This window comes from Acomys minous, assembly GCF_964271855.1.
Source record: "Acomys minous genome assembly, chromosome: 18".
NCBI lineage: Eukaryota > Metazoa > Chordata > Mammalia > Rodentia > Muridae > Acomys > Acomys minous.
In genome coordinates, this window is record NC_140501.1 from 41851178 (window position 1) to 41981578 (window position 130401).

The following is a 130401-nucleotide window of genomic DNA, read 5'->3' on the forward strand; positions in this document are numbered from 1 at the left end:
TGTGATCCGGTTTCCTACAGGATCTGGAGCGCCTCATTTTCTGGCTAGGCTGGCTGGCCAGCAAGGACCAGTGATACTCTCATTTTTGTCCTCCATAGCTCTGGGAGTACAGACTCACTTGGCCACACCCAGTTTTTTCGTGGATGCTGTGAGCTGAGCTTAGGCTTTTTTATGCCTGCACAGTAGGTGCTCTTACCCAGACTGCCATCTCCCATGCTCCCCTGCTCCGCTTTCACATCATTGGCAATCTCTCTCCATGTTTTGGCACAGGGAGTCTCTTGGTGGGGTGTGCAGGACCCTGGCTCTAAACACTGTCTTCTCTTGTCTTCCCAGCATGTGGACGGCAAAGGCAGAATTATAACCTCAAAGAAAAATGTGGTATATAAATATAATAGAGTTTTTGTCAGCCTTAAAGAAAAACAAAATTATGTCATAGAAATAAAGTAGATAGAACTGGAGTACACTATATAAATGAATTAGCCTAACCTCAGAGAGATAAAGATCACATGCATTTCCTCATTTTATTCAGACACTTTTTAAAAAAGTGTGTGTGTGCATGCGCGTATGTGGTGAAATTTTAAAAAACAACAAAACCCTGTGAGGAAGAGGAGAGGATGAGGGTATGAGAGAGGATGTGTCCAGCATACAGTACATGTACCAAAGCTTCAAAAAGATAAAACATAACCCGAAAAGGGATGACAGCTCCCAACGCTCACCAATTCACCTGGGTCCCTTCTTTAGACACAGCATTGTCTCGATCCTTTCTTGAGTTCTTTAAGATCTATGCTCTTCAAGTGTTAATACCCCTCTCAGCAGCCCCTAGCTAGCACAAATCTCACAGCAATTACTCCCCCAACCCAATCCCAACCGTTCCTGTTACAGCACACAAGCAGGGTGCCAGAGAAAACCCCAGATAATCCTTTCTGACAATGCTGGAGGGCTGTGAACTTGAGGGGGGGGGCAGGGAAGCGAGTGGGGGATGGGGGATTTCGGAAGCAGAATTCCCAGAGACAGAGTACAGAGGGCTGGGCAGGTGGTCTCTAACAGTGTGAGAGGCACAAAGGGGAGTGAGCACTTTGAGTAAGGACTGGACCTTTCCAATGAGCGCTCCTTCCTTCCTTACCATTCTTCTCCCTCGCCTTCACCCTTACCTGAGAGCATTTGCCTCACCCACTCATGGGAAAGCTGCCCTGTGCAGTAGATGAGGAAGACCTCTATCCAAGAACTCAACACTAGTGACCAACAGGGCGGGACCTCTTGATCTCCCAGAAGCACACGTGGCTCTTTTCCTCTTGCAAAGGGTTAGGGCTTACCATCCGTAGCAATGAAAGGACAGGCCTTGCCAGCATCCTTTACACACACCAGTGTGCAAAGCCAGCTCTTCGACTTACGTCAGTGGTTGCCCATAGCAGGGCCTGAGGTTATGGCAGTGATCCAATGGAGTGTGATATTTTTAGACCCTCCAGCCTTGACTGTCACATATGGAGCTGGCAAACCACCTGTGAGAAACTCCAAGAGCATGAAAGCGCTTCTTCTCCAGGGTGTTTCTCCATTCCATTTTAGACTCAGCCACAGCCACATTGGCCCTATGGCTAGTTAGCTCGCGCTGTCTCAGTGCGTCTGTCTGTCTGTCTGTCTGTCTGTCTGTCTCTCTCTCTCTCTCTCTCTCTCTCTCTCTCTCTCTCTCTCTCTCTCTCTCCCTTCCTCCAACACACTTCTGCACCCACATCTGTACACTGTGCTTTCCTCCAGTTCCTTTTATCATGCCCCTAACCAGCCAACACCACACTTACTTCTTTCCAATAACAGCCAGTTTTATCCTGCAGCCAACACATTCATTCAGCAATCGCTCCCTGCATGGCTAGTATGAGCTACCTGTGCACCATACAGAAGCCAGGGAGGAACCATTGAACAAGGCGAAGTAGTTTTGTTTTTCTGTTTTTGTTTTTGTTTTTGTTTTTCCCCCCCCATCTTTGAAGTTCTTCTTGACTACACCCCCTTCTCCCTTGAAGTGCCTTAGACTTTCACTTCATGGTCATGTCACCATCGATGTATTCACATATACAATGTACCTCGGACTTGCTGCTGTCTCTCCATACCTAGCTATTCACAGTGCCTGCGCTTTTCCCATTACAACGCCCACATGGGCATTCCCTTCTCCCTAACTATCGTCCCTGTTCTGGACCAGGGCTTCCATCTCTGCTCACCGGGGCTGATGTAGTCCCGTCCGGCTTCCTATCTGCATATTCTGCCTCTGGCCTTGACTTGCACAGATCGATTTCCATGAATTAATCACTCATGATGGATTTAAACAAATAAGTAGTTTGATTTATCCCCTTTGTTTAGCCGTTGAATAGCGTAAACCTTGAGATGCATACACATTTTAGGTTCCATCTGTGCCTTGCATCTCTTCTTCATCCTTATGTGTAGCTCTTATCTCATATTTACCTAGGTTATCTGTATGTGTTCTCCTAACTCAAATGAGAGACTTTTGTCCTTTGGCTTTATATGGCTCTGGGGTTTGAACCCAGGGCCTTCCACATACCAGACAGGTGTTCTGCCACTGAGCCATATTCCTAGCTGAGCTCCTTATGGATGATCTGTCCATCGCAGCACTCTGTGCCTAGCAATGTACCTGGCCTACATTAACCTCTTAACAGATTTTGGCTGAGATAGGTATCTGGTGTTACCTTACATGTATGTGCATCCTTAATTAGAAATTTCCATGGCTGAGTCCTATTGGGGTAAGTATTCATCCTATTTACAAATGTTCTTAATTTCTTCTGAGAACATTGTAGAATTCTCTTTCCAACTGTCTTTAAAGTAAATGGGGGCATGGGGACAAGAAAGTTTAACTGGGGTAAATGATCATGTACACAATGAAATGCATTATTGTCTATAAATAATCCACGATAATAGTAAAAACAATATAGAGCAGGCTGCTTACTTTGTTCTGACCAATGTAATGTAAAGAACAAGGATTCTCCTGTGTGTGGCTCAGTAGGTAAAAGTACTAGCTGGGTAAGCCCAGGCACCCGAGTGCAACCCCTGAATACACATGAACAAACCCTATGTGGTGGCACAGAGCAGTTTTATTAGCACTACTCCTACAGGGAGATGGGAGGCAGGAGGATTTCCAAGACTTGCAGGGTAGCTATCCTGGAGTATTTAGCACAACAGCAGAGCAAGAGAGCCCACTCTCACCCCCCACGCTCCCATGCACCTCAGCAAGGTGAAAGACAAGAATAGATCCCCAAAAGTCGTTTCCCTCCCCCAACACACTGTGGCATGTGCCCACTTTCATCCATCCATACACTTACAAAAACATGTTAACAGAAATTGCATGTGTTAGCTGAATATCACACACACACACACACACACACACACACACACACACACACACACACACACACAAACACAATCTCCAGCTACCCTAGGCTGAGGTAGGTGCAATCTGTGGAGCTCCTGAACTGGGAACTGGAGTGAATAATAAATAAGACACCTTCTCAGCAACAACGAAGCACATTGTTTCCTGAAGAAACTGCTACTGTGTTGTTCTGCTGTAGGGCAAGGCCAGGGAAGAGAAGGAGCCTTCCCCAGGCCAGGTCCCCAAGAGTCTGGGTGAACAGAGCTCTGCTCCTGTGTGCTTGGAGTGTCACATGGGTAAGAAACAAAGAATTAAGACTCCAGGGAGCTACGGGACTGCTCACTGTGGCCACATATGGGTGTCTTTCCCCAGCTGCTCCTTATCCTAAAGAGGACCCAGACCACTTCCTTTTATGTCTTCTTTCATATTTAAAACAAACCAGAATGTAAATATTTTAATGTTGATTTCTGAGTACTTACTTTTAAATCAAAGTGTTCAATGTCAAATATTTCTTTCCGTTTCTTTCTCTTGGTACTGAGCTACATTTCACTCTAGCATAAACTCCCATTTCTAAAACACAAGCATTAGCAAATTTCTAACCAGTATATCCTCTTGCTTAGCATTTTGTAGGGAACAAAAGTTCACTTCCTCAACAGCTCTGCTGCAGCCTATAACCTTCGGGACTGACAGAAAAGCTACTCTAGCACTAGGCCAGCAGCTGAGCAGCCAGCAATGCCAAGGCCCTGTGACAAATTAGCTGACTGGTGGCTGTGTGTGCTGCAGTGCGGGTCAGCCTGCATCTTTTGTCCCAGCAGATGGCACAATATCATGACAATGAATGTAATGAGAGTGTCTCTCCATTTGTCCTTTAAAAAAAAAAAAAGCCTACTTCTGAGCCTGTAAGTCTGTAAACAAAAACTTCTCTCTCTGTTTTTTTTTTTTAATTTTAATTTAAAAAACTTTTTATTTTATGTGCATTGGTGTTTTGCCTGCCTATAGATGAGGGTATGGTATCAGATCTTGAAGTTACTGACAGTTATGAGCTGCGATGTGGGTGGTGAAATTGAACCTGGGTCCTCTAGAAGAGCAAGAAGTGCTCTTAACCCCTGGGCCATTTCCCGAGCTCCCAAGCCCCACTATAGAGCAACAATATATTTAGAAGGGCTTCTTACACAGAGCTCACCTCTTAAAAATAAGATGGCCAGAAGTACATTCAGTCTCTTCAGTCCTTACAGTTAGTTGAAAGGTGTGGGATTTTTGTTTGTTTGTTTCTTTTGTTTTGTTTTGTTTTGTTGCCTCATGTAAATGTACTACACAGTGCCCAAGATTATTTTATGTCCATCAGGACAAAGCTGCTTCCTGCACGCTTAGTTTCAGTTAGAGACACAGAGCCTGCAGCCTTCTTGCTATTGTCTTCCATCTACTAACTGTTCTATCACAATGCTTATTTTCCCTTCTGGCAGCCAGGCTTCCACAGGCTCTTTTTTTTTTAGGAATAAATAGGTATCTGTAATCATGACCCATCTGCTTAATGCCTGCAATTTACACTCAAGCATGTAGACATTGTTCTTGTGGCTATACGCTTTCTGAAGTCAATTGTCTATTTTAGCATGGATTATCATATAATTTTGATTTTCAACCTGAATTTTTCATATTTATAAGTGTTGAGTGTTTTATTGGGGGAGACTATATCTACACTTACTATAATGACAACATAATTTCCCACAGATACTTTTTGAAAGACAACCAACTTGTAGGCTTCACATAATGTTTTGTAAAACAAAAATCAACCCAAAGAAAAACATTCTACATTAGCTTGGAGTGGTGGTGTGTTCCTGTCATCCCAGTATTCGGGGAGAAGCCTCCACAGGATCATGGGCTCCGGGCCAACCTAGACTACACAACAAGGCCAGCCTTAGCTACACAGTACAGCCATGCCTCAAGAAACCAAGGATGGGCCTGTAACAGAGTGGTAGAGCACTTGCCAAGAATGACATGCAGCTTTTTCCTTCTACCTAAGCTGAGTATGTAGAGACCATAAGGAATATGTCTCTATCATAAAAATACAAAAATAAATAAGCACAGAATTCTCTGTCACATCAGGAATGAGATGATCTCTCATACTGCGTCACTCAAAACTAAATCTACAAGGAAAGTGGCCTCTTCTGTTTTGTTTGGATAGCCACTGGGCCAAGTGTTGACTTGTACATATTCAAAACTGATCAAATGGAATAAATAAAAGAAAAATATTAGTAAATTGAAAGACACAGATATCTCAAACTTCAATAAAAAAGAAATAAAATCCCCATTAAAATTAGAAGAATATTTGTGAAATCATACATCACCACAAAAGGTCTTTTGCAAATTAAGTATGTATACAGACACCTAAATTCTCCTCTCTGCAAAGCTGAGGTTACAGAGCAGAAAGCACATGGGAAGAAAAGGTCAACTTCTCTATTGATATTTTTAACTTGTTTTATAGGCAAAGATTTAAAAGTCACTAATTGTACTAGAGAATATGTATGCCAGGGAGCAGCTGTACACTTCTGGTGCTGATAAATACTGGCAGTGCCTCTTGAGAAGAAGGTTTTATCACATACGTCAAGACTTCTATGCTATAGTCTTAACGTTTACATCGTGCCCCCCACCCCCATCCCATGATGGCTAATCTTAACTGTCAGTGTGACAGGATTTAGAATCACCTTGGAGACAAAACTGTGTGTCTGTGTCCGTGATGGTGTTTCCAGAGAGGCTTAACTGACAGGAAGGCCTGCACTAAACACTAACTGTGGATGGCACCACTTCCTGGACTGCAGTCCCAGACTGAGTCTAAGGACAGATACATGAGCACAGCAATAGAATCCATCTCCATCTGCTTCCTGACTTTAGATACAACATGGCCAGCTGCCTCAAACCTCTGCCACCATGTCCTCCTCACTATATGGAATGCATCCTCCAGCCAAGGGCCAAAATAAGTCCTTCCTTCCATCCTCCCTTCATTAACTGCCTTTGCCAGGCATTTACCAAAACAATGAGATAAGGAACTAACACACTGTCCCACCAAAGTCATATGTTCAAATCCCTATCCCCACAGTAATAAGTATCAATAAATGGAGGCTCTAGGAAGCTAGCAGGTTACAGGGACAGACTGCATATGAATGGGACCAGTGTCCTTTAGCAGAGCCTCATGATAGACCCCTTGCCTCTTCTATTACATGAAAGCGTGAGTGCTGTCTCCCCAGATGCCAAGTCTATGAGGGGCATGGCCTTTGTCATCTAGCCTTCATTACTGTAAGGAATAAATATGCTGTTCACAAGCTATCCAGGCTAAGGAAGCTCATTAAGGCAGCTTGAATGGTTTAAGATGCCTCACCAACCTGCATCCTTTAAGCCTCCAGTTCAGACTCCAGGTGCTCACTCTCTGCCAGCTGTCTAAACAGCATCGTTTGATCCAGAAAGGATCCAGAAGGTTATAATAAAGTTTAATTATGACTGTCTAGGAATAAAACCTGAAGTAGTATCCATTTGTTAATTGATCACCTATACTAATCAATATTTATTGCTATAACACATGAATTATCTTACAATAATTTGCTTCTCTCCCAGAAAAAAAAAGTGCCTTTGAAGCATAGAAATATAGACAGGACTTGAGGATTTTCTATGCAGAGTTACCTAGAAGTCAACATTTATTCCAATTGGTTCAACAAGGCTGGTTAAATATATGAGGCATAAGAGTGGGCTCCCTTGGGCAGTGGTTCATGCTTTTTCTTAGTAACTCCATCTGTATACTTCCAGAAATTCTTTAAGAAAGATGCTTACAACTCATACATATTCATGATTTCAGCCATGGGGTTGTGATTTTCCATACCTGCTCTTAAAAAAAAAAAGTGGAACCAGGCACAAGTGCAAAATCTGTTGAGGAGTATAGAAAATGTCATATCATAAGAAGGGGGTTCATGCCAACCTCTCTAAGAGGCTTAGAAGAAGAAAGCATCCTTTCCTTACCCCTGGGTCCACAGTGACAACCACCACAGTGGGAAATACTATTCCTGAACACACACACCAAAACAAGGAGCCAGGCTGGCAGGTATAGGGCTCAAGTGGCCGCTTGCCGCAGCAGTAAACTGTCTGCTACCACAGCACATTTACAATTAGCTTGGCAGTATTTCCCACACAGGCTGTGGGATTCAGATTTCTTCATATAAGGCAACAACAAGGGTTTCAAAAGGACCAAATATTTCGTATTAGTGTCAGCAGTGCTCACAGAGCTTCTGCTGGTAGAGATCAGGAAAACAAACAAAAATATCTGCATTTTTTTTTAATTCTAGAGAAACTGTCAGAACACCATCTGTTCTTAATCACCTCCATCCCACCCAATACGGAGCTTTCTGCATGGCTCTGTTGTCCTAGTCAACAAGACTTCAAATCCCAATGTTTCCTGAATATAGAGATTTGGAAAATTAATCTTAATAGACCATTTGGTAAAACAAATGATCTCTTGATGCTGCAAAGTATTTATTGGTTGCCCAGCTACCTAGAAACTCTATAATCTGTCTGTCTGTCTGTCTGTCTGTCTCTCTCATCTATCTATCTATATCAACTATCGGCTGTGTATCATCTATCCGCCTATCAATGTTTTGTCTATCATCTATCTGTTCTATCACTCATCTATTCCTTCTATCACCTGTCTATCATCTACTTGTCTGAATATCTTTATCATCTATATCTATGGATAAATAGAAGATAGATAGACAGACAGACAGACATTACTCCTTCTACCACAGAGGATGGAAAGGTAGCTGTGGAACTGAACTACATAGTATATCCTTTTACTCTAGGGAGAATGAACTTGTTCAAGGTCATAGAGATGAAACAGGAAAGCCTATTAAATTAGCTTTCGAAAAACACAGAAAAGATGTTTCCTTCATACCTACAAGTAAAACAGGGAGGCTATAGTAGTGTCTGGTTAATTTTTATAAAGGCATTGGCTTTCCGATAAACAAGTCCTTCTACTTTGAAGAGCAGGGTAACAATATTAATAAATGTATAAAAGCCAAAGGAAGATCCAATAGTGACTGTTCATCCTGCCTGGAAGAGCCCATGGTGTGGGGTGGCCTGACCAACTCATCTGCCATCCAGGCCCAGACCCAACATTTCCAGTTGGTCATTCTCCAACACCTACCCCATCTATAAGTTTCTGGACCACAAGGAGGAGCTGGTGCTGCAGAACCAGATCTGGAAACATGTCATTGCCATTGAAGATAAAAGCCTGAAACATGCCTGTGATCAGAAGTCTCAGCAATAGGTCCACCTGCGGCACAGCCAGCAGAGGTGACCTGCTCACAGTTTCTAATACCACTGAGATGAATAAATTTGTGACTGATGGGTAGGAAGGATTGAGGAATGAAGATGTGCTTATGTGTGGAGAGGCTGGTCTATGGTGATGTCTGAAGCCTGAACTGCCACTGGAGGCCATGTCAATGCTGCCTGAGGCCTGCTAGGTCCATGGTCCTGCTGCAGTCAGGGCTGTGGATATGGCCTATACTGATGCCTATAGCCATCTGGGTCCCTAGTCCTGCTGCAGCCAGGGCTGTGGAGGGTGTTGATTTCTGTGGCCTGCATTACTACTGAAGGCTATGTGGCTATGTGAGGGATGTGATGCCGCCAGAGACCATGCAGGTGTGAGTAACCTGTGCTGCCATCTGAGACCATGTTGCTGTCTGTGATCTGTGCTGCCAACAAAAGCCATGTTGGGGTCTGTGGTCTTATTGCAGCTAGGAGCCAAATCTGTGCCTCTGCTACCATCAAAAGCCATGTTGATGTCTGTGAGCTGGGCTGCCACTGGAGACCATGCTGATGTCCCTGGCATGTGCTGATGCTGGGAGCCAGGTGGATGTCCGTGGTCTGTACTGTCACTAGATACCATAGAGAAGCCCATAAACTGCACTCCTGCTGACTGGAATGGGCAAAGAAGATTCTTCTGCAATGGGATGGGTGACTGTAGACTCACAGTTGAGGAAAAAAAGACATAGAAGGCTTCTATGACAACCTCCTCCCCCAGAAAAGTAGCAACCTAGACAGGAAACCATGAAAAAGAACTCTTAGGAATTGTGATAAGAATGCTAAAGTGTAGCTCTTCATGATAGAGGGCTACTTGTGGTAATGGGGGTAAGGAAGGACTCACTTTTCTTTAAGGGACTGGCTACTGGGAGTTTGACCATGCTCCAGTGACTACATAGACAACATAAATTATACATTTAAAATATTTTTTTGGTGGAAGGGGAGGCCACAAGGGTAGGCGCTGGACCTGGGAAGACTGGGAAGTAAGGGTAATTGGTCATAATGTGAAATTCCCAATTAACCAATAAAAGTATTCTGTTAAAAAAAAAAATGACCCATTTAGATTCCAAGATGGCAGCGAGCGGTGTGGACCTTGTTTAGAAGCACCAGTTATTGAGTCAGGGAACTGAACTGATTTCTTAATCAGGAACACCAAGCTCCCCACACCACTATAGCGGGAGAACTCCACAGCTGAAAAGGAATAAACTACAGAAAACCTGGGCACCCCTGAACACAGGAAGAGCATGGACCCCCTGGAGAGCAGACCAGCATGGCAGCGGCAGTGACTGCTGCAGCCACAGAGGCAGTGGCTGCTGAGGTAGGCATCTGGAAACGGCCGGCAAGGAACTGCAGGCAGAGGTCATTGGCATGGTGTCCAGTAAGAATTGCTACAGGAAGTGGCAATTGACAGGGACTGCGAGCTGTTGTGGGTGACAGAGAGTGGAAACCAACACCCTGCCTCAGTGGTAGGCTGTAAACAACAGGGAGAAATGGAAGGATAGACTGCTCGACAGCTCAGAGCACAAAAACAGTGCCTGCAGGAAGGTGGAGAGGAAGTGACCAGAGCCTGCTGTGTGCCAGAGAGCAGCTCCACAGAACAGAGCCTTCCACCCACCCGTGCCGGGCTCCCAGTGTTGCCTCAGACACCAAGACTCACCCCTCTGACAAGGATTGGGGATTCAAAGATGGTGGCAATGAGGTCACACAGTGCCTGATCTGCAGAGAAGAGACTGCAGAAACTACCAGGAGCCAAGGACCAGTGTGGGAGCTGGAAATCACCGGGTGAGAGAGATCTGCACAGTGTGGACATTGTGACCACAGGTGGGCCTGACCTCCTGCCATCCAGAGGCACACAGAAGTGGGCAGACTATTTACTACAGCCTGGACCAGAGCCTGCCTGAGAGCTGGGAGCTGTGGCCTTGCTTAGCAATGCAAATTTGGTAAATGGGACTGAAATCATCCTGGTAGTAAAGCATTAGAGCTCCTGGCCTAGGGAAATATTGGGAAATGGGTGGATCTCCCCTCAGACACCCTCCACCTGTCCCATGTCAGTCCATAGAAAGCCTAGGTGCCACACGGGGGCACAGAAGGCTGTGGTGGCTGTAACTAGACTCAGAGTGTAGTTTGAGACCCAAGACACTACTGGGAGCCACAGACCATGGGAGTGGGGGATCACTGTCTGTGAGAGACCCTCACAAGTGGGTGTGACCTCTTGCAAGTCAGAGGCATACGGAGGAAGGCAGACCAGTCCCCAGAGCCCACTCCAGAGCCTGCCTGTGATCTGGGAGCTGTGACATTGCTCAGCAGTGTGAACTTGGTTAATGGGTCTGAAATCATCCTAGCAGTGAAGCATCAGAATGCCTGGCCTAGGGAAATCTTGGGGAAATGGGTGGATCTCTCCTCAGACTCCCCCCACCCAACACCAGAAATGACTAAATGACTAAAGGCCAGCGTAAAAACATAAATAACCAAAGCCGAAACAATATGGCATCTTCCAGCCAAACAGGTGGAAGACATAAAAGAGGCCTATAGAGAGGCATTGGAAAAAATTCAGGAAAATACAAACAACCAGATGAAGGAAATCAATAAAACAATTCGAGATCTAAAGGCCTATAAAGGGGCAATGGAAGAATCTTAGATATACACAAACAATCAGATAAAAGAAATCAATAAAACAGTTCAAGATCTGAAGATGAAAATGGATACAATGATAAAGACACAGACAGAAGAAACAAGAATGAGAGAGCCTAGAGAGGAAGGCAAGCAACACAGAGGTGACCTTCTCTAAATCCAAGAAATGGAGGAACGAATCTCAGGACTGGAAGATACAATTTTAGAACACAAAGCAAGCATCAAAGAAAATGCTAAATCTGAAAATTCCTGACACAAGATATCCAAGAAATCAAGAACACCATGAAAAAAATTAAACCTGAGAATAATAGGTATCGAGGAAAGAAGGGAGACCCTACTCCAAGGCCCAGAAAATATCTTCAACACAGTCATAGAAAAAAATTTCCCCAATTTAAAAAAGGAGATGTATACAAACATACAAGAGGTCTACAGAACACCAAATAGAATAGACCAGAAAAGAAAATCTTCCCACCACATGATAATAAAAACACAAAATATACAGAACAAAGAAAAAATATTAAAAGTAGCAAGAGAAAAAGGCCAAGTAACATACAATGGCAAACCTATCATAATTACACCCAACTTCTCAGCAGAGACCATAAAAGCCAGAAGGGCCTGGACAGAGTTCCTGCAAACCCTAAGAGACCACAGATGCCAGACCAGACTACTATATCCAGCAAAACTATCAATAACCATTGACAGAGAAGACAAAATATTCCATGACAAAAACAAATTCAAACAGTATCTATACACAAATCCAGCTGTACAAAAGTTACTAGGAGGAAAACTCCACCCCAAAGGGACAAGTTACAACCAAAACTACATAGGAAATAGATAACTACACCATCACAAAAACACAACCACGCAAACTCTCTACTGTAAGCAACATGAAAAATTAAGGGACTTAACAGTCACTGATCGTTAATACCTCTCAACATCAATGGTCTCAATTTTCCAATAAAAAAAGACACAGACTAACTGAGTGGATGCATAAACATGACCCAACATTCTTCTGCATCCAAGAAACACATCTCACCCATAAGGACAGACATTACCACAAGGTAAAAGGCTGGGAAAAAATATTTCAAGCTAATGGTCACAAGAAGCAAGCTGGTGTAGCCAGGGATGAGGAAGGACACTTCATACTCATCAAGGGTAAAATCAACCAAGATGATATCACAATTCTGAACATCTATGCTCCAATATAAGGGCACCCACATTTGTAAACGAACTATTAACAAAGCTTAAACCACTCATCGATCCCCAGACAAAAATAGTGGGAGACTTCACCACCCCATTTTCACTGAAGGATAGGTCACTGAAACAGAAACTAAGCCGAGAAATAACATCACTAACCAACATCATGAATCAAATGGATCTAACAGATGTTTACAGAACTTTCCACTCAAACACAAACGACTATACTTTCTTCTCAGCACCCCATGGAACCTTCTCCAAAATTGATCACATAGTAGACCATAAAACAAGCCTCAACAGATATAAAAAGATTGAAATAATACCTTGTATCTTATCAGATCACCATGCCCTAAGGCTGGACTTCAACAACAACAGAAACAATAAAAAGCCTACTCACATGTGGAAACTAAACAACTTTCTACTTAATGACACCTGAGTCAGGAATGAAATAAAGAAGGAAATTCCTGAAATTCAATGAAAATGAAGGAACAACCTAATCAAATTTGTGGGACACATTGAAAGCGGTGCTAAGAGGAAAATTCATAGCACTAAGTGCTTTTATAAAGAAACTGGAAACTCCCACACAAGCAACTTAATGACACATCTGGAATCCCTAGGGGAAAAAAGAATCAGAAACACCCAAGAGGAATAGACGTCTGAAAATAATCAAACTCGGGGCTGAAATCAATAAATTAGAAACAAACAAACAAAAAAAAAAAAAAACAATTCAAAGAATCAACAAAACCAGAAGCTGGTTCTTTGAGAAAATCAATAAGATAGAGAAACTGTTAGACCAGGGGGTTCTGCTCAAACTATTGCACTAACCAAGGACAATACAAGTAGTAAACATCGAACTCTTACTCTGACTAGCCAATGGACAGGACATTTTTCACAGTTATGTGGAGAGCAGGGACTGACTCTGACATGAACTCTGGTGCCCCATATTTGATGACCCCCCCCTTGGTGGGAAGACCTGGTGGCACTCAAAGAAAGAATAAGCAGGCTACCAAGATGAAATTTGATAGCCTATGACCATATAGTGGGGGAGGAGGTCCCCCTCAGTCATAGGTCTAGGGGAGGGGAATAGGGTGACAGTGGGAGGGAGGGAGGAACAGGAAGATACAAGTGATGGGATAACAATTGAGTTGTAGTCTGAATAAACTAATTAAATAAAAATTTAAAATAGAAAGTATAATAAAAATGACCCATTTATACAGAAGTAGTTCAAATTTTATTTATAAATTTGTCTATTAAAGTACAAGAGATCTCATTTTGGTCACATTTGTAGCCTAGGTTAAGAAAGTAGGAATTGAAAAAGACCCCAAAGCATCCCCAAACCTGATGTAAGCATTAGTAAAGAAAAAAAAGTCTGTTAGAAAGACACAAGCCTACAGCATCCAAGCTATTACTGCCCTGAATGTCTCGCGATTTCCTTTCAGTATTTTACTAACATTGTTCTAATTATCCTTCTAATAAGAGGCAGGACTAATTAGGAAAAATAAGGTAACATTATGCTGGTGGTAGAGGTTATAAACACAAGTCAGAAATTAGTCTCTGAGTCCATGCATAACTCAGTGCAGAGAGAAACTGGCTGCCCACAACTGCTCGGTTGAGTGGGTGGGCAGTTGAAGTTGAGGAATTAAGACTGAAGCCAAACAAAGTCGCATTAAGGAAATGTATCTCACGAGGGATTCCAAGGTCAGCTGATGAAGGCCAGATGTAAGTGACTCTTTCTCATATAGCCTGAAATAAAACAAAAACATAAATGAACACAAACAGCAATACAAAACCCAGAGCTGGCATAATCCAAAATGAAGTTCCCGAAGGCTGTCATAGTGAGAGACACTAAAGTAACGTTTTGTTTTGTTTTGTTTTGTTTTGTTTTTAATGACTGAAGTCCCAGTAAAATGAGTTTAATTTTTAAGTTGTGGTGCATGGTCTTTGGTGAGACTATGATGTTTTATCCAGTGAAATCTTAGTGATTGTGCCAACATGGGTCACAAATATTAGGGTTCATGACTGTTGACACCTCCCCCAGCAAGGACAGAATCTGAGAAAAAGAACTGGAATGGAAATGTGTTAAGGGGAGTCACACTGGATTATTCACCATGAAGGTGACTACTAAGGGGATCTTGAGGTTGACAGATGGACTAAGGAGTCCCCACCTCTCCCACGTTCAAAGCATCAGCCTTGTATAATATTGGGCCACAGTATGCTTGGGATCTAGATGATTGTTGGTTTGTTAGCCCTCTAGGAAACTCAGAGGCCATGTCAAGGTCTTAACTGCCCTGTAAGATAATGCATTTAGAGATATGTCAGTGTCCCGTAAAGTCTTGCCTAGTATTGTAACTTAAAATATAATTTACAGTGACTTTCCATATATTCAACATTAATTAGATGCCTCATGAAAACTTATTTGAAATTTTACTAAATAAAAATGAATTTAAAAAAATATATAGGTAACTTAAAATTGTTGAAAAATAACTATAAACATGGATCAATTTCAAACTATGATGAAATAAAAGTTTAAGAAAAAAAAATCAATCCAGCCTGTCATTCCAACATACACTTAGCAGGAGCCTCCTGCCCAAGAATCTACATGACATTTCAAGGAACTACCCTTTTTGTGGATTGTACCATATTTCCTTGTTTTCAGACTTCTTCCTTTTTTTCTCTGCCACTGGCTTCCTACTGGCTCCTGTGTTTCCTCCCAGCCCCATCCATCATTAGGGGTACAGCTCTTCTCTCACATTCCTTAGGGAGGCCCAATTGCCATCCATTCACTTTTAACTAAATGCCCCATTTGTAATATACCATATATATTAACTTTAGTCTGTTTGGTATTCACAAAATACATCCAGAATAAAGGTCCAGTTTCTGGTATTCTCTTCTGGCTTTGAGTTGGGATCCTTCAAGGAATAGATGTTTTAAATTTTAATGCAGCTCTAGCTACTTTTTCTTTTTTGGTTTATATTTTGGGTCATGTAAAATCCTTTCCAAGCTCAATTTTATTAATAATGTCTTGAATTTTCTTCTAAAACTTAAAAAGGTTTTTTTTTTCTCTCTCTCTTTAAGCTTGGATTCTCCTGGAGGTGATTTCCATGCATGGTGTCAAGAAGGAATCTAGTTTAGCTAGGTAGTCAATGGTCCCCAAAGCATCTGCTACAGCATCCATTTTCCCCCCAGGGATGTGTTCTCCATGACTTCATCATACTTCAAAACTGCACATACATGCTTGGCCTGGCCATACCAACTGTGAGCCATCCTACATAAAGTTCTCCTGTGTATGTGTCCTTCTCTTCAACTCTTCATGACTCTTTGCTTTGGACACATAGATAACCCATAGACTGGGAACTCATTCTTCTCCATGAAGAAGGTATAACTTACCAGTTATTTATTCCATTTCCCTGGAGCCTCTTTCTGTACTGTTTTGTTGTTTGCTCCAAACGTATAGAAATGAATATAGGCTTTATATACTGATTCTATATAAGTCAATGTTGGTGAGCCCTTACTTGTCCTGATATAAATACAAATTATTTGGGATTTCTGTGTAGATGATTGCATCGTATGTGATGTAATTTCATATATTGGCTTTTCTTTTCAATACTTATATATAATTTAATGAAAGGTTTTCATTAAATTTTTATTATAGAGTTCTGACATTATTAAACAAGGAAACCTCCCCTACATTCCTCCTTTAATAAAAGTTTTGACTACAAATGGACACTTGAGTTCATCAAACACTTTCTCTGTATCTATATAAATGATGATACAGAATTTATGAGATATATTATTTTAGTAGAATTTTTTTCTTATGGTTTGTTTTATGATATACCAGGTGTCATATTTAGAGTCAGTTGTGAACTTGACATACTTAGGGAAAGCGAACCTCAGCTGAGGAATTGACTCTGTCAATGGGCAAATCTGTGGGACATTTTCTTAATTGCTAATTGGTGTCTGAGAGCTCAGTCCACTGTGGGTAGGACCATCCCTAGGAGGTGGGTCTGGACTCTCTAAGGAAAGAAGCATTCCTTTTTTGGGGGGGTGTCGGTTTTTTGGTTAAGACATGGTTACTCTGTGTAGCCTTGGCTGTCCTATACTCACTTTGTAGACCAGGCTGGCCTTGAACTCACAGTGATCTGCCTGCCTCTGCCTCCCGAGTGCTGGGATTAAAGGAGTGCACCTTCACGCCCAGTCTGCAGCAAGCACTCTTAACTGAGCTATTTCTCTATTTCTCCAGCTCCTTGGCTCTCTTTAATTGTGTTTGGATTTGTTCATTATTCCAAGTCTCATTCTTATTTTAGCAAATGCTTCCTACACAGCTATTTTAAATTCAATACCTATTCATTTTGCTATATCAAAGTGTTTGCCTAAATCTTTTGTTGTGCTCATAATGTAAAATCTTGACGACTTGTTCTCAAGTGTTTGCAGTAGGTTCTAGTCATGGTTTCTTGTTTGGGAGTACATCAGTGAACAAAACAACCCAAGAGACCCATCCTGTGTTCAGAGAGGTTAAAAACAATCATCCAAATGTATAAATAGATGTGTTAGGAAAGTATGGTAGAAAAGGACGAATGTTATGGGAAAATAAAGTGGGATGTGGGGAGGGTACTGAAAGTCTTACAGGAGAACAGCCAAGGTAATCCTATTATGATGATGGAATTCAAGAAAGCTCTTGAAGGAAAACGAATGACACAAATACTTTGAAGAAATATGTAAAGGCAGAAGATGTATAAAGGCCCTTAGCTGAGGTAGTCAGTGTCACAACATTTTTAAATACCCACAAGGATGCTAATACAGGCAGAGAGATCCATGACAGAAAAGAGCCAGAAGGTGCAAGAGCGTCCACCTCAGGCAGCATGCCGTGAGGCCATGTATAGGATCCCAGCTCTTGCTCCAAGTGACAAAGGAATTCTATGAGCCCCTGGAGGGTTCTTAAAGAGAAAACTGACAAGGTATGACCTCTGCTGTTCTCCTACTGAGAACAGATTCCGTATATGTAACTGTGAATGTAAGAAAGCAATGTAGGGAGTGACTGTCAGGAGTTAGAACTGCACTGGGAGAGGCGAGGCAGAGGACGACTTCAGTAAAGCTGTTGGGAATTACTGGACTGAAAATATTTAAAATTAAGTTTTAGACATATGGAGGTTGAAATGCCCATTTATACCCTGGGAGACCCAAATGTATGTGCAAGTCTAGAGGAAAAGGATGAGGTTGAGAGTAGAAATATAGGAGTAGAAGGCACATAGAAGGTAGTTAGTTTCTTCAAGCAGAACAAGGCCCCTCGGGTATTGATGTGGCTTCCCTGTGGTACAGGAGATTTGGGAAAGGAGAAGGGAAAGAAATAGACATTGAGCTATGTGGGATCTCGGGATAGTAGAGTATCCTAGAAGCCATGCAAATACATAATTTTGAAGGGGGAAAAGATTTACTTTGTCAAGTTTTGAGAGGCCAGAGATAGAAATAGAAACTGAAGAGTAGCCATGGATTTCCTCACTGCAAACATGATCAGTGGCCATGAAAAGATCATACAAGACAAACAAACAAACAACAACTATAACAACAACAACATCCACTGGTAGAGGGCACTTAACATAAAAAATAGAGGCAGACAAAGATGGTGGACACCCGTAACCCGAAGCACTGAGAAAAGGCAGGATGATGGAGAGCCTCCACACCAGCCTGAGCTACAGAGGAGGTAGCCTTTCAGAAAGTAAGAAATTAGGTCAGAGGCAGCAAATTACCTACACTGGTGGGCTTCTCTCCATTGATGGAATGTTTGGTAATCCAGGAGAGAAGTGTAGCAATGAGAAGTAGAACACAGTGTCCCATCAGGTAAGAGAGAGACTGGTCCTTAATTGAGCAGGGTAGATGATGTTGTGTGAGTAGACATTGAGGAGGGGAGTCTACAGTCATCCTCACCTTTCTGTCATTGGTTCTTTCAAATAAGAGAAGAGTCAATAACCACCTTGGATTTGGATGTGTCTGTCCTATTAAAAAATTTTGACCCAATCATTGCCACCATTATGTCATTAGAATATGGTGGTCTTCTCTTTGACCTTTTGAGTCTAAACAACAATTTTATAAACCATTCTCTAAGCAACTCCCCAATAGTCACTGGGGAGCCCTTGGCTGAATCCCACTTGCTATGCACTCACGTGTGCCCCTGTCTGCCCCTGGATCCTGGATGCTTTCTCTAGATGTTAGAAGTTGTTAAGTGGTGGTGAAATGAAAAGTCAATAGTGAAATTTCAAGTCCTGAACAAATTTGATTCCCCAGTATATGTTTTCTTATGACTCCTACTCACATATTCCCATGGATGAGTCAGCACTGTGTGTATTCCATCACACAACACAGACACCGAGTTGCTAATGTGTTCACTCTTTTTCACATTGTCCAGATTCTGAATGCCACAGCAGAGCAGATTAAATTACACTGTGGATAGAATAGACTCATCCAAGGTACAGTCTTTACAAGTTGCTTATGGTCAATTATCTTTAATATGTATATATTAATAATAGCTATCAAATTTAACTTCTAGCTGCCTTCTGAGGAGCCACGCATAGAAGATTTCTAATACATTGATTCATCCGCAATGAACGTTTGTTCTTCAATTATTTATTAATTTATTTGTTTTCCAGTTTCCAGATTTAAAAGCACTTGATTTGTGTCTTTTTTTAAAAAATCATATTTATTTATTTGGAGGTAGGGCATGCCGCGGCATGTTTGTGGAGGTCAGCTGACAGGTTGTGGTAGCACACTCTTTCTTTCTCCATGTGGATCCCAGGGAGCAAGTTTGATGACAAATACCTTTATCCTCTGGGCTACCTCACCAGCCCTGCACTCAATTATTTTGTTGGTTTTTGATGATTTAGAAATATCTATTTGATTTCCTTACTCCAAATATATATGCATATGTGTATATGAACACGTACATAATATGCACATACACACAAATACGTTTAAGTCCTCATCCACTTGAGATTTAATTAAACTACAAAACACATTGTGATTCTGCACACACTGTAGTCATACACACTTTGAAGTTTTGTTGTTGGTTCAAGAATATATTGTACACAAAAACACATTAAACACATAGAGTTGCAGGGTTTTTTTTTTCCCCACAGAAATACGTAAAGACCTTTCATCTTCCAAAAGTACCTTTGGCTATAGGGTTTTGGTGTTTTTTTTTTTTAATCATATTGTAGTGAAAAGCTAAATCCTAGCTTCTTTGGTGTGCTGGTTTCACAGGGAGGACCCATTACTAGAGAAGAATGCTGACTGTTTTCATAACCACATTTCACTTCAGATTTCCTTGGGGGGAAATGCTCATTTGTTTTGTTGTGGGTCTGGGCAAAAGGTGATAAAAAGCCTTCCAGGCCTCACGTGCTAAAACTGAAATCCTTCTCTTTCTCTCCTCTACTCTCTGCTCCTCCCCTCCTCCTGAGCTCCCCTTTCCTCCAATCTCTCTTCCCCTAAATTAACTACCTTGACTACCCATCACAGAACACATTGATGATGACGATGGTGGTGGTGGAAATTCAACATATTTTTTTAAATGCTCACTTATTGTTATTCTTGGACTTGGAAAAGTAATTTTTTTAAGAGAAAAGAAAAAACTCACCCAGCTGTTGGCACTATTCATAGTCCAATGGCCTCCAGACTGCTCGAGGCCACCTGGTTGACTTTTCCCTTGGAGTCGGTCCAGAAAAGCATTATTTACCCTTTAAAACAAACAAAAAAATGTGCATGAGTAGCAAGCCCGCTGCAGGGCTGGCAGGTTTTTGAGAACCGAATGTACTGTACAAACTGGTGTGGGGATTGCTTCTTCCCTGCAGCTTAGAGAAGATCTATAGAAATCTGTCGAGCGACATATGCAGTCTGGTAACAGTCCTTTACTGAGGCTGGTACAGGCGTGCCTCAAGCCAAAAGGGCATCAATTCTCAACATGAGAGTTCCACTACGTCTCCGTCATCTTAGCAAGTGCTCTGGTCACCCAAGTAAGCCAAGGAATGAAGCAGAAAGAACTAAATGGATGGGGTAGGGGGGCAGAAAGCTCTATGGCTGCACTGCTGCAAGACAGAAGGCTGCCTGCTAAAGCACTACTGCGCTGTCAGTCATCCGGGAGACAATCACACGAGACAAAGGCAGAAAGAAAATGAGCAGGCTGTGAGGAGAAGGAAGAAGTTCAGGTTTCAAAAGGCAGAATAAGCACACCTTACTCTGCTATTCTGTCATGCTTGAAGTCACCAAATTCTAAATTAAATCTGAATTAATAAGACAATTATTTTCACAGAGATTGGGATAAGGGCTGCAAGTATAGTGATGCTCTAACAAGTTGTCCTTCAGTATCCAAGAAGGGATGGCTCTAGGGATGCCTGTGGGTACCAATGAACACTGATGCTCATGTCTCTTCTGTAAAATGACATCACACTACTACCCTTGACTTATCTTCCTATAGCTTTAAATGGTCTGTGGATGACTTATAGTATTTAATATAGTATTGGTGCTGGGTATAAAGTTTAAGACTTAATATACTGTATTCTTTAAAGAATGGTACAGGAAAATGGCTGCAATGCATTAGCTATAGACACAGTATTTTTTTTCTGAGTATTTCCTACTCAGTGTGTTAAGGCCATAAATAGACTCACAGATACAATGGGGTGACTGTTTCTACAGATAACTACCTGGAGGTTCACTTGATAATTGATCATTATACTAAACAGTTGTCTTATGGGCATTTCAATGCCATCGTCTAAGTCACCTGTGCATAGCTGAGTAGAGCTGGGCACTCAGAAGGGCGGACAAATAGCAGTGAGTGACTTAGCAACTTAAAAGGTAAGACTAGAAGGGCAACAATTCTCTTGGGGGCAGAATCAACACCTAGCCTAAGCAGCTATTTAGCACAAATTTGTGGAAGGAAGGGAAAGGTGAGAACTGAACACATTCGCCTCCTTCTCAGCCGTGGAAAGCAGGGTTAGGTCCTGGGGGATGGCCACACGTCACAACTCTCTGAGACAATCAGGAAACAATGGGTGGGTGGGTGGGTGGCCCAGTCATGAAGGTTGTCTGTGTGCACTCAGTGCTAGCCAAGATGTCAACTGTGTTTGGGATCATTTTGATCTCTGAGTATAGACAAGTCAGTTCTCCACCCCCCCCCCCCCCCCCGCCCCAGGTGGTGGCGACACCTCAGCTTTCTGTTTTCACCCTAGAAACCTATGCAAATGCCACAGCCTGGCTCGCTGCAGGATTCCGTGTCTGAGTCACTACTCAGAATCTCTCAGCCTGCCTGCTGAGAAGACTCTTACTAAATTACTGAATGCTAATGAGAAGAAACCGCCCTGACTGTCCTGTGAGCAACACAACCAAGGGCATTCTGGACTGTGGACACACTGGTGTTTTTATCACATGTGTGTATGTGTGTGTGTGTGTGTGTGTGTGTGTGTGTGTGTGTGTATGTGCACATATATGTGGAGGCCAGAGGCCAACGCTAGGTGCTAGCCTCAATTTCTCTCTCTCTCTCTCTTTCTGTCTCTCTCTCTGATTCTCTCTGTCTCTGTCTCTGTCTCTCTGTCTCTGTCTCTGTCTCTCTGTCTCTGTCTCTCTGTCTCTCTCTCTGTCTCTCTCTGTCTCTCTCTCTCTCTCTCTCTCTCTCTCTCTATATATATATATATATATATATATATATATAAAAGACAATGTCTCTTCTGGAACTTTGGGCTACTCAATTTGACTAGACTGGCTGGCCAACATGCCCCAGTGATCCATGTTTCTGTCCCCATCACACAAAGTCACTGGGACCATAGATGGGTCTAGCATTTTACATGGGTACTGAGGATCCAAACTCGGATTTTTGTGATTGCACAGAAAGCACTTTATGGCTGAACCATCTCTCCAACCGCTTTATCTAGGCTTTTGGTCAGTCATAAAGAAAAAAAAGAGCTTTCTCTCAGTTTCCCCAATGTCCTCCCACCACTTGCAGGCCCCTAGATAACTGTCTTCCTGATCTCACTCATGCCATTGGCTAACATTCCAGCTCCCATCAGTGTCACTCCCAGTTTACTGTCTCTGCCCCGCCTGTCATTCATTCTTAATGTAACAACCCAGGGCTTGTCCATTACAAAATGGCCCAGCCACAGACCAAGGCAGTGCACAGCTCGCTTCTCTCCATCTCCAACAGGAATTCAAATAGGGAGGAAAGGTTCCTGTTTGCTCGCCCTCCCTCTCTCTCTCCCTCCCTCCCTCCCTCCCTCCCTCCCTCTTTGTCTCTGTCTCTGTCTCTGTCTCTCTCTCTCATTGTTTAAGACTGTTTACATTTTATTTCTAAACTTGTGCTCTGGGTTTTTTTTTCCCTGAGGATTAATTTGGATTAAGAACTATTACTCAGAGATGGTTTGAGTTCTCATAAATCCATGAAGTTCATCGTACCATTCACCTCACAGTCCAGATTCATCAAGCCTTTGAACCGGTGCTCTGCCAGCTTTCTGTGGGGGTCTTAGGTGCTGTTCTTGCTGAAATGGTTGCACAGGCTCAGGTTCAGGGGCAGGTGCAGGTGCAGGTATATGCTCATTGCAGGACTCACTGAAAAGCTTACATAAAATCCCACAAGTTTTCTATCATAAATTCAGGGTTGAGTACTGTTCTATGTCAGCTTCTAAAAAGGAGAAAGCCTTTTGAACTCTAATGAACTCATGCACCCAGCCTACACCTAACTTATGCACCCTATGCACTGTGCACATGAACTCATGCACCTGGCAAACACACCTAATGTATGCGCCCTATGCGCTGTGCACATGAACTCATGCACCTGGTGTACACACCTAATGTATGTGCCCTATGCACTGTGCATATAGTACAGAGTTTGTGCTGTTTCCTGCAGAAGAGACACCATTACTTTTGTTCATTAAGAGGTTACTGGATGCCTATCTCATGAAGCCATGGGAATGAATGCACTCTATAAACTTTAAAGGCAACACACATGCAAGCTCTTTTCAAAAATTGATCAGGGACATAAACTATGTGTCCAAAGGCTCGGTTAGTTGTTTCAGACTTGATTACTGGGTTTATTATCCAGAGAGATTTCCTGGTGGGCTTAATTTGGATCTATGTGTCACCAGAATCAATAAGCGAGAAAATAGGTATAGAAAGCAAACCATCCCACCAATATTTATGTATTTTGCAGTATAAACTATAAATTTAAGGAATGATAACCAAGATTCCTGTAACAAAAAAAGCAACCTTTTCCACCTCTAATCAAATAGCATGTACTTTTATTTGGCACCCATCAAAGATTAATTTATTAGCAATGGGGACTATTAATGTGATACACTGCTATCTTTAAGATGCTTAAGGCTTTTTAATCTAATTAATATAGAGAAATAATTGGCTACTGATAACAACCACTGTATATATAAAAACAATATCAGTACTTTTCTAAGCAAAAGACTTTGAAAGAGAAAATGAACAAAACCAGTAAAAATAACTAGATAATTTACAGCCTGCTTTATAAGTAGGCAGTGAGGGTCCCTTCTACCCCTCAGCTTACCTAGCAAAACTACCTAGTCAACGCCATGAGCTTTTGATGTTTTCCTTACCAGATTAAGACATATAAACTCACATTTGCTGTTTTAATAGAACTTTGTAAGACCCATAGAAGCAGCATAGGGTACTGAAATGACATCAGCACCTGCCAGCAGATAGCAGAGCCCTCAGAACTGGGCATCCACTGGACATCTTCCAGAGTCTCTCATTTACAAAGTGAAACCATTACATGTCAAAAATATCCTTCGGTGGGACTGGAGAGGTGGCGAAGCTGTCGCGAGCCCTGGCTGTGCTTCCAGAGGACCCAGGTTCGAGCTCCAGCACCCATATGGTGGCTCATAACAATCTGTAACTCTAGTCCCAGGGGACTCGGTGCCCCACCTCCGGCCTCTACAGGTACAAAGCATGTACATGATGCACAGGCATACTTGCAGGAAAAGTATCCTTAAGCATAAAAATAAGCAAATAAAATAATATAAAGACCGCACTTCAGTGATGGGAGAAGTTAAGTATATAAGAAAGCTATCCACTTGCAAATAGAATATGCTTCCTTAAATCACAAACGCCCTTACATCTGTATCTTAGATGATACTTCACCCAGGAGCATCCCAGGAAGAACCTATCAGAGCAGAGATAGTCAGTATGGTGCTATTAGCAATGTTCCAACAGTTACGTCATGTCGAGTCTCGCCAAGTATTCTCAAAGCACTTAAGCCTGATATCAGGATGTTTGCTGTGAAATTGTGTAGGCTACTGATGTCAGAAGATACACCCGTAAAGTCTCACCAACATGCCTGTCCAAACATGAGCTGACTAAGGATGATAGCAATAGGCATGTCAAAATGCATGGGGGAAAAGTCCAAGAGACCTCAACCCTACACAAAGAATTACAAACAACTAAGGGATGCTGAGTGTGGGAGAAATAGTCAGCCTGGAGAGGAGCATGCTGAATGGTTATTTAATATCCAACGGTCAGCTCTAAAAACGTACATACAAGGGCTGGAGAGATGGTTCAGTGGTTAAGAGCACTGACTGCTCTTTCAACGGTCCTGAGTTCAATTCCCAGCAACCACATGGTGACTCACAACCATCTATAATGTGATCTGATGCCCTATTCTGGCCTGCAGGGGTACAAGCAGGCAAAGCACTGTATACATAATAAATAAATAAATAAATAAATACACCTTACATACAAGTAACACTATACAGACTGAACAGGTTATATTTAGGAATATATATATCTATCTATATAATATGTATATATATATATATAATATGTATGTATATATGTGTATTGATACATATATTATATATTACAAAATATATGTTATGAAAATTCAACTTGGGTCCTCTCTAAAAGCAAAAAGTTCTCTTAACCACTAATATATCTCTTCAAACCCATGATTCAGTCCTCTCAAATGAATTTGAATGTCCTTAATCTAAGAAGTGTGGATAAATAGAATATAATACATGGTATATAGTATGTATTATGTCATATACATGTATTCATGACATATACACATATGTATATATGTGTAATATCAGTTAAAAAAGAAAACATGAATTTGAGAGAGAACAAGGCATATATGGGAGAGTTTGAAGGGAGGAAAGGAAAGGGAGAACTATTGTAATTATGTATAATCTAGAAAACAAAGTGTTCTCAAACTGTTAAAAATTACTTGTTGCTTCTACTAGAGTTCTCCCCCCCCCCCCCCCCGTTCTAATGTGTTAGTCAACATAAAATATCTTTAATGAGCTTCTCCCCAAGTGTTTGTGCCCAAGCCCTGGGGTCCAACCATCTATATCAATCCACTAACTCCAAAGTCATTTACAAAGAGTGTCATGTAGTCTCAGGGGGATGCTATGCTCTGTTGCACGGAAGGGGACAAACAGGAGGTGTGGTCCAGCCTTCTTCATTTAATCCAGTGCATGCATGCTCACATGAGTACAGGTGCCCACAGAAGCCAGTGGGGGTTCAGATTCCCTGGAATAGGGGCTATAGGAAAGTGTGGATTGCCGATGTGGACACTGAGAATTCAACTCGCGTGTTCAGTAAGAGCAAGAAGTTCTCTTAGCCACTAAGCTCTCTCTCCAACCCCATGATTTGCTCTTCTCATATGAGTTTGAACATCCTTAATCCAATAAGAGTGGCTGTTCTCTGTGCGTGCACATCTATATATATACAAGTGAATATATGCATAGATATGTAGCAGTTGGCATATCAGACACACACACGTGACACATTAACAATGATTTAGAGGTGATATGGATTCCAGAACATTATTCAATGCTGCTCTAATGTTTTCCCCAAATGCAACAAAACTTTATAAGTAATTGATTTTACCAAGGATGTTCGTTTTATTGGCCAGTTATACCTCCAGTGCTCAGCTTGATGGATTTGGGCTCTTTCTTCCTCTTGGTGCTGTCCTTTAGTTTCCAGTAATTTATTCTAGGAACAATAAAAGTTTTAAGATATGGTTTTCAATTAACACGGTTGTACCGAAGGCACCCAAATCAATTACACATTTAACCTTAGCTGGTGTATATTTCACTTCTGAAACTCCTACTTAAATCTATTTAGACATGAAATTATTTTCCTTGTATAAGTAGGTAGCAAAAATAATTGCAGCTTAGTCTAATAGAATAGCCCCGTGAGTGTAAAATTGTCAGATTAAAAAGCCAATGTGCATGGTCAAGAAATTAGACCAAGATGTACAACATACGAAGAAGAAAATACATTGTGACTCAAACTCATCTGTGTCTTACAAAGAAGAACAAATCAAATTAGTTCCTTTAAGCACATCACGCAATACCATTTCTGAGCATTTCTGTAACATTTCTTTCCTAGTAAAAATCCATTGCAACTTAAAAGTAAATATTGGACCCAGTTTCTGCAGTGTAATTCTGTTGGCAAAGCGTTCTCAGCCTTGGAGAATAAGTTCTCCCCTAACGTTGAACAGTTACAGCTATTTTTTAATAGTTATTTCTCCTGATACCAGAACTTTAGGCTCCAGGGGTTAAGGTGTGGGGGTGTGGGGGTGTGAGGATGTGGGGGCTGGGGGCTGGGGGGCATCTTGGCTTCAACTGCATCACATGACTGTGAGTCTCTAGTTTCAACTATTCTGAATGTCTTCTTGGAAGTAGTTACTTTTTGCAGACACAGATGCTCCGTTTATAGTGTCATACCACAGGACGGAAGCCAAGATTTCCTGAATACCCATCATCTACCTTCAGGCAGACCAAATTTTAATCCTATTTCAAAGATAAACAAAAGAGAAAGAAAAAGAAAGAAAGAAAGACAGAAAGAAAGAAAAGAAAAAGTACTAGGCTCAAGTCATAAGCCAGTCCTTGAGCTAGAGAGATGCTCTGGTAGAGACTATGTTGTCATGTCCTGACAAATGTGTACCAACGAACAGCTGTGGCCATGGCTGGTGTTTTAGAACCATCACATTTCTAGGTGAAAAGTCTCACATAAACTAAAAATTCATACTGACATTTTCTTTTAAACTTCATTCAAAGCTCTTCTCCTCTCTAAAGAAAATAACACTCCTTTCTTACACATTATGGTTAAATTTGTCACCTCCCAGTTCCTACTGCACATTAGTTCATCCTCATTCCCAGTTAATAAGAGAAAATGGAGATTTTTTAAAAAATAATGTGTAATATTCACCATTCAATGCTTCCCAAGATCCAGATGCCAAGCTTAATGCTGGAGTTCTCAATTTTCCACAATGACATAAGCTCTTCTATTTCTTTTAATCTGTTAATTACATAATTCCCCCTTGGGGACCAAACTCGGGGTCATGGATATGCTATGTGGGTGCTCTACCCCTGAACATGTCCTGTCCCTTCTTCTTTATTAACACCGATATGTATACACAGTTTTAACACTCTGTCAAATAGTGAGGCATAGCGGCACAGGTCGGTGATCTTAGCCCTTGGAAGGCTGGGGCCTAAAGACTAAGTCTGAGGCTAGCCTAGGCTACCCATTAAGACCCTGTTTTCAAAAAATAAATCCAGGTATGAGAAGCACATACTAGCTCTTTCCAGGCTAATACTGATGCCACACCAGCTGTTGCCCCCTCCTTTGTCTCCATCTTCTCTCAATTCCTCTTGAGTCCACACTTATCTGTTTAAATTATCTCTGCAATAAACATTTATATCCCACTTATTAATTTTGGTTATAATAATTTTATTTCCTATCATGGAATGAGATTGATGTCTGTATTACTATGTTCACAGGAATCTCAATCCCCTCCCCTCCACCACACCCCCCTCCACCACACCCCCCTCCACCACACCCCCTCCACCACACCCCCCTCCACCACACCCCCCTCCACCACACCCCCTCCACCACACCCCCTCCACCACACCCCCCCACCACACCCCCTCCACCACATCCCCCTCCACCACACCCCCTCCACCACACCCCCCTCCACCACACCCCCCTCCACCACACCCCCTCCACCACACCCCCCTCCACCACACCCCCCTCCACCACACCCCCCCACCACACCCCCCTCCACCACACCCCCCTCCACCACACCCCCCCACCACACCCCCCTCCACCACACCCCCCTCCACCACACCCCCCTCCACCACACCCCCCCCACCACACCCCCCTCCACCACACCCCCCCACCACACCCCCCCACCACACCCCCCTCCACCACACCCCCCTCCACCACACCCCCCTCCACCACACCCCCCTCCCCCTGGTCACATAGCCCATTCTCATTTCTAGACACTTCTCTCACATTCCATGTGGTGGCGGAGAGGGCCTCAGGCTCTCATAGCTATCCTCTTGTTTTTTTGTTGTTTTGTTGTGTTTCTTACATTTTTAAAAAATTTTAATTAAAATCTAACTACATCACTTCCCCCTTCCTGTTCTTCACTCCAACTCCACGTCCTTTCCCTCTTCCACCCTCCATGCCTCCCTCCTCACAGTCCTTGATTACCATTGCTACATACATATCCATAAATACATAAATACAACCTGCTGAGTCTGCCTGGTGTCGCTGTGTATGTGATCTTTGCATTGCATAACTAATTAGTTGTCTTTTAACGCCAACCTTTGGAGGTGCCACATGCCTCTGCATCCTGCACTTCAATCGGTTTGTGTCTTCCTGCTTCTTGCATGTGAGTTCTGCCTTCTTCTGCCTTGCCCAGTCCTTTATCACCTGCCAGCTACTCTCCAGCTACATCTTTGCTAAGGATCTAGAAGTGTGACTCTGTGTAGAACACTGGCCAGTCATGTCTGAGGTTCTGGGTTGAATCTCACCCTCCAAAAAGAAATTAAATAAGAATTCTTTTTCTTTTAGCTGTAGTCCCCTGATCTCCTTATCTATTCTTTTGTTCTTGGAAACATTTATATATACTATATATATAGTATATAATACACACACACACACACACACACACACACACATATATATGATCATGTATTGCCCATTTCCGTGGAAAATGAGAAGAAAGAGACTAGATATGAACAAAATTGTTGTGGAATTTATTAGGAAATAAACTCAAGAATGTAATCATAGCCACAAAAAAATAATGTGAAAAGAAAACAAGTGAGAAAGAAATAGATCTGTCAAGAGCCCCGATGCATGTGGAAATGTGGTCATGCAGACTTGCGCTGCACCTGTCCAGGGGGCAGTTCAGGGAAGGGTAACAGGCTGAGCAACTACTAAGAAAAATCAAAATTAGATCCTTCATCGAATAAACACAAATAAATTTTATAGCAGTCTAAGCTGTGGACCTAAAAGATGAAATCATAAACATCTTCAAAAGAAATACAGGTAAATTTTTAAAATTAGTGAAGAAAGTTACAGAAGGAAACAAGCCGATAAACTCAGCTGAATAGAAATCCGTAGCTTCCACTTTGATAAAATATCATAAGTCAGATTTAAAGTAGGTAAAATGGGAACAAATAAATATTTGTGACATGTATGAGCTAATTTGATGTGTTCCATTTTTTCATTGAACACAATATCTGAGTGCCTTGAACTGAGCCGGGCTCAGATAGATGTGACAGCTCTATGGCGGCACACAAGACAGATGAGCTCCTTGCTCTACTGCAGATCCTATTTTAGGGGAAGGATATTTGTGACTAAGTGAGAAGAAAACACAGACCCAGTCATACACAGCGGATATTAAAGTTGATGTGAGACTCGGTGGCTTGATAGCTGTTTTAGGTTGGGGCCTGAAAAGGCAACTGAAGACCTGAACCAACCAGCAAGGAGAAGAAAACAACCACGCAGAGGAGGCGGAAGGCTAAGAATAGGCAGTGCACAGGAAAACTAGAGATTATCTGTCAGGTCAATGCTATTCTCATCTTCACCCAGAGATACAGGAATCAAAAACAAGACAAAAATATTTCAACCATATTGACAAAACCCAGAAAAAAACCTGATGGAGAATTGGGGACATTCGTCTTAGTGGACCAAATTTTAGTTTTTAGAACACAACATAGAAAAAAATCACCAAGAGAAATGAAATGTTAGTATCCTCTGTAGATGCAGTTGAGGATGAGTAGGATGTGGATGCAGATGTTTCCAGCTGTGTCCAAAACTGTGGATGTCAAGTTGGGGGAAATCTTAATGGCTGTCAACAATAAGGAAATGGGTTGTCCACATAATAGAATTCCATGAAACAGCTACAGAGAATAAAGCATGGCTTGAGGGAAGGGCTGTGGTGGACATAGTGGCCCACCTGTAATCCCAGCATCAAAAGGTCCAGGGTGGTGGTGGCTCCTGAGTTCAGTGAGCGACCCTACCTCAAGCAATTAAAGTAGAAAGTGATCAAGGAAGACGCTCACCATCAACCTCTGGCCTCCACACGAACACACATACATAGACACATACATGTGTGTCTATATACATGGAAACATATATACACATAGGCACACATGCTACACATTCATTCGCGCGCACACACACACACACATATATATACATATATATTATACACATATACAAAACACAAAAAATAAAAATAAAAACCTAGAGTGGTTTTCTTAGTATCCTTGCATATAAATAGAAACTATATACAAATAACCACTTCAACTTTTTTTAAAAATTTTATTGGCAAGAGCATTTTGCATGCACATATGTATATGTACCATGTGTGTGGCTGGTTCCTGTGGTGGTCAGAAAAATGTGTTGGAGTCTCTGGAACTGGGGTTACAAACAGCTGTGAGTTGCCACTATGTGGGTGGTGGGAATCGAACCCACATCCTCTGAAAGAGCAACAAGTATTCTATAAACGACTGAGCCATCTCTCTGTCGCCCCCTTTTCCACTTTTGTATGTTCGCATATATCGTATTTAAAATACTTTGTGGAAAAATGCAAGAATATGTTCACCTCCATTGAGAGAGGACTGGGACAGCAGCTAGATAGAGCTTTAACATGATACACTTCGGGTTTTATGATCTTTCTGTGTACTTATTACTTCATTATTCCACCCTGGGGATTTATACTTCATGTAAGAGGACACTGTTGCCTTCTTAATTTTTTTCTTCATTTAATGATATAATTCTACTCTAATTAAAATGTATTAAAATAGGCAAATCGGTAAAAAAAGATTCTAATAGGTACAGTTTTTAACATTTAGAGGTAACAAAACGGGAAGTTGTGTATTAGGAAGCTCAGAACTGCAAAGGGGGGACGGGAGAGGTGGGGAAGAGGGTGACATGTGCTGTATCCTCTTGCAAAGGTAAAGACGGGGAGAGGCGAGGAAGACCTGGTGGGTAGCAGGACCCGGAGCTGATGAGGCACATCCATTGTTCCAGATGGCAGAAGGGGAGGGGCTGGCACCGCTGCTCTCGGGCTTGTTTTCCATCATCAGCACAGTGAATTCCAAAGAGAGGCTGATTTTTCTTTGGTACCAAGAAAGTTAATTTCAACTAATTAATTTGTTCTGCTGAACTGACAGCCGCCGAGGATGTGTCTGCATGCCTAATAAGCACATTTGTGGCTCATTTACTTGAGTTCTCACATGGAAGGGCAGTGTCAAGTTGAGAAAGTACAAAGTAAGTTGCTGTGGTTCCCGGGACTGAGACAGTAACATGAAGAAAATCAAAATGCTGTCTATGATGCACAGTACACCAGACATTTGACCCTTGTCTCACTCGGGGTGTGTGTGTGTGTGTGTGTGTGTGTGTGTGTGTGTGTGTATGTGTGTGTGTGTGTGTATGTGTGTGTGTGTGTGTGTGTGTGTGTATGTGTGTGTGTGTGTGTGTGTATGTGTGTGTGTGTGCGTGTGTGTGTGTGTGTGTGAGATATATATATTTATATTTACCAGCCACTCCCCCAGACACCTGAATTTGTGCAAATGCAAATTCAGTACAGCTCTTCCCAGAGGGAAACCACTCTAAAAGGAAGTTGACCCAGAAAGAAACATAAAAGGAAGCAAAAAGAAATGTAGTGTTAAACCTAAGTCCCAACAATAACACAGAAATACAGAGCAAGAAAGACAAACAAGAGAAATGAATATGCAATGGCTTTAAGTATATCCGTAGACGCTCTCCGAGGAGGGGGGAGTGGGCCTTCTCTAGGCATGGAGAGTTCCAGATGATGAAGAGGGCGCTTCTGGGAAATGGGAAAACACCATCTTGAGATCTCAAGAACGGACCATGTAATCACAGGTCTGGTGGCCCGATACCTGTGAGGAGTCTGCTGCAACAGGCGGGGGTGGGGTGGGGTGGGTGTCTATCTGGGTATGTCAGGAGGTTCCCAGCACGGTGTGCTTGGAAAGCTGCTGCACAGCTCCAAGCATCAGTACCAGTACCGGGAGCCCAGTCTGACAGAGAGGAGCACAGCAGTGGGCCGTTCCTGCTAGAGGTAAAATTAACTCTGGGTTTCTATTTACTCCCAGTGTCCTAAACTATCAGAAGAGCCCTGGTGTGTGCAAAGGCTGGAAGCGCTGAGTAAGGGTGAGGCTAGGACAAAAGACAGGCCCCAAAGCAACTCCTGAGTGCGCTGATTGAAAACGAAGACAGGGCGGTTTTGAAATCATGTCCGATTCCGACTGTGGCGTGTACGGACATGGTTCAGCCTGAGTGCTTCGTGTAAACATCAGAGTGCCGCCGTCGCCAGCGGGGATGAATCTCTCCCAGGAGAGAATGTTCTCTCAGTTCAACTGGAGGCAAAGCGCAGTGGAAGCAGGAGGCCCGAGGCCTGGATAGTTAGATGCTTGCCATCGAATGTTTGTTATAAAAGACTTTCAGAGGGGCTGGGGATTTAGCTCAGTGGTAGAGCACTTGCCTAGCAAGCGCAAGGCCCTGGGTTCGGACCTCAGCTCTAGAAAAAAAAAAAAAAGACTTTGAGGGAATAGGAGAATCTAAAGAGAGCCTGGTTCTCAGACTCCCTTTCAGAAAGGGTACCTTAGCTGAAGGACGGCCATGACTTTGACCAGCAAGAATGAAGCAAAAAGATACAAAGGATCCTGGAAAAGTAAGAGGCACCCAAGCAAACAGAAGGAGATAAGCACTGGTGGGCAGAGTGGGATAGTCAAGAAAATTATACGGTAGAACACTTAAGGAAAAAGATTAGAGTATGACTGAGATTTCCCCCTTGACTAGAGCCTGTGAGCGCTGTCACTCAGTGTAAATATTAACAAATGGAGTCCTGCTCCGTGATCTTTCACCTAGAAACATTTCACATCAACTCTCTTTCTTAAAAAAAAAAAAAAAAAAAAGGTTTTTCTTCTGCTGAAGATTTGACTTACTGCAAAAAATGTAGAAACCACAGAAACCATAAAAGAAAACAAATAATAGAACTCCCCCTGGAGATAAGTCCCTTAACAAGCCCCTGGGGTCACATTATCAGGCTTAGCATGTGCCAGGCATTAGGATCAACTCTTGACGCGCTTCCTCTCTTTTGATCCCAACAAAATGTCACAAGGCAAATAACAGCGCCATCACACAACAACAGGCAAGGCTGGGTCGAGAGGAAGCAATCCACACAAGGCGCAGTGACAGGAGGTAGGGTTGAAAATCTGCCTGCTCTCTATTTTTAACCTGTTTTCGTTTTCACAAATGCGAACATATTCCTGTCGTTAAAATATGCTGGTAACTGCCATATGGCCTTGCAGAACCTTCCAGTCTTCTACCGGTGAGCAGATCGTTTCAAGTTTTCGTTAATCATTAGGAAAACAAATGTGTACATACTTCCGGTGGGCATCTCTGAGTATTTTCTCAGAACAAATGCATATCTTTCCCAGGCACGGTGGTGTTACAGACTTATCATCCAATGCTCAGTGGGCTAGCCTGGGCTATTACATAATATGACACTCTGTCAAAAAATAAGCTAATACCATTTACAATCATTGCTTTTTAAAATTTGATAGTGCCCAGGAGGCTTTTAGCTTCTCCTGTCACCAGTAAGAGCATGGAGTTTGCCTCCACTATATTACACCCACTTCTGTAATCTCTTGCCCCAGCAAATGCATAAATCAGTAGTAATTTTTTTCCAAATGTTTTCACTTCATTTTTGCATTACTCTCAGAGTTCAGTTTCAGAGATTCTTTTTTCAGAGTATTTTAAATTTCATTGGAATTAAACTCACAAATTTGAATACCACTGTAATTACTGCAATGTTGAGTTTTTCCACTCAGGGATACTACCATCTCTGTTTATTCAAATGGACTTTTATGGATAAAGAAAAGTTATGCTTTGGTTTTGCTTGTTTGTTTTAAGCTACTTAATGATTTTTTTTTAACACAGTTTACTTCACTATATTTTCTAATCAATTTTCGCTGGCATTTGAGAGCGTTCCCTTGTGATAAATCTCTTGTAACCAGCTCTCATACGGACTTCAATCTGGCTAATCACGCTTCAACAATCCCTCTTGGGTTGTGTAGGCGAATTGTTCTCATCCATAAATATCAGCTTATCTCCAATAATTAGAAAAGTTCCTTTCAAGTTTTCATTTCCTGCCTTATCAAGTTGGCTAAAATAATTCCCAAAGCTTGTTCCATGCAATATTAACAGCTTTCCCTCAAATAGCTTTGAGACACAATGTGTCAGAGTTTCCATAATGGACTTGGTCTATATGGGAGAGCTTATAAGTGATCTTATATTGCTCATTTCTGGTATTTTGGCATCAGTGGTGTGTATATGTATGTATGTATATATACATACAATATATATTTATATATATACATATATACATATATATATTATATATACATATATACAATATATATATTTTTTATATATTGGGGTTTTGTTTGGAAAGTTATATGTATGTGAAGAATATCTTTTTATTATAGTTTACTTAAATTTTGTTTAACTGATAGAATTAAAAATTCCATCATTTCTTCAATGTAACATTTTTCCTGGTAGTTTTTCCTATTCTAAATATAAAAATATAAAAAAAATGTAATAGCCAGCTATCTTTGAATTTTTAGAATAAACTCTATTTTGTCTTGGTAAATTATTATTTAGAAGAAAAACTCTACTTCAGTTTTCTTTTCAACATTAAATTTTTTATCTTTTGAAACTTTTATATTTAAAATATCTATGCCTTTCTTTTTCTCTTTGTGTGTGCAAGAGAATGTGTGTGTGAATCTACACACACTTACATGCATGTGTTCTTAAACAATAGGTAAAAGAAAATCTAAAATGTTTAATTCTTTTCCTTGATCTGGAATAGTTTCTAAGTACAAGGAAAAAAAAGAACTTTCCTGAAAAACTTCTGAGGACCTCACTTCTAACATTAAGCTTAGTCTGTTGGGGTAAGGAACTCCCAGGAAACTTTCTAAACCAAGGCATTTTCATTTGTCTTTGTGAGTTTTAAACTATTTGTCATTTTATGTTTTCCCAGAGAGTCTTTCACTTCCTGTAGATTTTCAGTTTCTTAGCAGACCCTTACCTGCAGCAACTCCAGCTTGGTCCTCCCGCAGCTCCATCTCTGGCCTCGCAGGTCTAACGGTGCATGTTTATGCTCGTGCATTTAATCTCTCCCGGATCGTGCTTGCTGCACACTCCCTCATCCCTTGACTTTATCACAGAATATGCGGCCGGAGTTTCAAAACAGCTGCCTCGTAAAGTTTCTACTTATTAACTTATTAATTTGTTCTTATCTTAATTACTTCCTTTAGTTTCACTTATTGTTTCTGCTGTAAATTCCTTGGTACATAATTCATGTCTTTTTTTTTAAGCATTAAACAGATTTAAAAGTTAAAGTTTCCTTTCTGTGTGCACAGCTCTGCATGCATTTCCCACATGAGTCTCGCAGTCCTACTTTTTATGGCCTCCATAACAATTTTGTCTCATTATTTAAGTGTTTTTCTGGTTTCCCTTGTTGTCTTTTCACTTTCTAAATTAAAACCAAAAACCATACAAAACTCAGGAAGCACAGTCAAGCCATAAGGGGCTATAAGCAGCGATAAGGTAATGAGGACAGAGTAAGTTACATGGAAAACTACGTGAGCAGAATACACTGGGGCTGAGTTAGCTGTGCCTCCAAAGGAGCATCCTAAGGTAATCCTCAAGTAACCCTCAAGCTGTGGCCACCAGCTGGAGGGCAGCACTTAGGGCATTTGGGGTCTTTCCTGAAGCAGTAGCACAGGACAAAGGAAGAGAGGATGAACTCCAAGAAACAGCACCGCATGCCAGGTGCTTGTGACCACGGAACATGACACCACACAGAAAGGCAGTGGCTGCTCATCTTGGGTGTATATCCAAGCATTTTCAAGCAAGCGTAAGCAAGAACTACAAAATATTAAGAAACAAATGCACCCAAGATAAAATAGGGGAAATGAAGCCGGTAGTTTAAGTAGAGAACTTTAATATCTGTACAGTTACCATCAGTGGAGGGATGAGGATATTAGACTCATAAAGCAAAACCGTGCTATGCTAAAGCAGATAGGTAGGTGGCTTTAGTTAGCAAATGAATTCAATATATGTGTCAAATAAGCACAGTGGAGAGCTCTGAGAGAACATAAGCAGGGAGGTGATCCAGTGACCTCTTCAGAGTGAGATGCAGAGGGAGAAAGCAAGAGGAACAATGAAGATGTATGGAGAAGGGCTCCCGCAGGTCTGGCATCTGTCTCATAGATGTCCCGGGGATGGTGATGGGGGATGGTGAGGGGGGATGGTGAGCGGGATGGTGACAGGGGATGGTGAGGGGGGATGGTGAGGGGGGATGGTGACAGGGGATGGTGAGCAGGGATAATGAGCGGGGATGGTGAGGGGGGATGGTGAGCGGGGATGGTGAGCGGGGATGGTGAGGGGGGATGGTGAGCGGGGATAATGAGCAGGGATGGTGAGCGGGGATGGTGAGCGGGGATGGTGAGGGGGGATGGTGAGCGGGGATAATGAGCAGGGATGGTGAGCGGGGATGGTGAGCGGGGATGGTGAGGGGGGATGGTGAGGGGGGATGGTGACAGGGGATGGTGAGCGGGGATGGTGAGGGGGGATGGTGAGCGGGGATGGTGAGGGGGGATGGTGAGGGGGGATGGTGACAGGGGATGGTGAGGGGGGATGGTGAGCGGGGATGGTGAGCGGGGATGGTGATGGGGGATGGTGAGGGGGGATGGTGACTGGGGATGGTGAGGGGGGATGGTGAGCGGGGATGGTGAGGGGGGATGGTGAGCGGGGATGGTGGGGGGGGATGGTGAGGGGGGATGGTGAGGGGGGATGGTGAGGGGGGATGGTGAGGGGGGATGGTGACTGGGGATGGTGAGGGGGGATGGTGAGCGGGGATGGTGAGGGGGGATGGTGAGCGGGGATGGTGGGGGGGGGGATGGTGAGGGGGGATGGTGAGCGGGGATGGTGAGGGGGGATGGTGAGGGGGGATGGTGAGGGGGGATGGTGAGGGGGGATGGTGACTGGGGATGGTGAGGGGGGATGGTGAGGGGGGATGGTGAGCGGGGATGGTGAGGGGGGATGGTGACTGGGGATGGTGAGGGGGGATGGTGAGGGGGGATGGTGAGGGGGGATGGTGAGCGGGGATGGTGAGGGGGGATGGTGACTGGGGATGGTGAGGGGGGAAGGTGAGGGGGGATGGTGACTGGGGATGGTGAGCGGGGATGGTGAGGGGGGATGGTGATGGGGGATGGTGAGGGGGGATGGTGAGGGGGGATGGTGAGGGGGGATGGTGAGGGGGGATGGTGAGGGGGGATGGTGAGGGGGGATGGTGAGTGGGGATGGTGGGGGGGGATGGTGAGGGGGGATGGTGAGTGGGGATGGTGAGGGGGGATGGTGGGGGGGGATGGTGAGGGGGGATGGTGAGCGGGGATGGTGAGGGGGGATGGTGGGGGGGGATGGTGAGGGGGGATGGTGAGGGGGGATGGTGAGGGGGGATGGTGACGGGGGATGGTGAGGGGGGATGGTGAGGGGGGATGGTGAGGGGGGATGGTGAGGGGGGATGGTGACGGGGGATGGTGAGGGGGGATGGTGAGGGGGGATGGTGAGTGGGGATGGTGAGGGGGGATGGTGAGGGGGGATGGTGAGGGGGGATGGTGAGGGGGGATGGTGAGGGGGGATGGTGAGCGGGGATGGTGGGGGGGGATGGTGAGGGGGGATGGTGAGGGGGGATGGTGAGGGGGGATGGTGACGGGGGATGGTGAGGGGGGATGGTGAGGGGGGATGGTGACGGGGGATGGTGAGGGGGGATGGTGACGGGGGATGGTGAGGGGGGATGGTGAGGGGGGATGGTGAGGGGGGATGGTGAGCGGGGATGGTGAGGGGGGATGGTGACGGGGGATGGTGAGGGGGGATGGTGAGGGGGGATGGTGAGGGGGGATGGTGAGGGGGGATGGTGAGGGGGGATGGTGAGCGGGTATGGTGAGGGGGGATGGTGAGGGGGGATGGTGGAGGGACAGTGAGTGGGGACGGTCAGCGGGGATGGTGAGTAGAGGTGGGAGAGGGGACTAAGCACAGACACAAAGCCAGAGAGATGCACACATTTTCAGATCTGAAGAGACAAGCAAAGGCAGCACGGCAAGATTGAAAACAGAAATAGAAGCACTGTAAATCTTCTCATAATATTGGGAGGGGTGGGGGAGAGAAATGCTTAATAAGCACAATGGAGAAAATGCAAGCAGAGATCATAACAATAAAGAAAAGACTGTGAATGAAATGTCAGTTACGTGGCGAGAGTACAAATATGTGCAAATGAATGACCAAGCACAGGAAATGAGAACGTATCAAGCCACAAATGAAAAGGGACTATGAAACTGGATGAAAAGGAAAGCCAGCCACTCCTATCACTAGAACTGTATTTTCAAGCAGTGGCACAGAGGGGTAAAAGCTAAGTAAGAGAAAGAGACAGGGCCACATAAACACTAAGAACAACGAGGTACAGGAAACACTAGATAAAGTGCAGAAACCCACAAAGGAAATTTACCTGAAAGATAATTAGCAAGAAGATCAGACTGTTTCAGATCAATAACAGTCTACACTGAAAGGCCGACTCTGCTACAGCCTCACCAACCAACTCTACAGCCTGTGCCCATGGTGAAAACCAACCACAGTCAAGGAGCGTTGGAAATCCCCTGGGCATGAGATGAGTTGGGATTGAATCGTTGGTCTGGCACAGTCTCTTCCTTTTCTACCACACAGGCCATGTAAGATACAGGCAAATCCTGGAGACAAGCCAAGGGTGTAGAAGACAAACAGGCAGCTAGCGCAGTGATGGACCACACTGCCCTTCTCACAGCTTTCACGTCTGTGTCTTTAATAGCCCTTGTTACTACATGTTCCTGAATGCCTCTACAGCTGAAAGTCCAATGCCTTATTTCTCTGTCTGCTTTTCATCACATACGCTCTCCACTCTCTGAGCCCGCTTATCCACAGCAGGTTGGACCATCATGTCACAACCCTGAATAGTTGTAGTTACCAGACCAGAAACTTCACATTGTGAAAGTCAGCCATTTAAAACGTTAGGAGGTTCTGCATTCATCCGGCTGATGTCTACTGCTCCGAGTGTGTAGAATGCCTCGCATTTGTATACACGTGTATAGAGACATTTAAACCGGTTTCATAAAGTCTGCTTCGTTCAAAGCATTGGAATCTGTCATGGACGTCACTTGTAACTTCATAAAGCCCTGGCTACTGCGTGGGGTTGGTTGTGCTTTGTTGTTCTTATGTGTGCTGTCCTCTTCTTTGTGAACTGCCAGCCACCGAATGTGGCCAACACAGAACAAACTACTGTAGGGCTATGTATTTAAAAGTTTTAGCTGGAAGGAGCCACCTCCATAGGACAAACCTGGAATGTATCTTATGTTGGTAATGTGCTGTGAATGTTTCCAATTTTTTTTTTAAACAATCTCAACATTTCTGTTCACCAAGCCTTCGAAAGCACGTGGTACTCGAAGCAATCTGCAATAACAAGGAAGGCCTTGTAAATTACCTTCCGGTGTTGTTCATCCCTCAGTTTTTGGTTGTCTTCCCTCCATGGAGAATTCTTGTGTGCTTGGCTGCTGGCCTGTAAAGGTACAAGTGGAGAAGCGTCACCTCAGTGTATTAATCTTGCTACCAAGGGACTGCTGTTAATAACTCTGCCTCTACTTGGTGTGTACACTAAGCGTTCCATACACATTTGCTTACTGAGTGATTTATGCATACATTTGAAGACACCCCCTGGGATGTATAAAAAGAAGGCTAGTGTAAGCACAGTCATCCAGCACATTTTAAAGGATGATTTAAATGTTTGTTTAATTAAGCTGTAAAAAAATTCTCCTTGGAGATACCCAACATAATTCATCCCTTCTGGTGGAAAGCTGGAGATGTTTCCAAGATTACTCTGACTGACTGGTTGGTCTCTCTCACAGACAAGTGGCAACGGCGCTGGCTTTAGAAGCACTGTTGCTGCCATGGCTCACTAATGGTACCCTACTAAGCTCTGCCAACTAGTGATAAATACCATGTAATTCCAAAGAAGTATTTCTTTCTAAGCCTTTATATGCAACCCCAAACACAGTTCTATGCCTGAGGAGGGGAGATGGAAAGCTTTTTCGGAAGCCACAGGAGCCTTGGGAGAGCCAGTGCCTTCAAGAAAACGCCCTGTAGTCTTTCTGATTCGCCATCATAGCCACACCCTGGCCTACTGACAGACTTATATAAAATGTACGAGATTTCAAGCATTAAAGGTCTGTGACTTACGATGGTTCACTTGTGGGTCCCCTCCCCTGCAACTTTATGGTTGCACGAAACTGATGTGCATGCAGCAGAATTGAGTTCCGGTCTCCTCTCCAGGCTAGCGATACACAGTAAGGCATTACCTCTGGATGTTTGGCAGTGGGAGCAAGCCATCGATCCCGTCAGCCACACCATTGGGAGGAGAAATGACTGATACTCCACAGCCTGTGATGTCGCTATGCTAGGGTGATTACTGGGTTACATACACTGAATACATCCCACCTTGCAATATTTTCCAGTTACGATGGGTTTATCCGGCTGTAAGCCCCATCATGAGCACAGACTATCTGTCTTTTGTTCGTGCGCCACACACTTTTCCTACTTCACAGTGACTATGAAGCCCCAGCCTCCTAAAGGCAAGAGGCACAACCTGATGACCTAACACCCCAGGAATCTCATAAAACTCCCAGCAGCAGCATGTGAGAAAGCCATATAGTTCAGGCCTCATGCTCTGGACTAATACACCAGACAGCCCATGTAGGCTGATCCCCCGCCCCACTCCCTTGCTATCGTTTTTCTCCAGTACTTCCTAGTATAGTCCCCAAATCTTATAACTATAAAGATCCGTCTACCACCTAGCAGTAAGAGCCACCCCTCAGGGACGGGGAGAAGCTTTCAGAATCACATCACGCAGCAGTGTCAGTGAGACTAGTGGAGCTCTGTGTGCTCTGAAATCCCTCATCTATCCAAAGCCTGTTTCATCACACAGGCAACCTAGATTCCATGGTTTTCCCTTATCTATAGCCCCAAACTACGGGGTCATGATGAACCACAGCAGGTGGGCAGTGGCTCTCTCATGCCCATTCCACTTATATTAGAGAAAGCCAATCTCAGTCATAAATAGTCTATATCAGATCCAGGGAGCAATGAAGAATGTAGGTGAATATTATGGTTTGAACAAGGAACATGAGTTTTACTTGAGTATTTTCTTGATAAATGCATCACACTGCTCTGTATCAGGATATGAGTGCTATTTTTCAGTAGGAACATAAGATGCTTATTATACATAGGAGGGGCCATATAAAAGGCTACAAGAACAGGGGAGTCATGTGGTGCCTTAGCTATGGAGTGCTCAAAATCCCCTGTAACCCTAAGTCATGCTTACCCAGCTGGGATCTCTAGGCAGGCCTGGTAGTTTCTGTTTAAAAAAAAATCAGGATAAAGTACATTTTATTTTCTACTTTTTCTTAGTTCTTAATACTAGCCAAGTGTAAATCACTGTATTCACAGAATTCGTGTAGTATTAAATATTCACTTGATATACTAATGGATTCTAAGTTTCTTCATTAAACCAATGCATACTTATCCATTGTAGGCTATACTTAAAATGCATTCAACAATACCTAAGCCTCCTATGTGCAAGTATTGTGTCAAAACAAGATCGCAGCCTCGAAAAGCCTCACATGGAAGTCAGAGAGACAATGATCACAGTGCCGATGCATGACAACTGTCATGACAGATGAAGCTAACAAGGATGACACATAACCAAACAGGGTCAAAGACACCTTCTCCAAGTGGGTGATGTTAAGCTGTATTTCAAGGAGTGAATAAGAAACAGGCTAAAGGGAAGAGAATCACACCATATGAGCAAATGACAAATCACATTGTTTTAGCTAGGATACAGTTCTAAATGGGATGTTTTCTTCAAAGCCCCACTCTTCAAGGCTCAGGGATCTGGGCGGGAAAGGAGACGGAAAGTCATTAAGAGTCAGAGGTGGTAGATGACTCCAAGGAAACAGTGTCTGCCCGACAGAACAGGGCTGATGCACATACAAACTCACAGAGACTGTGGCTGCACAAGAAAGTATGAACAGATTCAAACCAGACAAAAATTCCAGCACAGAGGAGGAGAAATGGACACTGGGTCCCACAACTACCCAAAAAGCAATTTGTAATGGACACCTGCTGGGAAAGAAAAAAGTCCATTTTCTCCAACCCAGTGTCTCTTCAGCACAGGCCTCGTGCCCAGGAGTAGTTGGCCAACACAAATGAACTCCAAGTCTTGTGACAAACTTATTCTTAGAAAGTGATACAAGAAAAGAATGAACCAGAACATGGGCTGTCAAGAGACAGAGGATGGTGCAGAGTAGATGGCTTTTCTCTTTGCTGTGACAAAATAGGCAGTTTAAAGAGGGGAGGGCTTCTTCTGGCTCACAGTTCAAGGAGACTCATTCAAGAAGAGCAAAATGGCCCGAGTAGGAACGCAGCTGTCACACTGCATCCACAGTCTGGAAGAAGAGAGTGACCAGAGGGTGGGACCAAGCGATAAAACCTCAAGCTGCCCCAACCGCAGCTATCCACTTTCTTCAGCGAAGCTTTACCTTCCGACTCAGTGTTTCTCAACCTTCCTAATGCTGCGACCCTCTAACACAGTTTTTCATGTTGTGGTGACCCCAACCACAGAATTACTTTCTTTCTACTGCATAACTCTATCTAATGTACAGGATAGCTGATCCATGACTCCTGTGAAAGTGTCGGTTGACCCCTTGGAGGGGTCATGACCCACAGGTTGAAAAACGCCATCAGTAGCTGGGGATCATTTGTTCAAATACTGAGCCTGTGGGAGTCACTTGACCTTCAAAACACACAAAAGATGAGCCTCCTCTTCATCATCATCATCATTATCCTCCTTCTCCTCCTCTTCCTCCTCCTTCAGAGTTGCCTAAAGGCATAAGAAATGGATGGACCAGCTATTTGGGAAGCCAGATTGGTCAGAAGAAGATGAAAAATTATTTTAAAAGTCCACATATGCTGTTTATCTTATATGCCTGTTCTGGCCCTGAAGATTCAAGTGCTAATTCTGTCGATCCTACGGGGAAATCCAAAATGTATTCTGGGGCAGGGAAATGAAAGAAGATGCACCAAGTACAGCAGGCAGCAGTGGTGAACGGCCTGACCGAAAGGCTGTGTAAAATCCTGCATCCCGATGCCTTCGGTGGCGTATCCACTTGTCTCCTGCACTGCTGTCATCCAAATGAGAAAGATAGTTTGTTCTTTCAAAAGTATCAAAGACAGATTCCTTCTCCAAGGAAAATGAGCAAACCAGTAAAATATTTAGAGTATAGAGTCAAAAAATGTGTCAGCAGGCAGGAGTTAAAAGTATCAAATAATAAATTTGAGGAGGAAAAAGATGTTTAAAAGAAAAAGTTAGAAAATAAATCCAGGTGGCCTGGGATTAGAGGAATAAGAATTCTATAAGGACGAACTGAAGGGAAATGAATAACAATAATATAAAAAAGATAACACTAGAAAGTCATCTAGAACTAGAAATGAGTTTCCAAATTGAAAATGAATAATAAAAACCCTCATAGTCAGAGCCATACCATTAGGGAATATCAGGAGAACAAGAGAGAATGTTAAATTAATCTCAGGGGAAGCAGGTTTAAAAGCTCCTATAAGAACTGAAATCCAGATGCCCTTGGATTCCTTGGGAGCCAATACTGAAAAGGAGTAAACTTCCTTCCAGTTTGGAACAGCTACCAGTCAATCTGCAAGCAAAGCAGGAAGAACGAATAAAAACAGCTTCAGACACAGGAGAGCCCCAACACATTTGCCTTCCGTGCGTCTTCTCCGGGAAAACTACTAGACAAGATGTTACATTAAAACAAAGAAACAAACCATGAAATCAAAGCACGGAGATCCAGAGATCAGAGGACAAAAAAAAGCAATAAAGTCAAGTCCCAAGGCATCCTCTGAGCATCTGCCTCCACCTTGGCTGTGTTCCACAGCTACCTTGGGTGCTTTAAAAAGTAAGGATCTCAGGTCCAGGTAGCTGTAGCTGGATCTCTGGGGGTGTGGCCTGGGCATGAAGATGTTTTAAAGCTCCCCAGATCCATTCACTGGGCAGAGGAGGCTCTGACCCATTGTACTAAAGGAAAGTTCTAGAAGAACTTCTGGGCTGTGGACAGGAAGAACAGGCTGCATTCAGAGCAGGAGTGAGGTGATATCTGGACAGGGAAGATAGAACCGACAAGCCAGCCAACTGTCACAAAACGGAAAATGTGTAGAAACTTTAATCAAGAAGCACTGGGTGGAACAGCTGGAAAGGCGAAGGAAACGAATGAAGAAAATGCAAAAATAAAACAGACTCTTCTCAAATGTTTACAAGTTTCAAGAGACAGAAAATATAACCAGAATATACTAATTAAGTAGATGGGCAAGGAAAAAGTACTCAGATCCTGAAAATACTAAACATGAAACACTGGTGGCGTTGAGAGAATGACAAGAAGAAATGAGTTAGCAAGGTTTGAAGGTCATGGAGAGGGCTGGAGATATGGCTCAGAGGTTAAGAGAACTGACTGCTCTTCCAGAGGTCCTGAGTTCAATTCCCAGCAACCACATGGTAGCTCACAACCATCTATAATGAGATCTGGTGCCTCTTTTGGCCTGCAGGGGCACATGCAGGCAGAACATTGTATGTATAATAAAAATAAAAAAAATAAAAAATAAAATAAAAAAAAAGAAAGGAAGGAAGGAAGTCATAAAGAGATTGCAATATTTACATGTTAATGGATATTGCTGAGGGGTACAAAAATGGCCACCCAGAGATAGTTTCACCCTCAATTTCTATATTATGTTATTATCACAACATATTACAAAAAGTATAGCAAAAGGTAAGGGCCTTGAGATGGGAGACTGTTTTATATTAACTAGGTAGACTCAATGTAATTCCAAGGGTCTGCATAACAAAGAGGCAAGGTCAGAGCAGGGAAAAGGTAGAATAAGAGACCTGGGCAATACACGCACAGCCAGTCAATGAACGCTTAGAGTCTCAAGAGGCTACAAAAAGTAAGGCGCCGATGACCATAGTCTCTACAAAATGAACCAGTCCTGTAGATTTTTAGCACCTTCAGACTCCTTTTGGATCTCTGGCCCCCAGAAATGTAAAACAATAATTGAATTTGCTTGCATCAGTACACCCTCAGTGCAGTCCTTCTCAGTCTTGGCTGCACTTCATAGTTACCTACTGTTGATATGCAGTGGTTTGTTATAGCAATAACAGGAAATGCAAGGACTTTGTGGTATTTGGATGCAAACAGGACAAAACAGAGTGGAGGGGGTGCTGACATATGAGCATCGTGTGACATTTTAAAGGAAAGAACATGTGACCTGTGGATTTAGAAAAAAAATTCCATGGGGCGTGAGGAACAGAGGGAACAGAGAACCAAGGGGCAGCTTCTCTCCAACATCACCATGCCCGTGAATCACGCATGGCCAGAAGGCCTGGGGTGGGGCTTGAGCTGCATCAGCATCTCTGTACATTCCCAGATGGCCAACGCTGTGGGTCCAAGGATCACACTTGGAGAAGCAAAAATCTAGACTAGTCCAGTAGACCTTAGGGGCTGATGAGGGGGCATCTAAGGAGAGAGAAGCGATGGGCAGGGGTGTGGTAGGGAGAGAGGTAGGCAGAGGTGTGGAGAGCAGGAAGAGTATTTGCACCTAAGCTATGGCATTTTGACTTAATCATTGAAGCTACTGGGAGCCGCTAAAAGAGTCTGAGGAACAAAAGACAGGGCTGCAACTTTAGTGGCACAGACATCATAGGAAGTAAGCAACTACTTTTTAAAAAATTGGATTTCGACCCCTCTCTATAAGATGAAAACCACACTAGGCGCCATTATTGGACTAAAAGCCTATGGCTAACCAGTGCGTGGGCCTAGAGGAGGAACTACTGCTCTCAAGCTGCTAAACTGACGTGGTAATAAACTGATTCCTACATAATGTACTAAAACCATAGATTAACGCACCTCTCAAAACCCACCAGAGAAGCTTCTGTCTGCCACAGTGATGAACACTGAGACCCACAACTGGCCAAGGCGCAGAGAACGAGAGACAGTGGAATGCACAGGCCTACGTGAAGCATCTATAACACACCGAGGCTCGGGGACCATCGTGGACGAGCGGGCGGAAAAAGTGTGAGAGTCAGAGCGGAAGGTGACTACAGTGAAGCAGTGTCTTCTGCATCAGGTAGGGAAACTGCACATGTGAACTCACGGAACCCACGCCAGCTCAATCCAGGCACATCCCTGCATGGAGAGGGGAGCTGGCGTGACGTCCTGCCCACAGCTGAGGAGCTATTGGCAATCAGTAGCTGCTGGGAGACAGAGAGATGGTTTTCTCTAGTGAGAGAGTAGCCCCTAGTAAGTTGGCCATGCTCTAATAGGAGGCCACACAGCCAAGAATAATTGGGCTGTACAAATAGGCCTTAATAGTTAAAAAACAAAAAAACAAAACAAGACACAATGTTGGGTGGGTAGGAAAGGATAGGGATGGAAAAGCTGGGTAGTAAATATGACCAAAATGCATTGTATGGAAATGGAATTCTCAATGAATATATATGATATATCCTCTCTCTCTCTCTCTCTCTCTCTCTCTCTCTCTCTCTCTCTCACACACACACACACACACACACACACACAGACACACACACACACACACACACCACACACACAAGCTTATTTTTTTATATTTTGCAGAAGAGGGGGAAACAAGCCAGGGACTAGAAACTGTTTAAAATGTAGCTAGGACTGTCCATTGCTAATAGCTCAGAAAGGAAGGATTTTGCCCCCACCTTAACCCCAACTGTAGTTACTAGAGAGAGTGATACCATCTATATGCAAGTGAGCTCTGTAAATGTCTTTTTGTCTGGAGTGCTAAAGCTCAAAGAGCTTCATTCTGGCACACGAAGAAATTTTCTTGCAGGCTTTTTCATCCATATAATTACATCATATTTATAAAAATCCCTCTCTTCCAATGGAGGATATATGTTCATATTAGAGCAGTGTCTAAGAGCTCATGGGAAGATAACTCATGCCTGGTACTGAGAATTTCCTTTATTCACCCAGGTATTTGGTGGGCAAATGCAGGATACCTCTGCTCAAACTCCCTATGTGTGTGTGTTATATACATATGTGTGTGTGTTATACATATATGTGTATGTTATACATATATGTGTGTGTATGCTTATACATATGCTTACAGAGGATTATGAGACAACATCTTTAGCTGAGGAACTATTGGCAGTTGATGCCTGGTTGGGAAGAGCGAGTCGTGTTTCCTGTGGCGCCAGTGGGATCTCTGGTAGGTGGCCTGTGCCCAAATCGGTGAGCAGCACTTATTAAATTCAACTGGGCAATGTGCAGAGTGAGAGGCACTGGGGTACTCAGTCCTAAATGGGATGTCTTTGTCAAAGTCCTGCCTCTGTGTGGATCTATGTGGAAGAGGAGATGGGAGATTTTAAGAACTAGAGGTGGTAGATGATTCCCAAAAAACCAGTGCCAAACAGATACACACATTAACTCACAGAGACTGTGACAAGAATGCACAAGACCTGCCAATAGTTCTCCCAACACAGAGAAGGTGAAATAGACACCAAGTCCCAGACCTAACCAGGAAGTTATTGGCAACTAATATTGTCTCAGAAAGGAGTATCATGCTCCAGATTCATTCCTAGAAGTAGTTGGTCAATGCAAAAATGATTCCATGGCCTTTTGTTTGCTTTTTGTCTAGATTAGTTTTACGGTATTTTTGCTTATGTCTTACTGGTTTTTCCTTTTTTTTTTTTTTTTTTTTTTTTTTTTTTTTGGAGAGAGAGAAAGAGAAAGTACATGAAATTGGGTGGAGAGGTAGGTGAAGAGAATGTAGAAGGAGTCGAGGGAGGAGAAAACTATCAAAAGAATATCAAAACAGATTCTATGAAATTTTTAGTTTAAAATTAAGTTTAAAAAAAGAAAAAGAGGAAATGAACTTGGGAAAACGATGTGCTGGTAGAGCTAGGGCAAGCTAAAGAGGGGAGAGTGAGGTAGATATGATCAGAATACGCTGAACATATGGATAAAACATTAGCCGGGAGAACATTTTTAGAAAAGTTGCTTTGAAGAGTATACTAAAATTAGGAAACAGAAAAAAACAATAATTTAAGTCCTCACAGCTCCTCGTTTGCACGCAGATGGAAGGGCACATGGCTGACACTCAGGACACTGACTAGGTACCCTCTAACAGGGAAGACGTGTTTTTCACTGAAGTGCAGTGTATATATTTGACTGTCCTAAAGCATTAGGAATGGCTTCACGAAGCTTTCTCAGAGTTCTATGCATATGGATTAGACAGAGGGAGATGAGTACACTGCGGGTTAAAACTCAGTTAAGTATATCGAACGCTGACAACGTATTAATAGTTTGGTGTCAGAATAGAGTGTTCTCTTGCATGCGGCTCCTGGGGAGCCATCCTGAGGCCGATCTTGCTCCATATTTCCTATTGATAGCTTGAGGATGGCGCGATGGATGCATGCACTAATCAATGCACAGAATACGCAGCTCTGGGAGAAGTGGCTGATGCGTTATAGATGACGATATTAAAAATTCAGGATGGTCTCGTGAAATCAAATAAACGAGCGGAAATCAGTAGAGCAAGCAGACACAGTCCTGCTGGGTGTTTCAAATCACAGGATTCAAAAGCGGCCAACTAGAAAGCAAGACATGCTGGCAAGCGAAGGCCTCGGTGCTGCTATTCCTATCTGCCCTCCCTGTCCCCTCACAGCCACAAAGCTATCCAGACCTTCTGAGGACTTGCCCTGCACATGTAAGTTGAGGCTGTGACCTGCAGTTTCTCAATTCTCCCTCCTATCAGTGAGGGGAGTGAGATGAAGGATTTGGGGTGACACGAATTATAGACCTCACACTGACAAGTTTAGAGAATGCAAGACTACATCAGAAATGGAAAAAGGAAAACAGAAGATATACAGGAGGGGAAGCAAGAGTAATCTTTTTTTCTAAGAGTGGCATCATTCCAAATCTGCCCCTCCCCCCCCCTTTTTTTTTTTACCTTCTAAACAGTTTTCAAATCCCCACCATCACATCTAGTCTCTCTTAAAGAGTCTTCCCTCTCCATTCTTTTGGATTGATCCTTCATACCACTGTCTGCGGGGTCCCAGGAAAGTACAAGAGATCTCAAATCCTCCTTGTTCACAGCATTTTAGCCCCATTGGCCCCCATAGTTCGCCAACTTGACACACAAATGTCCTTAGTGGCTCTTGTACCAGAAGTACCACCAGCTTCCTGTTGGGGCCATTTCTAGGTGTCCCATTGTCTAGGTCAGCAATTCTGAACCTATAAGTTTTGACTTTTTTTGGGGGGGGTTGAATGACCCTCTCACAAGGTGACCTGAGACCATTAGAAAACATAGACTTTTACCTGATGATTCATAATAGTAGCAAGATTACAGTTATGAAGCACCAACAAAAATAATTTTATAGTTGGGTGTCAACATAACATGAGAAACTGTATTAAAGGGTCTCAGGCATTAGGTTGAGGACCAGCAACCCAGGCGATGTTACTAGAATCTGGAGAACAAAGATGCTACACAAACTGGACAGTAATCTGCCCTACCCGGTTTACCATTGATGCCCTAGTTAAGGAAATGTCCTCATGGCTCCTGCTTACTTCCTGAGCTTTCTGGTTTATTTCTCCCTTGTATCTATGGAAGCCATCTTCCCCTAGACCAGCCATAGTTTTTCCTTACTTTAAACCTCGTGTCATTGAATCCTGATACGTGGAATGACTCTCTTCATCTTACTAACTCATTTTGTTAGCTTCAGCTCAAATGTCCTCTACCAGGGAAAGGCTGCACACAGTCTTAAAAAAAAAAAAAAAAAAAAAAAAGCAACAGAGCTTTCTAATAGTGCTAAGCTCTATACTCAGCACCCAGATTTCTGAGTATTGATTTATCTCTTTACCAGGGTCATTCAGGGTAGAAAGTGAACTAGACCTCATGTGGAAATAAGAAGTTTGGTGAGGCGAAGGAATTAATGTCAGAATAACAATATATCGACAATATATCGGACCATTGTCAAGCCATGGAATCAACCTGAGCACCTGGGGGGGTGGATGGAGGATAAAGAAAACATGGTAGAAATACTACAGTAGAGCATCTTTCACGATAGAGAACAAAGTTGTGTTGTTTTCAGGACAATGAATTAAATGGAAAATTACAATGTTAAGTGAAATAAGCTAGACTCAGTTAAACAAATATCAAATGTTTCTTCTCACACAAAGAATCAAGAATAAAAAACAAAAGCATGAAAACGGAAGGACTCTTTGGGAGAAAAGGACCAGGAAGCCTAGACAGAGGGGGTGTGGGGCTCATGGTGGAGGGGGCTGATACGATAAAAGTATATTATATCCACACATAAAAATATTAGGAAACTCATTCTGTGCAAGGTAAGAGATTTAGGGGAAGTATAGGTGGCTGGCTGGGTAAGGTAAAGAACTTTTCAGACACCCATGTTGTGGTAACAAGCACACACATCATTTTACACCTCAAGGAGCAGCAGTTGGTGGGGGTGGGTCAGAGTTCCAGATCCTTCTGTGCTGCACCTGTCGCCTTGTGCCCTTAGTCTTCAGGCTGTAAGCATCTCTTCCAAAGGTGCCAGACAGAACCGCGCATGAGTCTCCACTCACCCATGTGCAGGACTGGGTAGCACGAGCAACAACTTCACAGTCCTTTCTGCTCCTCACGTCTGTGTCCAGTCTGCTCAGGAACTCAGCAGTTTTGCTACCAGGAAAACAAATGGGTGTTAGTGCTCAAAAATAAAGCATTAAAAAACTAGAAACAGCACTGTTTATTGTAGCTTTGAGTGCCAGCCTGGACTTTCATAGGGGATGATGACTAAACATATCCTAGGGAGAACCAAAGGGTAAAAGATCAAGGTTCAGCAGAGAGTCAAAACTAAGTGGTTTTGCACGGCTGTGCCCTGAAGGACACATGTTTTGAAAATATAAAATTAGGCTCGTGAAATGTGAACCTCTTAGTTCATATTTCGCACTTTGTCTTATCGGCAGAGATAAACCCTCCCTGCTACTCCACAGGATAGTGTTTAATTTCCTCTGTGTGTATCTCAAGTTTGACATCAGGCCTCAGTATAGACCTGAGGAACACTAATCCCTGACAACATCTCACTTCACTTCAGTTTCAGTTAAGCCCTTAGCCCTCCAGGAGGCTTTCTGTAGTTATCACATCTCCCACATAGCTCTGACTCCTCACAGGACACATGGAGCCCATAGGCCGGCTGCTGTTTCCCATCTATGAACTGCGAACCCTTTTTGACTCTAAGACAGAAACAGACCCTTTATCCAGACACAGAAAGACATGCCACAACACACACACACACACACACACCTTTGCATTTGATTCAAGGGAAGAGATAAACTTCCTTTCTCAAAGGTTAAAAAGTGCTTTTTAGCCTGAGGAAATGGCTCAGTCCACAAAGTACCTGCTATACACAAGCCTGAGGACTTGAGGTCAGAACACCAGGGCCCACTTAAAAAGCTGGGCATGGCAATACACACACCTGCAGTCTCAGCGCTAACAAGACAAAAACAGGAGACTCCCTGAGCCTTCCTGACCAGCCAGTCCAGAAAATCAATGAGTTCCAGATTCAATGAGATTCTAGCTCAAAATATATGATGGCAGCTCGGCATGATGGCCACGCCTTTAATCTCAGCACTATGGAGGCAAGGTCAGGAAGATCTCTGTGATTTGGAGGGCATCTTGGTCTACATAGCAAGTTCCAGGCCAGTTAGGGCTACATAGTGAGATCCTGTATCATTAACTTAATTAGTTGATTAATTAAGGTAAAGAAGCAATAGACTAAAACACTCACAGGTGCATGTGCACACACATCTACGTACACACCATACATAAGTACACACATACAAGTGTGTACAGCACATACCCAGCTATACCCAGTGCTGCCGACTCAGGCACACATTTCTGGCATTTCCCTTTAGCTTTGAAAAAGTCGGCCTTGCCGTGTACACGACAGCTGATAGGGCCTTCGTTTTTTTCCCTAATCCAAATCATCACCACTCAGTTTCTTTTGTCACCTATGTCATGCACCGAGGACTCGAGCTACTTCCTAGGCTTTCTTTCAAGTTCTTCTTCAATCCGCCAACATTGATTAGCACTGTTTTTCCTAAGTAACCTCTAGAATTTTTACTTTTTTCTCCTCGTTTATTACCCAACACCTCACAGATTTCTATTGCTCCAGTCTCCTGTGGCCTGTTCCCACCTTCCTTCTTCTTTCTGCTCTTCTACTGCCTACAGTTTTATGCCTAATGCTAAGATTCGTATCATCCAGGACTTAGGACATGGGTAACAGGGGAAATATAAGGGTCTTGTAGGAACCAGTGTCATCCAGTTGTGGAGTGGAGTCAGGGGACACAATTCAATGAATTAGAAATTAAACAAAGATGCCAACACCATAGTGAACAATTTCTTGGGTAGAACAAGGCATTTAAGCAAAGTTAGAGGTGCAAGCAAGAAAGGAAGTGCTAAGAGTGAAATACACAACCCTGAGAAGCAGGAGACGCCAGCAATCACACAACCTGCCCACTCGTCCAGGATTACTTCCCTTGCCATAGAATAGACAGAGACCGATGATGTCACACAGTCAGACATTTTGAAATCAATAATGTAAACTAGGAGAGAGTCCTAGAGCATAGATATAATGCCCTTCCTGGTGGGTATTTATGTTGCGCTAGTGAACATCAGAGCATACAACATGCAAATGCTAAACTACCAGGGTGTTTTGTTTTTTGTTTTTTTAATATTAGAATTTTTTTTCCTAAATAGCCATCATCAGGAAGTCACCTTCACTGAAAACTGCAAAAAACTATGAATGATGAATATCCCTCCCAGGGGTTTGTGTGCTATTGGGAAGGGGAAGGTTGGCCTTATCTTACCTTCTGTTAGCTAACACACAGACTCAATTAGCTGCAGGGCCCAGACAGATAACGTACATAAGTAAAGAAAACAAGAGATTAGACTTAGCAATAAGTGATGCCTGCTAGTCAGGCCAAAGACAAGGAGAACACTGACCGTGTTGGAGCTTTTGACAAACTAGAAAATTATTTCCCATTCAACGGGGTCAGCTGCTTACTTAGCCACAGCCCAGCATTGCCAATAGATAATAAGCCAGCGATGCCGTATGGCCCAAGTTTTACTGTTGTAACCAAAGTGCTAAATTTTGTAATATGAAATAACTTGGCACTTAATTTAAAAACTTTTAAAACTTTTCAGGCTTACACTGCTGGTCCCAAGCAAACTATGAAATAAGCAAAACAAAACACAGCTCTCTATGGGCCAGATGTGGTCCCAAGGGCTGTTCACCATGACTAAGTCATTGTTTCTGCCTGATCATGTTTGTGCTATTGATAACACATTTATTTTTATAACTATAGGTTCTCTTTTTTCTTTAGGTTTAAAACATGCAAGAACAGCCAAGAAATGGCTGCTATACAGCTTTATATCTGCCAGCTAAGAGACATCACACCATATTTCATATTTATGCCAAATTCTAAGACGTTTCGTTTTTATTTACACTTACAGCTCTGTGTATTTGTGTTAATACATGAAAAGCAAACACTACATATAAAATGAAAAGGAAAACCACAGAAAATATTTATAACCAAAGAAGCATAATAAAAGGGTTATTGTGAAAAATGCATGAAGAACACCGGTAAATCAAATTTCAAAAGACAAAGAGGCCAACCTACAAGTGGGCAGGGGATAGAAATACACACTTCACTGAAGAAGAATCACAATTAACAACACAAATGGCAACAATGGCTTAGGGTTTATTGTAGCTGGACTTGTGGCTACTTTATTGTGTTTTTTTTCCTACTTCTCTACACTGTCCCTGTCTCTTCCAAGCCCCCAACACTAGGTAGGAGAGAAAGAAGGTTAGAGGGGAGAGGGGGCAACAATATTGCTGGACTAGTTCCTGCTGGTTGGGGGTGTTGAGTTCTTTGGGTGAGTTTGATCTTCATGGTTAGGATATCTCCAACCAGAAACCAGCAGCCCAGAAAACAGCAACAACAGCAACAGCAGCAGCAGCTGCCGCCAAAGGCAAGAGCCACTGCTTTTTATATACCATCTCCAGAGTTCCAGTTCATAAGCTATCTGCAGCTGGAAAAAAACACACCCCTGCTAGGGCATGAGGCAAATCACAGTCAGCTGCTGTGGACAATCTGAAGCAGGCCCATATCCCACACCTGGGATTAAAACAAAAACATATTCGCACAACAATTCTGTGTTTTTGAAGAATCCAAAAATTCTCACTATGGTTTATATAGTATCACATGTGTCGAGCCCTGCTGGCAGATTCTTACACCTATACACTTCATGACCACCTTGCAAAGACTTCAACACCTTCAATTCACAGAAGCAATTAGCTCAAGGCCGTACAGTTAGCAAACATCAACCAGAACCAGGCCTCGGGTCCAGATCTCCCAGATATGCGGAGGCCATACTCTCAGGGAGGGCACTGCACTGTCCCTAAGGAGGAACATCCATGTGCAGAGATGCTCCACCTCAGTGACAACTGAGAATAGGAAAAGTAAAACAAGACACCACTACACACGAGCCAAAAATACTTCTTAAGTATCAAAAATTGCCCCAGGCTAAGGAGAACATCTGGTAGAACTTCTCTTATGAATTGCAGAAGGGAAAGAAAATTGCTTGTCCGGAAGAAAGAAATTTGACAACACGTGGTAGAGTTGAATACATGTACACTGTCTAGATGTTTATAATGAAGGGACCCTTGACACCTAAGGAGAACTGAGAGAGGATACAAATCCAGGACCATTTGCAAGTGTCCCAGACAAGGAAGGAAGAAAAAAGAAAGGAGAAAACCAGAAGGGAAAGGAAGGAATGGGAGGGGAAAAATGAATTAATTTATATCGTGAATCCGTATGAGTAGGTCTCCTGTGTGAGATCTGATGTGACGTCCTCATCTAGAGCGAACGGTTCCTGTGGAATGATCCAGTCCTACAAAGACTTGCTCTACTGTCCAACGGCTGCATTGTGCAACCCAAGTTACCCACGTCTACCTTGTAACTCAGTAAACGACTCCTACTCATTTGCCAGTTGCAGCTTCTTCCTCCCATTGGTATGTCACTCCTACACTGACAATTTATCAAGATACTCGGTTATAAAATGCCACCTTATGCCACCTTCTGTCATTTAGATTCTTCCCCAAATTACCTACCCAAAGTTCAAATCCCACACACTAGCCTCTGCCAAGTGGTTCCCGGCCCCGTACGCCAGTATTCTCGACAGTACTGGTTTTGCCTTGCCTTAACAATAAATGCAATTTTTAACCTACAGGTGTGTCTCTCATGGTCAGAGGGGAACACTATTAATAAATGTGACACACCAGGACAGGATTGCTACGGAGAAGGAATAGAGAAGGATGGCATTGTAGCAGTCTCTGTAATATTTTTTTCTTTTAAAATCAACACAACGTAAGTACTTTTATCAAACAGAGAAAAGGCACAAGCACCTTGGTTGCGTTGGGCAGGGAAAACTCCACTCAGGCTCACTGTAGATGCCTCGGACCATAGCTTTCCAAAAGCCCATAGGAAGGCCTACCTATGCAGGACTATAAAGCTGAGACTCACCAATGGAGTGTCTTAAAAATCGCTACGCTCGGGCCTTCCACTTTCCACCCTGTCTAGAGTGAAATCTGGAAGTCTGTGTCTTAAAAGCACCCACGGTGATCTTAAGAGCTACCACAGCACTACAGATGGATATCTAATATGCATAATTATCTTAGATCCATATGACTCTGACTTATGAATAATTCATGTTACAGAACACATTTGGAAATAAAGCTTCAGTGTATGTCAGAAACTGCCCGTGTTAGTGCTAACAGACCATCCTACCTCTACATTCCAATAGCTTCACACACCTAACTTTGAGACCATGAAGTTTAGATGAGTGAGTAATCACTTTACCATTCATACATTTATTCACAGGGCAATGTGTATGCCATGAGTCTCTGATACGGACTTTGGAAGCATTATTCTACAGGATCCAGTTTCCTATAATTGTGTGTGAACAAAAGACAGTCAACCATCTACTGGCACTAACAGAGCCTATGTAAAAAGAATCCAGGAGAAACTTGATGATACTAGATATGTAAGTCCCATTTGTAAGTACACAAGGAAAGAATCTAGTAATGTTAGGAGAGATGGATTTTGTTTAATTAATCGTGTATTTTAAATAATGATTTAGCCTTATTTAACAACCTTTAGTTTTTCATCATAAAAGGGATACACAAATATACCATGAGTTAATAAAAAAAAAAAGGAATAGAAAACAGAAATAAAAAAGTTTAAGGAATAAAATAATGCTGTCCTATAATACTCCTCTCAATATGAATCGTTTCATATGTATCTTTCTGGACAATTTCCTATTGGTTGGTAAACATTTGTTTAGGAAGATACTCAAGTGAGGAGTGGTTTTCTTCAGGAGATGGGAATTAGGAGGAAGCAGAAAGGCCAGCTCTTCTACAGTGAGCTTCTCAGCACCTTGGAATCGAGGAGATGACATCCCCTTGCTCCTATTCAACTGGATGCAGCTGTGTCTGAGCTCTGGGCTGAGAGATGAAAGCAGATGGATGGGCCGGGCCTGGAATGGGACGTTTATAGCTACTAACATGATTCTGGGAACACTCTCCTCTTGTTTGGTGCTGACACTCAAAGTAGGCTTGGAAGATGCTTGGCAAGCAAGGTAGAGGATTCATTTGTCTGAGTTTCTTACTGCCACAGGGCAAAAGTTAATTTTTAGAGTCACATACCAGCCTTTGTCACTCTACCTGGAAGACATACTCTTCTTGATTATTCATTTGAGTTTCTTTTTCATCGTAGCTTTTTTTCTCCCAAAACAGAGATATTTTCCCCTACGTAGAATACTGTGCTGTTCTGTTGTATTCTTTTTCTCAATTAATGTAGTCCTTTGGATTCCACACATATTAAGTCTTACATATCTAACTTAATTCTTTATCAGTCAAATACAGTCTTACCACATTCTTACTGATGAATATTTACATTATTCTAGTGAGCATCAGAGCATATGTATCCATGTATATATGATACTGTGCTAAGATATGTAACTAGAAATAATTTTTCAGTATGTGTCCATATAGATATGCAGATATGCATATTTAAGCCATGCTAAATGGTGTCAAGATGCTGTGTACAAATAAATATCACCCTAAAACCATGTGTGTTGAAACTAGCACTTTGGAACCCCATTGAGTAGCAAGCCTACTCTCTTGTATAATCTACTTACCTCAGGCACCTTCAAATAACCTAGATCCACTGATAAAGTTGAGATTACAAACTTAGCCTAAAGGCCCACATGTTAGAACTTTGGTTCCCAGGGTGATATTTGACAGGTAGTATAACCTTTTGGAGGATGTATATAAACAGAGGTCTTTAGGTCTTTGATGTGTCCTTGAAGGGGATTGTGGGACCACAGTCCCTTCTTCTCCCTTCTTTTGCTTGTTTTGCTCCACCATGTACTTTGATCAGGATGCGGCACATTGCCACAGGCGCAAAGCAGCAAAGCCAAATGATTATGGATTATACCCTCCAACATTGCGAGCCAAAAGAATTGTTTCATATTTTTAATTTTATTATCTCAATTATTTTATTATGGCAATAGAAAAATAACACACCCATTCCCCATTACCACTCCATTTTTCAACCTTATAATGCTCTGGATATCTGCTTCTCTTCCACTCAGCCTTCTAGAACTTTCTGCCATGAAAACTAAGATCTTCAACTAAAACCCAACAACTTTATAGCTGTAACCTTGTATCAGAAGATCTCTCTCAGGCCTCTACACATACACCACAACCTACTATATATATAATTTTCCCTCAAATATAAAATCATTACTTGGTAAATATCTAAGTAAAAAATAAAGTTTTCCTTACATGTTTCACATGTGGATATAAATGAATTCAGTAAACAAAAGTTGGTGATTAAGAGACCCTTTATATAATCTTACAGTATCACAATGAAGACACATAACAGTTACAAAAGAAAACAGCACCTTCACAGTGCAGACTACCTTAACTAAGCAGCTGAAGTAATTTCCCAAGTGAAAAGAATGGAAGTGCCATGCCCCTTCTGAGAGGATGTACCAAGAGCATGTGCCATTGTTTCTATAAACCGCTTATTAAAAAAATATATATATATATATTCAGTCTAATAGTGAGAAATGTCAGACAGATCCAAATGGAAGGCCGTTCAAACGATGCAACATCATGGATAAGAGAAAATAAGGAGTAAGATAACTAGATATTTTATATCTACTTTAAATCAGATACTGAAATAGGAAAAAGACTTGGGGGGAGATGGCAAATTTTTAATAACTTGTTTTTACATATATAGTACTATACCCATGCTAATTGCAGGATATTGATAATTATACTACAGTTACATAAGCTATTAAATTCTCTTAGATAAAAGTGCTAATGGCAGTTACACTATTTTGATATCTTGGTGAAAATAATTTCAAAATAAAAAGGGAGAAAGGTCTTCTTTTAATGCATTACTTGAAATCTAACTTTATTTGAAAAAGTGATTCCGCTGTCTTCTGAATTACTGTCTTAGTCACTGTTCCAGCTGTGAAGAGACACCATGACCAAGACAACTCTTACATAAGAAAGCATTTAGTTGGGGGCTTGCTTACAGTTTCAGAGGTTTAGTCCATTATCACTATGACAAAATACCCAGCAAAAGCAACTGAAGCAAGGAATGGTCTATTTTGGCTCACAGTTTGAAGGTATTTCCATCATGGCTGGAAAGTCATGGTGACAGGTCCTTGACACAGCTGCTGGTAGATAAAACTGCATCCATGTTCAGTTAGCAGAGAGTGAGGGGTGATGTTTTTCCCTCTGTATGAAGCAGTCAGGAGTCCTGGCCCACGCAGTGGTGCTGCCTGTGTAACTAACCTAAACTAAATGACCCCCTCCCCACATGCCAAGAGGCTTCTCGTTACTGAGTCTAGGTCATATCAAGTTGACAATGTTAGCCATTGTACCTCCTAAGTGAAGCTATTTTGTTTCTTACATGCATGTCCCTCAGTGCCTGAAAGTGAGCAGGCATCCTCTTTGCTCCCTGTACTGCTGGTGGTAGACCATTGCTTCTGCCTATTTATTAAAAAAAAAAAACCTGTGCATTTCTCTAATACTTGTAAGCAATTAGAATAGAGCATCCTCTTCGCTAGTCAGCTTTCCTGTCCACATTTTCTCATTTGTGGGAGAATTCATCCTTCCTCCCTGCGATGGCTAATCTCAATAGTCAATGAGATCTAGAATCACCTGGCAGACAGGCCAATGGGTTGCCTGTGAAAACACTGTCTGGGTTGGGTTCACTGAGGGGGGAAGACCTACCCACTGAAGATGGTACCACTCCCTGGGCTGGGACAGTAGACTGTATAAAGAGGAGAAGATGAGTTAAGCATAAGCATTTGTTCTCTTCTGTTCCTTGAGTGTAGAGGTAATGTGATCAACTGCCTTAAGCTCCTGGTGCAGTGACTCATCCACCATGGCAGACAATGACATTAACTTTTAGCCAAAATAGGCCCTTTCACCCTTAAGTTCCTTTCATCAGACTACTTTACCACAGCAACAGAAAAAGCAGCCAAGACACTCCTATGCCAACTGCTGCCATCAACGCAGATATCCTACTTTTCCTCTAGAATGGCATTTATCTTTCTTTTTCTTTCTTTCCTTCCACTACACTTACCAGAACAAATTTCAGGCCCAGACGAAGTCAAACCCACCTTCTGCAACACCCACCTCTGTTCCTCAGCTTTCTCATCTCTAATAGCTTTTCTTTGCTCTATGTAAACCACACACTCCTATAATATGCTGGTCAGCTTTCTGTTGCTGTGACAAAATGCCTGAGAAAATCGATGCTAACCATTGGTTACCCCACCTTGATCTTATAGTGTCATTAACCTATCCTTTCTCCCTTAAGAACTTTTCATTTCCTTTCTGTTCTCTCTCTCTGTGTCTCCGTTTCTCTGTCTCTGTCTCTTTCTCTCTGTCTCTCTCTCTGTCTCTTTCTCTCTGTCTCTCTCCCTGTCTCTCTGTGTCTCTGTCTCTCTCTCTCTCTCTCTGTCTGTCTCTCCCTCTCTCACCCTCCCTCCCTCCCCTAGTGAACTTTGTTGCATCTTTACACAGACAATTTAAGAACTCTCCCTTGATCCCACAAGCTCCTCTTCCTCCTCCTCCTGTTACTGCACTTCTTTTCTCTCTTTCTCAAATTACTCAAGAGTCTGGCATCCCTGTCTCCATCTCTCTTTAGTCTTGCATCTACTCCAGTCCACTCCTACTCTCACCCAAATCTTTCACTCCTATCACAAGTCCTTTCCTCACAGTGGTAGACAACTCCCTCTTCTCATTCGGCATTTCAGCAGCGATGGAGGATAGATGAATCCTCCCTCTCGGAACCCTCTCCCTCCTAATTCGCATGACCCCATACTGCACACTCTGCCTCTCACATGTCCCTCTGCATCCACCTAAACCAGAGATGAGTTTAGCTAATGTAGAGTTGGCCCTGAACCTCTTCTCAAATCCAGTTTCTCATAAGTGATTTTATGAATTTCATGGCTTAGATTTACATTACATGCTAGTAATGTTTAGACTTATACATCCCACATATGTACTCCCAAATTTATATGTGCAACTGCTCATTTCATACCTCCTAGGCATATCAAGCCTACACATTTAAAATTTAAACTTTGATATCGTTGTCTGAAACTTTGATCCATTCCTAATCCTCCCGATCTCAGCATATGACACCACAATGCATCTAAATAAAGCATGTCTTTGATTTTTTTCTTCTCTCTGTTCCTGTATACCAGCACATCCCATTGATGTTCCATGCAGACTTTCCATACAATAGGTGTTCATATTATTCTTTGCCTAGAAACCACCCGAAATGAAGCCACGATACGTTCCCATCTAGACCACTGCATGATGTCATTAATAGTTTCTCAGTTTTACTCTTATCTCTTCAGATATATTCTCAATACAACAACCTGAGTAGTTATTTCTTTAAAATGAAAAAGAGAGGGACAGAGAGAGGTGAAGAGAAGAGGACGGTGATGATGAGACAGTGGTGAAGGTGGTGGTGGTGGTGGTGGTGGTGGAGGTGATTCTGGTGGTTTTCCTGTGAATTAGAATAAAATATGGTTTCTTTATGGCCCACTGGACCTGTCTAGCTACTGTCTAGCTCATCACATTTACAACCTCTTCTGCAGTTTTCACTTTGACTCTAATATACAACTTCCTTTTGGTTGATTGGATCACTGTGTGATGATCCCTAAGCTGAGAACTTTCCTCCTTGGTTGCTGCATGACCAGACCTGACTTCTCTTCTCAGCAGCATGAGGAGCTGACAGTCCCCTCCTTTTGGAAATGTGTCTTTCTTGATTTCCATGACCCTACTGCTCTTCTTCACAGATATTCTTCTACATCAATTGAAACTCTAAATAGTAGAGCTCTTCTTCCCTGGTCCTGGATCTTCCCTCAAATCTATAGTCTTTCTAAGTGAGATTTATCCATTTCCATAAATTTACATGTCCTACACATTTGCTCAAAATGTACATGCGCCCTCAGTTCAAATGCCATCTTCTCAGTGAGTCAGACCTTCCCTATTATACTAAGGAAATTTAACTCTCTGGGTCCCATTCCTCTTGGTCACTGTGCATCTCTCCAGCCCGGTGCTCCTTTAAGGGATGAGCACCACCTGTGTGTGTCTTTGGCAGCTTCTCCATCATCTGAACTTCCACAGTTCATCATGCAATCACATTCACTGGTTCACAGAACACACCCAGAACCTAGCACAGTACTGGACACATACTCAGTACTCCTTGTCAAGCAACGGAAGCATGTTTCCCAATGCTTCTATCAATACATTTCAGCTGCAGTTTTCCCTGCAATCATAAAATCCACAATTATGTTCCTCTAAATATTTCCCTCTTAATTGCTTACTCAGGTACTTTTTCAAATTTTCTAGAGTGGACCTTTTCATATTAAGGAAGAATTCCTTGTGGATTAGGGCTTTATCTCATTGTATCCTAGGCAACATTTTCTCCTAGACCACCACTCACATGGAGTTTCGCTTGCTACGCCTTCTGTTATAAAGTTAAAAGTGTTATATTCTTAAATCTTTTTTCCTGTTGCTTCTGGGATTTGTATAATGCTTAGAAAGTAATAAACTCTAAAAGTATAAAATATCATTACATTCTGCCTGTGTTGGTTCAATACGATTTGTCAAATTACCCATCTGTTTGATCCTGATTTTAAGAACATTGCTCCCATAGATGATAGCGGAAGTCTTAAACACTGAATTCACACATGACTGTGGGTCTCCCTGTGGATTTTCTGTAGCATCTCATGGATCTATTTATCTGTTGATTACACCTCTACTAACATTTGGCTATACCTATCAGAGTTTTAGAAATTCTTATTCTTTTATCACAAACTAATTCCAGTTTTGACTTCTGGTTTTCCACATTAGTCATTTAAAAGGATATTTTAGCCTTCATAGTGGCTCATACCCATAATCCCAACACTCAAGAGCCTAAAGCAGAAGGATTGTGAGTTCTAGGCCAGCCTATGCTACAGAGCAAGACTTTGTCTCCAAACTAGGATAAAAGGTACAGGGGTATTTAAACTTTCATGACTGTAAAATGTCTTTCTGTACAATTTCTAGTTTTACTGCATTTTTTAAGAGTTGAGGTGGTGCATTTACACTGTGGAATAGTACTCAGCTATAAAAAAAAAAAAAAGGAAATCTTGAAATTTGCAGGCAAATGGATGAAACTAGAAATGATCATCCCGAGTGAGGTAACCCAGACCCACAAAGATGCACATGGTATATACTCACTTATACACTAGCCCACCAGGGATGCCCCCTGAGAGTCTTCACTCAGCAAGGGATTGAGACAGATGCTGGGACTTGCTACTAGGACTCCAAGTGAGAAAGGTATGGGAGAATGGGGAGATAAAAGGACCAGGAGGGCCCAGGAACCCTATAGGAAGACCATCAAGGCTGGCAGATCTGGATTCAGGGGGCCTGCCCAAACTGCTGTACCAACCAAGGACAATGCATGCAGTAAACCTAGATGCCCTCCCCCCATTCAGATCCAACCACAGGACAGCATATTCTCCACAGGTGTGTGGAGAGTGGGGACTGACTCTGACATGAACTCTGGTGTCCCCTATTTGACCACTTACCACTGGTGGCACTCAAGAGAAAGGGGAAGCAGGCTATCTAGGTGAGACCTGATAGGCTGTGATCATATGGTGGGGGAGGTGGTCACCTTCTGTCACAATTCTAGGGGAGGTAGGCAGGGATAAAGAGTGAGGGAGGGGGGATGGGAAGATACAAGTGAGGGGATAACAATCGGGATGTAATCTTAATTTTAAAAAAAGAAAGAAATGTAGAGTTTAATTGTGTTGGTATTTTGATGGGGAATTGCATTGAATCTGTAGATTGCTTTTGGTAAGATGGCCATTTTTACTATATTAATCCTATTGATTCATTTTGTGGCATCTTCTTCACTATATTTCTTCAAAGACATAAAGTTCTTGTCACACAGGGCTTTCACTTACTTGGTTAGAGTTACATCAAGATACTTCATATTATCTGTGGCTATTGTGAGGGGTGTTGTTTCCCTAATTTCTCTTTTAACCTGTTTGTCATTTGTATAAACAAGGGCTATTGATTTCCATATTTATAACCTTGCATTATAAATGTCAAAGAATTTACCACAAAATATCAACTATATAATAAGAAACCTGTAGATAACTACCTATTAATTTTTGTGAGGTTTTATAATACAAATGAAAAATGTCAACATCGCATGTTTTGCTTTACAACTATGAATTTATTAATTTGTGGTACTGAAGATCAAACTCATAGACTATATATGCCTATATATAACTTATATACTAGTATAGTATAGTACAGTGTGTTATAATTAAAAATAACTATATACTAGTAATATATATTTTTATATATTATATGACATATAACATTTTTATGTTCTTTCAAAGACTATAGTCAAATTTAGTGTGATTTTTTAAATACTTTCATAACACACTCACCTGTCCTTGAAGTTTCCTTTTTTGGAAAGATATTAGTTCCAGACATATTTCTTTACTGGATATGACACTATTAAACTTTTATAATATTTTGTGCATGTTTTAGTAAATCTCTATTAACATGACCTGACCATTTCATTAGGTTTAATAATCTAATAAAAATCATTTAAATGTAAAAAAAAAAAAGAGTTGAGGTTTTCTAGGATTTGGAGAGATGTTCGGAATGTACCAACCATCTCTGAGGTTTCGGCCATGGTCAGTGCTACCGATGCTAATAACTGTTCACAAGTAACGTATTTTCACATGCTCGCTACAGTGCTTCATCACCATGCCTGCAAAACCATACAGAGCCATTGCTATTCAATTCCTTTATTCCTTCTGTCCCTTTTTTGACTCATTTGATTGATTCATTTCTATGGAGAATTAGCTAAATAAAAGACAAATTCAGCAAAGCCATACTCAATTTTAGAGAATATAATAGTGTTTTGTCTAATTTTTTTGGTCCTACATACATTTCAAATCTGTAACTAAAGATTCATGTTTCATTTTCTTTGGGATTATGTATTTTATCTTCATAAAGTATTGAATGCTTTTCACCTAGAATTCAATTTGCCTCATATTAATATTGTTACATCTGCCGTCTTCTGCTGGCATTTGTGGATATATTTTCCATGCTTTTGATTTTTAACTCTTTTACAGATGTCCCTCATAATACCACAGAGTTGGATATTTATTTTTATGCTACCTAAGAGGATTTTAAAAAATAAATAAGCGTGATTTATGTACCTTCTGCAAGCATTAGCCTGTTAGAGTTAATGGTTTACTTTCTTATGTTTTATTACTAAAAACTTGACATTTTCTGCTTTCTGTTGTAATGATCAAACTGTCATTTGTCACATTTTCTTGTGCTTTTATATATCCTGTTTGCACAGAGGATGACTGTGCATAACTCAACACAGGCATATCAGTTTTTTTCTGTCAGAATCTGGCGCTCACAAGCCTTTGCGCATGCACCAAAGGGGGCCGCGCTTAGCGCAGTCCATACCGTTCTCTCGAGCTTGTGTCTCTGCTAGGGCAGGAATGGTCCATGCTCTGACCTTTATCTCGTTCTTGCTTAGGGAAGGACATGCGGGAGGGAAGGGGAGAGGAGGAGGAAATGGTGAAAAGAAGATGCCATCTGCATAGGTCTTCTCATTCTCTTTGACATTTCCCTGTCGTTCAGTCTTCCTCCTTCTTTGTTTAGTCATTTGTCTATAGAGTTCCTTTTCTGGTGTGTTCTGTTTTCTTCTTCTTCTTCTTCTTCTTCTTCTTCTTCTTCTTCTTCTTCCTCCTCCTCCTCCTCCTCCTCCTCCTCCTCCTCCTCCTCTTCCTCCTCTTCTTCTAGGCTTTAGAAGTGGTAAAAGCTGGCTGTGCAGGAGAACTTGTCTCCAAGATGGACATATCTTCTTGTAGGTGTGGTGTGTTCACTGGGGGGGGCCACTTTTGGGGTTCAGGGCTGCCTTTGCAACTCTCGTGGATTTAAAAGGTAGCTCCCAGGTTCCTCCTTGCTGTGTTCGGTGGGTTTCAGACAGTTGAGCGCATCGCCCCGAGCACTATGTTGGTTTCTTCTGCGGACAGTAGCCATCAATCTTCCTGTGAGTGGCAGCTATCAGCGCTCATTCTGTTGTACTTGGGGAAATGGAAACAGAGACCCAAAGAGGTTCAAAAAGACTCTCCAGCTAGAGGGAAGAGGCTGATGCTTGAACTAAGGAAGTCCAGGCCCAGACGCCCCTCCCTCCTGGGAGGAAGACACATTAATCGTCCACCGATTATACACAGAAAAGTTAAAATGAACCCAGTATTACTGTCTAGGCTTTGGTGTTCTCCTATTGAAAGCAAGCAGTTCCGTGTACTAATAACACCGGAAGAGGTGGCCATGTGAGTGAGGCAATCATATAACAACCCCTGATTCCTGATAACATAGAACTCAGGGCAAAGCCCTGCTTCATCAAACCTTTCACCTAACATAAGCCTAAAGCTTGTAAGGTCCTTCTGATAGCTCACTAAAGTACCCCCTGGTATCATCCAAATTCAATGACGAAGACTCAACTCCATTTTAAAGGCAATAGGAATACGAGACAATCAAATGTTTTGGAATAGGACATGACATGGCCCGAGCTGTGTTTTAGAAAACTAAATTAGGGGACTGTAAGACTCCACCTGAATGTAATACCTGGGACGCAAATGGTGAAGTGAACCCACGCTCTCTGACTTCCACACGTGCATGCGCCTATACGATACACATAAACAAAATAATAAGTAAGTATAACTCACAAATTAAAAAAAAAAACAAATGTGATAGAATTTGAGATGTTGCAGAAGTCTCTAGGGTTGCCAGGGAACACAAAAGGAACAGGCATGTAGTAAGTGTCAAGATGAGAGCAGTGTTCCTGGGAACCAAAAGAGGGTGACAGGGGTGACATATGGTAGGCTAGCTCCAGCGTAGAAGTCAGATGTACCCCCACCAAGGCCATGGTTAAACACTCATCAGCAAGAAGTGCCCTCATTCAGGATCTGTCATAGGCTGTTGACTTTCCCTCTGAACAAAATAGACGCGGGGATTTCATACCTCTGAGTTCACTTCATTAGCACAAGCTCAGAAGTTATGAATAGGATGACTTTCCAGTCACCTTACCTAAATTATAAAACCCAGGGTTGGATTGAAAACCTGCCACATGGACACGGGAGCGCTCGAGCCCTTAAGTGTCTTTCAGATGTTCCCGTAAAGGGCATTAGAAGTTTTGTGAGCAGATTAGGAGGCAAACTTGGGGCCGAAGTGTGCATATTCAGCAGACCTGTCTGGATTCTCAGCTCTAGGAAACTAAAATAGATGCAGATGTGCCTCCGAGGAACTTGGCGCACACATAACCATTCGAGTGGAAGTAAAAGAGATACATGGCTCAGATGGTGGAAACAGGGAGGTGTCCTAATATTACAGAGCTGGGGCAGAGCTGGGGGAGGGGCATGGCGGTTCAGGAGTAAGGCCCTTCTTGGGGATTGGCTTGGTTCCAGAAGGTTTTCCAACCAAAGTTTTAAGAAGTGAGATCCTTCAGCTAGCAAGACGGCTCAGTGGTTAAAGGTGCTTTGCCTTACAAACTTAAACAACCCGAGCTGGATTCCAGGGTCCCAGGGTAGAAAAAAGCTGATGTCTGAAAGTTTTTCTCTGACCCCCCTCATGTACACTGTACATGCATGTGCACACACACACACATACACACATACACACATCACATCACATACACACATCACATCACATGCACACATCACATCACATACACTGGTAAATTAGTAAATCTTAAATAGTTGAACCTCTTGTTCCTGTAAAGCCGTTCTGGAAATTGTTACGTGAGAGAAGAGCACACCTCAGATAGATCACAAATGCTTCTTTTCTCTACTCTGAGACCTACTACAGGATTAACTAGGGCTGGGCCTGGGGGGGGGGCAGAGGAAGAGGGGATGTTAGTCATATTTGATGACTAAAGAAACACTAGAATTATTTTTTCCATATTTCTTTTGTCTACTCCAGACCAAACTTAGAACTTAGTAGAAAGAACCAGCAGTCAATTTAATCAAGAGGGCTGCCCTGCCCTCTCTAACAGTCTCATGTCAAGCACACACGTCCTCCCATCACTACGCCTACCCTGGCGTTTCTGGCCCACGTGGTGCCCTCAAATTATCTACTTTTCAAAATCTTCCACATTTGGGCGCCTAAATCTGGCTGAATTGCCTACTGTCTCTATGACTTTGGAAAATTCCAACTACCCAAGGCTCTATCTGTAAAGGAGGAAAACTGCATCTATAGTAAATCTAACCTAGAGGTGAAACATTTTTGAAATGTTTAGTGTGATGGCTCAGTGCCCATTGCAGAGACTGACATTCCGTTTCTCTTCTGTACAGCAGCTTCTTACTACTTTGATTTGGAAGAGCAGAGCACGTTGTACTTTTTAGATGACGTAAACACGTGCTCTCTTACAGTAAATTATCACTAGAAATTAATTACAAGTTTCAAATGTTTAAAACACAGCGAGTCCATACGCTTCCGGAAAAGTCTCCAAAGCATACTGCTTTATCTAATAACACAGCATGCAGATTGCCTGACCCTATTCTACCCTAACTATCATTGTTTCATATGTTCAAAACCCACATGCAGCTGGGCATGGTGGCGCACACCTTTAATCCCAGCACTCAGGGAGGCAGAGGCTGGCAGTTCTTGGTGAGTTCAAGGCCAGCTTGGTCTACATAGCAAGTCCCAGGACAGCCAGGGCTACATAGTGAGACCCTGTCACAAAAAAAAAAGCAAACAACAAAGAAAAACCACACCTAAATCCATCTCAAAAATTCATCAGAAAGACTCACAATTCTGAATTAATAATAATAATAATAATAATAATAATAACAATAACAACAACAACAAAGGTTTAAGAAAACATGATTATAAAAAAGACAACACTCCCAGAATGAATTATCATTAAAACTGAAATTATACTGGAGTCAGTGAATTATTAGACTAGAAAAGGAGAACATGAAGTTGGGAAGTGGGTAGCAAGATGGAGGCAAATCTGGAAAAACTTAAGGGGAGCAGTTGGAGTGAATTTGACCAAAATACATTATGTAAAATTCTCAGAAATGAATAACAATGGTTATAAAAAAAGAAAGGAAAAGAAACCTGGAAAAATTAAAATATTGATACACAATGTTACTCGGTGTTCTAAATAAGCTATATCACAACAATATCTCTCTGCTATGAAAAATGGAGTCTTATTCACTGTCTCTTCAGAGCCAGGCATTCTTTCGTACCACCAGCTAATAGGAAGGCAACACACACACACACCAAAAAAAAATTGCATTTGAATTTTTATAGGCAGTAAATATAGACTAAAAGTAATGGTGAAAACTACTATGTCGAGGTTAAAGGCCCATTTCTACCCTCTGCTTTCAGGTTCGAGAATCCTAGAACTAATTCTGGGTTGTGAAATTGGAGCCCTGTCCTCAGCCAGAGTGGAAAACTTAATGCATCATTAATCGGGTCTGCTCTCAGCCGCCAAGCGAAATAGTCACAGCCATTCGATTTTTAAGGGAAAGACAGTGCCGCAGAAGTGCGTTGTAGAGGTCCTTTCATAAAAACCATCCTGTGTGCTCCATCTGCGTGTGCAATCTGCTTGTGTGTTTTCAGCCAGCTTGCATGGGCAGATTAATGCGCACAATTAGAAAGCAACCTCATAGGCATTCAATAAACTGCCTTCATTACTACACTCAGGAGAGTGCCTTTGGTTGTCAATAAAAGCCTAGTTTTCTGCCTGTTAGCTAAATAATTGACAACACTAAAAATAATCAGAGGCAAATGAACGGAGTCAGGAACAAGGTGTGAAGAAAGAACACATTAAGATGCTCTAGGGTACCTAGGGTGGCCGACGTATCTCCCCGGCAGCCGGATCTACAGTCCGCTCCAGTCCTCGGCTGCCCTTCTCAACAGCGGAAACACATTGTTCCTGGTCTGCGCCTTGCATCACCCATCACAGCATGCCAAAACTGGCAAGGTTTGAAAGAACTGCATATTTGGTTTCTGTGTTGTGCCCCACTGCCTGACAGCTTCAAGGGAATCTCATTCGGGTGCCGGAGTAAGACGGTCTGGTTGGTTTGGTGACACCGTTGCACCGCTAGGATTCTAACAGCTTTGCTAGACTTTTTTCACCTACTCTAAGCTGGTTCTCAGAAAGTGTAATAAAGACTTTTCTATAGAGGGATCCACCTTTTCGGAGAAGTTCCTCTAATATTTTCGGCTATATAGTGGTCGTTCGTTTCATCAGCCATTGGTCCCTTAATTTCAAAAGTAATTCAAAGCACAATGTTCTTAAAAGAAATAACCTTTACACATCTATACTTTTTGTGTTTCTCAATAGGCTTTAAAAATCAATTTGAGATACTTCTCGTGGTTTTTTTTTTCCCCAACTTTCCTTTTTCCTGGCTTACGGGACTTTCATGATAAGCAGGAGAAAGAGCAGGAGTAAAATGTGCATGTAATTGAATTCAACTCCGCTGATCGTGTGAAGTGGCCGACAGCAAAGCCTTCTTTTCTTCTTTACAGAATAAGGGTGATTGATCTTTAGCATTTAGTAAAACACAAACTCAAGAAGCTAGGATACTTTGAAAAGACAGGAGGCTGGGTAGAACAGCCTCCAACCTTTGAAAACCCCAGGAATTTCTCCTCCCTCACCTCGCCTGTCTCAAACTTGCCTAAGGACGGACTCCTTCAACTCCCAGAGCCCTGACCTAATGCACAGGGTTGGGAACTCTTCTCTTCAGAACAGAGGCAGGCTGAGCCCAGTGCTCCAGGAACACTAGAGGGCGCTAGACTTAGGGAGGAAGCACACTCCGAACCAGCTCAGCACTGGAGTGGGCTGAGGGGACAGCAAGCACTTTGAAGGTGGAAGTCTAGTCACTAGTTCTGGTGGGAGCAGAAATCTACCTTACTGATTCTGCCAAATAAAATTGCACGATTCCATCTCGCGGGAACTCCTGTAAGAAATAGCACCCGAGTCCTCAGAAGACCCAGGCACTTTTAAGCCATTTAGAAATTCCCATTAATCCTTAGCCTTGGCCCACTGGACAGACGCGATCGTCCTTATTCTTCAGACAAAGTTCAAATCAACAAAATACTCACGTTCAAAGGGAGGGGTGCCACGGTTTGCTCAAGATCAGAGCTGGGCAATGGGGCTGAGATATGGAGGTTCCAGTCTGCTTAGCTCTAACTCTACATTGAGAATGACGCCGTAAAGTATAAAGTACTTTGCTTTTGTCTTCTTATAATCGTGGTTCAGGTAACCCAGCTACCAAAAGTTAAGACTGGAGTTTCTCTCTGAACCAGCGGTTCTCAGCCTTCCTAACGCTGCAACTCGATAGATAATACAGTTCCTCATGTTGTGGTGACGTCCCAAGCATAAAACTATTTTCATGGCTACTTCATCACTGCGATTTTGCTGCTATTACAAATCGGCAAGTAAACATGCAGGGTATCTGATCTGCGAGGCTACCACGGAGGAGATTTTCTGCATTATCAAAGTATAATATTAGCATCTTAAGTATTATATAATTCAGGAATCATACTAGAAAAATTACCTTGGCTTTTATAACCACCGATTTGGAGTGTCAAAAATAACTAATAAATGATACCACAATTCTTGGCTAGGAAAAATACTATGGTAGAAGAGGCCACAGTCCACTAGATAACTCCTATTTCACCTCAAACACCACCCTCCTTACAGCACTACTCTACAGACAAGCACAGTTAGAAGCACCCTGGGATCCAATTTACTTATAGGGACAAGGGCCTCACATTTAGCTGGACCATTGCTCAGCAGCTGACCACGGGAGAACACATTGATGAGTGTGAGTGTCTCAAGCTCAGATTCCCAGAGACGTGGAACTCGGGTACATGGCCAATATAGTGCTAAGAATCCAACCCCCAAGGCTTGAAAAGTCGCCATTCCCCAGAGCCGGAAATCTGAACAGTAAGCCTATAAGGAAACAAAGTCCTGAGGATACAAACTTACGACTGATGATGCTCTCTAAATGTGTCTCTTCTGATGTTTTCTTGAAGTTTCTTTTTCTCCTCTAGCTTCTTACTCTGAAATTGAAAATATCAAAACGTGAGCTGTTACAGAAGCTTTAGGTTGCATCACGATGTCTAAGTTCACCCAAATCCCCAATCATTGTGCCCTAGTGGCCCCAGAGGTCCCAAGATGGTCTCCCCTCTCCTAAGCCACAAGTTCGATCCTGAAGGCCCCATGAGCATCCCAAACTTCCCCTCTTGCTACCTGACTGACTAAATTACAGAATCAAAATTTCACATTTTTATTTCAGCTCAAATGATAGCAACATCCATCTTTAAGCAACTGAGTTTGTGAGATGTTCTGATGCAAACAATGAATTTCCATACCAAGCATGTTAAATTAAAACTAACAATGCAGTCTGTACTAAGCACGGGTGTGTGTGTGTGTGTTTGTGTGTGTGTCACACGTGCTACCAAAATATTCAGGAAACAGCTTTCAATAGCCCAACTCAACTCCCTTCTGACTTAGGCACTTAGAGCTGTTGAGAAACTGAGCGGCATATTTCTACTTAAGCCATCTACTTGAGTAGAAGGGCGCTCTCTTTTTAATTAGTTGTCTCGAGAGTCAGAGATGTGACTTCATTTTTTATATCACTGTCATCATGGCTCTGGAACATTTTAACCTGATTTAAATAACCAAAACCATGTGCTTTTTGCTTGCTGTGACAGTACTGTCATTTTTTAACATGCCTAAAACATAGACAAAAAGAAATTTTAATAAGGGGTAGAAGCAACATCTGTGACACAGGAGAAAGGTGAAGTTATAAAGGGGCCCAAAGGAGAGCCAGAAAACAGCTGGGTTGAAGAACAAGAAGAAGAAGAAGAAGAAGAAGAAGAAGAAGAAGAAGAAGAAGAAGGAGAAGGAGAAGGAGAAGGAGAAGGAGAAGGAGAAGGAGAAGGAGAAGGAGAAGGAGAAGAAGAAGAAGAAGAAGAAGAAGAACAAGAAGAAGAAGAAGAAGAAGAAGAAGAAGAAGAAGATTTGCTCAAAGAAGATCTGTGAAAGAAAATAGTAAGACCCATCACTTTTAAATTCGAATGTGAGTCTTGCTCCTCCATAATTCAAGGATGGGAGGCTTTCCCATTTTGACAGGCAAAAGAGATGTTTTCCACGCTCACAACAACAGCAAAAACCTTATAGTAAATAGTCTAGGTTCCAGGAAATCAATTATACAGCTAGTAATTCGCTGTTAATGAACAGGATTCTAGAAAGGAAACGAAAGGAGAACTCAACACCAAATAACTTATAATCTACACAGAGTCCGGAAGAGTGAGCCCAAACATGCGGAGCTGTGATGGTCTCTCCACCTTCCCTGGGGTGGAAGATTGCAAGCCAGCAGAATGTAAACAGAACGTATCGATTAAACCAAGGTCAGGAATCTCCTCAGAGAGCAGGGGGAAGGTCACACAGGCATCTAGAAACATGAGCCAGTTTCCTTCACTGAGGTCAGAAATTGGGAAAAGCACTTTTAGTCTTCTCACTCGTAGATTGCAACGCATAACACAGCACAGTAGCTAAATTCACCTAGTGAAGGTCTCTTAGTCCCTCAGCCAAAGCCAGTGAACAAGTATTTTGTAAAATGGAGGGATGTTTGAGGATTTGTATCCAATGTCTACAAATATGGGCACAGATGTTTTTCATTCATTGATTCATTCATTCATTGATTCATTCATTCATTCATTTACTTTACATCCCTATTGGAGCTTCTCTTCCCTCCTCTCCTCCCAGTCTCTCCTCCTCTATGTCCCCTCCCTTTCTCTTCAGAGATGGGGAGACCTCCCATGGATATCAATCCACCTTGGCATATCAAGTCGTGTAGGACTGGGTGTGTCTTCTTCCACTAAAGTTAGGCGAGGCACGGATTTTTATATCAGTCCAAATACTTATATTTAGTCAGATTGCCCAAACATACTCGCACAGAGGCTGAAGGAAACTCAGCCAGGACACTACCACTGGCTGAGCTAAGGGACCTGAGTAACATCACTGAGTCATGTGTATTCAACAGACATTTATCCGATGCCCGATTATATAAATGTATTATATTGTATATTATTATTATTATTATTATTATTATTATTATTATTATTATATATTTATTATATGAACACAGAAGTACTTTCCTGTAAAAGACATAGACAAGAAAGTAATGAAGAAATGGTGTTAAATCTACCAATGGAGAGACGTTCACAAGTGAAATAACAATTTCAGAAGGAGATCCATAGAAATCTAGGAGGGTAAGATTTGAAGTGTGGAGGTTTTAGAGACTTTTTTTTTTCATTTGCTGGTTTGATTTAGTTTGTTGCTGTTTTGAGGTTTCAACTTTTTCTTTCACTCACTATAGATTTCTGAGCCCCATAAACCACTCCACTTGCAAGAACTGTGAGTATTATCACAGTATAAAAGCGAAAACGCAGAAATTAAATAGTAATTTGGGTGAGGAAAGGTGACACAAGAGGGCTCGTAGCAGGTACTGTGCAAACGCAGATGTTTGTGGGCTTTAAATGGGCTTAAAATTAGCCCAGAAATCATGCGTCTCACTCTAATCTTCATTCTTCAGCCAATTCCCCCTCCCCCGCCACACAACAGGGCTTCTCTGTGTAGCCTTGCCTGACCTGGACTCACTTTGTAGACCAGGCTGGCCTCGAACTCACAGCGATCCGCCTGCCTCTGCTTCCTGAGTGCTGGGATTACAGGCATGTGCCACCATGCCCGGCCTTCAGCCATCTTTATTAACTCCACCTTTCCTCTAGCCTCCCTCTGCTTTTCAGCTCGCCTGCACTCCTAGTCTCTCTGCTTTGGAGAGGTTGGGGTTCAGACTTTCGTCCTCCTCCCTTGGCCTCCAAGTGCTACCTGGTATCAACTTTTCTGAGGGGAGCCGCTTAGGCTTTTTCAGAAGTGTGTGAGACTTAGAGGTGTGGCCCTGGGTATTTATTAGGAACATTTTAAATCCATAACGTACACAGCTGTGATTTACGATAGCACAAAACCTTAACAGGCAGACTCTAGCTGATTTAAAACACATCCATAAGAAAACACCATTAGTCTGGCAGAAACCCACTCTTGCCCCTCCACCTTTCCTGCCCCCCCCCAAAAAAAAAGAAAAAAAGAAAAAGGGAAAACACCATTATTTGTTTATTGTGCTTAGACATTTGCACATGCGTCCTTTAGTTCTCCTTGTTATAGTACCCATTTTATAATTAAGGCAAATGGATCCCGGGGAAGCTAACAGCCTATACTTTTTAACGCCTGTGTTCCCACACCTTGTGATGAACTAATGAAAGCCCACTGCACTTCAGCACCCAAGGATTTAGGTCTATACCAATGCCACCTCAGAGAAGTACGGGGTGTAAGAGCCATATTTCCTGGAAACCTGGTGGGACTTCAGAGTTTACAGAATTTGAAATACTTCCCAGTTCATATGATGCTTGAATAATTTCATGAAAGTTGATTTTTGTCCTTAAAGCCATTAGTCCTCGCTGCTACTTGCCTTACAGAACTAGAAAGCAACAAGTATGATGCCCTAAAAATATGTATGTGAATGCATTTGCATCTAATATACATAATTTATATTCTACTGGCTTGTTTCTGCAACACTGAACAGCATTTAAATGAACTATGTTTCCAGGGGTCTATAAAAACACAATGACTTCACTTGCTGCTAGCAACTCTGGTAGCCACAGCTTAAGGAACAAGAAAAGGCCTGAGATGCCACTTGAATCTCTAGCTGTTTTGAACACTTTCCAAAGTTATGGTGATACGAGGACATTGGGAAAAATCAGGAGAGACATAGCATTGTAAACAATTTCAAACATAAACAGGCAGCAGGGTAAGATGAATTCAAGGGGGTAGGGCAGGCCTTCACCACAGAGGTGGAAGGTTTTCATTTTCCAGGTTTGTGAGTGCTGCAGAAATGTGGAAAAATCAAATGATTATTTCATCCATATGATTATGAGTAGAATATGATGGACGTTTATTCTCAGAACATTCAATTTGGCTGACAAGCTTATTATAGTGACCTATGAAAACCTATTACCGTAATTTAGATATGAAGTAGACCTTCAAAGACTGATATATGGAAAAGCTTGGTCCCCACGGCAAGCAGTGGTCACTGTTGGGGCTTTGAGGAAGTTACTGGCCCATGCAGGCTCTGATTTAACACATACATCAATCCACTGATGGATTAACGGGCAATAAGAAAGACATCTTGAGGGTATCCCGGGGATTGGCCAGACTCCTGGGTGGCAGTAGCTGCTTGGCTCTGCATTGGCTCAGACTTCCCGGGCAGTATCCATCTGCCGGGGGAGGAGGGCGGAGTTTTGCGGGCTGGTGTCCATGCATGCATTTGCTGTGCATTTTTAAGACTAAGTGCTCCATAAGCATAGTCATTATCACTTCTCCCAGCCATTATCACACTGGCAATGTGGAATATGTCACTTCTAGATAGCTAATATCTACTTTTCCGTCTGACACAAGCTATTAAATGGGCCTACGCAGCAGCCATGAACAGCCTCGGATGCATAGTCAACAGAAAGGGCTGGGCCTGGTGAGAGTGACAGCCAATCAGCCAAATAAATCAAAGTCCCATATAAATTAATGCTCCACAAATTTCCACGTGCACAGGAAGCAACTTAAGGAGCTTAGCAGTCTGCAGTCTGCAGTGGGCCCAAGACAGACAGCTCAAGAGAGCCTGCACATGAGCAAACTCCAGACAATGCCAATTCTGTCCTTTCCCTTTTAGTGGGAAAGGCTAGAGAGCTGATCCTTCTCGATCACACTCAAATTTATATCATAACTATCACTTTGGAAAAGCTAACCCAACTAATGTTTCAGTGTCTAAAGACCGCTGTGGCCCTATAGCTGTGCTACGGCCTGGAGAGCGCAACTTTCACCGAGTGTTAAAGAACAGAATTGCACCCACACATTCAGAGCATGAAGAAATGAACTGTAAACAATACACAAGCCGGCCAATTATAGGCACTAAATGATACCAAACAGACTGAGATGTGAGTCTGCAACAACAACAACAACAACATTCGTCAGGTTCTCTTGGCCTTTAAGCCAGTTCCTGGTGGTGTTTTCCTTGGTCCCACTTGACCGGCAGGCAGACTATGTATGATGTGCTCCTCCTGCTACAAACCACAGACCAAAGCTCCAACTTTTCAAGTGGGAGAGGGGAAGAGAAAGAGACGAAGAACAAAAGTGTGGTAAAGAGAGAAGTGGACTTGAAAGAAGCAGAGAAGAGATGGTTTCCATAAAAATCTTTTGTGTAGTGGATAGCCAACTGGTAGTGGATTGCTGGACCAAAATTTGTAAATAAATTACCTACCCTTTTTATATACTTCCAGCATCTTGTTACAGTTTGTACGTGCAAATCCAGGCTCACCATCACCACCTGCATCACTATGGCAACAAGTTGCTCTCGGATGTGGGAGATGGTACTTGCAGGGTTGTTTCAGGGAAAGAGTTCTGAGAAAGTTGGGAGCCTGCCCAAGGTCGGGCAACCATGACAGATACTTTCCAAGAGAGCTTAGTCTGTTCCCAGGCAAGAAGAGAATTCCTACAGGAAGGAGGAGACCTGTATTCCCTCCCCATGTCCTGTAAACTTCCAGCTTCCTTAGTACCAACTGCCAAACACATCTATTATGGTCAATGTGGTGGTGCAGGTCCTTAATTCTAGCATGCCAGAGGCAGAGGCAGTTAATGTCTGTGTGGTCTAGGCTAGGCAGGGCTACATAGTGAGACCTTGTCTGAAAATAAACAAATAAATCTGTTCTTTAAAATAGGGTTTAAACTTTTGAACACCTACTTAATCTTTACAAGAAAACAGGAAGGGAGAAGGAGAAAGAGGAAGAAGAAAATAGAATAGAAAGGAGAGGGGGGGAAAGGAAGGGGAGGAGGGGGAAGAGAAAGGAGGAGGGAGAGAGAAGAGAGAGACAGAGAGGGGAAGAGGGGGGAGGGAGAGGAGACAGAAACAGAAAGAGGGAGGGAGGAGTTTACTGCCTATTTCTCCTTGGCTGGTGCCTTAGTTTGAGGAGGACCCCAGGACCCAGATCTGCCTGTCATAAAGTTCTTCTTGTAGGTTTCCTTCGAACCCCTACCAAGACCTAGCCGACGAACAGGATATTCTCCACCGTTGAGTGGAGAGTGAGATCTGACTCTCACACGAACTCTGGTGCCCCTTTTCTGACCACGTCCCCTGGATGGGGAGGCCTGGCGGCACTCAGAGGAAGGATAGCAAGTTACCAAGAAGAGACTCGATATTCTAAGAGCATATATAGGGGGAGGAGGTCTCCCTCAATCACAGACATAGGGGAGGGGAGAAGGGGGGAGGTGGGAGGGAGGGAAGAATGGGAGGAAAGAGGGGAAGGGCTAACAATCAAGATGTAATATGAACAAATTAATAAAAAAATTAAAAGTACAACCATAAAAAAAAAAAAAAAGAGGGAGGGAGGAAGGGAGGGTTCAGGGACAGGAGTTCTGTTTCTAAGAGGCATCTGCAATAGGTGCTCAGAACAAGGAGTCAATGCCTTGCTCTCACACCTCCAATGCTAAGCCTTACTTCCTGTTAGGGTGTTGTGGACGGGGAGAGGCTAACCATCTCCATATTATTTGCTGTTCTTTAGCAAATGAGCCTTTGTAAGAGATTTTCCCCCAAGCTCTGGATGCTACATCAAAACTAAAGCATGGCTCTCAGGTTAGAAAAGCCTGGCATCACTGATACAAAACACACACACACACACACACACACACACACACACACACACACACACACACACACAAAAACAAAACAAAAAACAGACAAACAAACAAATAACAAAAAAAGGCCGTTGCATGTTCTTTCTCTCAGTGGTAAGAGAGCTGTGTTCACCTTCACCACAGGCATCCTGGGAAATACTCTCTTTGGATACAAATATGGGGGTGGCATGATGCCTGCCACTGTTCCTTGTTGCTCTGCCTTGTGGCCATCCACACTGCCAAGGGGTGAGACCGTTGGTGCGGTGACTGGGTAACCAAGCTCTGAAACCAGTATGTGGGAAAACGAAACCCTGTCATTCTAATTATGCCTGTGGACCATTGGGCACTGTATCTCCCCTCTCTCTGTCACTTCCTTGTTTGCACAATTGGATAATAGCCACCCTATCAGGTTACAGCGAGGAGGGCCTGGCAATGGCCCTCAGTAAACAGCAGCTAACCTCCCCTCTGCCCTCTTACCTTCTCTCTCTGGATTGCCTTTAGTTTTTGGAGCTCGGCTTCCTCAGCTTCCTTCCTTATTCGAATAGATTCGTCTCTTTTTAGCTAAATTGTATAGAGATTACAGAGGGAAAAAAAGAGTTACCATTTGTCAGTCTGAACCTCTGGAACACAGAATTATGATGAAAGGCAAATTACAGTAGTGTTTGTGTTATACCTCACCGTGATTATAGGTTGTTACTTAAGCCACTTAGAGGATGGCCAGACTGCATTTCCTACCTGAGAGTCCTTAAGAGCTTCTTCATGGGTATCTATCTATCTATCTATCTATCTATCTATCTATCTATCTATCTATCTACCTATCTGTCTGTCTTTCTGTCTGTCTACTATCTACCTATCTTCATATTGCTCACTTTCTTGCTCTATCTTTCTCTCTCTCTCTCTCTCTCTCTCTCGTGTGTGTGTGTGTGTGTGTGTGTGTGTGTGTGTGTGTGTGTGTGTGTGTGTCCATCCATGCACACAGGAGGAAAAAGTAGATAGTATTCCTCATTATAAAACTCATAGTATTTATTGTTAAAGCTACTGGTTACCTTAAATCATTTTTGTATTTTATGACTATCTTGGAATAAACAAAACCATATTCTGGGAACGAAAACACAGTAATCTTAAACTATAATTAATAAATAACTAATTTAAAGGGACACCTTTAATCAAAGGGCGTGATGCTTTGCATATGTGGCTTGGGTAAGAATTCTAGATGTTTTCCTCTTCCTGGAATTTTTCTATTTTGAGAATTACATTTTACAGTTGATTTGAAGGTTTTATATTTTGAGTCATGGTGTTATTTCATGGTTATGTGGAAATGTTGGTACTGAAATTCGTTGCCAAAATTAAACTAGAAGAAATGGATTCTGACCTTTTGCTGGTATTTCGATTGCATCTGTTGGAGCTGTTGTTTCTGCCTGACTTCAGATTCAGATTGGCTTCCCCCTAATAAAAATAATAAATGAATAAATAAACAAACAAACAAACAAACAAATAAATAAATAAGCCACAAAAGTTAAAATGGGAATATTAAACTGAAATGCCAGTTGTTACGTACTAATCAAGGCATAGTAAATCTGTAGTGTGAGTTTAACTTTTTCTTTCTTTCTTTCTTTTTTCTTTTCTTTTTTTTTTTTTTTTTTGAGTTTAACTTTTTCATACCTGGGGACATCAGAACACAGCTGGACACCTTCTCAAATTGGAAGCAAAAGAATCTCATGAAAGAAAACACAACTAAAGTCATCCTGGGGGTGACCGAGTCTGGCCAGCACCTAGGACTGGGCACTAATTACTAAAATGAGGCTGTCTCAAAAGACAAAGAGGAAAAAAAAATCCCTGTAATTTCTTACTTCACCTCAAAGTCATGGGAAAGACTGCTTGCGAGGACCCACTAAGGAGGTTTGGACCGTATTCCGCGAGTCTGGCTTATTCAGCAAAGGTGACACACATGGAGTGACAATTGGAGTGACAATTATAGCTCTATTTCTTTCACTCATTAAGAGACATCAAAATTAGCTCCCCCCCCCCTTATATCTCTATGACTATTGTGGCAATAGTTGGCTTCTTACTTAAGGTATCTTTGTATTAACTGGAATTGCGCCAAACCTTTACGGGCTAGGGCTGTGAAGAGGAAGCAGGAGCGCAAGCAAATGACTGCCTTGGGAGGCATCCCCACTAAAGGACTGAACCCCACACAGGAGGCCCAGACAGCCACCCATCCCACTGGCAGCACCTGCTCTGCCAACTCAACTGTCCCCCAGGCCTAGCCTGAAAACCCAAGTGACATCTATCTTTACACCCACAGCTGGGTCCCCAGCTCACTCTCACTTTGCTCTCTGAGTCTACTCTCCCCCTTCGTTTCCATCACATTAGCATCTAACAGCCATGATAAATATGCTGTGATGGCTTTTCCTCACATCCTGCCTAGTGCTGGGACGGGGCATATGCAACGCCCCAGGTAAGCTTTCTTCAGAGCTGATCATCTAAGAGGCTCTAAATTATTTGCCAATTAAGCCATCACTTTATTCCCACACAACTGTGGCAGATGCATTTTCTTCTTACAGAAAACTGGAAACAGCCATCTACCTGCACATTTGAATGTTTCCTGTCAGATGAATTCCATCTCCAGCAGTACTACCACAGAACAAGCCTTCCTGTATGAAGGGAGGCAAACCTAGCAGGTTTGGGCAGGATCTGCGAGCTAGGGAGCGACCCACCCTGCCTTTCACCTCTGCCACTCACCCAGCCTTTGCGGTGCCATGTGGACTGGTTTTGCCCGGTTCTGCTGTTTCCACCTCTCCAGGTCTGCCAGTTCTTGCTCAGCAACTGAACAGGTGAGAAATAGCAAGTCATCAATTGTTAGCATTTGGGGAGTAGGGGAGAAGCCTGGGCATTCCAATTATCAAAACACCAAGCAAGCATGACACCTTAGTGGCGCATGCCTTTCATCCCAGCACTCCGGGAGGCAGAGGCCGGCAGGTCTCTGTGAGTTCCAAGCCCAGTCTGGTCTATAAAGTGAGTCCAGGACAGCCAAGGCTACACAGAGAGACCCTAGATACCTATATAAGAAATATAACTATAGCTATAAGACGTGGTCCCTAAGCTCTGGGTTATTATCTAGAAAAAAAATGATCATACTGATAAAACCATAGACGGTAGATTGACACAGAAGGATTAGAATACAGAGGCAAAAAGAAAGAAAAGAACAGAGAAAAAGAAAGGAAGGGAGGAAGGAAGGAAGGAAGGAAGAACCAAAACACCAAGCCAATAGCAGCTAATGAGTTTCCAGAATGAGAGGACAAGATATCCAGGAAAAGATGCTACCTTCCAGCCCCACCCCCTGGAGTAAGGCTGCATCCACCCCATGGCAGCTACTAAGTGTCTTCACAGGAGGTACACATTTGAACAACAGCTAAAATCCTACTAACAACACAGAAATATCGTTTTCTTCCAACACCGGCATTCTTAAAGACTCATGAATTATTTCTAAAGGGTTTTCTATAGCAAATGTGTACAAAAACTAGAATATTCATATGTCAATAAGATTCAGGTAAATATACATCCAGGAAGAATTCTGATGCCTATCTTTGCTTTATTTTTTCATGTTTCCCAAGCTGGCTGCAACTCTGAGGACGGACGCTCTGCCCTGTGTGTTAGCACCCCTGCCCTGGGTCTTGGTATTCTAAGTTGCCCAAATAGTTAGTGCTTGAGACAGCAGGGGGCGCCCGGCAGACTTAGTACTATTGCTACAGCGTATAACGTAATCTCCAAGTTAGACTGAATTGTCCCAAAAGACCATTAATAAAAAATCTTCAAATTGTAAAAGAAAAATTCTGAAACACCTCAAAACCAAGATGAGGTCTGACTCTTAAATCCCTGTTAGGAATTTGAAGTCGAGGCCTGTAAGATGTCAGAACCTTGGGGTTCTTGGGTAAATGTCTACAGTGCCCATAGTCACGGTGGGTCACTGTGGTTTGCTGTCCTGACTCACTGGACCACCCAGGTTGGCCCTTGTCTAGTGTGGCCCCTTTAGATAACTACTTTCCTGGCAGTGCCATTATGCCCTCATTAGTCACTGAATTCCCTGTCAACAGTCTACTAAGGGAGAGGACAGCAAGCACAGCTAGACATGGACAGTCATATGATGTCCTTGTGAGCCATATGAAGTCTACCTCTCCTTGCAACAAAAATAATGCTATGACATGAGGAGGCAACATTTGTTATTTATTGTGCCTCAGCTAAATGCAGCAAAATATGAAGATGTGGTCCGTGCCCTCTGGGTTGTTATCTAGAAAAAAAAAATGATTATGCAGATAAAATCACAGAGGGTAGATTGACAGGATGAGAACAGAAAGGCAAAAAAAAAAAAGTCCATTAAGAGGGATGGAACGTATCAAAACATATAAATTCCCTCATGAACTTTTCTATATACAGTGTGTCCATTTCAAAGGTATTTATAGCACCATTAAAATATCACCACCAACTAGATATTTCAGGGACAAGATCCAAACAATAATAACAACAGGTGCGAAGTTGTTTAAACTCAAGAAAAATGCAAAACTTGCACTCACTAAAGCCATGAGTTCTGCTTCTAATGTAGAGAAACAAATTTAGAAGTGCTAACAATAGAATAATTTTACAAATTTTTTAAAGACTTTGGTGAGATCCCATGAGTCTCTCTCTATAAATCAGAAAATGAAAATGCTTTTTAAAAAGAATGATAAAACCAGAAGCATTCTGAGTGTTGAGTGAATGCCTGTGCGTACTTCTCTGGATCTTCTGCCTCCGGCTCTCCTTTGGCGCTATCAAGGTGTAAGGGTCCGCGCTGGAATGAAGAGGGAAACAGTGGTTAGCATCTCAACAAATCACTAAAGAATCTAAGACACCAGACCATCTCCTTCTAATGCCATCAGACAGGTATTGAAGAAGACAGCCTTTCTAAAGAGCTTGCGCTGTTCTCTGGTACCTTCCAATCTAGCTGAAAAAACAAACAAACAAACAAACAGATCAGCAGGATCAAGAAATATAAAGCAATGGGCAGCAGGGCGTCTAGTTGCAGCCAACCTCAATCACCACTGATTCCTACCTGGTGGACTGTCCTTGCAGGGCATCACTCCTCTAGGGGGCGCGTGTGAGTCAATCCCTATAAAATCGGGTTTTTTGTTTGTTTGTTTTTCCTCTTCTTTTAGACTCACCTTTGGAGAAACGCAAACACTGGAACATCTGGTGCAAGAGCCCAAGTCATTTGGCAGGTAGCCACATCCTCTTCGTGACCCATGTGACTAGCCCACTAGTCCCAAAAGCCTTGATTCCCCTAGTCTCCCGGTTCAGGGGCCCAGAGAAGCAGGGGCAGTTTGAACATAGGAATCAGAGAAGAAAGTCTCCCTCCTCACCTGACCCCCTCTCCCCCCTTCCACCCCATCGCCCCCACTCCGCTTTATCTTTTCTTTCTTCTTTAACAGGTGAGGTATAAACATGTAGGTATGTGCTTGCACACCAGTACACTTTGTGCACGCATGTGTGCGGACCCGAGGTTGACATCGGATGCCTTCTGTTTCTCATCACATTTTTTAAATGGATGTCTCGCTGAAGCTGGAGTTCTATTTTGACTAAACTGGCTACCAAGAGGGGCCCCCATCTCTGCTCCCTCCACACCCGCCCCTTGTAGCTCTGGGGTTAGAGACACACTCATCCATGCTGGACTTTATCCTTGGATGCTCGTAATCCAAAGTCAAGTTTTCATGCTCACACAGCAAACCATTTTGTCCACTAAGCCATCTCCCCAGATCTTTTTTTTTTTTTAAGCAAAAATATTCCACACAGAGACGCCAGGAATAGTGAGATATATAAAACACCGAGAACGTGGCATTCCTTGATATATACTCCAGACCTATGTATGGCACAGTGGCCTGGCACACAGTGGCTGCCTGAGGAAGTGTGGGCGGACTGAAATACAGTGTCGTAGATCCATCCCAGCTGTGAGTCTGTGCTCGACTGGCTCTTTTTGAGCGGAAGCATGTGGTCCCACCAGAGCACAGATACTTCGTAAAGCAAAAATATAGTACAGCAACAGACTGCAGCGTACATGTGGGTGTAGTTTGGGAGGAAATGCTGTGGATAAATGCAACTAGCTTGTAAATATATATTTAAAACAAAAACCCTAGACTCTCATAGAAGTCTCTCTTCCTCCTGGGATGTACAATTTCTAAGGGCAAATTAGCAAAGACGGAACCGTAGAGGCCAAAAGTGCTGATTAACCAAAGCCATTTTTCCTTATCTCATTATTTTCCTTGCTGCGCCGAGCCTCCAGCCAGCTTCATCCTGGACTTTAATTTTAGACTTGTAATGTGAGGTGTGCAACCACCTTTGCATGCAAATGGGGCTGCTGGGTGCCCAATTACCTAATGTGTATCAGCAGATGGAGCATGGGTAGCCTCGCATGCGTACAACGTTATGAATACAGAATTAGGAGACCGTCAGTAGAAGCTAATCCCTTATCTGTTACATAGTCTTTGATCACCCTGAGAAAGACTTTTTCACTCATCAATTGTCGATGCTTTATAGGAGCTGGGGGTGCTGCAATTCTGTGAGTGGTATCTGGAAAGCTCAACACGAGGCAACGGTGAGCCATTCCGCAGAGCCTTAAAGCTGAAACACGAGGCTTTGGATTTAAAGGCCAACTGTGAGACTGCGATGCCGTCCTCAGGACGTGGTGCGGCGTCTCGGCTGGGGAATCTGCCTGTGCTTGCACATCAGCAGCTCTTGACCTTTACAGTACATCAGAATCACCTGGAGGGCTTGTTGGCAGGCTTGTTAAAGGGCAGAGTTTCTGATTCAGTGGCTCTGGGGTGAGGCCCAGGAACACGCATTTTTTAAAAGCAAGTTTCGGGTTGATGTTAATCGTCATCGCCGTCTTGACCGGAGGCAAAAATCTCCTAGGAGAACCACCTCTGGACCAGTCCGCAGGGGCATTTGCCAGGAGGGTTAACTAAGGAGGGATGACTCACCCTGAATGTGGACGGAAAAAAAGGGGGGCAAGAGAAAGTATACAGCAGCATCTCCCTGTTTCCCAACTACAGGCTCATAGTGACCATCTGCCTCGGTTCCTCCTAGCAGCTCTTCCTCATTCAGTTTCATCTTGACCGGGACAGGAAAAGAGACGAACACAATGCTGCCCAAGGCACCACACTTGAAGAACGGCTGCTGTGATGGTTACATCTTCTGTGCTTCCAATATGGTTTGTCCCCGTCGAGACCCATGTTGGAGCTTGATCCCCACTGAATCGGTGTTGAGAGCGCATAGGGCCTTTAAGGGATGTTATTGGCCACGAGGACAGCGCTCCTACAATGGACTGATGGATTAGTGCCATTCTCACAGAGGTGGGTTGGACATCATAGGACTGGATTAGGTCAGGGAGAGTCTTGCTGTAACTCAGTGCGAGTCACCGGCTTCATCTCAGATGCATGCTCCCTATCCCTTCTATTTTACCACCTCCCACAGCCAAAAGCCTGTAGGTGCTAACACTGCGCTCTTGAGACTTTCTAGCCACCAAATTTGTGAACCAAATGAAGCTCTCTTCTTTAAAAAAACAAAAACAAAAACGAAAAAACGCATTGTCCTTCTAAGATATTTTATCATAGCAACATATAAGCACTAAGAAGCTGTCTTAGAGCATTTTGATGAAAAGATGACAAAGCTCATGCATGGTGGTGCACTCCTTTAATACCAGCACTTGAAAGGTAGAGGCAGAGCTGCCTCTCAAAAAAAGAAATTAAGCCATGTAGTAAAAATCACAGGATTAACTGGAAAACAAGGTTCAGACTCAGAAGGCTTTCAAGCTAGACCAATTAACTGTAGCTGATTTTTCAATTTCACCTAGGAAGCTTAGAATCTGACTATTTTTTTTTAACTTCTACCCCCCATCCCCTTTATGAACTGCTTAGCTCAGCACAGTAATGGTACTTTCATGCACACGTGTCATTATACTTTGTCCCAATTTATTTCCTCCTCCATTGCCCTCTCTCTTTCCAGCTCTTTCTCTTCCCTTTCCCAATCACCCACTCATTTCGCTTCCTCGTTACATGTTTCCTATTTCCCAACTTCCCTATTTCCCACTTCCCCTAAAATTTCTTCATCACCTCTCATGATCCCCTTTATATTCTCATGACCTAAAAAAACACACATATATAGACACATGTAAATATAGACTCTGCATATGAGAGAAAATGTGTGGCATTTGTCTTTCTGGCCCTGGCTTCTTTTGTTTGCTGCAATGATTTCTAGTTGAACTCCTTTTCCTGGAAATGTCATGATCCTCCATCATGGCCTCATAAACTTTTTGTTCTTTCATCTGTTGGTGAATAAAATCTGGCCCCATTTCCTGCGACATCAACCCCCCTTGAAATACTTCCAAACCCTATGAACACATCGCTGAGTACCTATTCCAGAGTTACTATGCTAGAGACTTTCAGGGCATGGAAGAGGGTGTCAAACAGATACCAACCACTTTTTCCACCGATCTCATACTTTAGTTGGGAACAAATTCAAGACACCAACATAACTCAATGATAGGAAGATCCAAACAAGTGCTGGGATGGGGTGATGTAAGTAGTCAGAGATGCAAGCAGGGAAGACACACAAAGAAGCCAGAACAGCAGAAAACTGCGGGGAAGAAGAGTGCCAAGGTGAAGACACGGCCAATGAGTATGCTAGAAATGTTTCACAGAGAATTTTCCGAGCCCATCATTAATATACAAACTATGAAAGAGATTTGGAGGGGGAAAGCTGTTTATAAAAGATTGTATTTTACAGCATCTAACCTGATTAAGTCCGATGAGAGTGCACGAGCATTTGTCAGTCACAGAAAATATAAGAATGCTTGGTCAGAGACAAGAGACTTACTATACATGCCACGGAAGACGGTGTGACCCAGGAGCGCTATTCGCATCTCTCTCTCTGGCTCCAGGTCTGAGGAACTGTCCTGGAACAGGGCTGGACACAGTCCCAGGATGCTGTGTGTAGGTGACAGTACCCATACACAGGGTAGAGGGGACAAAGAGGAAGGGGAAGCCCTGAAAGTAGAGGACTTTAGTCAAAAGCACTTTAGCCTAACCTTAACAGTGGGCCTAGGAATACACATTTGATGTCAGAGAATGTCTTAGCAATATTTTATTGGCTGAAAATGCCAAACCAAAAACATCTTAATATAAGAAAGCACTGCCAAGTGATTTGGTTTTTATCTCTCCTTTTTGCAGTAGGAAGAAGGGCTTAAGCGTAAGGCTATGCTTTTTATTTTTAATATTGTCTGGCAGAGTGCAAGGCCCTGAGAGATCAAAAATCTTCATCTCCTCCCTCTGAACTTTTTTTTTGACATAAATAGCGAGTATAATTTATTAATGTTCTCAACCAATTAGTTTCTACCCACAGCAGACCTTTGCCATTTTACTCCACGCTGTTTCTTTCAACCAGTGGACGCTGGAGCTGCGGATCTGACAAGCCTGAGCTACCTAGATTTAGCATTCTGGTCGTTTCCTAATGAAGCAACATGCAAGCTGGCGAAATAAATATATATTTTTGAAAATGAGCTTCCTTAATTATCTCATTGAAATTTAATGAAATACATGTTAGTGAGATTGCTTCCAATTTGCAACACACACACACTTCCATGAGACAGAGAGAAGGACATAGGCGACAGCAGTCCAAGAGAAAGACGTATCTTTTCTATAGCAGGTTTTAAAGGGGGAAGAAGGCTGGGGAGATGGCTCAAGCGAGTAGGGGGGCTGCACTGTAAGCAAGGGAGTGTGAGTTCATAGCCCCAGAATCTGCGTAAAAAGCCCAGAGAGGTAACCCCAGTGCCTGAAGAAGTGAAGACCGGAGGACACCTGGGGCTTGCTGGGCAGCCAGCCTAGCCAGTCCGTGAGCCACAGGTTCAGCTACAGACCCTTTCTCAAAGTGCAAAGCAGAGAAACAACTGAAGAAGATATGTCCACCCCTGGCCTCCACGCATGCGTGTGCACATACACATCCTCACTCACACACAAGCACATATACACATACTAGAGAAAATGCTTTGAGACAAAAGATGTGTAAGCCATGCTCACACTGTGAGAGCTCTAGGAGGGTTACAAAGGGTCTTCTCCCATGTACACTTTTGTGTCATTTTCATGACTAAGCACGCTGTGGGGAAAAAAAAACTGCTATGTGTGAGCTGTAAAATATATGTTGGCTAGCAAAGGTATTGCATGCATATGTCCCCTGGAGGGTACAAATTGTACCAGATAGGGCTTAAAATTCTAATTAAGACCAGCAGCATTGGTTTGATTGGGGGTGGGGAAAACTCCCAATCTGCTACTGGATAGCAGAAATTCAGAAACAGATAGATGAGTAAATTATAGACAGTTTCAAGCTGAACAGCAGACATGTGTAGTTTACTGTCCTAGCAAAACCTAACTGGAAGCTGTGCCAGTGAGTAGAAACTAGAAAGGCTAACTCAATATTAACTTGCAAAGGAGCCAGTCTTCAAAGCAAGACCGGAAGCCATGACATCATCCAGCGAACAGAGAAGGTGTGAAGCAAAGCCCTGACCACACAAGCAAGGAGGGACGCTACAAGAAACCATTCACCCAGTGCCAGGATGCTTTATGGGTACTTCCCTCAGCCCACTATCCTCCTTCCATTCTTCAGGGAATTGTGGTCCTGTTTTAATGTTTCATTTCTAGTCCACGCCTAAATCGATAAGCATGATCCTCCATCTCTGGCAGCCGCCATGGTTATCATCTGACCTGTAATATGTTTCCCCCATTAAACTCTGAAAACCTTGTCCTTGAGCTTCCTTCTGGGTCCCTTTCTAAGTTATTTTATTAATGAGACTAAGCGCACCCTGGTAATGAACCTCCATTTCCCTGGTGACTTTTTATAGTTCAAGAAAACCTTAATCTCAGATACAATTGGCAATGAGGAGAGTAGTTGGTGATGAACGGCACCAGATAGTTACCTGGGTGGCCATGTTGGTTTTGTTATACGGTCTTCAATGTGGAGATACGAAGCTTATTATTTTACATGTGTGTTTTTATTTTATGTGTGTGGGTGTTTTAATTGCACGTGTGTATGCCTGTGTGCCATGTAAGTGCTGTGCCCAAAAAAGACAAGAAGAGGGTATCAGATGAACTGCCATGTAGGTGCTAGGAACTGAGCCCAGGTTCCCTGGAAGGGCAGCCAGTGCTTTCAACCACCGAGCCATCTCTCTAGACCATGAAGCTTGTTATTTTTAACCAGCATGCCTCAAAGTTTTTGAGGCATTTAAGTTGTCAAAGTTCTTTTTCAAATAGTCCAAATTCCCAAGCCAAAAACAAAACAACAAAAACCTAAACAAGTAGGGCTGACTACATCACCCTTGACCTCATGGCTGCTATACTAGCCCTGACCCAACACTCCACACTCTGGTGTGGATGGGCTCACATGGGTTATTTCAGTAGTATTACCCATGACTTCTGCTGGAAGGGAGAAATAGAGCCCCCTGAGTAAAAAATAAGCAAGAGTTGCAGGGCCTTCTGTGTCTAGAATGACTTTGTGAACGTTAGAAAGAGACATATATGCGTGTGCATAAATGCATGGCCTAGGGTTGCCACATCTTGATATGGCCAGTTTACACAAATTAGAAAAAACACCTTACTAGAGGTTCATGGTTTGATACATATTTTATGCCTATATTACTAATTTAGCTGAGGTAATATGGGCAGTTAAAACACACAGCTACAGTGAGTGGTTGAGAGATGTTATATTGGTCCGCTTAAAAGCATATGCCATACATGCTAACCAGAGAGAGAGAGAGAGAGAGAGAGAGAGAGAGAGAGAGAGAGGAAAAATTTACCACCATACTTTGAGAGGCCAAAGACTGGGACCAATTGATAGGTAAACTTATAAAACGTATAAAATTGCTTTCTCTGGAAAAATTAGAAAAAAAAATTGTGTTTTCAGAACATGGGTATTAGGCCTGAGATTTTGATACAACTTTTACAAGCTAGTAAATTAGCACGTTTCCACTTCCTGGACCCTGCCAGAAGTCATGTGATTTCTGGTCAAAGACAAAAAAGCCTTCATTCTTCTCAGCACAACTCACAGCATGGCCAGTAGCTCCTTCACACCAGCAATGTCTGACCCTAGGCCCAGTGGGGACAGTGTGGTAAGTGCCAAACACCTGGTATGTTTGCCTTGCAGCTAAGAAACACTATACTGAGGTTTCTCTTGGCTTTATGAATCAGGGTCTCAGGATGATGCTCAGCCTGGCCCTGGCCTCTCAATCCTCCTCGAGGCTTCTCCAGAGCTTGGATCTCAGGTATGCACCACCACACCCTGCTAATCTACCATTACTACAGCAGGTGGTAAAACAATCTGGTCTTTATCGAGAAAAGAGTACACCTGCCTCTCAAGGTTCCAGGTAGATGGAACAGCCGGGTTAGTTGGCCGAAGTAGTGTATGAGTCAAGTCTCAGGTCCTAAGGAGGCTGGATGAATACTTCAGGGTAGGACTTCAATACTAGCTAGGAAACGGAGTAAGATTTCTCCCTCAGAACAACCACAGAGATTCAGAACACATGAATCTAAAGGTAAGAGTTGAAGAGAGCAGGGAGCTGTGGCAAGGCTTCCTTCTAAAGAATACTCAATAGAGTAGATGGTCAAATAGGCTACACGTTTCCCTCTTTTTACTTCCATTCAACTTAAACTTAAGACTCTTCATGTGTTACCTCTAGCACATAAAACCAGAACCCCTACATCTAGTGCTGTATATATACCTCAGCCCATGCAAAGAGTGCTTAAGAGTAAATGGCTTATTTTTAACTTTGAATGTCATACACAAGACAATATAAAAAAATAACATTTAAAAGCTCCTCAAATCCCACTTCTCAAATTACTGTTTTATTTGGCTGAATTTCCATTCAATCTGTGTTTTCTACTTTTTGTTGTTTTCAGTTGAGACAAAAATCTCATCATGTTTCCAGCCCCGGCTTTGTACTTACTAAGTAGTTCAGGTTGGCCTCAAACTCACCACCATCTTCCTGCTTCAAACTCCCAAATACTAGGATTTCAGGTGTGTATCAGCACAACCAGCTATGTTCTCGACAGTCTGTAATCATCTTAAGGCCCAATTTTCTATCTTATGTTTCATTTTTAAATGGTTTCTCCATTAAGTTACATGCATATCATGCTTAAACGAAGTAGTTTCATAGTATGTCCTAACCTAACATTTAACTATGTCATTTGTTTCAGACATTCACTATTTCAAATAGTCCTGTAGTTTGTACCAAACAAAGCTTTGCACAGAGCACTGTCTAGGGAATCCTACCAGACCTCTCAAATAAGCACATGGGGCCAGGAGAATGACCCCACTTAGACTTCCTGCCGTACAGTGGCTCTCTACTTACATTTTCAAAGACCCACAGAGATGTAGGTCTGCATCATATGATTGGTCCCCACTCTTCAGCCTCATCCTCCCTCAGTTTTCAAACTAGAAGAGATGTTGGCCCTTCCCAAGGTGTATCTTCACTTCCTCCCAAACCATCCAGGTGTCCATGTGCCTGCCTAGAAGACTATAGTCCCCAACCTTTACAGCTAAGTGTGACGTCATGATTGCTTTGGGGCATTGACATGCTAGTAGAGGCACCAAGAAAGATTTCTAGGCTGGCACTTTTAACCTGAGACTGTTAGATTAGGCTTTGGGTTGCATTTCCCTTCCTGGAAGGGTTGAGATGAGAGATGATGCTCAGCTAGCTGAACAGTCTCCCCTCCAACTGCAAAGCTCCTGCATTTAGTGATGATGACGACAACGTAGCGTCAGACCACCTGGGTTGACATCCCACTACTCCCTCACCGACAACTTTCAGCAAACTACTTAGTCCTTCTATTCTTTTTTTTTTTTTAATGGGGATAACTATTCACTTCATAGGTAGAAAATGCTTCACATGATTTCAGGGTCCAAAAAGAAGGCTAAGCAGGTAAAAAGTGCTTGCCACATAAGCTTGACAGCCTGAGTTTGGTTCCTGTAATCCATAGTGGAAGACAGAAACTACCAAAAAGTATGTAGCTCTGACCTCCAAACGTATGCCATGGCAAGTGTGTACCACACTACATTCTTACACAATACACACAGACATATAACCCTCATAACAGTAAACTTAATTTAAAAAACAATATCAGAAAGTAACAGGAGCTGAAGTAGTAGCTTAACTATTTAGAGTGTTCTCTGCTCTTCCTGAGGACCTCAGTTCTGTTCTCGACAACCACATGCAGTGGCTCACTACTGCCTGCAACTCTAGATCCAGGCGGTCTGACGTCCTCTTTTATTTTTTGAGATGCCTGCACACGTGTGATACGCATACAGAAATCATGCACACACGCACTTAGATAAGTTTATTTTAATTAAAAATAATTTAATTATTTTATTATAAATATTTATTTTAATTAAATTACTTTAACCACCTCCAGGCATTTTTATTTTTTAGGAAAAAACCTAAAGAAAGCTTTATTTTAGAATGCCTGTGAGGAAGAACTGTTTCACATGCACTGCTGATAACCATATACAATATATAATGGCCATTTTAGGTACTAGGCCCTCATCCATCACTAGTCCATCCTCCTCTCATGTTATGAATTAATCCCTTTTTGCATCTTTATCATAAATATGTGTAGTTTTTCTACACTCTTCTCACAACCTTAGTCCTGGTTCATCACACTAACATCTATCTCAAGGTTTCTTGATTCTTTTCGATGTGACGCAGCAGGAATAAGACCCACTGCGTGAAACAAAATAGGATATGAGAGAGATACCTTTAAAGATTAGTAAATATTACTCCCCTGCGTGCAGCAGCATAGTTCTGAGCCCCGGCTTGGCTCCTTAGTTTATTGAAATAAAACAGACCTACAGTAAACTGCAAAATCTTAAGTCTATAGCTCTGTGAAAAAACAAAAACAAAAACAAAAAACAAAAAACAAACCGTCTATTAAGTCCTCAGTGTTCCAAAGGAGAAAGGCAAAAAGAGGCAGAGAGACAAAGCAAGCTTTAGGATATTATGAAGAATTACTCTTCCCCAATTGTTTATTTTAAAATTCTTTAGAAGCCTTGGGCTGGGGTTGGGGTTTGACTCAGGGGTAGAGGAGGGTTTGTTCAGTATATACGGGGCACGGGTTTCACACACACACACACACACACACACACACACACACACACACACACACAAAGGCTAACAAACAACACTAATAAGATAAGGACCGTCATGCTCTACTTGCAGTCATCAGTTCTGAATGATTTACATATTTATCTCTGTCTCCAAACTGCAGGGTCATGGAATATAATCCCTCAACACTTTAGCATGAACCTCCAAGGGGGAAAAAAAAAAGACTTTATCCTCCTTATACATAAAAACATTATCATACCCAAGGAACTCACCTACCTGTAACTGTAGTCAGATTTCAAAACTGTCTCATTTAATTCTTCCCTCCTGTCACCTCATCCTGGAATTAGCCATGAATTTCTCATGTCTCTGCAGACCATTAATCTAGGACAATGTCCTTGGCTTTTTTCCTTTCATGGCTGGCATCCTTAAAAAGTCTGAGTATGCTGTCTGAGAGCATGTCTCAGGATCCGGAGGCAGGAGGAGTTACTCTTAGGGAAAGGATTAATACCAGCAGCTGAGAGGCCTAGACGGGAGAATCAATCTCTCTCCCTCTGTCTCTCTGTCTCTGTCTCTCTGTCTCTCTTGCTCTCTCTCAGAGAGAGAGAGAGAGAGAGAGAGAGAGAGAGAGAGAGAGAGTGTGTGTGTGTGTGTGTGTGTGTGTGTGTGTGTGTGTGTGTGTGTATGTGTATATAAATTCATCGCCATCTCTTGACAGTATAACCAAAGAGCACAGAGCACAGTGAATCTTCCTTCCTTTCTTTACAAGATTTCTTCCAGCCAATGTAGTCCAAACTGGACTTTAATGATCTTCCTGCCTCAGAGTTCTAAATGCTAAGATATGTGCCACCACACCCAGCTCTAGCCCTGGAATTTTAATGATGGCAACTATCTTGAATTTTTCTATATTATTTTAATAGATTGTTTTTTAATCTTCCCAATGAGGGGTGGGGGGGTGGGCAGAGACTACAAATATTCCAGAACAAAGGAGCCATCACAGCTGATTTTCTGATGAAGAATGAACCTTCCTAAGCAGTCTGGTCCTTTTGATTATTTTTTTTTCCTCCTAAGCTTTTGTTTCAGATTCAAAAAACATGCTGAATAGATGCCAATTAACCTTAACAACATCGATAACCTTACAGCACTCCACTGACTTTGAAGTGAGTCACCTTACTGTGTGATTGAGCTAAGTTTCATTTTTCCCCCTCATTTCTGCAACACTTCTACTGATTATTATAGGTATTATGCATTTCTGGGCTTTCATCATCCCGTTGATTTATTGTTTCACTGTTGCAGCTGTCAAAGGCTTTTTGAAAAATGTTCATTCATTTTTGATGATACTGTATTTGAACAAAAATGATTGCTCCCCAAGACTTGACAGATCACAAGGTCTACCACAAAGAGGTACAGGGTGTATAGTATGTGTGCGCGCACACACACACACACACACACAAAGGTGGAAATTCATTCTAACAGAACCATAATTTGTACCTTCTTCCTCCATAAACAGGAAGGTAAATGTGATTTAATCAAACTGAAATGTCTTTCTTTCCATCCACTCTAGCAAACTCCTTCTGCACACAGAGCTATGCTTTTCAAACTGTAGGAGGTAACCCACTAATGCGATGACTTTATTTTTAATGAACAAGAATAGAAGGCGGGGACTGGAGAGATTACTTAGCGGGTAAGAAGAGCCGTAGCTCTGCCATCACGAGGACCTTAGTTCAAATCTCCAACACACATGTAAGAAGCTAGGCATGGCTGCTCTGTATGCTTGTAGTCTCAGCACTGAGGAGGCAGGGAGGGGTGGGCAGGTCCAGGGAGTTCATTGGCCAGCTTGCCAGGGCAAAAAAACGTGAACTTACAATTCAATGAGAAACCCTGTCTCAGAGCAGTAAGACAGGGAGTGTCAGAGAAATGCACCCAACATCCTCTGCTCTGACTTCCCCATGGATGTGCATACATGTACAAACTCACATGTATGTCACACACACACACACACACACACACACACACACACAAGAATAAAAAAATGTCAATATGTCAAGTGTAGTGAGAATCATTCCATAAAATTCCTTTTCAGTTGTATGTATCTTCATATATACTAATATATGTTTTAAATCAGATATCATCAAACAAATTGTTCACTGTAGACTTCGGTCACAAGTCACCATGTACATGAGGTTGCTTAGAGATGGTGACAACAACTTGCTCTAATAGGAGGCAACCAATCTGTGTATCATTTGTAGAAGGCATCAAAGCAAAGGAGATTCACACACACACACACACACACACACAGAGAGAGAGAGAGAGAGAGAGAGAGAGAGAGAGAGAGAGAGAGAGGGAGAGGAAGAGAGAGAGAGAGAGAGAGAGAGAGAGAGACAGAGAGAGAGACAGAGAGAGAGACAGAGAGAGAGACAGACAGACAGACTAACTTCAAACTACTTTTCTAAGTTATTCAGAAAATAACTTAGAAATAGTGATTCAGGGCACATTTTTCCACAACATGGCACCTTGGCATTTGAGAAAATAGAAGCAGGAAGGTCTGCCTTTCCCCATCCCTAAAAGCACAACAAGAAGAACGTCTCTAACCTCTAGAGTCAGTAGGTTGTAAGCCCCACAATGCAAAGTCCTCTTCCCTACATGCGAAGACATGAAAAATCTGAACGAAGGGCCCTCCTCTGTTTCCTCACTTTATTATAGGTTTATTAGTTACTAACTAATCTTTTCCAGCCAATCACATAGCTACAAACTGTCCACCTCCCATCAAACCTATGAATAAAAATAAGGTGTGGTGGTAATGTACCAAATGTCTCTTACAGGGCCATGCTTTGGACACTTGGTGCCCAGCTTGTGGTAGTATCTTATTTTTACTTATTTTTTTATTTTTAGATGTTTAGTTTTTATCTTATGTGTGTGTTGGCTTTATATAAGTATTCACACCACATGCATGCCTGATGACGTTGGAGATCAGAAAAGGATATGGGATCACCTAGAACTATAGTACCTGATGATTATAAGCCACCATGTAGGCACCAGGAACTGAAGCCAGGTCCCCTCTAAGAGCAACAAATGCCCACTGCTGTGCCATCTTTCAACTCCCTTGTGGCACTATATTATAATATATAAAGTCTTTAAGAGACGGGACCAGCCCAGTAGCAGCAGAGCTCTTGTGGCAAACCTTTGAAAGATATGAACACTTTTGTTCTGATTCCAGGCCATATTTCTTTTGTCCTACATGTGGTCATGTTGTCACAAGCCTCTATCATATACTCCACCCACCATGAAATGGGCCACCTTGAAGACCTATTCCCTTAAAACCATGAGCCAAAGTAAGTCCTTCCTCCCTTAAGTTGCTTTGGCCAAGCAGCCTGTCATGATAAGGGGAAAAAGTGACTACTATATAAGATGTCCCTGTGTCTTCCTGTCATCATTCTGAAGGCTCCTGTACCACATATAACTTAATAATCAAATTTGTATTCCTTTCTCTTGTATGTCTGACTTTGTTGGCTAAAGAAATTGCCTCTCCCTGTGAAGCTGTGAGTACCTCATTGCCACTTCTGTATTGGTACTCTCTCTGACATACTGAATTTTCCTTAGGGTGGTCATAAAACAATAAGTAAGCAGGCACCTTTGCTATCACTTCCTCCCCCACCTCCTGAGCAGTTTCTACTTTGGTAGAAAGACCTGGGTTTGAGTTCTAGCTGCTGACTAGGAAAAGCAACAGAAACTTGGAAAACTCATTTAATCTTCCAAGTCTTACTTTCCCCATCTGTCAGGTGGCAAAGTGTTTATTTTGAAGATAAAATTCAATAATGTTCATGTCACTCTTAGTACAAGATCTAAGGCATAGCTTGGCATTTGAGATATTTGAAGTGCTTCTTTTTTTTTTTTTTAGCTATTTGTTTTTCCAGTGATACTGGCTTGGACATAGGGCTTCATGTGTACTAGGTAAGCACTCTACCACTACAAGCGAAAGGTGAACCTAGTATACATGAATAACACAACTGATTTGTTATTTTGGTACTTGGCCTATTTTGCTTTTTGTGGTTATTTTGAGGGGCACTCAACTTTAATTGAGGCCACAGCTAATTTACATCATGCTATTACAATATTGCAATGCTCAACACATTTATCATTCCAAGAATAAACCGTGTAAGCAGAGCTGGACTAATTAGTTGGCTATTAGAATCTGGTAGTAGTTGAGGTACCTGCCCAGCTCATTGAACTGCATCGTTATCATTAAGAGGTAAACGCTTCGCTATCTGTTGCGTTACAGAGTTCCTAAGGGTTGATGGGCCTTGTCTAGGAGTTGAGTTGAAGAATCCCCCTAATGAATAGCCATCCATATTGAGCCATCGGGAAGATTGCTCGTTAGGACAATCATTGAGTGCTTCTGATGTACTATAACTTCATAACACTGAAAGAAGTTTCTACACTATCCAGTTCTCTATCTCCTGGAAGAATAAGCCTGATGCTTTCATGCCATTTAGCATCTACTGACAAAAAAAAAAAAAAAAAAAAAAAACCAACTTACTTTATTTTAATCACATGGAGACAGGAAATTGAAATCTGGAGCACTGTGGTGAGGAGGAAATAGTAAATTGGTTTTATAATAACTACCAATGTGTTGCTTGAAAGCTGGGGGTACTGGAGCATATCTGCAATGTAGCTAAGAAAGCTGAAGGAAAAGGATTACATGTTCAAAGCTAATATGGACTATCCAGTGCGTTCAGGGTATTGGGAGCCATCTACAAAGATTCGTCCTCTAAAAGCCAAAATTAACAAACAAACAAGGGTGGGGGGGGGAGAAAAGCAAACCTCATAGTTTAGTTTTCCCTGTCCCTGTGACAAGATACCCTGACAAGAAAAATTCAAGGAAGTGTTAGTTTTAGTTATTGTTCTACTGTCATGACAAAACACCATGACCAAGACAATGTATAAAATAAAACATTTAGTTTAAGACTCAGTTCTAGGGGTAGCAAAACCCATGGCCATCACGGCAGGCAGCACAGCAGTAAGCAGGTAGGCCTGGCAGTGAAGGAGTAGCTGAGAGCTACTACACGTTGAGACAACCACAACATGGCAAAGAGAGAGGCTAACTGAAATGGAGTGGGATTTTTATACCACAAAGCCCACCCATAGCGACACCTCCTCCAACAAGGCCACACCTCCTAATCCTTCCCAAACAGTTCCACTCACTGTGGAAACAAGCATTGAAAAATATGAGACTGTGGGGGCCAATTTCATTCAGACCATCATTGGTTCATTTTGGCTCACAGTTCAAGAGGACAGTCCGTCACAACAGGGAGGTCAAGACCACTGGAACTTAAAACAGCTGGTAATGTAGCATTCACAGTCAGGAAGATGAATACTCATACTCAGATAGTTTCCTCCTTTTTATAAAATCCTGTACTCAAGGCCAGAGTATAATGCTACCTTCTTTTAGGGTGTGTCTTCCCTTCTCAATTAACCTAATCAAAATAATCCCTCAGAGGCTTGCCCAGAACCTAATCTAATCTGCATAAATCCTTCCCAGGTGTTACTGTAGACTTGTCTCCTAGATAATTTCAAGTCCTGTCAAGTTGACAATCTAATCATCAGAACCTACAAAACAAGCATAAATATGCATACAATTCAGTTTAAATATCCTATTTCAGGAAATATTTTCCTGCCCTGAAAACCAGCTGAGATATTGGCTTTCCTTTGTAGTGCATATAAAGATTTACTTGCATACTTATTGCAGAAGTATCTGTCCCATCAGCTAGATTTAAAAAACAAAAAAAGTCCTTATGAACTTTGCTAATAGGTAATTGTTCTAATATTTTAAAATATCCAGATAGAGAGATCCTCTGCTACTAAGCAATTGTTAGCATATGTGAGGCACTGTTGTGCAGTAAACATTTCAGAAGTATTTGTTATTATTGCTGTTCCATCTTTAAGTCCCTATAGTATTCCATATATAGTAGACCACAAATGTGTTAGGGTGGACTGAATTTGTGTATAAATTTGCGTATAACGGCAACTACTGTGTAGTGAAGTTCTACATCATAGGGCCATTTTCAGAATGTCTTTTTATTATTTTTATTTTTTAAAACAGAATCAGGCTTTTATCACTAACACAGGCAAGAGCCTATTGGCCACAATTGGGTACAATCAGGCTGGAAATCTGTACCCCTAATACCCATGTCGACGGAGGTGACATTTGCTCAGAAGCAAGCAAAATAGCAAAAGAGAGAATGAAAAACTTCTTTGTATTACACGTTTACATAAGGTTGTTGTTTCTCTTTAAATCCAAGTGAACAGTTTATAATAGTTGGAGACAAGGTACATACAACCAGGTTAAAAAAAAAATTCTTAGCCTATCTGGTAGTCTATCACAGTTCAGGAATCATTGATTTAAAAAAATTTTAAAGTTTTTTTTTTTTTTTTTTTTTTTTACTCATTGCCTTAATTACTTTTCTATTGCTATAATAAAGACCATGACCAAAAGTATTTGGGGGAGGGTGGGGGCAAAGGTATTATACTTTCATATCACAGTCGGCCATCAAAAGATATCAGGGAAGGAAGTCAGGAAGGAAATTGGGGTCAGGAACTGGAGCAGAGGCCGTTGAGGAAGTTTGCTCATGGCTTGCTCAGCCTGTTTTCTTATAGAACCCAGAACCACCAGCCCAGGGATGACACCACCCACAGCGGGCTGGGCCCTCCTAGTCAATCATCAATCTGGAAATTGTACCATAGGCTTGCCCACAGGCTGATCTGTTGGGGGCATTTTCTCATTTAAGGTTCCCTCTTCCCAAATGACTCTTTTCTGTCAAGTTGTCACAAAACTCCCAGCACAATTGACTTCCTGTCAGCTTTATATGCAAATGCATCAATGTAAAACCAAAATGTTGTTGTCCCCAAGATGCCAGTAATATCAATATCATCATATAAAACATATTCCAAACTTTAAAAGTCACACAATCATTCCAAATTCAAGCACTTTAGACTCTAAAATGTCCAGTTTCTGTAAAACATCAAAGTCTCTCTAATATTTCAGCGTTTCTAAAACTCAAGCATCTCTTTAAAATTCCAAAATGGGTGGACTCCTGTGAAATAAAAAAAACAAATTACACAACTTCATAGATCCTAGATGGAAGAGTGAGGACAGTCTGACAATCAAAGCAAAGCAAACCCAAAGTCAATGGTATCAAAAGTTCAGTGTTAAGCAGGGTGTGGTGGTGCACACCTGTACTCCCAGCACATGGGAGGCCGAGGCAGGCAGTTCTCTGTGAGTTCAAGGCTGGCCTGGTCTCCAAAGCCAGTCCAGGACAGTCAGGGATACACAGAGAAACCCTGTCTCAAAAAAGAAAAAAAGTTCAGTATTTAGCTTCTGGGACCCCACTTACAACCCTCCAGACCCCAGGAGATCTGGATAGCTAGCGCCACTTCTTGGCCCCATCCTCTGCAGCACACATAGCTTGTCTCCTAGGCTGAGGCTGGCTCTACTCTGCAGCTGCTACTGTCCTTGGCAGTCATCCTGTGGTACTGGCTTCTCCAAAGTGTTCAGAGATCCACTATAACTGGGCTGCATATTCACCAATAGCTGCTCCTGGGCTCTCTTTGGGGACTTCAACCCTGACACCTGGTGCCAGGCCTCATCTTCTCTCCATGAGGCCATCATGCCTCCAAAGTGCCACCAAGATGACTCTTACACATTACCAGCTCTGGCTGCAAGCACAAGGTACAGCCTTGTTCACCTCTGGACCACAGTTTCAATGTTGACTCTGCCAAGACACATCCCAAAAGATTGTGCCTCAATGATGCTGGTCTCTTTTTAACCACAGATAATTCTTCAGTCCCAGATGACTAGTATTGATGGTCCCAGCAAACCAAAGGCTTTATTTAGTGTAGTAGTTTGTAATTCAAAATTTCAAATGGCCTTGGTAGAGTCTTCAAGGAACTCTTAAACTTCCCTCTGGCCCTTCAAAGTCAGGCCTCCTTCATCTATACTGCTCTCAGCATTATCTTTCAAGTTCCCATAACAGCTCATTAATTCCAAATATCCAAGGCCTTTTCTCACCCAAAGTTCCAAAGTCCTTCCACCATCCTCCCAAAAACCCATGGTCAGATCTGCCACAGCAATACCTCACTTCTGGGACCAATTCTGTCTTAGTTTTCTATTGTTGTAATAAAACATCATAACCAGAAGCAACTTAGGAGGAAAGGGTTTTCTTTCATCTTAGAACTCTCAGGTCACAATCTGTCACCAAAGGAAGTCAGGGCAGGGACTCACGGGAGGAACCTGGAGGCAGGAGCTGATGCAGAAGCCATGGAGAAGTGCTGTATTGGCTTGTTCTCATTCTTTCTCAGCCTGCTTTCCTATAGCACTCAGGACCACTAGCCCAGGAGTGGCCCAACTCACACTGAGCTAGGCCCGCCCATGTTAATCCTCAATCAAGAAAATTCACCACAGGCTTGGCATAGCCCAATCCAGTGGGATCAATTTTCTCAATTGAGGTTCCCTCTTCCAAAAGGACTCTGGCTTGTGTCAAAATGGCACAAAACTACCAACACACTTGTGTATTTTGTTCATTTAGTAAGTCAGTGTGTTTTTTTTCAAGGCACAAACACTCAATGTAAGGGTGATAGCATCATCATCAACAAATGCTTGTTGAATGAAGTCATGCTGTCAGATTCCAACACTTACTGAACAGTGGCTTAAACGATGCTATTGTGTCACTTTTTGTAATAAGAAAACCAAGCCATACAGTACCTAAGCATGTTCTTCATAGAGCAAGTAACCACAGAACCAGAACATGAACTCATCTACTGGACACCAAAGCCCGTGTGCTTCATCTCCACATTGGATTCATTGCCCCAGTGAACTAACATAAGATTTGCACACAAATGAGGTTACATTTACCTCGATGACACAAATGAACTATTAAGGCACTTGGCATCCTCCTTTCTTGTTTTCAGTCATAAAAATCCTCTACCTTCTCTCCTCCAAATAAGTAAAAACCTTCCTAGTTCTTTGTTCGTTGTTTTTACTGAGAAGCCTTTTAGCACTCAAACACTCCCCTTGGCCTTACCAGTTCCATCAAGGAAGCAACTGAGAAAGTTGACACAGTGAATGAAGAAGGTACAAGCTGAATTCAGAGTGGTCCAACAAGACCATAGATACCAAACACCTACAGGGGAGTGCATCTCTAACACTCTGCTGACCACCCCTGACTCAAGAAAGTCTGTGAGAACTGAATTCTTTCAGGAATTTCTTGAATGGTCTAAAAGAAAACTGCCCCTTTCTGAGCAATTTGGTCCAGCATCTTGCTGGAGTAATTAGCGTCAAATCAGAAAACAGAAAGACAAAACTGCTTAGTGCTTATGAGATTATAGGAGCATACAAATAAGTGGTTATGTCTAAATGGATGCTTTCTGATGAAAGGCTTGGAAACGGATTTTTGTCATTAACCACTCATATGTGTGAGACCAGTTTATAGATATGTGACTTGAAGTTAATGAACTTCTATTGTGGTAAGACGCCAATTATTCCGAGAAAAATTCCACCATCTCTAATTGATCCCAGACCATCTGCCGAATCTAAGGTTAACTCCACACTGAATAGCATTATGACCTTGGTACTTTCAGAAGCTGGGGGATGAAAGACACTTTGCTGCTTATTGGTCATAAGGTTATGTAACTGTTCCTTAGCAACCAGCATTTGTCTTTCCTGCAACAAAGAAGTCCTCGCAAAGGGAGAAACTAAAAATAAAACCGTTTGGACAGTTCCAATTCGCAGAGGCAGCACTTCAAAGCGCAACGCTGAGTGAAAAAGAGCCCATTCCACCTGGTGCCAAGAGAGGGTCGCTGACACTCAGCGTAACATGCGTTCAGGACGCCATCAGTAGTCCTGAAGGCACAGATCATGATAAATGCCTCCTATGTGTTCCTGGGGTCTTCACTCCCAGCTATACTGATGCAAACTTGCTTTAAGGTTTTTTGGGTCCTCTGTAACTTTCCTTCTCTTTATCCTGGCAGCAGCACCATTTAGAGTCAGTCTCTCTCTCTCTCTCTCTCTCTCTCTCTCTCTCTCTCTCTCTCTCTCTCTCTCTCTCTCTCTCTCTCTCTCTCTCATAAAGAATAAAAAGCCCAGGTTACATACACCCACCCATCTTTTAATCCTAGAGCCAGACACAAGAGTGGAAGCAAGGATATGCTGCAAAGGTCTGCAAACTGTCAGATTCAAGGCATAATAAAGTAATTTATATGTAATTTCATCGAGGTAAATGATATTTAGCTCTCTTCAAAATCCCTGTTATGGGGCCTCCATGGTTTCAAACGCCAAAGACCTGGAAGGTACCTGGTGCCTGATTATGTCTGGGGCCAGAACTTCCTGACTCCAGGGCAGCTTGCTGAATACTCACCTCCTCTGCTCTGCGTGGCCTTGCCTCTCCATTTTAGAGTCCTTGGGAGCTGCCACCTCCAAACTCTTTTTCAGGTGTTTCTGCAGGCCCAGCTCCCTGTGCTGCCCATCCCCAGCATGGTCCCGGAAGAAGCCTGGGCCCAGCGCCCTGCTGCCTCCGGTGTACATAGCCTTTGAGGGAGGGATGCCGGGAAGGGCTCCTAGGAGGCTCGAGGAGAGGGTTCTGAAGAGCAAGGACAGCGGTTTTAACAGCTGAGTTTCGATTTCTCTCTAAGCACCCCCCAGGGTGTTGGGCCAGCAGAGAACTTCCTCATTTATTCTCTACCCTGGCCCCACTGGTTTTTTTTTCCCCCACAGTTCAACCGCCTGGGCTGAGCCTGCCTACAGCTCGGATGATGAACTGAGCTGGTGCTCTCAGCTACAGGTGAGTGAGTTCAGGCCTTCAGAACCACTGCATAGAGCGCCAGGGATCATTAAGATAAGCCCCAGCAGCCTCTGAGCTGGTGCAAAGTGATCAGAGTCCTGACAATACTTTAGAAACTGCTTAACAGGTGTCCCTAATTTGAGGTCACTGTTAGAGGCTGTGACTAAAGACATTAGATTAGGACAATAAACTCAATGAAACAAACAAACAAAAATGTCATTTGTTAGTTGTGACTGCTGTTTGAAGTCAGAAGAAAGCAAAGAGCCAACAGAGTCAGAGAGGCAAGTTGAGGGCTAGGCAGAGCTCTCTGCCTGATGTAATTAACAAAGCATTCAAGAAATTATGGATTAAATATCCTAAGCGCAGCTATCAGAGATCCCACTATATAGAAATGTTAAAAAAAAAAAAAGAAAACAAAACAAAACAAAACAAAACAGGCTTACAAAACTTCCTGTATGCCTTGGGATACAGTCTGGCATCCTTTGTTTTTGCTTTGTTTTGTTCCTAATGTAGTCATATGGCTGGGTCCATCACCTGGTCACAATGCTGGCCATGCCAAGATGTCTCACTCTCTTTCTGTATTCCAAGAAGCTGGTAAACAAACACCAACACAGTCACAAATGATAGGAAAGGAAGATGCATAAGCCTCATGGCCTAGAGAGCTAGGAAGTAGCCCTCTAATTCAGAAAAGACACATTTGAGAAGAAGCCACAAAGCCATGGGAGTTTACCAGGAGAAAATAAAAATAGCATTCTGACAGGGGAATCTGCCATCAAATTCTGTGGTGTATACCCATCCCAGTGATGGCCTGCCACAGAGCCCCTCTGCTTGGCAACTGGCCACCCAGAGCTGAACTGTCTTGCTTTATCGTTGGTGCTTATAGCAGAAAGACAAATGCTGGTGTGATAGCTAATGAAAGGATACAATTGAAAGGTAATTAAGCACAGGCGATAAGGAAGGAGAGGGTGTGGTTGTAGGAGTTAGGATTTCTGTGCACTACCAGCAAGGTATCAGAGTTCAGTGAAATAGGCCAAACTTTCTCCAAGTTAAAAGCACATCAGACCCAGGTGGTGGTGGTGCTGGTCGAATAGGTATGCAGGTGTGCACCCTAGAGTTTCTGACGCATCAAGTCTGGAGTCGGGGTAAGGAATTGTCCAACAATTCCAGTGTGGCTGAACCAGGACCATTCTATGAACCAGCACTGACGATAATGTAGAAGGCATCAGGGCTTTCCTCCATAGAGCAGAGGGCTAATGATATTTTTGAAGAAAGCCAAGGTGAAAAGGAGATGGAAAGATGAACAGGTTAAAATTAGGGAGAAGAACCTTCCAAAGTAGAGGTAGCACCAGGGGGAGCAGAAGAAAGGGGAGGGAGCCTTGGTACCACTCTGAGATCAACAGGAACATGTGCTGGCCCCAAGACAGAGATAAGTCTCTTCACTTCTCAGGGTCCCAGTCTCCTTGTCTGCGTCGTGTGACATGAAGTCACAATCTCAACCTTGTTGTTGTGAGGGCCAAGGAGATAATTCATACATTGGTTGTCAGAGTTGATTTGTTTTGCCTGCAGCAGACATCAGGCAAAGGCTAGAGACAGTTTTTAACCCCAGAAACCTGGAGGAAGAGGGATGCCCAGCATCCTGTGTGGAAAGGTCAAAAATATGCTCAACATAAAACACTGTTCACAGAACAGCCCCTACAGCCCCAAGTGCCCACAGCCCAGAAGCTACAAAGTCCTCACTCATGACAGACCTATCTCAAAGCTGCAGTAATGTTGCAGCCTCCACGAGGACTTTAGCATGAGTCTGCCTGGAGGCTAAACTCTTCCGAGTCATGGGTACTTAGGGGAATGCCACAGGGACTCTTGCTTCAAAGAGAAGATCACTATTTTGGCAGTTGCATTGGACTTAACATTTGAGAAAGGAAAAAGGCAAGTTAGGGGAAGCCCGCTCCCACGTCCAAAGAGCTAGGAATGGTGGTGCTGGTTTCAGGAATGCATTGGTTTGGCCCTGTTTGTCACACAACTCAAACATACTCTACCCTGAAGTCCTAAGCATGAGGCAGAATCAGAGGCCCACAAGCAATGCAGAAATTTCTAAGCCTGCTCGCTCTTCTGTTTAAACTCCTGTTTGTGATTCGCTATGACAGTAGGCACCTGCAGGCTTCTTTCGGATGTTCCAGAATGGGTTATCTGCTTGTATGTGACTCACTCTCTTGCCACCCACATATGTGTTTGTGTGTGTCAGTCTGACTTTTTACCGGGGTGACTGGGGTGTGTATACCTCTGTAGAGATGGATGCTGAAAAGAAACAGGGCTTGGGAACTTTCGGAAAACTTAGCATCCCTGTCTCTGCTCCAACCAAGTATTTTAATTCCTCGTCTCTCCTGGATACTGAGATGATGCCATGTTTCTTTCATGCAAGGATTCTATGGCTTTTACTGTTTGAAGGCCACCATACCCCAGAATGGTGAAGGAATATATTTTAGGGGACAAGAGACTGACCCAAAATCTAGTGAAACTGTTTTATTGCTTGAAATTTGACCAATTAGATACTCATCTAGGAAATGGTTGTCTTTAAAGATATTGCTGCCCTCGGGAAATATTCATTCACTTATTCCTTTGAGTAAATGAGTTTAATATGAGCAAAAGACATTTGGGGTTCGGAAGAGAGAATCAGAGTGAAAAGGAGAATTCACAAAATTATGCAAAGAAAAATGCTCTAAAATGACTGAAAATTTAGCAGTAAAGTGAGCAATCTTAGCCAGCCCAGTGAGCTTTAAGACAAGACCAAACCAAAAAGAAACTTCCACATTTTAGCTCACATGGGTTAATATATCCACATATGTCTTTCCCTCCCAAGGAAACCAAGGGGTTTGATTTTATTAGTTACTTTAGATTATCCTTTCATTGGTGTATATGAGTTTATAAAATGCAGAAGCTCTGAACCCTCTCCTGGTATGTAATGTCTTAATGAAAATGCTATTTTAAAAAAGCTGACTTAACATTTTTTTGCATTTATTCATTTATTTTGTTTGTTATGTGTGGGTGCATGCACTACCATGCTGCAGAGCTTATGTGGAAGATAAAGAGCCACTTGTGGAAATCTCTTCTCTTTCCATCATCTGGATTCTCAAAGAGTTGAACTCAGGTGATCTGGCTTGGCAGACAGTGCCTTTAAAATGAGCCATCTCAACAGTTTTGCTTCCTTAAATTTTATGCTTCACCAAGAAGTTATAGTAACACAGTTGGAGCCAGAGAAATAGGTCCTGTGGAGGACCTGAGCTCAGGTCCCAGCACCCACGTGGTGGCTACAGTTCTAGTCTTGGGGGATCTGACACCCTCCTTTTGCATCAAGCAACCAGGCAGTGTCTATAAATGTATGCAGGCTGGGCAGATGGCTCAATCGGTTTAGAGCACTAGTTGCTTTCCTAGGGGATCCAAGTGTGATTCCTGGGACCCACAGGGCCTTTCACAACAGTTTAACTGTAGTCCCAAGAGATGCCCTCTTCTATCCTCTATAGGCACTACATAGACGTGGTACACAGATTTCCACACAGGCAAAACACCCATATGTGTACAATAAAAATAGAGGTTTAAAAACTTTTTTAAAAAACACACGTACAGGAGGTGGTGGCGCACACCTTTAATCCCAGCACTTGGGAGGCAGAGGCAGGTGGATCGCTGTGAGTTCGAGGCCAGCCTGGTCTACAAAGTGAGTCCAGGACGGCCAAGGCTACACAGAGAAACCTTGTCTTGAAAAATCACATTATACATACATACATACATACATACATACACACGCACATACATATATACATTAAACAAAAAAACCACTCATACATATAAAATAAATAATTGTGTAAATTAAAGCAGTAAATCAAGGATAGCAATGATGCTAAAGCTGTTTTCCCCCACTTTGAGCAACGGAATTATGTAAATGTCACATATTCCTAAGCACCTCCTCACTTACAGTATGTGTATGCATGTACATGTTTGTACTGTGACAATTTCATGTTTCAACCATTGTTTTATAGGATGCCACAGTTACAAGTCTCCTCCAGTTCCTGCGAGGGGTGTTTACTGAGGAATAAGTGCACTTCCCCTGTTCTCCTGGGCACAGACGCCACTGTGGTAAATAGACAGCATTATTGTGCCTCCACGTTCATCACCTGTTTCCTTTTAAATACGAGGAAACAGAAACTCCAGGACATCACCTGACTTTCGAGGTAGTATACAAATTTGTAGCAGAAACAGAACGTGAAATTAGGCATTTCAAACCCAAGTCTGGCTTCTTGGGTTCTGTAAGACAAGTGCCACAAAATATATCTCTTGACAAAATTTACCATTTCAAATAGTATTCATTAAGAATAAAAGTCCCAACAATTAGCTATGCACTTTTTTCCAGAGCCAAAACACTTACAAGAGTTTCCTGACCTATCACAGTCATCGCTAACACATTAAAAATAACCCCATCCACCCTTCCGTGAGCCCCTATGATTTTGCTGGGATGATTTCTAGGGTATTAGACTAGTGAACGTCTTGTCAAATGCTCACTCCTGGCGAATGCAGTGAGTGGGGCCTAGACTAGTGAGGCTGCTGTGGAGGACAAAGGAGCACACTTAGTGGAAACCCACACTTCCACTGATGATGAGTATGTCTCTTGGCAAATGAGGGACTAGAAATTTGCTTTTAGTGACTTTCATCTGACAGAGGGCTCATTTCCGTGTTTGGAAATTCAGACCTGAGGGAAAGCTAGCAGCTGCATCCTGAGTTCTCACGCTGTGTGTGCTAGCTGTCACAAGATCTCTGTTGGTTGTGGGGCTGGAAAGAATTGCCCTTAACTTCAGAAACTTCTGCAGACTCCTGTCAGATACCTTGGCCTGGAGATTCCCTGGTGGTTTTTTATTAAAAAAAAAAAAAAAAAAGAGGGGGGGATAACTGATTCAAACAGAAACTATCTGACACTGTTCAGATTTCACCAAACACCTGTGCCTTCAAAAAAAAAAAATCTACTTTTAAGGTCTGACCTTCTAACTCTAAGCTAACAGTATGGTAAACTTCTAAGTCCTTTGCGAATATCTCCAAGTCTGTAAGAAAACAAGCAACCACATAGGAAAGGTGGGAGACACAAATGCAGAAAACCTAAGTTGGGACTTGGTGAAATCAATTAAGACATTCCTGTGAGATAGCAGTATAAATCATAGCCACCTGGCATGTCCCATCTACTCTTTCAAGGTTCACAAGGTCTGAATGAGACAACGATGGGAAAGTGGCTCATATATTACACCCTGCTGCCGCATAAACAGACACTTGCTTTTAAGCTATCAGTGCAAATTTTTTTTCTTTCTATTAATACATAAATTTGTCCTCAAAGGATTTTTTTTTCATTTTAATTCTCAATACCTTTAGCTTTCAATTTCTAACCCACTATAGAACCATATCCATAATGTGTTTTAAATTTAAACTCCTTTCAGATTAAAAACTAAGTAGGGGCCTGGAGAGATGGCTCAGCGGTTAAGAGCACTGTCTGTTCTTCCAGAGGTCCTGAGTTCAATTCCCAGCAACCACATGGTGACTCATGACCATCTAAAATGAGATCTGGTGCCCTCTTCTGGTGTGCGGGCATACATGCAGCCAGAATGCTGTACGTATAACAAATGAAAAACAAAACAAAACTTTGTACTTTTACAGACCAATATAGAACTGCCTAGCATAGGGCTGGTTCAGGAGATGGTAAATTTGAGGTCAGCCTGGACTACACAGTAAAACCTTGGCAAAAACAAAACAAAACAAAACAAAACAAAACAACAACCTGGCCCAGGAGCACACTTTGCAGTGAAGCTGAGACTCTCTTGTCACTGTCACTGCCGGATGGCACTAAGAACCGCATGCACAGTTTGTGGTTTGGCGCTCCCCTGACAGCTGCTGGAAGATGGTGGGAATTCCATTGCTGTGGGTTATCCCTGGGCTTCTGTTGGACCTACACAGGGAAGTCACCGTTTTAGAAATCCCCACAGCATCTGGAGGCTTCCGGGCTTGCAGTTAGGGTTGGAATCCCCCCCCCAATAATGTTGCTAGCATTTTTAGGGTTCAGGCCTAAGCCCTGTCAGCTGCCCCCTCCTCCATGGCCCAATTCAATTAACAAGTAATGGTGAAAAGCAGAGAGAGGAGATTCATTCGATGTAACCTCATTAAGAAGAAAACAAATATAAAAGGCCCAGTGAGCCCCTTTCCCAGGCCCATTGTCTGGCTCCTGATATTAGGTTTAAATAGAGGGCAAGAAGTATGCATGACCAATCTGTCCTGGTAGAGTGTGGTCCCGCCCCTCACTGACACATCATTGTCCAGACTCTTGGCTGCCATCCTGTAGGGTGTCAGCGTGAAATCTCTTTCTGGAGACATTTCCTTTCTCTTGGTACAAGGGCCTTAGCTTTTATATTTTTTCAGCATGAGATTTCTGGGGAATTCCAATTCCTCAGGGCTCCATGTCCATACACTTCTAACCAAAGGGAGGAACACAAAGATTGTAGAATATCTTTTCTGCTTTGGGAGTCTGAGAGATGGCTAGTAAATACCAGGACAGCCAAGATTACACAGAGAAACCCTGTCTCAAAAAACAAAAACAAAGCAAAACAACAACAACAACAAAAACCTTGCAAACATACTTGAGTCTCAGTTCCTAGGACCCTTATAAAAAGCCAAGCCCTGTCTGTAATCCCTGCACTGGGGAGGCAAAGATTGGAGAATTCCAGGGGCTTGATGGCTATTTAATGGGGGAGCTACAGGCCAATAAGAGATCCTGCCTCAAAAAACAAAAACAAAGGCTGAGAAGCAATTGAGAAAGACATCTGACATTGGCCTTTAGCCTCCATATGTACATGTACACATGTATGAACATATACATACAACAACATACAATGTAAAATACATATTTTCTAAGGCTGAATGGTTACAGGCTCAGCACATGACTTAGTATTCAAGATTCTTGATGCTGCATAGTAACCAACCAATCAACCAACCAACCATAATGCCCCCTTTCCTTAAGTTATCACTGAGACTATTCCTGGGACTGTAAAGTGAGGAGACAAAGGTTAGGTTGAGGTTACACACAGTCCGCAGGAAACACAGGATCCTAGCTTCATCTTCCTGTGAAGGACCATTCTCTGGGTGGCCAGAACGAGTTCTCTCATCTTTCTTGCTCCTAGTGCTCTCAGAACGTGCAGGGCTGTCGTGTCTAGGCACTTCCCTAAATAGCTTAGGCTTTCTTCTTGTCCCCCTTTCTCAACTTACAAAAGACCTGCCTGGAACTACCCAGAATTCCCTCCTCTCCTAGAAGCAGTGTGTTCTTCAGAGCTTTGTCCGGTGAGACACACCCTTGAAGTAAGTAACCTGCTGTCTGGGGTCACTTGACTGTGATGAAATATAAGAAATGGCCAGGCAAGACCCCCTCTATTCTGGGCAGTGTCCTTGAGTTGTTTGGGGAACAGCTCATGATAGAGCCAAGACTTCTGTCTTTGCTGTCTACATGTATGTAGTAAATTTGTTTTTACACAACTTGTGGCATATGAACATGATGACTCGATTCAGAAAAATAAGTAACCAGTACATGATGAACTTAAATAATGAACTTTGGGGGCTAGAGAGATGGCTCAGTGGTTAAGAGCGACGCCTGCTCTTCCAGAGGTCCTGAGTTCAATTCCCAGCAACCATATGGTGGCTCAGGACCATCTATAATGTGATCTGGTGCCCTCTTCCGGCCTGCAGGTGTGCATGAAGGCAGAACACTGTATACATAATTATAAATAAATCTTTAAAAAATAAATAAATAATGAACTTTGAGACAGTAGACACCGGTGGGTAGACCTCTGTTTGTGGAGGTTGGCCTAGGGATGACCTTTGCTTTTCTGAACAGGAGTGGAAGGACATTGTTTTCCAATGCTGAGCAGCAGTTTACAGCCAGCCACATGGTCGCAAGAGGTAGCAACTCAGACCCAACAAGGATTGCGATGCTCAGCAGACTAGAGTATAAATACCTTTTCAATTTGGGATTATTTTTTAATGAATGGTAGGTTTATTGGGGTGTGTGTGACCGCATCTTAAGTTGAGCAGCACCTGCCACAGTTAGAACCTCATTGAACTGTGTTATGTATACGTAAATACAAAATGCTTCATAGCACTTACCCAGGGTTTATATTCAATACATGTCATGATTATAATCAAGACCTTCAATAACTAAAATGAGTGAGGTACGGTGGCACAGGACTGTAATCCCAGCTCTGCGGGAAGGTGAAGTAAGAGGATCACAAGTTGAAGTCTGGCCTGGGCTAGAGAGAAAGTTCAAGGCCAACTTGGGCAACTTAGGGAGAAGAGGGACTGTCACTAAACTATGAAATGAGTTACAGAATTGGGGACAGCTCAAAGGAAGAACACTGGCCTGGGTTAAATAATAAATAAATAGATTTAAAAAAAAAAAAAAAGCAAGTCCTTTACCCAAATGGATAATAAACATATGAAAAGGAACTTCATTTGTCATGAAGAAAATACAAATTAAAACGAGGTATCACTATATTCTTAACAATATAGCTAAAATGAGTAAATAGCTACAATACGGCTAAAAGGATTACAGAAGAGCATATAAAACAACTAAATTTTTGTACTGTGCTGGTGGGCTTGTAAATTATCCCATCCCCTTAGGGAAACCTGAAAGAATATTTATGACTGAATATTTTCACATATAGACATCCCATTGTTAGGTTTACAGCATAACTGTGTGCCTATATTCATTAAAATCACGTGTGAAATGTTCAGGTTGGCATCATTCACTAGGCCACAAAACCAGAAATGGCTCCAGGGCCTATCTGTTGATAACTGCAGAAGACAGAGAATACGGGGACTTGTAACTTTCTAAAGTGCTGGGAATAAGTGACCATGAGTACTCAGCTATAGACGGGACAGCTTTGTAAGAGCCCATGCCATCCTAAGTCTCAAGGAACACTGAAGAAAAGAGGTGCGATGGTGTGAATGACAGTGTCCCTCATAGGCTTCCGTATCTGAATGCTTGATTCCCAGTTGGTGGAACTGTTTAGAAAGGATTAGGAGGTGTGGCCTTGTTAGAGGAGGTGTGTCACTGGGAGGTGGGCTTTGAATTTTCAAAAGCCCAGGCCAGTTTCTCTGTCTTTGTCTGTCTCTGTGTGTCTGTGTCTGCTGTATCTGTGTTTGTCTGTTTGTCTCTCTCTGCCCGCTGCTTGTGAACCAAATGCAAGCTTGCAGCTACTACCCTAAAGCCACCCCTGCCTGCCTGCTGCTATGCTCTCTGCCATGGTGGTCATGGACTCACACTCTGAAACCATAAGTGAGCCCCTAATTAAATGATTTCTTTTATAAGTTTCCTTGGTCATCGGGTCTCCTTGTGGCAATAGAAGAGTAACCAAGACAAGGGAGCAGAAAGAATATAAGAGCTGAAGGAGGAGGGGGGAGGGGGGAGGGGGGAGGGGGAGGAGGAGAAGGAAGAGAAGGAGGAGGGAGAAGAGGAAAAGGAGGAGGGGGAAGAGGAAGAGGAGGGGGAGGAGGAGGATGGGGAAGAGGAGGAGGAGGAGGGTGGCTTTAAAATGCTGACCTCTGGATATGATGTGGTCTCTGGACTCATGAATCAGTTCACAGAAACTAGATATTTGCGTAAGACCTACTCAAGGTCAACACAGTTAAATTTTCTAGCATGGAGTAGGGAGAAGCCCCTGCCACCCCCCGCCACCCACCCCCCCACTCCGTGCCTGCCCTCACTGAGGAGTCATTGGTCATTGTTGGTTGCTGAGGGAAGAAAAGTCACTTTTCTTTGTGTTGGAGGTGCCCGTTGAAAGACCACCCATGCCCAGAGGATGACCCTGCATCCATGAATACATGGGTAACACTAATTGGACTCGGTGGGCTATTTTTTTTAATGGAGAACAAAGTTTGGAGGATACTTAGGGGACACCAGGGGTAAAATGGAGGCAGAAGAGGACACATCAAGATCCATTATATGAATGCATTAAATTTTCAAAGAATAAAAAATAATTTTTAAATGATCAGTAACAAATGAATAAACCAGTGCAGCGGGTTCTAAACTTAATATTATATGTAAGGAAGTCTTGTATTTGTCACTTTCACATTCGTTTGCCACAGAGTAGCACCACGCGTAACCTGCTCTGCAGTGCAGACTGACCTGAAACTCACAATCCCCCTGCCTCCGCCTTCCAAGTGCTAGGATTACAGACGTGCACCCAGTATTATTTGTCTTTCAGTACCTATTAGCCATTATCTTTCATTCCTAACTCCTTTCACCTATGCATCCTATAGTGGCCAAACCATAGATTCAGCTACAGTAATAAAGGCCTAAAATGCTTGCCTGGAAGCTTGCTTTTAGGTACCAGTCCAAGCATATGCAAGTGGGGCCGCTATACTTTCTCCATAGTGGCAAGAGCCTGGTTTCCTTAAGTCCTGCTACTCTGCTTTCCCTGAGTTTTTACCCTTCTCTACATACCTAACCCAGCCAATAGGAAGGTGGAAAGGGAAGCAGAGGTGGGCAGGACCACTCCCTTTAAGTGTGCAACTTAACTACTTCACTCTTGCTGGTATTTTCCTGCCGAGACTTAGTTAGATGGCTAAACTAAATCTCAACAAGTCAAAGGCATCCAGTCTGAGTTAGATGCGCATGCTGCAGGAGCTATCCTTCTACTGTGACAGGGTCCTTCTCTCCCTGCATACATTTCTTTAAGCAGTCCCTTCCCTAGCCAACATGACTGCCTGGTTTCATTTCTAGCAATATGACCGCAGCTTTAGCTCACATCCTGTTTTTGCTCGTTTTGGGGGCTGACTGACATTATGACGGTAGCCAGGAACCGTGCAGCTTAGCTGTCTCTAAAGTTCCAAGTCATAGACAGCGAGCCAGGTATTCAAGCATGGCCATCTCAGTTTGGAGAAGCTGTGATGAGGTCATGAGTTCAGGGCTAGCATGAGGTTAACACAGCAAGCCTTTGCTTACATTATTTGGGAAAATAAATGTTTAATGTATTTTAAGCCCCACCATAGGGTAATAATTCTGTTACACAGCAACAGATAACTAAGACAACTAAGCGGGGACAGGGCGTGTAAAAGCAGAAAGCGAACTGGAAGTGAATGTAAGTATGGGATTCTACGTATAAGTCTAGAGGAAGTCTTACTTCTGGGCAAGGATTCATGGCGTTTATACTCACTCACCAGAGCCGCAGGGGGCCCCTGATGCACACGGCACCACCGAGACTGACCAACCGCCATCTTCGCGCTGCTCGCAGCAGCTCTTTGCTTACGGTTCTGATTAGGTCAACACTGTTCTGTGAAAGAGGGACAGCTTTCAGAAGGCAAAGAAAGCAAAGTATAGGGAGAAGTATTGAAATACTAGTTTAAACTGCTTCTAGTGGTTCACTTTGTTTCGGCTCACCAAGAGCCCGAGCCTGGACTTAAGCCAAACTTCCGCAGTGGTGGGAATTCCCACAGAGGATGCCGCAGTCTACCCAGACCGAGGGCCAGACAGGAGTCCAGGGAGTAGAGCATATTGGGATGGCGAGTCTAAAGCATGTACCAGAGGGACCCACAGAGGACCGCACTGCATCCCTCAGACAAACATGGAGAAAAAGAATGTTCCACTCACACGCTGGCGGCAAGGTGGGCAGGACATGAAATTTGCTTGAAGATCCGAGCGATCTAGTTGAGGTCTCTGTGAATGATCAGGCCCTGGCTTGGGGTCCAGCTGGCTGAAAAAGCCCTGCAGAGGGTTGGGCCGTGGTGCTCTGTAGTTTTCTACCTTGATACAGAAAGAAAGCAACAAGAACTTCGGGCCTTGTTGTCATTCCTTAGAACATCTGGCTGAGGACCTGGAGGATGTATGCACAACAAATATGGCGTCTTTATTGTTGCTTGTGACGGGACTGGTTGTATATGGTGTTGCTGAAGTGACATCAACTAGCCCCCAAGGCAGTTATAGTGAAATATGTTTACACCGCATCCTAAAACATAGGCTCTGGCGGTGAACTTAATACTTGACTTTTTCAGTAGAATATAGTAAAAGCAAAAATGGAAAAATGACTGGGGTAAGAAATTGTAACTGTCTAGACAGTCCTTTCCCAGCTCCTTCAAAAGGTACTTTCGGTTACTTATCTTGTACAGTTGAGCCTGCAAAGGTCACTATGTTCTGATGGCCGGAGTGCAGGGACACTGCACGATATTGTGAAAAGCGAAAGTGGACCCAAGGCACCTGAATCCCCGGTGGTTTCAGTAAATTAGCATGGTGATCATGTAGGGAAAACAAGAAAAAAAAATCCTAGCAAAGTAGTGCAGTTGGCAGATGGCAGCGTTGGAGGTTTGGGTATTTATTTTAGACTTAGACAAGCTAGCTGACTTGTCTCCAACCTTCACATAGTCACAGTCTGGCCACCAGAACAATTGGGACCAAAACAAAAACAGCATTTTTTTTTTCTCTTTCTTAATTTTATTTATCCAAAGTAGCTTTTTTTTTTTAAAGGCAAACAAACAAACAAAACAAAACAAATTCAAATACCCTCGCATCATCCTGCCACTCTTCCTTGTTGAGGCACATTTAATCCAAATGTGCTTCTGGGTAGGGAATGTCACTGCAGGCTTTTAAACGTGGTGGGAAGCAAACATTAATCCCACATACCCAGTTATGAACAGTAATGCGGAGATTTGGGCTTGAGCTCCATCAACAATCCTTTCTTCAAACCAGATGTTTGATTCTGACTGGAGTGCTGAGCTGCGTTCTAAGGAGATGACTGAAAGGAGAATTTTAAGAATTTTCAAGGCTCCCTTACTGGGGGATGGAGAAGTGGCTCAGGGGGTGCTTGCTGTGCAGCAAGGGGGATGAGTTCAGGTACCTAGCACCCCTGTGAAAACCCCAGTGCTGCATAAGGGAAGCCAGCAGGATCCCTGGGGCTTGCTAACCAGCCGTTCTAGCCAATTGGTTTCTTACCAATTGCCTAGAGAAACTCCTGAGAAACCCCATCTCAAAAATCAAAGGGACTGAACAGATGACTCAGTTTAAAAGTGCTTACTGGGCAGTCATGAGGACTGGAGTTCAGATCTCAGCACTCACATACCAAGCTGGGCACCCTGGGCACGCTGCAGGACACCTGATCCCATAGCAAACTGTGAAAACCTGTTTCTAATTGTTGTACGGGCCCAGTCTTTGATCCTAGAGCTTTCTGTTTACTGTAAAGAAGTATTTGTGGTGTGGCTCAGCTTTAGGATAAACCTTTAATCCAAGAGCTTTCTGTAAACAGGATTAAATAAAGTTGACCCTAGGTCAAGAGGTAGAGCAAGTAGCCAGAGTGACAGGAAGTGAACATGGGGGAAAAAAAAACAAAGATAGAGAGGAAGTCCAGAGGACAGACAGAGAGAGGCACAGGAAGTAGAAAGGAGGGACATTGAGTTGAATGAAGGGTATTTAAGACAGCAAGGACCAGGGCATGGTGGTGCAAGCCTTTAATCCCAGCACTTGGGAGGCAGAGGCAGGTGGATTGTTGTGAGTTTGAGGCCAGCCTGGTCTACAAAGCCAGTCCAGGACAGCCAAGGGTACACAGAGAGACCCTGTCTCAAACCTCCCCCCCAAAAAAACAACAAAAAGACAGTATGGAGAGGGAGGAAGGGCTTTTTTTCTTCTGGGACGCCCACTCAGTAGGAAGGTCAGCTGAGTGCTTTTTTCTGAATTACCAGGCTTTCACCCCAGCATCTGGCTCCAGCCCAACTACAAAAACACAGGGTGAGATCCTGCCTCAAAAAAAAAAAAAAATAGATACAGATGGAGGGGGACTTTGGATGCCTCTTCCAGTCTCGGCACATGCTCAGAGGCATTCACACACACACACACACACACACACACACACACACACACACACAAACACACACACACACATACACAAATCAGTTTTTAAAACATAAGGGGAAGCAATTGAGGAAGGTAGCCAGTATCAACCTCAGTCTGCATGTACTGTATGCATGTACACACACACACACACACACACACACACACACACACACACAAACACTCAATATTTTAAAAAATATTGTTTCTTAATTTTTACAATGGTGAACACAGCTCAGAGTTGTTGTATAACACTTGACTTTTATACATGCATTTATATTCATAGTTACTGGGTTATATCTCTGGGTCAGATATTTTGAGGTATTTTTACTGTGCTGTGTTAACTCCAAAATAGCTTCAGATATAATTCAGTAAACATTTTTGTTATATCTGTTTAGATTCTTTAAAGACAACATCTGGGGTGTTTTGAGGGTGTGGCTGGTAAAAGTTATGGCAACAGCATATAAAAGTGTGTGTGTAGAAAAAGGACGTAGCATTTCTTAAACGTTTCACTAGGGGGCTGGAGCAATGGTTCAGGAATTTTAAGATGACATGTTGTTCTTGCATCAATTCACTTGTAGGGCTGCCAGAGATAAATTCCACAAGCTGGATCGTTTAAAATAACAGACACTGCACCAGGCATGGTGACACACGCCTTTAATCCCAGCACTTGGGAGGCAGAGGCAGGTGGATTACTGTGAATTCAAGGCCAGCCTGGTCTACAAATTGAGTCCAGGACAGCCAAGGTTACACAGAAAGACCCTGTCTTGAAAAACCAAAATATAAAAAAAATAAAATAAAATAACAGACACTTACTCTCTCAGTTCTGGAGGCTCCATGGTCAAAGGTCAAGGTGTTGGCAAGGTTGTATTTTCCTGGGAGAGCTTCTGATACTTGCCAGAAATCCTCAGCATCCCTGGATTGCAGCTATGAGACAGCAGCCTCTCCCTTGGCCACCACAACACTTCTTCTCTGAGTCTGTCTCGTCTCTCGCTCCTCATAAATGCTCAGATCCAGTCAGTATGACTTCAGCCAATTTAATGGTTGCACCTGCAAAGGTCCCTTCTCCAAACACAGCACCTTCAAAGGCACTGACGTCATAAATCCTACACCCGAGGAATCCAACCTGAATCCAAGGAGAGTTTCCCAAGCGCTCTTCTTTCGCTTAAGTGTTTTTCGTCTGGTCGTCCTATGGCTCCTAAATATTTTGATGTACGTATCTTACCAATCAGGGCACCCTCTTAAGCAACCAAAGCATACACATAAAAATCAAGAATTTAACACTGACCCACATCCCCGTCTAATACGTGAAATTCTCTATTCAACTGTTTCAAGTTGTCCCCAATAAAGGCTTCATAAACAAAGAGTTAAAATTCTTCCCTTGCTCCACCTTCATGACCTACGGTTCAATTCTGGACTATTTAATTGTTGTGTTTCCTTGATGTTGTTCAAGCTGGGTCAAAAAAAATCCCCACTTTCCTCCTTTCTAATAATTTTGATTCTTTTTTTTTTTTTTTAAGAGTACAGGCCAGTAACTTTGCAGTGTCTTTTAATTTGCCTTTGCCTGTTGTTGAATCAAGATTCAAGCAAAGCGGTTTGGTAGGATGCTGTTTCTCTCAGTGTAACATACTGGGAAATGCATGGTGATGGCTTGTCCTGTTATTGGCAGTGTAGACTATACTCACTTAGTTTAAGATGACACATGCTGGGCTTCTCCACTGTGAGGCTTTTAAATAATTAACAAGCAGTTGATAAGCAATTTGTGGGGAGATACTTTGAGGCTATGTAAACATCCAGCTCCTCATCAAACTTTTACCCACTGGTTCTCACATTCGTGGAATTTTTTTTTTTGCCTGAATCATTTATGAATTTAAAATAGTGATTTCAGACTTCATCATTCCTTCTACATTAACTGCAATTCTCCTTGGAGTGGAGAAAAACCCTTTTCACTTGTTTTTAAATGGTTAGTCATTTTACTCGGTAGGTTATAATATGTTACTATTGTTTCTGGGATTTCATTCCGGACTCCCTTAAGTTCCCTGGTCATTGTCCATCTTTGTTGAATTAATCCATACAAGATGCCCAGAGAACAGGGTAGAAGACAGGTGGCATTTATAACTCAGACTTCATGAAAATGAGGTGTTCCCAAGGGTAAAAGTGGTCATTGCCTAAAGGGACCATTGAAGCAGCCTAAGAGTCGTAGGTAGGTTTTAACACTCTTTCTTAAAGTGTCTGTAGAGTATTTTGTTGCCCAAGTGGTTGACAGTACTACACGTAGTAACTATATTTAAGGCTTATTTTTACTGTTTATTTGTTTATTATATTTAATTTTATTTACTTACATATGTGTGTGTGTGTGTTTGTGTGTGTGTGTGTGTGTGTGTGTGTGTGTGTGTGAGTATAAATGCCTGAGATTACCAAACTAAAGCATCAAACATCCTAGATCTGGAGTCACAAGTGATGATCCTGTCCCACCCACTGTGGGTGTGGGGAACCAAATTCAGGTCCTCATCAGTGCTCTCAACCACTGAGCCGTCTCTGCAGCCCCTCAGTTAGGCTAGCTCTTGAGGGAGAGGAGAGTGGCCTGGCTTCGTTCTTTACTAGACAGTAGCTTATGAACTCTTGGGCAGTTTAGAATGCCATGTCTCTACAAAAGACCAAAGATATGGCTCAGATCTTGTTCCTTTAGAGGCCTGATGATTATAAGAGTGGGGTCCACCCTCAACATTTAAGCTTACTAATACCCGACTAGGTACCAAACACTCTTGTTTTCCCTGTCACATTTGGTCAGTGAGAGTCCGTTCTTGCTGCCCTTTACATCCTCCTCCTACTCTTTGCGCGTTCCCTTACTTTCTGATATAGTAAGGTGGCCAAGACTTAAAGTTTTCCTGCCTCAGACAATAGAATTATCCATTTCTCCATCTAGCCATGTTTTATCAAACTGGGAATTTATTAATTTGGGAATTATGACTTAGGTGCTAAGCATATACATTTTTCCCCCCTGGAGTATCATTGCTTCTGGGCCTTTATTGGAAGATATACATAGGAAATATGTGTATGCATATACAGATAGAAGTATGTACATATATGCATATATATATTTCACTATTCTATAGATATTGGTTGTTCTATAAATAGCTAAGTAGGTAAAACAGTAGGCAGGATTATAAAGGCTGCCTTCCCTAAGATTTTTGTTTCTTATTTAATCAAACATTAATTTAGGTATCACTACGAGGGGATTTTTGCAAGTATAATTAAACTCCTACATCTATTTATTTATGTATTTATTTGTCTTTGAGACAGGGTCTCGGTGTGTGGCCCAGCAGCTCTTGCATAAGCACGCCTTCTTGCGCCACCACGTGTGGCTTCACTTGATCCTGCTGGGCTCAGGCTACTTCCGTTCTTTAAACGCAGCCTTCGTCGTCACGGAGCAGAAGGAAGTGAGAGACTTGAAGCACAAGAGCCATGACACACTGTTGCTGGCCGGGAAGGGGCCTTAAGGAGCTGTAATGGCCTCCTAGACCCATAGCCAGGGGGAAAACTCAGGGCTCAGTCCTATCACCACAAGAACTGAATGCAGAGCCTCGCTGCCGAGCTCCCTTAGAGTCTGTGGACACATGAGCTAATATAAATGAGTGTTACACAACTTGTTAAGGCAGCAGATAGAAAACAAATACAGGCAGGCATTGATGCAAATGCAATACTTTAAACTTTCCCTTGTAGACATGTCACTCACAATGAGCCCCGCGATAGTGAATATCAATATCAACTTGACAGAATGTGGGATCACCTAAAGGGGCTATCTAGTCAGGTGTGAATCTAGGCTTGTCTGTAGGAAATTATCTTAATCACGGTGGGAAAACCTGCACACTGTGGGTAGTTCTAGTCCATGAGCTTGGGTCTCAGATTGAAGAAAAAGGAAGAAATCAAACTGAAAGTAGCCCTTTACCACTCTCTGCTTCCTGACTGGGGCTACAATGTGACCAGCTGCTCCAGGCTTCCCCATGCAGCATGACCTCCCCACCAGAAGGGTGTGTAGCCTTAGACTGCGAGCTGAAATAAACCGTTCCTAAGTTGTCAGGTATTCTGTCATGGAAATAAGTAACGAATACAACATAATACAAGTAACACAATACAAGCCCTTTTTAACCATATCTGACTTTATGATAGTGGAGTGGAAAGGGGTGGGTGCCAGAGGAACCAAGCACATTCTAACATAAAGAATAAAAAGTACAACACACACACACACACACACACACACACACACACAAACACACACACACACACACACATCATTTGTAGCCAGTCAGTCAGAAGAAACCCAGATGGCTCTCTGGAACCTGCAGTTGGCATCTGAAGTGGGGACAATCTTGTGGGACCAAATTCTTAACCTGTGGGTCTGCACTAATTCTGCTAATTCTAGGATAATTAATGTCAGAATTGGATTGTAGAACCCGGTTGATGTCCAGGGAATTGGGAAATTGGTTGGTAGGAGACAGATTCTTGTGCATGTGGTTTCAGAAGTGGATGTGCAGAGAGAGCAGCCTTTGTGTTTATGCAAGCACATCTCTCCTACATAGTTCTTTTTTAGCCAGATGTTGGTTTAAAAAATGCTCAATTTAGGAAAATATAAAACATAATCACTCTAAATTATAGACACAGAATACATAGAATTTGTTTTGCTATCTATTAGGAAAATATCTCCTCCCACAACCACAAATTTGGCTGAGAGACAAGGACGAAATAATTATATATTCACCTCTGCCTTTCAATGAAGACAGAAAGAGCTTTCCATTTCAAATTTGTTTTGTTTTGTACCACATGTGGGTTAATTAGATAAAACCATGTCATGTGCCAGTTTCAATCAGCCTGAAAATAATCAGAAAACCAGGTTTGGCATAGTTTAATGCCATTTTGGCTCAGACAGACAAAGCACAAAATGCAAATTGGCTCCAGAAAACAACGTGAGTATGTGTGTACTTCTGCCAGTTCTTCTTCCAAGGGATTATCTGCCGCTGGCACCCAAGCAGCTGATGCTGCTCCGGGTGACCATTAGACAATCCTGCAAGGCACAGATACCCTTTTCTCCCATTGGATGACAGTGGCCATCTCCACAAAGGGCACTTTACCTCCTTTGACACAGGCCAAACCTGGCTAGCCAATTATCTGCTGTCATTAACTGAAAAAAAAAAAAAAAAAAAAGAACACATCCCCTCCTGACTTCCTTTGGGTTCATTTCTCACGTTGCCTTAAAAATCCCATGTAAGATTAGCCCTGACACCCATCCCACGGCTATACGTCTTTGTTGTAGCCAGCTCTCTGGAACATTTAAAGGGACAAAGGCAAGGAGTCTCACTGTCTTCCTACCTTAATGTGGAATCCATAGTGTTCCAGGAGGTACGTATTTTAGCAAGTAACCATGCAATAGGAAGAGTAATCATGTTTTAAAATTAAATCCAGTTCAGCGAGCTTCTCTCATTTTTCCATGTAAGCGGTGTGGCAGAAGCACACGAAGCATGAGTGCGCATCATCGTGTGTTGTGGTTTGGATAGGATGCTCCTGATAACCTTACGTGTTGGCTGTCCGCTGACAGAACTTCACCAGGTGTTTGGACCAGGAAAGCTCTTAATTCATTAATGGGTTAATCCATCGGTGAAGTCATGTTAGAAGCTGGTTCCTATTTGGAGGACGTAGGTCATGGAAGGGGAGCCATTGAATGATGGATCTTATCTCAAGATCTGCTTTTGCTATGTGTGTCTCTCTCTGTGTCTGTCTGTCTGTCTGTCTGTCTGTCTGTCTGTCTGTCTGTCTGTCTCTCTCTCTCTCTCTCTCTCTCTCTCTCTCTCTCTCTCCTTCCTGGCCACCATGGGGTGAGCAGTTCTTGTCTCCCACATGCTTCCTGACTTTGTTTTCTACCTCCTCACAGTCTAGGAAAAGCAGAGACCAAGGGACCAAGGACTGAAACCTTTGGAAATTGTGAGCCAAAATAAACCCCTCCTCCCTTAAGTCTCCACCCGCCCTCCCAGGTTCTTTGCGTTAGTGACAAAATGCTAACGGATACACCAAGTTACAACTGCGTTCAGTATCCCTTGATGTTTAAAATAAACCCTGAATGCCTTTGCTTATTATCTAAAGATGTTTGATATCTAGACTTTGGGTTGTTTTTTTTTTTCCCCCAACCTGGTCCATCTTTATTATCTTTTCTATGATTTAAGCTTTGGCAAAACCGAGCTGCTTGTGATACTGTTCACATAGAATGCTTTCATGTGTCCCGAGCCTCCAAGGGGGCCTCCTCGTATAAGGAAGCATAGCTAGTTCTAGCGGTCTCCAGTCATCCTCCGTTCTCGTTCTTTCCACTCCTTCCTTGGACAGTCTTCCTCCTACGCTTTGACCTACAGTACAGCCTATGCGCTGACCAAGATAATGGCTGCTGAGTAAAATGAGAAGGTCAACTACATCTGGGACCGCAATATTAACGACACACCCTCTGCACATTACCTTTAATATCACATATAAACAGTGGCAGTGAGAATTTTGGTTTCTGGAAAAACACAAAAATATTATCAGAGTATGTTTTCGTTTTGATCCCAGGGGCGGGATATGAGGCTGCTTCAGAATGTCCACAACAACTGACCGATTGGCCTCCTGCTCAAGCAGGGGTGTGATTTCTCCAGCAGCAGATAGTTTCTGCGAGTGTGCGACATTTGGAACTCTGGGGACTCCTCAGAGTGTATAAAAATGCTGGAGGCGCAAGAGCTGGTTGGCCGTTGTTAGTCAGTTGGTGGGTGGTTGGTGGCAGTTGGTCGCAGTTTGTTAAGTAGTTGTGTGCAAAGAAGAAACAAAAGGAAAAATAAATTAGCTATCATGGCAGCGAAGCTCAAACCTGTCCCAAGGAACTTAGCAGCTCTAGTGATCAGGAAGCAGTCCAACCATAACACCGCTACCATTTCTCTCTGTCCTTTTTTCCTCTTCAATCTAGGGTGGGTGAGGGGTTGAGAGGGTGGATAAAAGGTGGAGAAGGGCAGAAGGAAACAGAACCCACCAAGCAGCCAAAAGTCCAGCTACACAATCTTCTCGCGTTTTCTTTCCTTTGTCACCATCCTGGGACAGTTTTAGCCATTATTTTCCTTTCTCACACAGAATCTCACGTAATCCAGGAGTGGCCTCAAACCTGCTATGTAGGCGAAGAGGACCTTGAACTTCTGATCCTCCTGCCTGCCGCTCTTGAGTGCTAGAAGCATAGGTAGGCGGCACAGTGCTCAGTGGATGGTCCTGGGAGTCAAACTCAGAGCTCCTCGCCTGCTGAGCATGCAGTACTGACTGAGCGGCAGTCTCCGCTCCAAGATGTTTTCCTTTTCACTACAAATCTCACCGATGCTGGTGCAGTATAATGCCACGGCAGAAGCTTTGTACAGCCACGCCTCTGCAGAGTGAAAGCCTTCGCATGGGTGTGGATCTCAGATTCAGGACCACCCACAGTGATGATAATGTATCTTTTAGGGCTTCTAATTTGGCTTTCTTTAAAATGAAGAGAAAACAAAATCTTTATTTTATTTTATTTTATTATACATTTATTTTATTACACATGTATAAAACAAACTATATACAGCAGGGAGAACCATGTGACACTCATGAGAGTAATGAGTTCTATACATGTTACATTCATAGTGAACTGGCCATCTGCATTTGTCCCGTTTGAAGTAAGAGTCTTTCCTGTCTTGTTGGGTCTGAATTTCCGAATGAGATTCAATATCTATCCTATCTCAACTCTAATAGCTTAACTTCTTTATCTTGATCTAAAACAATCTTGTCCCCTAACCAGCTAAACTTGGTTGTAAAACTATACTATCTTGTCTTCAGTGCCCATCAGAGCCTTGAGAAGGAATAAGATCTTAATGTAAAACTGAGTATAGAATCACATCCAATTTTTGAATTGAGAAATTTAAAGTTTTTTTTATTTGCATATATACCACTAAGTAAGTAAGCTTTTAAGAACTGTGCATGTGTGTGTATGTGTGTATGTGTGTGTGTGTGTATGGTGTGTGTGTGTGTGTGTGTGTGTGTGTGTGTGTGTGTGTGTAGGGGATATTTGTATACCTTGTCATTCAGATATGAAGGCTAGAGGTTGGTGTTGTGTGTTGCGTGTTGTCCTCTATTGCTTTCAATGTTGTTATTTTCCTTTTTTTTTCTTTTCTTTAAAGATGGTGTAGTAGTTTGAATGAGAATGGACCCCATGGACCCAAATGTTTGAACACTTGGTCCTCAGGTGGTGGAACTGCTTGGGAAGGATTAGGAGGCGTGGCCTTGTTGGAAAAGGTGTTCCACTGTAGGTAGACTTTAAGGTTTCAAATTTCTAGTGTGCTTCTCTGTCTCCTATTTGCCGTTCAAGATGTGCACTCTCGGCTCTTCCTTTTGCCATGCCTAACCCTCTGAAACTCTAAGGCCATTTAAATGCTTCCTTTTTTATAATTGCCTTGATTATGGTATTTCGCCCTGGCAATAGAAAAGAAACTAAGATAGATAGGATGCAGGGTCTTTTTCTCTCCAAGTAATTGGAGAGGTGTTCCCAAAACAACATAGGTTACTGCCATCCCCGTTGGCTACCTGCCAGAACTAGAAGGTCAGACCCTTTTCCCCAAAAGGCCACATGCTTTGGTCACAGGCCTTAGAGGAATCAAGCTGGCACTGACCTGCAAGCCTCCTCCCTGAGGTCTGGCGCTCATATTATGGGAAGGGGCCTTACCCTGCTCCAAAGCCTGTGACCCAGAGCAATGACTTAGCCCAGAAACACATCCCCAGCAGTGCAGTAGTGACACTTACATCTTCAGAGTCACCAACAGCTGCCTACTTGCGCTCACAGCCTGCTCAGCCGGAGGGCATTCGTGCCTGGCACTGTGAACTAGACAAGAACCCATGACTAAAGAGGTCGTAGATTCTAGAGGAAAACATGCTATTAAATGGTTAAATCCAATCCCCTTCTGAATCCCTGTTCTTATCCCATAGATTAGTGCGTCTCTCACCCCCTTATCAAAGAAACCTCTTTTTTTTTTTCATCAGGACACTATAGAGATCCATAACTGATCAAAAGGCAGAGAATAAGTGACTCTGGGGTGCATAGCCATAATTGAGAAAATCTACAACAAAATCCTGATGCCTAAGGCTTCAGGGAACATTAAGGAAGGTGAGGCGGAAAGACTGTAAGAGCCAGAGGACTGGGCTAATTGCTGCAGGATATTGTCTTTTGAAAATGACAGTGATGCAGCACCCGTGAACTCTCAGCTATAGAGGTGCTTGCACAAGGCCACACTAGTCAACATGCCAGTGTGGGTGGGGAAATTTTAATGAGGCTACCCATAGAGCAGAAAGCTACAGGGGGTGAATAGCTGCTGAGGGAGGGAGAGCCAGCTTTCTCTAGGGACGTGCCTCCCGAAAGATGGCAAAATGGTCAGCCCTTAAACATATGCACACACTGACACCACTAACTGTGTGTGTGTAAAACAATGTTAATTATAGAAAAAGAGGTCATAGATTTGAGGGTGTTGGAGGGCATGGAGTAGTTGGTGGAGTAGAAATAATGTAAATGTAATATGCTCACATACGTAATTAGGAAAAAAGAACTAGTAACACTTGTGAAAAATTTACTAGATTCCTGGCAATCAGTTAAGTTCCTTTTTGTTGTTGTGATAAATGCCAGAAGGAAACAATTTAAAAGGAAGAAAGATTTGATTTAGTGCACGGTTTTCAGTGATTGGCTGGGCCTGCAGTGAGGAGGAACAAGTGTGAGCTGGTGTTAGAAGATGCTGCTCACCTCACTGTGGCCAGGAAGCAGAGAGGGAGCCAGGCAGGCCCTACATAAGATATGAGTTGTCTGAAGGACCCAATCCAGAGAACTTCCTTCAACTAGGCCCGGCCTCTGAGAGGTTTCGACTATGGCACCATCAAACCGTGAATCTGTCAGTAGATTCATTGATTAGCTCAGCATCTTTATGATCCATTGGCCTCTCAATGATTGAATCTACCAATTGGAACCATGCCTTCAATTTCTAAGCCTTTTGGAAGGGTACTTCACACCCAACCCATAATAGGCACCATTCTAACAGGGTTACAAAGCTAACTCATTTAATGCCTACAGTGAAGGTGAGACTGCTGATTAATTTACTGATAAGAAAATAGACACAGAGACATTAAGATCTGTGCTCTTTTCCTGAATGTCCTAACAAAATGTTAAACTTTTTACTGAGATGTTTCCAATATATATTACCAGTCTCTGCCTTTTGTTTTACAAGGTCCATTGAACATACTATAATCTATCTTTGAGATGGTATAAGTACTTAAAATAAACTAACAGAAATTTAAGACACCTAACATTTTTATTTCACAAAACATTCTTTGGTTGCTATTGTTTTGTTTTGGTCTTTTGTGTGTTTTTTTTGTTTTTGTGTTTGTTTGTTTTGAGAAGTTAAAATAAACTAACAGAAATTTAACACACCTAACTTTTTTATTTCACAAAACATTCTTTTGTTGCTGTTGTTTTGTTTTGGTCTTTTGTGTGGTTTTTTGCTTGTTTGTTTGTTTTTGTGTTTGTTTTGAGACAGTGTTTCTCTGTGTAGGCTTACCAGGCTGGCCTTGAACTCAGAAAACTGCCTGCCTCTGTCTCCCAGAGCGAGCGCTGGAATCAAAGCTGTGCACTACCACACCTAGCTATTTATCTTCATTTTTAAGGAAGCCAGAAAAGTGAGTTGAGCTAAACTAAGAGGAGATCCTTGAGGGGCCAGGAAAGGATCTCACTGCTTTTGTTTTTTATCTTTCTTGCTGGTAAGGTTGAGCCTACTAAAGAACCAAAGGCTGAGGGCTGAGCGGTCCCTGGGGATGGGATTCTTTCTAACACAGGCCACTTCTGTAGAAGTAGTGGTGGAAGGGAGTTCAGTACAGTCTATAAG

General features: G+C 42.7%; 1 protein-coding gene across 4 annotated transcripts; it reads right to left on the reverse strand.

Moving 5' to 3' along the window:
- Positions 1-13749: 13749 nt before the first annotated feature.
- Positions 13750-116886, reverse strand: EPSTI1 (epithelial stromal interaction 1). Of its 4 annotated transcripts, none has more exons than XM_084767963.1 (12): positions 116806-116886; positions 84342-84400; positions 82318-82401; positions 80948-81021; positions 80053-80136; positions 72784-72857; positions 51679-51772; positions 42327-42359; positions 40434-40508; positions 26451-26524; positions 20160-20259; positions 13750-14278 (listed from the first exon to the last, which is right to left on the reverse strand). In XM_084767963.1, exons 3-12 carry the CDS (start codon positions 82334-82336, stop codon positions 14270-14272), a joined length of 636 nt encoding a protein of 211 aa, XP_084624089.1. In that variant the 5' UTR covers positions 82337-82401; positions 84342-84400; positions 116806-116886; the 3' UTR covers positions 13750-14269. The 4 variants fall into 4 exon arrangements, with proteins under 4 accessions (XP_084624089.1, XP_084624088.1, XP_084624090.1 ...); XM_084767962.1 differs by lacking the exon at positions 116806-116886 and adding an exon at positions 105151-105568; XM_084767964.1 differs by lacking the exons at positions 42327-42359; positions 116806-116886 and adding an exon at positions 105151-105568.
- Positions 116887-130401: the final 13515 nt, after the last annotated feature.

What these genes read in the sequence shown, in the direction of transcription:
- EPSTI1 (XM_084767962.1), bottom strand. Translation starts at nt 105,317, where the DNA reads ATGTACACCGGAGGCAGCAGGGCGCTGGGCCCAGGCTTCTTCCGGGAC. An exon ending in CTACCCAGTCCTGCACATGG is followed by an intron (nt 42,360 to 51,678) that starts GTGAGTGGAGAC and finishes TTTTTTAAACAG; the next exon opens with AAACTACCAGGCCTGCCTAG. An exon ending in CATCAAGCTGAGCACTGGAG is followed by an intron (nt 20,260 to 26,450) that starts GTATAACTGGCC and finishes TTTGTTTTAAAG; the next exon opens with GGTAAATAATGCTTTTCTGG.